Here is a 144,179-nt window from a genome sequence, read left to right on the forward strand (position 1 = left end):
AGGCCCTGTGTCATGCCCAGTATCCTGGAAACACCAGGAATGACCTACATTCCCCTTCCAGGATGGGACTGGAAGGGAAGAAGGGCTTCCTTGGCCAGGTCAATGCTGCATCCAGTCTCTTAGGTAAGAACTCCTGGGCCTTGAGCTCCATGGTAGCTCAGAGAGGCTCCTCACACATGGCTTCAGCTTCCTAAAACTGCCCATGAATCCGGAACAGAGAAGAGAGCCTTGCTCCATGAGAGTCAGATACCACCAGGAGTTGTCCATAAATTCCTCTGACTTCCAACTGGAATCAGGTCTGGTTTCCCGGAGCCAGGTCACAACAGGAATGATAGCTTCACAAGCCCTGGGAGGGAGGGCCAAGCTGAGAGTGCCTGGTGCCTGTGGGGAAGAGGTTCCCACTAATGCAGGCAGGCACGGGGCCAGGTGAGGAGCCGCAGGTGAGCTATGAGGCCACCGGGCAGCCCGTGGCCCTGGGTCAGTGACTGAGCTGCAGCCTCAAAGGGAATAGAGGTTTACAATGTCAGTTTAGCTGAGCTGGAACTGTGTTTCCTAGAATTCACTCCTCTGTGTAGTTCCTGGTCAGCTTTGGTCACAGGAACATTTTCCCTGAGATTTGGAAGGTGGAAAGGAAGTAGCAGCCACATTCTTTCTTCTGCTTAGAAGGGCAGGGCACAAGGCCTCGCCCACCTTGTCGCTGTCCTGCGGGCTCACCGGGGTGGCGTGGGACAGCATCCAGACCCACAGTGCAGCCCTCCACGCCTGTTCGTCCTGCCCATTTTAATTCCTGATTCCCTGGGCCAGCTGAGGGTTGTGCTCCACAGGGAAAAGCAAAACTTTTCCTCTAAGTCACCCCTGTCGTCAAAGTCAGAGTCTTGAAGGAAGTGAGACACCAAGTGGATTCCAGCCCATTCCTGCAGGTTCCAATTTGTCCTTGATTCCCTACTTCCTTCCCATCATTCCCTCCCACCTCTCTGCGCTGCTGACTTGAGGCTCCAGCACCAGACACAGAAGTGACAGCCTCCCTTAGACTGACCAGTTCCCATGATTAGGTAAGGTCAAATCCCTATACTTAATCCCTTATTGCATACATTTTGCTAGTGGCTCTGCTTCTCTGACTGAACCCCAAATGATATGCAGGGGGACAGGTAAGAGGAAAACAAGGCTGGGCCCTGGAGGGACTGAGGGAGGGACGGGCTTGATGCCAGGATCAGAGCAGAAGTCAGGTTCCCAGAAGCAGGGCATGGTTGAGCCCCTGAGCTCCTGAATGGGGGCTAACTGGCTACCTCGTAGAAATAGAGATCTCAGGACTTGAAGAAAACTGAGCCCATCAAGGAACAAGTGGCTTCAGTTGTGGGGAGGGCTGGACAAGCTGGGGTCACAGCAGGGCCTTGTATGGCTTAGATACGGCCCTATAACTGCTATAGATGCACACGCACGTGCTCGTGCATAAATACGCAGCATGTATAGTCTTCCCTAGCCAAGCAGTACTTTCAGAGCTTTCTTTTATTCCTCCCTCCCTTTTCCCTCCAGTCAATGCTGGAAACTTTAATGACATTTTTGAGCCCTAAAATATAATATATATTGAGACTGAGATTCTAGCGAGGCAGCCTCTGGATAAAAGACTCTCACTCCCTTTCCCTCTCGCTCCCTTTCTGGAGAAAGGCAACAGCAGGGCAGTGAGGCGGGAGGAGACCGGACAGGGCACCTGAGGCCACCAGCTCACACGTAGAGGATGGCTTGTGCACCTGGAGGGGCCCAGCGTGTGTGGTCCTGGGAGGGCCGGCCGATCCTCCTGGCCTCAGAGGACCTGCAGGGGAGCAGGAAGCAGGATGACTACTCCCGGTCCCTGAGGCAGAGGGGCTGCTCCATGGTCCTGGGGAGAGGTTTGCTCAGAAGCTCCCTTCTTCTGCTCAGGATAAGCTACAAAGCTTGGCCATTGTGTTCCCCACTGCTTAATGAGACCAGAACCGCCTAGGCCTTGCCAGCAGGAGACAGATTCCAGTGATTTTACCCAACAGTTGATCCAGCGAAATCATGAACGGGCTAAAGAAAAGAGTAACTATTTTAACCAGCATTCAGTAACCAGAACAAAGTAGACAAAGCAGAGCCTGAAGAGCAGGGGCCCCACTGGAGCAGAATCAAGTGTGACAATTAAACAGCTGTAAGAAGAACTCTTAAGGAGATCCAGTTAGAGAATAAAAAAAGACTGTCTGGGTCTAAAAGTATAGCTCTCTCATTGAAACTTTTAATACATAAACTGAAAGAAAAGATAGTTTTTCTGAAAACAAATTTAGTAGCCTGTACAAGAAGTATCTCACAAGAGAGCAACAAATTCAAAAAAATGAAAACCATGAAGGGAAAAGATATAAGACTCTTGGAGGACAGGTACAGGAGACCTAACTGGCAAGTAAGGCAAGTTCCAGAAGGAGAGAAAGGTGTTTTTATCTTAAGAAAGATAAATTTCAAAATTAAAAGAGGTTTTCATGTCTCAGACACAATTTTTTCCAGTTTTATTAAAGTATAATTGACAAATAAAAACTATATATATATATATCTAAGGCGTACAGTGCAATGTTTTGATTTACATATACATTGTGAAATGACTGCCGCAATCAACCTAATGTATCCATCACCTCACATAGTTACAATTTTTTTGTAGTGAGAATACTTAAGATCTATGCTCTTAGCAAATTTCAGGGATTCTATACTGTATTATTATCTATAGTTACCCTGCTGTATAGTAGATCTCTAGAACGTATTCACCCTGCATAACTGAAATTGTGTACCCTTTGACTAACATCTTCCCATTTCCTCCACCCGCAGCCCCCAGACACAATTGACTAAAGAAAGAAATAGACTTTGACATAGCTTGGTTTAAAAAAACCTGAGTTTCAGTTTCTCCACTGTTAACTACTGTCTTTTCCCGTGCAACTGACAGAAAGGAGAAATTAGATAAAAAAGGAAGGAGAACTAAAACCAGACTAGAATCAGATTTTTCAATCACAAATAACGAGCTAGAAGAATAACACCTACATGGTAAATAAAGGTATTTGAAGCTATGCAAGAATTCTGAGGGTGTCACCTGTCTGAGGAACATACTTAAGAAACTGTGCTAACCAAATGGCAGCTCCAGGAGAAAGATAAAAAATAGAGGGAAAATGGTGGTGGGCAACACTGGTAACCATGCTTGTTCATGGCTGCTATTGATTCTGCTAGGTTGTTAAATATTTTTAATACAACCTGTATATATGTATGAATGTATGTATAGGTAAATAAATAGCATGAGTGGAGTTTTTTGGTTTTTTTTTTTTCATACAGCAGCACCATAAAGCCTTTTAAATTTTATTTATTTATTTATGGCTGTGTTGGGTCTTTGTTTCTGTGCGAGGGCTTTCTCCAGCTGTGGTGAGTGGGGGCCACTCTTCATCGCGGTGCGCGGGCCTCTCACTGTCGTGGCCTCTCTTGTTGCGGAGCACAGGCTCCAGACGCGCAGGCTCAGTAATTGTGGCTCACGGGCCCAGTTGCTCCGCGGCATGTGGGATCCTCCCAGACCAGGGCTCGAACCTGTGTCCCCTGCATTGGCCGGCGGATTCTCAACCAGTGCACCACCAGGGAAGTCCCCTGTGAGTGGAGGTTTTTATCGAAAATTTTAAGTGAAGAATTTTAGAACAGGTAACGCTAGACCTAATAATAGCCTTGACCAAATGTTTAAAAATCACTTGAGCAAAACCTAGAAATGAAAAATAAAGAGAAAGTTGCAAGTAAAGAAACAAAACCTTTCTAAATATTTCCTTTCATTTTGCTATGAGGAGAGAGGCATAGGTAAATAAAGCAATTTGGTGGAAGCAAGTTGATAATTACTATCATAGTCAGATATAAGAGGTAATATATGAAATGATGATTCTTGGGATGAAAAAGTAACCACTTGCAGAATTGAAAAGCAGAGAAATGCTTCCAAATTAGCAAAAAGGAAAAAGGGAATGAATAAAAACTTGCTCCAGCAAGTTAATTAATTGGTTAAAGAGAAACAGAAAGCAGTAGCAAAGTAAAACACATAGAAAACATAAGATTACATGGAAGGGTATTTCTTATTACCCTAAATGTAAATAGACTGAATTCCTCCATTAAAGTACAATTAAAAAATAAGAAACACAGTTAAAGAGATAGGGAAGGAGTTAAAATGAAGGGAAACCAGGCAAATTCAAATAAAATGAAAGCAAAAGTAGCAATATTGTATCACAAAAGTACATTTAAAGTCAAAACATTAAACAGGATAAAGTAATGAAACTTTCTGCCCTCCAAAATATTGCAGCTAAATATAAGGCAAAAACTAATAGAAATACAAAGAGAATTTGATTTTTAAAATGTAACTTTTGTGAGAGATTTTAATATGCCATTTTCAGAAACTGATATACTGGGAGTAAATGAAACAAAATACAACAATAAAAGACCTAGCAAACATGACTACAACCAACAATATACATCAGCAATTCAAATTATGCCATAGATAGAAAACTCATACTTCTACAAATAGAAACAACACATTATCTCTTGAACACTGAAGTATTTCTAAAAATCAACCATATAGTTGACCAAAAAGAAAACCTTAATAAAATTCTAAAAGTAGAAATTTTATAAGCCACACTCTCTGACTGCACACAAATATAAAGATAATGAAAATTTCTTAACTACTTGGACATTGTAAAATGTACTTCTAAACAATGACTGCATCAAAGAAAGTATGAATTATCTGGAAAGTAGTAAATAATTACAGTATTTCACACCAAAACCTGTAAGACTCAGTTGAAGCTATATCCTGATGGAAATATATAGCCTTAAATATCTTTAAAAACCTTTTCTGAAATAATTTTAAACTTAAAAAAGAGTTTCACAAAAAGGAAAAAGAACATCCATAAACCCTTTATCCAGGTTCATCTATCATCACCATTTTTGATTTATCATTCTCTCTCTCTCTCACACACACGCCTACACACACACAATTTTTTTCTGACACTCTTCACAGTAAGTTGCATACATCAGGGATATTTACCCTAAATGACCAATAAGAAATGATGCTTAACCTCAAAAATAGTCAAGGAAATGCAAAACAAAGCAATAACACTATGCCATTTTTTTCACTGGTAAAACTGGAAAACATTTTAAATTAAAATGCCAACTTCTGGTGAAAATATGGGGAAATTGACACATTTATACATTGATGGTGAGAATATGAATTACCACATCCCTCTCAGAAAATAATCTGCCAATATTTACTCATATTTAAAACATATCTGTTTATTGACCCAGCAGAAAGTTTTCCTAAAGAAACACATAGTACATACAAAGATGTTTTGTGCAGCGTTATTTGTAGTGGGGGAAAACTAAAAATAGGCAGTCATTAAAAAGAATGAATGACTTCTGTATCCATTGACCTGAAGGGTTGACCAAGAGGTATTATTAAATTAAAAAAAAAAGAATTTATAGAGAGATGTCTTTAATAAGGATCCAGTTTTATAAAAAGGAAACAACAAAAAATCCTATATATGGATATATGTCTTTGCACAGGGTTATATGAGAGTAGAGAAATGTATGAAAGGATATATACCAGGTCATTTCCATTGGCTGCCTTAGGGAGGAGAGGGAATTCAGAAGATGCCATGAGAGAAGAGAGGAGATGGGGAAGAAAAAAAAGTCTGTAGCAAAATAAAGTCTGCCAATGTAATGATGTTGAATATACCTGTATGATTTTGTGTGTATTTGTGTTTATATATTTTGCTCTTTTAGTGGATTAAGCTTATCAGAGACTTGTTTATTTTAGAAAAATCCGTTCGTAGATTTTGTTTCCTAATTCATTAATATCTACTTTTAACTCTATTATTTACCTCCTGCTATTATATTTAGTTTAATATTTATCATTTTAAGAAGGTATAAAATTGCAATTTTCTCCATATCTGAAAATATTTATTTTTACAGCTACACCTATTTAGAATATTTTATTTATTATTATTTCAATTAGAAATAGCACTGGAAGGAACATCTTTGAGTAATTATTTCAGAGGAAGTATGTATGGTATACTTTCTGAGACCTGTTATACAACTTAATATTTCCAGTTTCTTCATGCATGAACATCTTGACGGAGTTTAATTCTTGGGTCACAATATTTTTCTTTCAAGCACTACATGTATTAGTTCATTGTCATCTAGGAAAGTGTTTCCCAAGTATTTTTGAAGGAACACTGGTTTTACATAATGTTTCTGAGAAAAAGAGTCTGACAGTCAAAAATATTTGGGAAGTGCTTCATGTGTGGTACCATGAAACATGTTCTAGTTCAAATTCTAGTATTCGAACATTTGGCATGAATGCAAGAAAATCTGAGAACCGCTGACCTGGGACTTACATCTGGGAAATCCTCACCTTTTGGAGTGCATCACACTTCCCATCACCAGTCTCGTTTCATCTGTAACTGTGTCATTGTCAGACTGTAATTAGATGAAGGGAAGGAGATTCTGGGGCCTGCCCTGGATGCCTTCTTTTTTTTTTTTTTTTTTTTTAAGTTTTTAATTTATTTATTTATTTTTGGCTGCATTGGGTCTTTGTTGCTGCGCGCAGGCTTTCTCTAGCTGCGGCGAGCAGGGCTACCCTTCACTGCGGTGCGTGGGCTTCTCATTGCGGTGGCTTCTCTTGTTGCGGAGCACGGGCTCTAGGCGCACGGGCTTCAGTAGTTGTGGCTCACGGGCTCTAGAGCGCAGGCTCAGTAGTTGAGGCAAACGGGCTTAGTTGCTCCGCGGCACATGGGATCTTCCTGGACCAGGGATCAAACTTGTGTCCTCTGCACTGGCAGGCGGATTCTTAACAACTGCGCCACCGGGGAAGCCCTGGTGGACTTCTTTTGGAAATTTCATTTCTTAGTCTGAGAGGTTCTACCCTGAGGAATAGTGTATACCTCAGAAACCACTGCAGTGTCTTTAGGAGAAATGACACTATAAATGCCTGGAGTATAACACAATGAATGATAATTTGGTTTATATACCTCAATTTTAAATTCCAATGTATTTAAAGTTCCAAATATATCTCAAGTAAATATGCCAAACTCTACTAAAAGTTTGATCACCTTTTAAATTCACACAGTTGGTCTTTTCTCTGGCATTTCAAAAATAGGGCAAATGATAGTCAATGATGAACCTCACGTAAAACAGGAGAACTTTGTTATCCACATTTAATTTTTTATAAAGCAAAGCAAATAACTTGATGCTTCTACCCAATTTTGTTAATAAAAAATTACTACCCAGTTTTGTTAATAAAAAATTACTATCTTGATAGCAAGATTAAAATCCTTTCATAAATTGTTTATCAATAAAGTCAACATATATCCTAAAAGCAGATGAAAATTTTAAAGTTTTTTCCATTAAAAAAAAAGTCTAATTTCAGACCCAGCATTGCTGGTTCACCATCAGGACACACTAAAAAATTTTTTCCCAATTTAGTTCATTAACTTCAAATAATTTTGACACAGCTCGAAACACATCATCAACTTCGATGATGGTCTCCAAGTCTTTAATTTAAAAAGTAGCACATCTTATTCAAATGTATCTCTAACCATGCATTAGGAAATATACTCAATTCCTGTCCTCTGTGGATTCATCACAACTAAAAGCAAAATAATTTAAGATCAGCTCTTTTGCAAAGCTTGAAGTTTGATATCTTCAACAATACATCAGTTTGATTCTTGACTATAGAACACAATAGAAAAAATATCCCAGTATTTTATCTACTAATAATTCTTGGCAGTATCCCAAATGCAAAATTGAGGAGAGTGTCTTCATTAGAGGAATAGTTTTTAAAGTTATTCTTTGTGATTAAATGAGCTATTTCATACAACAATTTCACTTTTGTGCATTCCTAATGCAATATTATATGTTACAGGGAAATCCAATTTGTAGAAAAATCCACTGCCTTTTTAATTATGTCAGTATGATTTTACTTGAGTGTTATTCAGTTTGAGAGATTCTCAAGGCATACCTGCTCTTCATTTTTACACTACTGATGCTAAGGAAGCTGGACTTCTCTTTTTCAATATATAAGAATCCATATGTATTAATTATCTATTGCTGCATAACAAAACAAAAAAACCAATTCTAATTCTCTTGCACTTGTACATCTTTTGGTCTTTTTGTTTATTGGCCTTAAGGACTTTTCTTTATGTTTAAAGTTTAATAGTTACACTAGAATATGTCATAGAATTGATCCTTATGAGTAAACTTTCCCAGGTACCTAGTGGACCCTTTCAATATGTAGATCCTGATCTTCTTTCATTTCCAGAAAGTCTCCTTGAATTATCCTCATCAGTGACTCCAATTATATATATTGTTTCTTTTTTGCCTTTCAGTCTACCATTTCAACTACTTTCTCCCTAACCCTTTTTGCTTCTTTATCTTCTTTTCATTCTCTTATATGTTTTCCTGCCTTTCTTCAATTTCTCTAATTAAAATTTCATTTTAGTCTATTCTTTCTTGGGCACCTTGTAAAAGGGCACTTAATCTTTTCTTTTCCAATTTCTTTTTTTTTAATTGAAGTATAGTTGATGTACAGTATTATATAAGTTACAGGTGTACAATATAGTGATTCACAATTTTTGAAAGTTACATTCCATTTATAGCTATTAAAGAATATTGGCTATATTCCCTGCATTGTACAATGTATCCATGTAGTTATTTTATACATAGTAGTTTGTACCTCTTAATCCCCTACCCCTGTGTTGCGCCTCCCCACTACTCTCTCCACACTGGTAACCACTAGTTTGTTCACTATAACTGTGAGTCTGTTTCTTGTTTTGTTATATTCACTGGTTTGTTGTATTTTTAAGATTCCACATGTAAGTGATATCATACAGTATTTGTCCTTCTCTGTCTGACTTATTTCACTTAACATAATGCCCTCCAAGTCCATCCATGTTGTTACAAATGGCAAAATTTCCTTCTGTTTGTGGCTGAGTAGTATTCCATTATAGTAGTAGAGTAGTATTCCATTACAGTATTATAGTAGTATTCCAATATATATATTCCACAACTTCTTTATCCATTCATCTGTTGATAGACACAGGTTGCTTTCATATCTTGGCTCCAAGTTCTCGAGGGGAATTTATTTTTATCATCCCATATTCTCTATTCAGTGCATCTATAAAGGCATAATTACTCATTCTTGTAAATTCCTGGCAACTGTTGGATGTGACAGTAGATCAAGCTAGATATTTAATTGAAGACCTTTCCAGGCATGCCTTGACCTCTCATTTCTATAACTCATTCAGACATTTTTTTTACTTGCTGACTTGTTTTGTTATCTATCTCATATGTATCTCTTGCTTTCCTAGGAAGATAGTAAATTTCCTTTTTTTTTTTAAACAACTTTATTGGAGTATAATTGCTTTACAATGGTGTGTTAGTTTCTGCTGTATAACACAGTGAATCAGCTATACATATACATATATCCCCACTTTTCCTCCCTCTTGCGTCTCCCTCCCACTCTCCCTATCCCACCCCTTTAGGTGGACACAAAGCACTGAGCTGATCTCCCTGTGCCATGCGGCTGCTTCCCACTAGCTATCTATTTTACATTTGGTAGTGTATATATGTCCATGCAACTCTCTCACTTCGTCCCAGCTTACCCTTCCCCCTCCCCATGTCCTCAAGTCTATTCTCTACATCTGTGTCTTTATTCCTGTCCTGCCCCTAGGTTCTTCAGAACCATTTTTTTTTTAGATTCCATATATATGTGTTAGCAAACGGTATTTGTTTTTCTCTTTCTGACTTACTTCACTCTGTATGACAGTCTCTAGTTCCATCCACCTCACTATAAATAACTCAATTTCATTTATTTTTATGGCTGAGTAATATTCCATTGTATATATGTGCCACGTCTTCTTTATCCATTCATCTGTTGATGGACACTTAGGTTGTTTCCATGTCTTGGCTATTGTAAATAGTGCTGCAATGAACATTGTGGTACATGACGCTTTTTGAATTATGGTTTCCTCAGGGTATATGCCCAGTAGTGGGATTGCTGGGTCATATGGTAGTTCTATTTTTAGTTTTTTGAGGAACCTCCATACTGTTCTCCATAGTGGCTGTATCAATTTACATTCCCACCAACAGTGCAAGAGGGTTCCCGTTTCTCCACACCCTCTCCAGCATTTATTGTTTGTAGATTTTTTGATGATGGCCATTCTGACCAGTGTGAGGTAATACCTCATTGTAGTTTTGATTTGCATTTCTCTAATGATTAGTGATGTTGAGCATCCTTTCATGTGTTTGTTGGCCATCTGTATATCTTCTTTGGAGAAATGTCTATTTAGGTCTTCTGCCCATTTTTGGATTGGGTTGTTTGTTTTTTTGATATTGAGCTGCATGAGCTGCTTGTATATTTTGGAGATTAACCCTTGATCAGTTGCTTCGTTTGCAAATATTTTCTCCCATTCTGAGGGTTGTCTTTTCCTCTTGTGTATGGTTTCCTCTGCTGCGCAAAAGCTTTTAAGTTTCATTAGGTCCCATTTGTTCATTTTTGTTTTTATTTCCATTTCTCTAGGAGATGGGTCAAAAAGGATTTTGCTGTGATTTATGTCATAGAGTGTTCTGCCTATATTTTCCTCTAAGAGTTTGATAGTGTCTGGCCTTACATTTAGGTCTTTAATCCATTTTGAGTTTATTTTTGTGTATGGTGTTAGGGAGTGTTCTAATTTCATTCTTTTTCATGTAGCTGTCCAGTTTTTCCAGCACCACTTATTGAAGAGGCTGTCTTTTCTCCATTGTATATTCTTGCCTCCTTTATCAAAGATAAGGTGACCGTATGTGCATGGGTTTATCTCTGGGCTTTCTATCCTGTTCCATTGATCTATATTTCTGTTTTTCTGCCAGTACCATACTGTCTTGATTACTGAAGCTTTGTAGTATAGTTTGAAGTCTGGGAGCCTGATTCCTCCAGCTCCGTTTTTCTTTCTCAAGATTGCTTTGGCTATTTGGGGTCTTTTGTGTTTCCATACAAATTGTGGAATTTTTTGTTCTAGTTCTGTGAAAAATGCCATTGGTAGTTTGGTAGGGATTACCTTGAATCTGTAGATTGCTTTGGGTAGTATAGTCATTTTCACAATGTTGATTCTTCCAATCCAAGAACATGGTATATCTCTCCATCTGTTTGTATCATCTTTAATTTCTTTCATCAGTGTCTTATAGTTTTCTGCGTACAGGTCTTTTGTCTCCTTAGGTAGGTTTATTCCTAGGTATTTTATTCTTTTTGTTGCAGTGGTAAATGAGAGTGTTTCCTTAATTTCTCTTTCAGATTTTTCATCCTTAGTGTATAGGATGCAAGAGATTTCTGTGCATTAATTTTGTATCCTGCTACTTTACCAAATTCATTGATTAGCTCTAGTAGTTTTCTGGTAGCATCTTTTGGATTCTCTATGTATAGTATCATGTCATCTGCAAACAGTGACAGTTTTATGTCTTCTTTTCCAATTTGGATTCCTTTTATTTCTTTTTTCTTCTCTGCTGTGGCTAAAACTTCCAAAACTATGTTGAATAATATTGGTGAGAGTGGGCAACTTTGTCTTGTTCCTGATCTTAGTGGAAATGGTTTCAGTTTTTCACCATTGAGAATGATGTTTGCTGTGTGTTTGTCATATATGGCCTTTATTATGTTGAGGTAAGTTCCCTCTATGCAGGACACTTAATCTTGATTTCTGATATGATTTTGTCTTTGTTTACATTTCTTTTCTGTTTTCAACCAATTCTCTTTAATTCCTAATACAAGAGTGCCCTTTTTATGTCCATGTGTCAGTGCAGAATATCTTTAAAAGGTGGCTTTTATTTTTTGTGGTTGAGGAAGGAATTGCGTGTCCTTCAGTTTTTTGGTTCTCTCTTATTTGCAAGACTCTAAAATGTTCCCTTTGCTTCTTTTCCCCATCACCACCATATCTGTAAAAACCATCTCTCCTGGCCTTTTCACATTCTATTCCCTCAGAAGCAGTGCCTTTTTAAAACTGCTACCTCAAATAACATATGTTTTTATATTCCTTCCTTATAGCAGGTACTGTGGTATACCAGGACTCTTTTTCAGAATTTTCCCAACTCAGAGTAGACTTTGTCTTTCTAGGAGTGATTTTAGATCAAGCCTGGGCCTGTCACTATCTACCCTCTTCACTCTTCCATGTAGCATTTCCCCTACCACCCTTGGTCTTCGTGGATGCTAGTGGGCAAAGCATGAAAAATAATTTCCTGGCATTTGGAGTTTTTATCTACTTGGGGATAAATCTGAAATTTGTACGTTCTCTTTCTCCTGGTTATGCTGAAGACATGGATTTTGTGGTTGTATTTATCCTTCTTGTTGTTCTCTATTATTTTTGAGAGATTCAGGTTTTTGTGGCCATCATCTCAGCTACCCCTAGGGCTAAGTTAGAAAGGTTTCTTATATCTTTTATATGACCCTATCAACCATAAAGATTTCATTGAGCTTTACTTCTTATAGTTTTCTCTAAGAATATATTAGCTACTTTTTGTTTTCCAGACATAAAATTATATGATAATATTGAATATGTTCTCAAACTACATGCCCCTCAGCCCATAGATTCTAATATTATCCTCCCCCAGGAGACATGCTTCACTCTCCCCACTCCTTATTTTCTGAGAATCACTATTCCAACTATTATACTTAAATCTGTATAGTGCAGAATCTGTAGGTGATATGTTACAGGGACCCTGGAGTAACCAACAGAGAAACTCCTCAGAATGACATGCCCTAGAACAAAAGGATTTCATAAACCTTCCTGATTTTAGGCAGGAAAAATAATAACACTCTATGAATGTGGGGAAAAGGATGCATCAGATCAAATCCACACCCACTCTTCCCAGCCCCTGAGGGTATTAACATCAGGACATGACTGTTTACATATTGCTATGAGAGAAATAAAAGCAGAGGTAATTTTAAAAATTGAAAGTGGTAAGAAAATAATGAGTATTTCACTTTGGATATATGTACGGAATAAGTCAAAAAATGCCATGTGTATCTTTCATTGTTATATACTATAACTTTACATCAGTGTATACACATTAGTAACTGGTAGAAAGTCATTTTAGACTTAGCAACAAATAGATTCATGAGCAGTTGTGCAAAATCCAAATTTTTTTGTTGATGGAGGAGCTTCTGGATCCAGTTTAGTCTGTGAGAATTTTCTCCACTTTTCAACCATCTATCTCTATACCTTTTCTGATGATCTCTTATCATGAAAGGTTTTTTTTCAAACACTATAGAAGAGATCAAAAGGATTTTTGGAACATTGGGCTACAGGTTAAGCCTACAGACTATCAGGCAAAGTCCTATTATATAGCTGTTTCAGACCCACTTCATTTGGCTTGTACTTGTTCTCCTTACCCCAGAACCAAATATTATGAATCATACCTTTGACTCCTCTTCAACCAGACCCAGCAATTAGCTATTGGAATCGACAACTCTGCAAATTAAAATCCCACTGTCAAACACTGAGGTTTTGTTGGTAGTGATGGTGTTGGTGGTGGTTGCTTTGGTTTTGTTTTGGTTTCTCTTTGCTTCTGAAATTAAAAATCATGGTTATGGAACTGGACTTATGATCCTCAGGTATGAGGGTAGAAAAATAAGGCATCCACTGGGACATTGTTACTCTGTCTCCAGTCTCCTTGTTTGTATTTTAAACAAATAGCTCTTGTCTTTTGACACCCTAGCCCAGAGCAGCACTGAAGCATCCTTCCTACATGACAGGTGTAATTTATCATCTGCCAGGGTCTGGTGCAAATTATTACTCACCAGCCCTAAATGAGACAGAGCAGACTGTTGAGGGAGAGGCAGCAGGGAATAATGAGAAAATAAAGCATTGGAAGGCAGGAGGCTGGATCATAACCTCAGCTCTACCTCTGGCTCATTGTTTAACCTGGGGCAAGTCCCTGCCCTGCTCTTGAGCCTCAGATTTCCCATCTGAACTGGATGCTGTCTGGAGAGACTAGCAGCTCAGAAGAGCGCAGCCCTCTTCTAAAAGAGACTTTGGTTAGAAATTGCCCTCATGGCCTCCAAGAGCTTTGTAGGTCTTGTGGAGTAGTGCCTACACAAGCAGGAGAAAGGAGTGGTCCAAGACAATGGAGGCCTGACCCCTCACCCCACAGCTTAGACAGGTGAGAGAGGATGAGAGAACACTCTCTATCACCTAGTTATCTAGCCCCTGCCATATCATTCACGCCAAGGGGCCAACCAGTCTCTCTTTGTATACCACCACCAATGATGAGTTCACTTCCTGGCAAAGTAGCCCCTTTCCTTTTGCATTTTTAACGCAGTAGAGATGGAGAGAAGTGGGTACTTTCAAGAGATATTCACAGGATAAAAGTAACAGGAGGGAAGTGTCAGAGATGAAGCCTAGTTTTCTGACTTGTGAAAGCACATGGACGGGCAGTGCATTCACTTATATAGGAGCAGATTAAGGGTACGTAGAAGAAGATCATGAATTCAGTCTTTGACATGTGACTTTGAGGAGCCATTGAGACATCCAAGCAAAGGCAAGTGACCAGTAGAATATTCAGATCCAGAGCTCAAAGGAGACATCCAGACTGAAGACAAATAAATTAGAGTCGTTTTCCTAAAGACTGATAGAGGTAGTTATTGAGGAAGACAGTATGGAATGAAAAGGAGAAAAAGGACCTTAGATAAGAACTTGAGGAATACCAATGTTGAAAGTGTGGATGCATGGGGAATCGATGGGCAACCAGAGAGGTGAGGGGAGAACCAGGAAGGTGGCACTTTGGAAATCACTAGAGGAGAGTTTCAAGAAAGACCAAGTTGTCAATAGTGTCAAGAACTGCTAAGAAGTCAAGTAAAATAAAGACTAAAAACAGCCATTGAATGCAATGAAATAGTGATGCTTGATGACTCTATTAAGAACGATTTTGGTAGACTTATGGGGCCAGAAGTTAGGGTAGAGGGTTGAGGACTGAGTGGGAGGTGAGGAAATGAGGCAACAAGTGTAGACAATTCTGCGAAGGCATTTAGCTGTGAAAGGAGAGGAGAGAAATGGGCAGTACTGGGGTGGGATGTGGAGCATTAGATGCTTTCTTAAATGGGAAAGGATTTATCATGGTTCCATGTCAATGGGATGATCCAGTTGAAATAGAATGATTGACTGCACAGGAGAGAAAAGGTTACTGATAGTTCCTTAGAAGACAGGAGGGGATGGGATCCAAAGAACAGAGGGAGGGGTTGCTTCATCAGTGTTTCAAAATTCTTACAGCCGGGTTTCTACCAGGGCTGTAAAGTAAATAACTGGTCTTTGGTTTCATTTTATTTGTAGTACTAGGTCAATTTTTTTAAATTACAATTTTACATGTGTATTGTCCTCTTTTTGCTCTCTTCACATCTCAAAAGTATTCAATTCCTATGAAACATGTTTAAAATGAAATAAACATTTGCAAAAGTTATGATAGCTAAAAAAATGTTATATTTATTCAGAGAAATGAAATTCAAATATCTTAGAGAAAATTCACAGAACTGTATTTCAGTATACTTTGTGAGAATATTCTCCAATCTCATCTTCTAATTGACTGAAGGAAATCTAAATGGAAAATAAGACATCAATAATTTGTGTGATTATCACTTAGCCATCTTCTTCTTCAGAGAAGAAGCATTGGGCCAACAGTGATCCAGACTGCTCTGATCCCTGCTCAACACCCATGTGGCTACCCCAACCGTCTGACTCCCTGCAAAACCCCTGACTAGTAGTCTTTTACCCCTCATACACAGGCAGTTTATGGACCCTCATATAGATTCAGAGCCATTCTCATCTCAACTCAAAAGAGAAAAAGTCTCTCCATGGGAATCATCACTCAGAAGAATTACTCACCTTTCAAGGTCAAGCACCACAAAGCCACTGAGGACCTCTTTCTTTCCTACTGGGGACTGCGACACATTTCTTCACAGCCCGTTCATTTAGAAATTCCTTCTCTATTCATATTTCCTGAGACCCTTCATGCAACTCATAGAGAAAAAGACCACAGGGGCAAGTGGATAATGCAGATGAACACAGCCCTTCACCAGTAAGTCTTAGATTCATAGATTCCAAGAAGATTCTAAGAAACCATGGGTTAGTGGGGATCATCTAGTCCAGTCTCTCACCTGTGGGGGTTCCCTTTTCAGCTTCTCTAACAATGGCACTGTGGCCTCCATTTGAACCCCTCAAGTGACAGGGGATTCCACCTCATGAAGCAGATACAAGAGAGAATATAACTAACACAACATTGTAAAGCAGCTATACTCCAATAAAAATTTTAAAAACAAAAAATAAAAAAATAAAAGACCTATATCAAGTGAAAAAGAGAGAGAGAAAGAGAGAGAGATAGGACACTCTCTTTGAGTTTCTAAAGGGTTCTCCTTAGGAAGAGGGGCCTGACCTCCAGGAACCTAGGATAGAACCTCAAAAAAAGCAGATTTCAACTTCATACGAGGCAGAAGACCTTGAGAGAAAGAGTTGTCCAAACTGAGTTCATGGTCTCATCCTCAGTTGTTCTCTCTCCTTCCTTCTGATACAGAGGGTCCTCCTGCCTAACCACCTACAATCCACTATTTTTGTTGGGAAAGACTTCCTGGTATGGAGCCACAAGTCTTCAGGGAGCTTCTTCTGGTTTGTCCTTTTTTATGCTCATGGAGAAATAGTGGCCATCCCGTTCTTTTAATAAGAAGAAACCTTCAGAATTTGCTAATGGGGTCATGTCTTACTTTAAACCAGATTAACAAGAAAAGGGAGTCCCACATCCACCCAGCAGACTAAAGAGAGAAAGAATCCTTAGGCAAGAGCCCTCCCCTGACAGTGATGGGTTAAAAGCAGAGGATGCTGGTAACTGGGGCTGCCTCTCAGCTCTGCCAGCAGTCATGGCTTAGCCTCCATCAACAGGGCCCCCACCCATCCAAGCAGAGGCACACAGCTTGATTGCAGGGGTCATGGTTTTGTTTATATAAATGGTTCAGACATCACCTAAAGTCCTGCAACTTGCTTTTTTTTTTAAATTTTATTGAAGTAAAGTTGATTTGCAATGTTGTGTTAATTTCTGCTGTACAGCAAAGTGATTCAGTTATACATATGTATATATTCTTTTTCATATTCTTTTCCATTATGGTTTATCACAGCATATTAAATATAGTTCCCTGTGCTATATAGTAAGACCTTGTTATTTATCCATCCTATATATAATAGTTTGCATCTGCTAATCCCAAACTCCCAATCCTTCCCTCCCTTACCCTCCTCCCCCTGGGCAACCACAAATCCGTTCTCTATGTCTGTGAGTCTGATTCTGTTTCATAGATATGTTCGTGCAACTTGCTTTTTTAAGTAATGGTTATGGATATTATTCATTTTTTATTATTATGAACATCTTTATCTGTACATATAGGCCTATCTCATTCATTTTACAGGCTGAGTAGTAGTCTATTAAGGGGATACACATAATTTATTTACATAATCTGCTTTTATTGGACATCTGAGATATTTCCAAGTCCTTCCAAAACTACAGTGACAATTCTATGCATACATACATTTGTGTGCACTTCTGTTAGCATTCTCTAAAATATGTGAATATCTTTTCCTTCACTTTTTACTACAATAAACAGTTAGAACCTTTTTACATACATCTCTGGGCACAAGTGTAGTATTTCTAAGAATATATCCTCCAAAGCAGAATTTGGATCGGAGAATTCCGAATATTCAGAGGGGATGAATATTTTTAAAATTTACTGCCAAATCGCCCTCCTAAAGATCTTACCAATTTATATACTTTAACCAGTAAGAGTATGAAAGTGTCTGCATCCCTCATATACACTACAACTCTGGTTATTTTTAACTTTTTTTAAATTTTGCTGATTTGTTAGGTAGAAAGGTGACTTTTTAAAAAAAGAATTGCATTTCCCTGGTCATTGGTGAGGTTGAGCATTTTTTAATATCTTTGTTGATATTTTTACTTCTTCTTCAGTGATTTGCCTGTTCAGAGACTTAGCTGGTTTTTCTTTGTCTTTTGTAATATCGATTTACAGGAGCTCTTTAAACAATTAATGCTTTCTTAATACTTTATCTGTTTTATATGCTATAAAAATTTTCTCCTGGTCTGTCACTTATCTTTTAATTTTGCTTATCTTTGCCCATTTTTCTGTTGACTTATTTAGATTTTCCCATTGATTTGTAAAGACTTTTTCTATCCTAAGAATATCCATCTTTGTCGTAAATCTTGCAAATATGTTTGTTTTCTTTTCTGTTTTAGACTTTCTTGAGTGGAGGAGATGTTTTATGTTTGTTTTGGCACATATAACTTTGTATATCATAAGTCTTTAGAAAGGTTTTCTCCACCCTGAGATGCGATATTCACCAATATCTTCTTTAGGTTTTCCTAGCTGTGATTCTTTAATCCATCTGGAATTGATTTTTTTGTGCGATATGCCATAGGAATCTCATTTTTTTCTTCCAAAATAGTTGGTCAAATTTCCCAATATCTTTCATCAAATTAGTCATCCTTTCCTCTCTGGTTTGTAATCCCAACTTAGTCATATATTTTTTATTTGGACTTGAAAGAGGTAGAAATTTTTATTATCAGCAATCTTGACTTCATTTACAAGGGAGAGATGAATTATTTGTTTTGCATGGGAAAGGAGAGTGTGGTGGCGGATAAAATCAGGAGAAGGCAGTTAAGATAGTCATGGAATTTATTGTGAAAAAGGAAAGTCTGAGGAAAAAATGGGGAAAGAGAAAACTACTGAGTCATAGAAGGAATGTGTTATCAAAACAACAATGGCCACAGGGAAGGAATGTTCATGAGCGTCTCACAAAGAGAAGGATGAAAGCAGAACTGAGTTGGCTGTCCAGGGCTCCCAGCTGAAGGGAAAGGTCGTCAGTCAGCTCCCCTTGCCACATGACCTAAGTGGCTCTCACTAAGCCTGGCATAGAGTGCGTGTTAAGTCAGGGCTCTTAATTAATTAACAACTATGAAGAACTGGCATTGGGGCTATATATTTAACATATATATGAAGGTTGTCCTGTAACATTTACATTATGTGTAAAATACATATAAAGCTTTACTTTAAAGCTGAAAGCTATTTAAACTTTAAAGCAATACATGTCCGTTATTAAAGAGAGAGAGAGAGAAAATAGAGGACAGAATAATGCTAGGGTTAGGATTAGCTTTTTTGAGCACCTACTAGGGTCCAGAACGTTATTAGCTGCTTTACATATATTTTATTTCATAAAGAAGAAAATTAAAACTCCTGTAATCCCACGACTTGAGATTAACCACCATTAACACTCTGCTGTATTTCCGTCCAGTCTGGTTCTTCTGATAAATGTTTTATAACAATATCTAACATTTATTGAGCTGTTACATGCCAGAACTAATAAAAAACGCTTTAGTAAACCTCATGACAATCCTAAGAGATAGACACTATTATTATTTTAATTTTATAGATAAGGAAATGGAGACTAGTGAGGTTAAATAATGGACCCTGGTTATGTATAACCAGTTTTGTAGATTACTTTTTATCACTTATGCTTATATCAGGAATGTTTTCCCACATTAACTATCCCACAGAAGAGATCACTTAATAGCTACGTAATATTTCTGTTCAATCATTAGTGATTTTTTAATAGAATAAATACTGCTGGTGGCGCTCATTTTGAAATGTATAGAAATATTGAATCACTATGCTGTGTGCCAGGAACTAACATAGTGTTGTAGGTCAATTATACTTCAAAAACAAACAAACAAACAAACTCAGAAAAAGAGATCAGATTTGTAGTTATCGGAGGCTGGGGTGGGGAGGGGAGAAATTGGATGAAGATGGTCAAAAGGTACAAACTTCCAGTAATAAGATAAATAAGTTCTATGGATATAATGTACGACATGATTAATATAATTAGCATGTCATATGTTGTATATGCAAAATGATAAGAAAGTAAATCCTAAGAGTTTTCATCACCAGGAAAAATTTTTTTTTTCCTTTTTTAAAATTTTATATCTCTAAGAGATGATGGATGGTCACTAAACTTGTTGTGGTAATTCTTTCAGGACGTATGTAAGTCAAATCTTTATGCTGTACACCTTAAACTTGGGCAGTACTATATGTCAGTTATATCTCAATAACACTGGAAGAAAATAAAAGTAAAATAAAATAAAAGAATAAATACTGCTGTTAGGAACAACCTTGTACTTAAAACTTTGTGCGTATCTGAGCGCTCAGATTAAAAAAAAAATAAGTGGAATTACTGAGTCAACTTTTTTTCAGGCTCTTTCTACATATTGTCAAATTGCCTTCCAGAAAACTTCAACCATTTTACACTCCACCAGCAATAAATGAAAGTACCCATTTAACGCCCTAGCCAACACTAAGTATTATTAATTTTAAATTCTAACCAATTTAAATGGGTAAGCAATTATAAATCATCATTTCAGGTTTTTTATCATAAAGGAAAAACAAAACAGGATTTTGTTTCTTTCAAAATTTTAATCAAACCTCTCTCATATGCCAGGCACTCTTCTGGGGGCTAAGGATGGGACAGTGAACAGGACAAACCCTACCCCTGCCTTCGTGGGACTCAAACCTAACATAGAGGTACATTCAACAGGTAATGAACAAATTCCAGGTGTTAGCTCTATAATAAGTACTTAGAAGCACTTAGTGTTCATCGGCCCCTTCTAAAGTAAAGCACTAAGAACTCATTTGATCCTCACAACAATTCTTTTGGGTAGGTACTATTATTACCCCCATTTTACAGATGAGGAAACTGAATCACCAAGAGGTCAAGTAACTTGCCCAAGGTCATACAACAAGTAGCAAAGGCAAGATTCAGACCCAGGCAACCCAGATTCAGTGGCCTTTACCTCTGCTATCCCTCTATTGAAGGACAGAGTATAGGGCATGCTGAGACACTGAAGAGTAGAAAGAAGATAAACGAAAATAGAAAAATTAAAACAAAGTGGATTCAAATAAACAGTAAAAGGATCAGAAATGGAAGTCCACTTGGGTCAGAAATATTACTGTGAGGTTCTGAACTGTGTCTTTGCCCTCCTTTATTCAGAGGAGTAGGTGAGAATGACACGTGGCAGAAACCTGCAGGTCCTACCCACATGGGACAATAAACCTGGAACAGTCCAAAGACAGAGGAAAGGAATGGTCTAAATTCTCCTGCTATGAAGCAGCAGAGGAGGGAAGAAGGGAGCAGCCCCTGCCTTCCTAGACCTTCAGGAATGGGAAAGATAAAGGGCTCAATCCCAGCAGCATTCAAAACTGAACAGATGAGGAGAAAATAGAAACTTGTACATTTCCTGGGCTTCTGGCTAAGTGATCTCCCAGCTTGGCCTGAGGCTACCACCCCCACTGGCAGGACCTGTGGTTTTGAAGGAGACCTTGGGGTGACGCTGCTGTGGGATGCAGCGCCATCTAGCAGATGTGACAGTGAAATGGCACCAGAACCACTCGGCCATGCTGAAGTCCTTCGAAAGACAAGTACTGTACCCCACTGTGCTAAGTGCTGAGGTTGCCACGATGAATAAACAAGCCTCTGTCCTTGAGAAGGTCACTGTTCATCTGAGGAGACCATCGCAGGTTCTAGAGCAGAGATCTATGCAAGTGTTTAGGGAACAGGGGCTAAGGAGGCTGACCTTCCCTGCGGTTCAGGGAAGGCTACACAGAAGAAGCAATATTCAAACCAGGTCTCAAAAGATGAGAAATTATTTGTCAAGCAGTAGACAATAGAAGGAACTTCCAGGCAGTGGGACCAGAAGTTCAAAGGCCCAGAGATGTGAAAGAGTTCAGTGCATTCAGGAAAGGTTGGAACATTCAAACCACAAGCCACTGTCAACCTTACAGACCAGCTAGTTCCATGAAGTTACGAAGATTCAGGCAAGGAGGGGACCTCATGCAGATTCACACCCACGTTAGGAGTGTCCACACTGGAACCCATGTCTCCTGGCCACAGGAGATCAAGGCCTGCTACCAGCTCTCTGGAGAAGTCATGGTCACCTGGCAGGGCCCAGCAGTAAGGCTGGGCACCTGGAAATTTGACCTTGAACTCAAGAAGAACTGCTTGCATTCAGAACCTACCTCTACCCCTAGCTAGGTGAGGTTTTCAAGTTACTTATTCTTTTCAAGTCTCAGTTTTCTTATCTGTCAGATGGGAACCATCATAGTCCTCACCTCATATGGTTGTTGTGAGACTAGAAAGAGTTAATCCATGTTAAGTGCTTGACATGATGCCTAGTATATGCTGAATGATTGGGGATCAGCTACTAAGTCTGCAATTTTAATATTGTTACTTTTTATTGCAGTATTATGATATTTTTATTATTTGAAAGCATTTATTATTATTAATTGATTGTTTACTATTTATTATTTTTACTGTTTCTTATTATGTACTAAGAACTTACTGAAGGAACTGGAGCTATTCTGTGTGAATAAGGGTAAACACAGAAGCCACAGTCCTGTTTTCAAAACTTGAAGGGTTGTGCTAGAACAAAAGGAGTAGAAATCATCAGAGGGGCCCCGGGGGCCCAAGCCAGGCACAGCGGTTGAGAGCTTCAGGAAGGCAGACTTTAGTGCAGTGTAAAGAACTTTCCTACCCTTCAAGTGGCCCTGGGCGGAAGTTATTTACTTGTTGGAAATGTTCAATCTGAGACCAGATGACTATTGATAGCTACCACGCCCCACCTTGCATGGGGCAGGAAGTCATCTAGCCCATTTCACTATCTGATGCCTTAAACATCTAATTGAGCTCTGCTTTCTAGGGGAATATGATTTGGTAGGTCATCTGGGAAGACAGCTGTCTATGTTTATAAATTTCAAAGTCATGAGCAATGCTCAAAGAAGTCAGGATCCAAAATGTATAACCCTGTTTTTCAGAGTAATTCATTAGATTTAAGCTAAATGTGAGGAAAGGCTGAGATGCCCATGTCAGCCTGGAGACAGGGGGAATGGGCCAGAGAAACTGAAGGCAGCTCAGCCTTGTTCCCCAAGTGCCGCCTGGAGAATGTGTCTTCATTCTGAGGAGATGGGAAGGGCTCTTACGATCCTGACAGCCATAGAGGGTGCAGAGGTATCGCCTCAAATCATTAAATAACAGAACACATCAAATGCTCACTATTCAAACATTTATGCAGGGTCTTCTACGTGCAAGCACTTGGAATATAAAAGTGAATTCAAAAACCAGAGTCTAGATGAGGCCAGGAGGGGTACAGTCTAGGAAGGTAATAAGACCTGGGCACAGAATAATTTCAGTCCACAATGGAAAGGACTAGTGTTAATAGACAGGCCCGTGGGGTCACATGACTCTCACAGGAGGCAGCAGTGGAGGAAGTGATATTTGAGCTAGGCCTTGAATAACACGTAGGATTTGAACCCAAAATGATGAGAGGGAAGAGCTTCTCAGAGGAGACAGCAATGTAGGCAAAAGCGTGGGGGGCCTAAAAGCGTGGCTTAGGGGTGGATAGAGCCCCACTGTGGCTGGAGTTTAGGGACCGTAAGGGGTAGTGCAGGATATAAGATCAGAGAAGGCATCATACAGCAATTCACCTCCCTGGTGTGTACCCAAGAGAACTGAAAACATGCCTCCACGTAAAAAACATGTACACTAATGCTCATAGCAGTATTACTCAATAACAGCTGAAAAATGGAAACAACCCAAATACAGTGTAGTATATCTACACAATGCAATGTTATTCAGCATTCAGCAAAAAGAAAAAAGGAATGAAATAGTGATACATGCTACAGCATGGATGAAACTTGGAAATGTGCTAAATGAAAGAAGCCAGGCACAAAAAAAACACCTGTCATATGATTCCATTTACATGAAAGACCCAGAATAGGGAAATCTATAGAGATAGAAAGATTGGTGATTGCCTAGGGCTGGGGCGGTTAGGAGTTGATGGCTAAAGGGCATGGGGTTTCTTTTGGGGATGATGAAAATGTTCTAAAATTGGTTATGGTGATGGTTGCACAACTCCATATTCATATACTAAAAACCATTGAATTGTACCCTTTAAATGGGTGAATCGTGTGGTATGTGAACTGTATCTTAGTACAGCTATAACAAGCAAGCAAACCAAATGGTCCTTCCCAGAGTCAGCGTGAGAATCAGTGGGATAGACCACAGAAAACACCTAATCGACCTCCCCCCATGGTACAGAAGGGGACATTAAGGCCCAGAGAAGGGAAGGATTCACCCAGGGTCTCACAGTGAGTCAGTGACAGAGCTGGAACTAGACCGCACGGCTCTGCTGCCTGACTCAGGGTCCCTGCTATGCCCAGCGCTATTCTCCTTACTTTTCCACTCCTAGAAATGCAACCCTCAAGCAGAATTCATAGCCACGGCTGCCTGACAGTCTACCTGGAGAAACTGGGAAAGAGCAGCAGAATCATAAGATTTGTTTCCTAACTCAGGGTTGGAAGAAAGGCCATAGATGAGGTTGATATCCCCTTTGTAATATTCTCACCAGCTGGTCATCCTGCAACCTTTGAACATCCTGGGTGACAGGGAAATTGGTACCTCCAAAATATCCTCTTTCCAACTTTGAACAGCTTTGTGGTAAATAGAATTCCATCTCCCTTTACTCCATGTATAGGGAGGTCTAAGGGGTGTACTTTAGCCAGACTTCTGTGGGAGACCTTAAAATGAACTGCGATTGTGTTTGCATCTCTTTCCCTCACTTGGTCAGATGTTTCTAAGGGCAGGGGCTGGGTCTGAGTTTATATCCCAATGTCCCAAAGTAGAGCCAGCACAGAGAAGGCAGTTCTGAATGTTTGGTGAAAGAATGAGTGAACCAGAAAGAGGAACCATAGGGTTTGATGCTCTCTAACCAAGCCCTTCCCCTGCAGAGTTTCTCTTTCCTTGGTTTCAGTGACATGAGCCAATCTTGATGCTCCATGCATTTTGGGGCCCCTCCACTGCCTTCAACCCTGTCTTCTGCTCATGAATGATAGTATTTTTCAAAGGGTACACTTCAGATTTTCTGGCTCTTCCCACTGTTAGAGAATTCCTCTACTCTCTCAGCTCACTCCAGGATGCTCAGCCAGACTCACCACTTGGGTGAACTTGGGTGGCCACCAGACATCCCCATTGAATGACCCTCATCACCGCAGATGTCCAAACTGATTCATCATACCTTTGCCAAGAGACGTACCCTCCCAAGGTTTTCCTGCCTCTTATTAGTACCAAATACAGCAGAAAAATATTTCCTTACATTAGCAAGTACAGTTGCATTCTCATTTTTTTTAATGCACAGCGCTTCTCCCATTAAAACAAAATCAGGAGGCTAAGACATTCAGGACTTACTGCCTCAGAACAAATCCGGCATAGCTGAAATGTAAAGGGAAAGCAAAGAATCAAATTCTTGGCTTTTGACATTCATAGCAAGAAGAGTCTTAAAAGCCAAGATTCTGGTTTGAAAGAGCCAGGCTTTTTCAGATAGACTAGAGCTCTGTCTTGTAGAAGCATGATTTGGGGCATAAAAAGCAGAGTTTAAGGAATTGGGACTTTAAATTCCAGCCATTCATGGCTTTTCCTCCTGCCTTTAAATATCAGCTAAGCTACTCTCACATCTTCACTCCCTCTCAACTGCACTGCTCCAAGCTGAGCCCTCCCAACTCCAGGCCTGGGATACTGTAACTGCTCCTTACCGAGCACAATGGCTCTACCCCATGCTCCCCCATCCACCTTACACAGTCTACTGCAGTGGTCCTTACACATCCTACCTCAGACCCTTCCAATGTCTCCTCTTTGCCCTCTAGAAACAATTTACATCAATTCAATAAATACTTACTGAACAGGATAAGTATTCTTATCAATCGAGCAGAGATTGGGGTTAGCCAATTAAAACCCCTGGACCAAATCAGGCCCACCAACTGGTTTTGTAAATAAAATTTTATTGGAACACAGCCCCACTCACTCATTTACATATTGTCTATGGCAGCTTTTGTGCTAAGAAGACAGAGTCAAGTAGCTGTAACAGAGGGAGTATGGCCCAAAACACCTCAAATATTCACTACCAGGCCCTTTACAGAAAATGTTTACTGACCCATGTGCTAGATGCTGAGGATTCCACAGTGGATGAAATACACATGGTCCCCTGCTGCTTATAGATGAGGGTGTCCCACCCCAGGCCCTTGCCTACCACTTCTGCCCTGTCTCCCACCGCCCTCTATCCAAGTCCTCTGAGAGTACACCGGTTCCTAGATTTTGGAATTCACAGATCAATGAAAACAATTTTTTTAATCACAGAGGATTAACATAGGATTATCAGATAGGTACATTTTTAAAAACCAACTACCATCTAATATCACCGTCATTTTGTAAGGAAAAACATTTTAACATTAAAAAGCAGCAAGGATATCTCTAAAAATAAAGAAGAATTCCACAAGCTACATTAGTTTTACAAAATTCATTCTGTGGACTTAATTTTCCCCATTGCTATGAATGATGACCCTTCTTCACTAATCATCACAGGTCTGTGGGCAGTCACATGGGACCTTTGATCTAGTCTAGGCAAACTGGTTTACTTTGTATTACCCAAATTTGCTATGGCTCTTCCCATGCAATTTTGCATCGGGAAAGCTCTTCCTCCTATTCTGCTCTTTGTTCAAAGCCCAGCTCATTAGCTGCAGAAGCATAAGCTTCCCTCCAGCAGCACTCTAGAGAGCCAGCTGGGCAAAGTTGCACGCAGGCTGTCGGCAGCGCGGATGAGTGATATGGCTGGGGTAGCTGTGTCGGCCACAGAGCAGGGTGACAGGAGGACCAGGAGGGCCACCTGGAGTGTGGCCCGTCCACTGGCACAAGCAGGTGAAGCCATTTGACACAGGCATGCTGACAGCTCCACAGCGAAGGCTCGCAAATGCCCGAGAGGTGAACACCAGCCTCCCGACAAGTCTCTCACGAGGGCCCCAGGCAGCAGCCAGCTCCCGATCAGCAGGTGGTGGCAGCAGACACTGAGAGAGGTCGCCTTACTGGCAGGCAGCCCCAGGATACTGGGTACTCACGCTCACGTGAAGCTTCTGGAATCCCCTTATACAATCCTGAGGTCTGTGGAAAACAAATTATGGCTCTGTGATGAAGATAATCCCAGCAAGGCCTGGTGCCAAGCATACTTTCCTGCCTGACTTTCCTTCAGGGACAAACATTCTCCAGCCTCCCCTGATGTGTCTGTGTGTGATCACTTTTGCAAACCCTCCACCGTGGGTGAGATATGAACGGTAAGCACCCCATTTCCTTTTACCAACCGGAGTGGGGCTGCATTTCTCTAACTGCTCTCCACAATAGGGTGAGAGGTCTCCTTGTCCTTCTGAGACGGTTTATAGCCAAGTTGTTTTGCTTCTCAGTCATTTAATCCATTTGAGACAAACAGGAAAAAAAAAAGGTTAAATTTCCAAGGGGAAATTAGAGACCCTGAGGCAAAACTGGAAAGAAGTCTTGGGATCACCTGGCTCAAACACCTCCCACTACAAAGAAGGAAACTGAGGCCCAGACAGGGAAGAGAGTTGCTCAATACCTCACAGGGAGACCTGGAACTAGAAATAAAACCTCCTTGGTCAGCCCAAACCTCTTCAACTAGACGCTGAAATGTCTAGATTGTCATTCCCTATAATCTAGAATTAAGGTAGTATTCCTTCTAGAAAACAGGAGAATAGGTACCAGCTCAGATTAGGACATGGTAAGGAAAGGGGAGGCTGGGTGCAGAGGGAGAATGTCCCAGGCAGCACATAATGACATGTCAGACACTCACCCTTCGTAGTAGCATTTCCGCTAAAGGCTGGAGGAACAGGGTCCCCAAATTTTAAGTAAAGACACCACAAAATCTGTTCTCTTAAGACCTTCATATTCAGCCCAGATGGGGAAGCCGAGGTCCGAAGAAGGGGGCAGGAATCAAGTGAAGGTCACACACCGTCAGGTGGAGGGTGGAATTAGGAGCTTGGCCTCAGAGGGTCTGGTGCAGCTCTCTCCTTGGCAGTTGGTCAGACTATCAGCCATCCCTGTCCTGGGGCTACCGGCCAGTCTTGAACTTGGGACTTCATCTCAGCTTTCCCTACACAGAGTCAGCTGTTCTTTCGGGCCAGTTGGTGCCAGGCTGATATCGCATTCCTCTCCTTGGCCCCCGAGCCAGGGACACGCTTTCCTGCAGCCCGATGCCATCCCCCATGGCGTGATTTCTGTGCGGTGGCCCAGGGAACAGCTGGTTGGAGGGTGGCAGGCTGAGGCTCTGAGTCAGGCCTGGCTAGCTCTATGAAGATCACCTGCCCACCGGGAGGGCTTGGGTTTTACTGCCTTCTGGCCATGTGTCACAGCAAGACAAGCTAAACTCTCCCTGTGACTTGAGGACATGGCTTGGGCGGTCTGGGGCAGGTGGGGCAAGGACACTGAAAGCAATCCAGGCAGCACCCCTTTCCTGGGGGTGTTGTCGGGCAACGCAGCAAGGAGGTACCGGTCCTGGCGCCTGCCCTCCTGCAAGCGGAACAGTCTTGACCTCAGAACCCCCATTCCAGACCCGTGTCCAGCATTGCCAGGCCTGTCTAGGAAACCAGCAGACCAGCTCGGCAAAGGGTAGAGAGGAGAGAGGTTCCTTTCCCTAAAGAAAGAGTGCAGAGCATCAGAAAGTAGCACCCTGGCCCATGGCCCAGATCCCCCAGCTTCTGTGGGCCAAAGGACCTCAAAGATCTTCTAGCCCAAGTCCTTCATGGAACAGGAAAGAAAACAGAGGCCCAGAGAGGGGAAGGAGTTTTCCCTGGGTCACACAGCAACTTACAGCCAGGACTGAAATCCAGCCCTGCTGTTCAGTCCAGTTCTCAACCCACAAATGCTTTCAGAGCGTGGAGGTGACAGATCTCACTCTGGCCCCCAAAGGGTCATGAGGGAAACATTGCTAAGAGCCACCAGGTGCCCTGACGGGGTGAGTACTAAGTGTAGTTGCCCTGTACAGAGTTGGGATTGCACAAAGCATATATATGCATTGCCTTTTTAAATATGTTCAGCAATCCTATAAGGTAAGTGTAATTATTATCATCATTTACTTGAAAATTAACCAAGAGGCCTTCATTGGACCCTCTCTAGTCATCCCTTGTCCGTGTTATCCCCTCACTGTCACGTCCAGTCAATGGACCAGTAAAGCCAGCCATCCCTAGAGCACCCCGGGAACAGAAGGGAAGGGAGCTGTAAACAGAATTCCAGGTGCCCAAGGTCTCAAGGACCACAATACGGACTCTCTGCTAAACATCGTTCGGAACTCTGCTCCGACCACTGAAGCAGAGCAGCCTGGGAGCATCCAGCGCTCCCCCCGGGGGGGTCACCCTACAACCAGCACAGCACCTGGTGGGCTCACCTGAACCAGAGTCTCCCTGCGAACAAGTGCTGGGAAGAAGCTTGGCCCACAGTAACCCCAGCGCCTCTATTTTTGTTCCATCACACGCGCCAGGGCTCTCTTTGCCTCTCCTCCCCTGCCCCCGGCCCCGCTCTCTGCCTGACGGCCAGCTGCCTGTCCATTTGAGGAAGCTGCAGTTAGAGCCTCTGCAGTCTTCCTCCGCCAGCCCAGCGGTGCCCTGTTATGGGCGTGCTGTCCCTGTGACTCAGACCCAGCCAACAGACAGACCGGAGGGAGGGAGGTGGCCTGGAGAGGGAGGTCTCTAGAAAAGCAGTGGAGGAAGTTGAAGGCACTGGTGCCATACAGCCTGAGGAAAAAAACTCAGGGAAACACATGCACATCCCTGGAAGGGTGTTAGGAGCAGAGAGGACAGATCCACTCTGAAGGGCTCCAGAGGCAAGAGTGGGAGGGTGGACACACAGGACCTATTGTAGCTCAAAACATGAAAAAGCTTCTTGACTATCCTAAGACTGCCCAGGGTACATTAAATCAAATGGCAGGCGCATCATACTTGGAGTCAGGGAAGCCCAGATTGGAGCCTCAGCTCCCCGCTGTGCCTCAGCGAGCAAGATACTCAGCATTCACTATCTCTAAAATAATTTCAAGAGGTGTCTCTCAGAGACGCTCAGAACGCCTCGTAACACATCCAAAGGCAAACTTCAAATTCCGCAAGAGAAAAGAAGCTCAGCCTCCACACACAGAGGCTGTGATCCCACCCAGGGCAGCCACAAAGAGCCAAGCCCACCAGGGCAGTGGGCACAGAGAAAGGAGTCCTGGTCAGAAGCCACACTAACCTGGGCTCAAGTCCTAGCTCTGCCTCTTACCATCATGACCTCTAGCAAGACACTCAGCCTGAGTCTCTGAGTCTCAGTTTTCTTACCTGTAAAGTGGAGCTGTAAACCCCGCCCTACCTCCCTTATAGGGTTGGGGTAAGGATCAAACGAAGGAGAAGAACAAGCACCTTGGAGGCTATACGTTACTAATACAAAAAGCAATGGTGTGTTGAGAATTTCTGACTACAGTTATTTTTATCCCAGGAAGAACATGGATGACACAATAATTGCATTCAATGACAAATGTCCGTTCAACAAACATTCACTGAGCACCTACTGTGCCAGATTCTGAAGATGCAAACATAAAGAAGACAAAACTCTATGTCCTCCAAGACAAACTAAATGGGACAAGAAACATGTAAATTACTCAGGATAGCAGAATGTGGGACACAGAGGTGTATCCAAGTTATGGCGAGAGCACAGAGGAGAGTGACGCTGCCCCTGGGGGGGGAGGCAGGGGTGAGGGTACCCAAGGAGGGAGTGTTTGGATAGAGGCTTAAGAATGAGGAGGAACATTTACACACCCAATAACAGAACATCTAGGTGTATGAGGCAAAAACTGACAAAGAATTGAAGGGAGAAATAGACAATTCTACAATAAAAGTTGGAGACTTCAATACCCCACTCTCGATGGAATGGATAGAATAACCAGACAGAAGACAAGTAAGGAACTAGAGGACTGGAACAACTGAATAAACCAACTAGATCTAACAGACATAACTCAGAACACTCTGCCCAACAACAGCGGCATATGCATTCTTCTTGAGTGCACATGGGATATTCTCCAGGACAGACCATATGTTAGGCCACAGATCATGTCTCAATAGTCAAAAGATGGAATCAACCCAGTGTCCATCAACAGATGAATGGATAAACAAAATGTGATGTATACATACAATGGAATACTATTCAGCCTTAAAAAAGAAGGAAATTCTGACACATGCAATAGCATGGATGAATCTTGAAGACATTATGCTAGGTGCAATGTCAGTCACAAAAGGACAAACACTGTATGATTCCACCCCTATGAGTTACCTAAAGTAGTCAAATTCATAGAGACAGAAAGTAGAACAGTGGTTGCCAGGGGCTGGGGGAAGGAATGGGGAATTATTAAGTGATGCAGAGTTTCAGTTCTGGAGATGGATGGTGGTGATGGTTGCACAACCATGTGAATGTTCTTAATGCCACTGAACCGTCACTAAAAAAAAAAAAAGTAGTTAAAATGTTAAACTTTATGTTATGTATATTTTACCCAATTTTTAAAGATAAATAACTATAAAAAATAAAATAATGAGAAGGGAGTGTTCTAAGCAGTCCAGGTTGGAGAGAAAAGTCTAAACAGAAGAAACATCTTGTACTAAAGCACAGACGTACGAAAGCAACTGGTGTTCTCTGGAAATAGCGAAAGTGCCCCCAACAGGTGAGACACACAGAGGTAGCCTCAGTGGGCTGGAGAGGTTCCTGAATGTCCTGGAACATTTGCATGCCACTCCGTGGGCTCCAGGGAAGGCAGGGTCACAGCATGGCTGAGAGCAATCAGACTGGGAGGAGCCTGGGAAGGGCAGGCAGGACTACCTCTAGAGAGACACTAAAAGAGAAACTGCCTTCCAGACAGCCCCAGCTCCCCAGACCTGTGGTCACCCTCTGTGGTCACCAGCCCAGTGCTGCGGCCAGAGTGACTCAAGACCTTTGCCTCCCAGGGCCACCAGCTGAAGGCAGGAGGGATTCCCCTGAAAAACGAAACAAGGAGGCACTGGTGGGGGCCCTGTGTGGGAAGCTCCTCTCTGCCATGTCATTCTCCCTGCGCTGTGCAGTCTGTTTGGGTGCCAGCATAGTGATGACGGGGACCTTATCTCCCTGAAGGCTCACTCTGTGGTTTTCACCAGCCCACAGAGAGGCAAGTTCCGTAGCTCGAATGTGCATTTGGGCATGAGGAGTGGGAGGGGGCCTCTGTGAAGCCTGAATCAAGTGAATTTGGGAAATCCCAAGTCTGCAACTTATGAACAGTGACCTCGAGCAGGCCTGTGTCTATATGGGTCTCAGCTTGTCCATCTATAAAATAAGGGAGTTAGACCTATAAGTCCATTGTTATGCCTCTAACATTAAGAAGGACAGGACATTACTGGATATGTTTTAGTAATTCAGCAATCAAGTATGCACACACACACACACGGATGGGGCAAAATGTTCTTTCCTTTTCCCCTTGAGTCTTTCCCATCTACGTTAGTCTAGGTTTGACAACATTGAGTGAATTTCCTCTGTGATTTCCATCTCTCTCTCTCCCTCTCTCTAGTTCCCTTGGTTTCTTCCTCTTAAGTTGTCTTCCTTGTAACAGTAGGGGGAGCATGAGAGGGGGCTTGGCATCCTGTGAATGGAAGGAAAAGAATGGAGGCAAGTCCTTCCTCATCTAACCACAGGGTAAAAAAAAAATCTATAAAATATGCAAATCTTTGAGTAAAATCAGCTCTTAGCTAAAACTGGTGTGTTATTCTACTCAAAACACCACTTGGTCTTTCCAAAGGAAGCAAGCCAAAGTTATTCATATATATATATACCCTCAAGGAAGAATTTGCTGGAAATTGGATTGTCAAAGGTCAATTTACCAAATGATCAAGTCACTTTATTACTGAAAATGTTCTTAACATAACGTTGTACTTTCACCACCATGATAGCAAAAATTGTTCATGCCCTAGTTAGGTGGGCTAGTTCCCAGATATTGCAGGCTCTGCCATTGTCACCTACTGACTCCAGGGGTCTCCATTCCAACCAACTGGAAGGGGAGAAGCATGTGCATTAGCCCGTGTGGGAGGTGAACATCACGGGCACTCACATTCTGTGGCCTGCCTCTAAGCCGCATGTCCACCTATAAAGGGGACTGGGAATGTAGTCCCTAAGCAGGCAGCCTCTCCACAGTGACTTTCCTGGGACCCAAATAAGACTTCTAGAGATGAAAACTATGTCTGAGATTTTAAAATACACCGACTGGATTAACAGTGGATTAGACAGTGCAGAAAAAAAGATTACTGAACTTGAGAAAATAGAACTTTTGAAAATAAGAAGAGCATCAGTGAACTGTGGGACAACTTCACGTGAAGATGGACCAGCTTGCCTTGAGCTTTCACTCTTCCAACCCTCCCCTCTCAGAACCTCAAAGCCGGAGGATTACAACCAAGGGTGGTTTTGTCTGCCCACTGGTGCTTCGACTGAAAGGGTTTTTAAGGGGTATGAGTGTGTGTGTGTGTGTGTGTTTTACACTTTTTAAATGTTTCATTTAAAGTGAAATACACCTATAGATAATTACACATATCATGAGTGTCCAGCTCACTTATTATCAAAAATATTTATAAAAACCTTTTATTTTGGAATAATGTTAGATTTGCAGAAAAGTTTCAGCAACAGTACAATAATGTTAGACTTGCAGAAAAGTTTCTTGTACTCCCTTCACCCAGTTTCTACTCATGTTAATGTCTTACATAACTGCAGTACAATTAACATGGGTACATCACTATTAACAAAACTACATTCAGATTTTGCCAGGCTTTTTCCATTATTGTCCTTATTCTTTTCCAAGATCCAATCCAAGATACTATGTTGCATCTTGTCCTGAAAGGTTTAAAGTTGAAACCCTGAACCAAAGGGTTGCCTTATGAGGAGTTAGCAATCAGGTGTGATCAATAGTGGCCCTGTGGTTACACTATCCACAACCCACACTTTATATTCACAGGGACAGATGGAGACTAGAACTCTCTGTTGGAAATCCCCCAATATACATTACCAGAGTAGCATGAGCTCACTGGGAAAAAAAAATAGACATCTGAAAAGAAAGACTACAGAACAAAATTACAATAAAAATGGCAAATGGAACACCGTGGACTATATGAAACAGAAGAATAGACCAAGAATTTAAAATAAACATAATAAATATTTGGATAATGAGACAAGGACAACAAATTATTTTAAAACCAGGTGGAAATATTCACATTAGATCAGATAAATGCAGATAAATGATAGGACAGATTTAGCTGAAGAATATATTAGTGAACTGAAAGATCAAAATGAGGAATTCTTCCAGATGGCAACAGAAAAAAATTTTTTTTAAAGAAACACAAAAGAAAAAAAATCTAAGAAATAAAGAGATTAGATGTAAAATTTTCAACATCCAAATAATAGGAGTTCTAACGAGCGAGGAAAACAAAAATAGAAAGGTGAAAATATTTGAACAAATAAATGGACATTAATTTTCTAGAATCAAGGAAAGATGAAAGACATCACATTGAAAGTAGACAGAGAATGAAAACCCATACTTAGATTGTAGTAATATTTTTTTTAATTGTCCCAAAGACAAAGGTAAAATTTGAAAAGACTTCCAAGGGTAGAGAATACCTACCTAGACAAAGCAGAGAAATACCTAAAGAAAGAGTAGATTATCTACAGAGAAGCATTAGTCTTTGCAAAAGAAGTGTTGGATACAAGAAGATGAAAGTAATTTTTTTTAATTGAAAGAAAATAATCTGGAAGGTAGAACTTTATATCCAAAAATTGGCATTAACATATGAGGGGTAGTAAAAAATATTCTCAGGCATACAAGGTACCAAAAGAGTTACCACACATTGAAAATAATTTTGGAAAAAGTACTCAAAATTTTAGAGACATAAATCTAGGAAGGTAATAAAAAAAATCTAGCATGATTGAAAAAGAAAGAAAAATCATTTTCATATAATGATGGCATAGGAAGGGGGTGGGGAAGAAACTGAAGGACATGAGAGCAGACTAGAGTATTTGTCTTTTTAGGGGAAAGACATAAATACTGACAAGTTTAACAGATTAATAGGGGAAATTTTTTAAATATATATTAGTCTTAAGTTTAAAGCAATCATCAGATGCACAAAATAGAGTATAACTTTTAAACCAGCAGAAGAAAATTCAATACATCCAGTGAAGCAAGAATAAAAAGAAATAAAAGAAGACATATAAAAGGAAAATATGAAAAAAGATGGCAACTAAGTTTAAATATATAAAATAAATATAAATGGGCTAACTGTCCCAATTAGAAGAGAAAAAGAGTCAGACTGCGCTTTAAAAAAATAAAATCCAACAATATGTTATCTACAAAAGACAATGGTACAAAAAGTTGAAAATAGAAGAAAGAAACCCTCCACAGTAATAAATTTGAAAACCTACATGAAACTGATAAATTGTAAAATATGGAAAATGCAATATTGATACAAAAAGAACTTGAATAGACCAAAGAATGTTACAGAAATGGAAATGGTAGCTAAAGACTTTCTCTCTACTTTTCTCCCAAATACACCAGGCATATTGTATATGTACTATCTTATTTGTCTATTGTCTGAGTCTCCATCTTTGAATGTAAGCCTCATGAGGGCATGGACTTGTTTGTTCATTGCTATATCCCCAGTGCTTTAGAATAATGTTGAGAATGTAGACACCCAGTAAATAGACACTGAATGGAAGGATGGATGGATGAGTAAATGGTTGGATGAAGTGAGTTGAAAATTCAATTCTTAAACTCTTCATCTATACTGAGAATAGAAAAGCTCTGAGATTCAAGGAGGTAGAGGATAGGTACTGGGGATTGATTAGGTGAGCACAGCCTAATCAGCCATAGACAATATATAAATGAATTGCATGGCTGTGTTCCAATAAAACTTTATTTACAAAAACAAAAAGCTGCTGCATTTGGCTCACAGGCCATAGTTTGTCTACCCCAATGTAAAGTACCATATTTGCCATTACTAACTTGAGAAGAAATGGAAAACCCAATTGTTTTTATAACAAAATAAGAACTTGAATTAATCGTTTTTCAATTTTCCCACAAAGAAATTATAGGTTACAGATGGCTCTCCAGGTGGATCCTCTAAACTTTCATAGAACAGATAATTCCAATTATATATAAATTCTTCCAGACAGTAAATAAAGATGAAACTCCTCAACTTAGTTTATGAAGCCAATATAGTCTAGATAACAAACCAGACAGGGGGGAAATATGTACAGGCCCCCCGCTTCAAACATGTACCCAAATACAAGAATTTTTTAAATAGATACATAGACAGATAGCAGACAGACAGGATAGCAAACTTAATTGAGCAATGTATAAAAAGAAATACATCATGATCAAATAGAGGACGGTCCTCTATCTTATCTTTTCCTTAAAAATATAGAATACTTTAACATTAGGAAATCTACTGATGTAATTTACTAAATTGGGAAATTAGAAGGAGAAAATTATATAATCATGTCAATAGGTTCAGAAAAAGAAACATAATGAAGTCAGTCATGAATGGACTTTGGGAAAAAACACCTTGGGCAAAATAGTACTAGGAGGTAGGTTCCTTAACCTGGTAAAAAGGTAACTACCAAAAACCTACCACAAGCATCATACCTAAATGCAAACCTTAAAATCTCTTTTAAATCAGAAAAACAACAAGAAAATAATTATTCCCCACTTGAACTCCTAGCCAACATTATACTAAAAATAGAAATAAGAGATTTAGGGATATAAAGTAAGAAACAAAACTGTCATTATTCCAGGTGAGTTTATTATCTTCAAAGAAAATCCAATATACAAAGCATTAGGACTATTAAGAGTAATATCATATATCATTATAGAAATGTCATACAACAAAATACTATCTTAACAGATAAAATGAATGAACTAAATCTACACTATTAATATCAATAAATCTCGCTGTTAGGTGAAAATTAAAAGCCAGTTGAAAACGGATACAAGCAGTATGGTGATGTTACTGAATTAGACGTGAGACCCCCCCGCTCTTGGTGCCCTAGCTGAACCTAAGCTCTCCCTTCCCCCAACCCCCTATCAGACAGGGAGTTCTTTCCCACTCAGTTTCGAGCTCCCAATAATGAAATTGAGTTTGGTGCAAGCAAAACAGGCTTTTACTCAAAGGCCAGAGAATGGAGAAGGGAAGCTCAAGCTCTAAAAGCACCTTCTCCCCAAAGAGAGGGGAGTAAGGGAATTTTAGGGTTACGAGGCAGAGGGTCATCAGGGCTCTAGAAAAGGGGTGGAGATTTCCAGGGGCAGCCAGGTCATGCGCAGTCTTCCACGCTCCTTTGCACGTGGAACAAATTGTGCCTAGCAGAGCACAAATCCCCGCTTTGGGCGGAGATGTTAGCAAGGTAATGAAGCAAAGGTAATGCTGGGACAGCCCCCTGGTTTCATCTGCGCAGGCGTGTCCCCGTGGTGGTCAGAGCTGGTTTGGGATGGTTGACCACTGTGTATCTCTCAAAGTACAGCCCGCGAAGCATCTCTGCCAAACACCAGGTACTTCTGAAACAAACACAGAGATAAATCAGGGTAAGTACCTTTCAGCTCTCAGGGGTTGGTATGGAAACACAGAGATAAATCAAGGCAAGGAAAGCAGTGACCTTTAGCCTACTTTGCCCGCCATCTTGGACCTAGCTGGTTCAGTCTGGTTTTGTCTCTGGCCTTCGTGGCTTCCTGTTGATAAAAAACAACTAACCTGTATGATTGAAAAAAAAAAAACAGTTTCCGCGCCTGGAGCCTTGGCTGCATAGCGTGGGTAACAATACTGCTTATGAAATGTTTTAAGTACACAAGACAATACTATATATTGGTGTTTACCCACGTGAAAACAAAGTAATATTGAGCACCGAGAAGCTGCGTACTAACTTGAGAGTTACCTCTGGAGAGAGAGGGAGGGCAATGGGGTTTCAACTTTATATGTAGTTTTACTTTCTTTCTAAAAGGATCTAAGGCTAATGTTAACATTTCTTCCATCTAGTGATGGGTACATTGGTGCTTATGACATTTTTATCTATAACTTTCTGTAAGCTTAACGTCTTTCCTAATTGAAATTATTTTTAATGGAAAAGAAAAGGAGCCATGATCAAACCTGTCTTATCTTAGAGTCGGCTCTGGCTGCACCTGTGAGTGTAGAGGGGACACCCCGCCCACCCCCGTGTCCCCAGGACAGAGGCTTACCTTTCACCATCTGGGAGTTCAGAGTGACATGGTCCTCTGTACCCTGAGGCTTACTGCTCTGCCGCCGGCTTTGCAGGCTCCTTGGGAGGACAGGCTTGTGTGGGTCAGGGTCACCGTTAGTAAGGGCGGCAGTCCGTTCCGTATTGATCTCCTGTTACCCCATCCCACAGATTTGAACTCCTGTTTCCCACCTAGTGTCGTCTGAGGCTCAGTTTGAAATTCTCTTCCATGAAATGGAAATCATGAGAATCTTAAGACAGTAGATTTGTTTATCCTTGGGATGAATTACAAGCACATGGGGGCAATCATCCTCTTAATCCTTTCATCTGAAGGTCAAGAAGGGTCATAATTTGAGGAGAAATCACTGTTTCCACTGGCTCCTACAGTGGTTCAAGACTTCAACTTTTAACATTGGGTGGTATCCACCAATTCTCAAAATACAGTGAGTTTAAGGCTGGGGCAGTGAAAATACGAGAAAAATGTGGAACACCTTTTTGTGCCAAGTAAGGATAGGCTCATGGACTTATGGGAACATGTCAAGAGGACCCAGGAGCCAGAATGAAGGGGTTCCCACTGAACAAGCACAGTCTGGTCATCGAAACCCGTGGAATAAAACAAAAACTCATTGAATAAAATAAGAATCCATGAGACTATAGTGATATAAATTAGTAAAAGAGTACACAAATAGATGGAGAAGAGAGGAAAGTCTTCTTTGTAGTAGAACAACCACTACTAAATACAGATGGAATGAAAAAAATGCTTGTGGGTAAGCTTTAAAAGCATGAAAGGCAAAGAGTAAGAAGGATCTAGTGAGCATGCTGATTGAAAAACAAAACGTACACCCTGCTATCAGAAGAAAGAAGATGACTACTTCCCCATCTCCGCCTCACCGAGAAAGTCTATTTTCTTATTGACTGCCCTGAGTCATCATAGTGTTTTCAGCTGTTCCCCCTCCCAATGACTAGCACCACTGCACCCCAATTGAAACAAAAAATTGGTGGATGGACCGCCACTTTGGGGAGAGAAGGCAACATGGAACTGTGGAATTCATATTACCTAGACTGAGAAATGGAAACTGGCTTTGTGCCTGTCTTGCTGTGTGACCTTGAAAATCCCACATTCTTTATGCTCCAGTTATCTCATCTGTACAACAGGGATTCAAATGATTTCTCTACTTCACTGGGTGGTGATTAGGACCTAATTATTCACCACGTGAGAAGGTGCTTGTAAACCACCATGCCAGCAGACACTTAGGGTATCACAGAATAAAGGGAACTTCTTAAGAAAGGGCAGGGGACGGGCAGCGTCGTCCATCTGCTGGAGACAGGCTAAGGTCCAAATTATTATTTTTTCAACTTGAATAATGCACTGAACCCTTTTTAGAAAAGTCTCAGACTGCAAGCACCGACTTCAGTGACTCTTACTATTTCTTATACACAAAGGAACGTAAAACTAGGTTTTGATGTCTTATGTTTCCTATGTAATTTATAGTGAGAGCATCATTTAGGAGCAGTGAGCTAGGACGTTCTGGATTGAAGGCCTGAGGAAAAGAGTGAAAGGGGAAGAGCAGGCTGTAGAAGGAGTGTGTCTGACCTCATCCTTGTTTTTCTTTCTCCCACGGAGAATATAACTAGCTGTATTAAGATCAACGCAACTGCTATGGGCTGAATTGTGCCTCCCCCAAAATTCATGTTTTGAAGTCCTAACCCCTAGTACCTCAGACCATGACCATATTTGGAAACAGGGCCTTGAAACAGGTGATTAAGGTAAACTGTGGCCATTGGGATGGGTCCTAATCTAATCTGACTGGGGTCTTTAAAGAGAAGATTAGGAAACAGAGATGGACAGAGGGAATACAATGAGAAGACAGAGGAGAAGGAAACGTGAGGAAACAGGGAGAAGGCAGCCCTTTGTAAGCCAGAGAGAAGCTTCAGTGGAAACCAAACCTACTGACTCCTTGATCCTGGACTTCCAACCTCCAGGTCTATGAGAAAAAATACATTTCTGTTGTTTAAGCCACCCAGTCTGTGGTACTTTTTTATTAGCCTGGGCTGACTAATGAAATTACATAAAGTTCATGATTTTTTTTTTAGAAGCTGTTTTGTGCTTTGCTTCTTCAGAAAGAATACTATGTCAGGACAGAAGATATTGTTGTAAATATTTATGATTTGCATATGTGAATATTAATGGGTTAACTTTCTATGGACACAGGGTGGGGTCAGGGGAGTGGCAGCAGGAGTTGGGGTGTTTCACTTGTTTCTGTCCTGTGACGACTGCCTGATGGGTACAAGGCTTGGGTGCCAACACAGGCCAAACAGTGATGATCACATTTAAAACGTTTCTTTCTAGTGTGGGCCATGCCACGCTGCAGTATATTCATAAAATTGAATACAGCCATTAAAATGAACAAACCACAGCCACGTGACACAACATGGCTAATCTCCTAAACGTAACGGTAAAAAATACAAGTCACAGAAGAAGACAAACAGTATGATTTCATTCATATAAAGTTCACAAACAGGTGGCTCAACTCTACCATACTGGGACGGATACCTAGGTCATAAAACCAGAAAAGCAAGCAAGAAAGTGAGTCTCCCAAAAGTGGGGATAGTGATGACCTGGAATTGGGGGGGAAGACATAGCTGTCAGGGAGGGGACACAGAAGATAACAAGGTGCTTACAGGGTTCATTTGTTGCCCACAGGGGTTTGCTTTATAATTATTCATTGAATTATGCAAATTTTTACAATTTTTTTCTTGTATAAATCACATTAAAAAAACGAGGAGAGGGCTTCCCTGGTGGCGCAGTGGTTGGGAGTCTGCCGGCCAATGCAGGGGACACGGGTTCGAGCCCTGGTCCGGGAAGATCCCACATGCCGCGGATCTGCCTGTGCGTCTGGAGCCTGTGCTCCACAACAAGAGAGGCCGCGATAGTGAGAGGCCCGCGCACCGCGATGAAGGGTGGCCCCTGCTCGCCACAACTGGAGAAGGCCCTTGCACAGGAATGAAGACCCAACACAGCCAAAAATTAATTAATTAATTAATTAATTAAACCCTTAAAAAAAAAAACGAGGAGAGCTGAAGCGAATATGGCTAATTAACTTCTCAATCCTGGTGGATCTGTGTTATGTCATTAATTATACTTCTCTGTAAGTTGTGAGGTTTGTTGGCATTTTTTTGTTTTTTTTTTTGTTTTTATATTATTATACCAAGTGAATGAAGCTAAACAAAAAAGAGTACATACATCGTACATGTTTTTATGGAATTTTATATTCCATTTGTATAAAATTCAAGAAAATGCAAAGGAATCTAGAGTGGCAGAAAGCAGATCGGTTGATTCCTGGCAGGATGGGGGTTGGCCAGGAAGGGGCAGGAGGGAGGGAGTGTGAGGAAACTTTTGGGGGTGATGGATGTATTCATTATGTTGATGGTAGTGATGGATTCATGGGTGTATACTTATGTCAAAATATATAAAATTACACACTTGAAATGTGCACAGTTTATGATATGTCAATTATATATCAATAAAGCAGGTTTTTAAGAAAAACTTCCTTGTGCCTTTTCATATGGTTCACATAGTCTTCAGTATACATATATTGCTTTAAAATGAGGGAGATATTTTTTAAATAATCAGAGAACCCTGAGCAAAGAACTTTGATGCTGTCTCCCAGGTAGCTGTATATGTGTTTGGGTCAGACATAGGATTCAATTATGTCAATATATTTTTGTTCTGCCTTTGATAGAAAAGGGGCCTCCACTCTTCTCTCTCCCCATTTCCCTTCTCCCTTCCCCCCTCCCCCTCACTCTTTCTCTCCTTTCCTCTTTGGCTCCCACTCTTGCTCTCTCTCAGAAAATCCTTTTCTTCAGCCGAGCACACGGCTTTAGAAGACGTGACAACACTCATAATAATGATAAACGATCATTTCTGTTGCTGAATAGTGTTTTATAGTTTATAACATGCTGTCTTATATCTGTCTTTTGATTCTCACAGCAATCCTTGGGTGTAGCAATAGGAAAATAAAAGGCAACTGTAACCGCTTCTGCCTTCTAAGGAGGGTGGTAAATTTCGTATCAGTGGGCAAATAAATCTCTTTGTTGCCGTCCACTTTCAGAGACTGTCAGTGAAGACAGCAGATGAAAGATTCAGCCATTTCTTTTACTCCAGCTCCCTCCCTTCAGCCTTGGTGATGGCCTCTTAGGTTTAATAGAATAATGAGTCACTGGGATGCAAAGATAGGTCCAGACCTGAGTTGGGGGTTGTGGCAGACATTCTGGTTGCCTACCCAAAATTTATTCTTCTCTTCTTACTTACACAGGGCCCTGATTTTGTTGGAGGTAGCAATGTGCCAACTGAAAAATTAGATTTCTCAGGCTCCCCTCCAGAGAAGAGTGCCCATGAGAGTAACTTCTGGCCAGTTGAATGAAAGAATAACTATAGTATGAGACTTCTGGGAATGCTCCCTGAAAAGGGGGCACTGACTCTGTTGGCAGGCCCCTTATTGGCCTTCCCTCTTCCTCTACCTGAAACATGGATGTAATGACTTGTGCTGCAGCAGTCATTTTGCAGTCCTGAGGTGATCTTGCTTGAGGACAGTAGGCTTGTGCTAAGGATGGCAAAATGGAAAGATGAGAGGAGGTTAGGACATTGATGAGATTGTGGCACTACCTTACCAGCCCTAGAATGCCTACCTCCAGACTTCTTTTACATGAGAGAAAAATCATAAACCTTATTTAAGGCATTGTTTTACAGGTCTCTGTTGCAACAAAACACAGTCCTGAGTGAAAGGGAATTGATGAGCTGCGTTATTCAGTGTTTTGAAGTGGGGGAATTTCTGGGATGAATCCTACAGAAGGGTGCTCTAAAAAGAAGGGGAAACGAGCAACATGGTTTTCTCGACACAAACCTCTTTCCTCAAGTCTCATATAAAGCCTGCTGTACATATGTAGATGCCGTGTGTGCATGTGAGGGGAGGTTAAGGAGAGGGGGTTGTGGTTCCTCTTCAGTGTGGCATGCAAAGGGACAGCAGCTGTGAGCAGGCAAGTTGATCCACCAGGCTCATTCCAAATAAACAGGATCTTGGAGCTAGAGGATGAGGAAACATTCACACTTCCCTTTTATGCCAGAGAGACTGCTAAAGAAGCTTACCTCACGGCACGTGGGGTGAGTTTTGAACCAATACCATCTGAATTTTTAAAACCTAGATTTGAATCCCAGCCCTACACTTACTACTACCTGTGTGATTTGGGGAAAAACCTTTAACCTCTCTGGGCCTCAATTTTTTCATCTGTAACAGGAGGAATTGGTCAAATTAAGTTCTAAGGTCCAATCCAAACCTTCTAGGAGTCCATTTAAAATATATCATTGGGGCTTCCCTGGTGGCGTAGTGGTTAAGAATCCGCCTGCCAATGCAGGGGACACGGGTTTGAGCCCTGGTCCGGGAAGATCCCACATGCCACGGAGCAACTAAGCCCGTGCGCCACAACTACTGAGCCTGTGCTCTAGAGCCTGCAAGCCACAACTATTGAGCCTGTGAGCCACAACTACTGAAGCCCGCACGCCTAGAGCCCGTGCTCCGCAACAAGAGAAGCCACCGCAATGAGAAGTCCGGGCACCTCAACGAAGAGTAGCCCCCGCTCACCGCAACTAGAGAAAGCCCGCACAGAGCAACGAAAACCCACCGCAGCCAAAAATAAATAAGTAAAATAAATTTATACCAAAAAAAAGAAATAAAATATATCATTAAGGTAAAATTAAATCTATTAAGCACTAAATAAAAATTAATTCAGCTTTATACAAATATGTACTTCCTAACAATGAGAATCCACCGTCTCTCAAACCACAGTTCACAGGAGAACAGGATCTCCAGTTAGATGAGCTATGAATGCCTAATACAGTTCCTATACTGTAATCCTTCCCTTACTTCTGGCTCCTCACACCTAGGTGCATAGGTACATTTACATTAGAAAATCTGCTTTAAACCTTGAAATTCATTTCCTTTAAATAAAAATGAAATAGACACAACGGGATATTTAAATACGTTCTGGCACCATCCCAATAGCACAAGAATGCGCGACATGAAGCTGGTAACAGCAGGACCGTGGGAGGACTTTATTAGGCAAATCGGGTAGTTTATTAAACACCCCAGGGCCTTCCCATCATAAATGCAGCTAAGCGGCCCTGGAGTAATGGGGATGGAGCCCCTCCTGAGCTCTAAGCTCTTTATTCTGACGTTTAATGAGCATGAATAACCAGGGATGGATGGTATTGTTTATGAGTCCTCGTGAACCCAGGAAAAGAGTGCCTTCAAAGGTTCCTTTGGGATTTTTGAGGCCTTGTCTATAAAACGTGTCTGAATTAACTGGGTTCTACCTCATCCTCAGGACCTTATCTTCAGCTGGACTGGACCCCCCAGGAACTGGGTAAGCGGAGAGTCTAGAGCCTGAATCCTTCACCTGTGAGTATGTCATTGAGTTATTTGCTGAATTATCCTCCAAATGATCATTTGTGTCCTGTTCTCTGGCAGCCTACATTATTGTAGTTGAATAGGGGACAGCTTCCTGTTCCCTGCAACTGGAAAGCAGTTTAAATGCATCACACCTGTAAACAGAGCTAATTGACGTCCATAGAGTAACCCAAAGAAGGCAGGGATTCCCCAAGAGCAGTGCTCCCCATCCCAGGAGGTATCCAAGCAGAGTCAGAGACCAAATAGAAATTTCATAATCAAATGGGTGGGGAGATAAGAGGGCTTAAAGGACTTCAGTTTTCTCTTCAGTCCTAAGAGATGGGGATTCTGTGACATATAGGAGCAAATGCTACTCAGTGTGAGTAATACTACTTGTTGTTTAAGGCTAATTACGCACCAAGCACTGTGCTGAATACTTTACTTCAGTTCTTTCATTTAATCCTGACATATAAGAAAAGGCAGCCCTGTACCCCTTTCACATGGTACTATATCTGAATATCTGCAGACGAGGGAACTGAGGCTTGGGGCATTGGAGAAACAAGATGCCACAGCCTGTATGTGCCAGGCTGGGTCTGAGGGCCCCAGAGCCTGTGCTTTGTACCTCTGCGGGGTACTTCACCCACACAGGGGCATAGGATGCAGCAACTAGCTCATACAGGGAGCTGACTGGGCCCCACCCAGAACCGTGTATCCTCCTCTAGCCACCGTTTTTCAAGGGTCTGTGCACAAAGACAGAGGAGAGTCTGGGGTGAAGGAGCTGGGAAAACAGGAGTTTGAGGCTGAAAGGTCAAAAGGCTGCTGTACTGAGACCGTGAGAAAGGTCATCAGAGGGTAGAGCACTGAAGCTTTGGTTTCCTAAGAGGGGCGTTCCGGGGAAGGGAAGTTCTAGCCGAAAGTATTTCTGTTCCTTTGAGTCGCAGCCTTAGTTCCTCTGAGACACCTTGGCTGGGTGCGATGCTTGAGGCCAGAGCCAGCCCCTATTCCCCTCCACACCATCCCAAACCCCTCCTGGCAGGGAACCATCACCTCTGAAAACTGAGCTGTGCCCCTGGAGCCCCTCCCCACCCCCCCACCCCTCCGCCAGCCTGTTCGAGAACCTGCCTGAGTCACCTGGGGCTCTCTGGCTACTTACAGACCCTGAGATTAGACTCAGTAGAAGGTGGGAGAAAAATTCAAGAGACTTGGCATCCCCCCCACCGCCCCACCCTCTCTCTCTCTCTCTCTCTCAAGGTAGCCCCCAGCGGTGTTTGTTCTCAGAGAGGCCCTGGGAAGAAGGATGGTCACTTTCCTTTTTCCCACAGATAATTGAAGAGAAGTAAGAAAGTACCTGTGTTTGAAGGCAAAATGACGACAATTAATCTCTAAGCATAGGGCCTCACTGTTAAATTCGTTGGAGAAACAACTTCAGGAGTTTAACGACAATCGAGAGAATGAAATTTAATTAAGAGAAATAGTAATTAAATCGGGAAAGAAGTTTTTGCAAAGGGGATGGTGCAGGAAATTAAAACCAGTAATGCTGAAAAATGTGGTGGGCAGAGATGGGGGGTGCACTTGGTGGAGAAGAGGAAAGAGCAGACAGAGCAAGGTGGGTTGGGAGGTGCAGAGTGTTTGGCACTAAGGCAAGGTCTTTGGAAATTGGTCTCCTTGAGAGACCAGGTGTCTGGCTCTTCCAATTTGGGCCTAAATAGGCCACCTCCTAATGGGGACAAGCTCTCCCTCAGGAAAATAGAAGTATCTAGTTGGATAAAGTATTAAAAAAGCCGTGGACTTGAAGTAGGGTGACCAGGTGTCCTGATTTTGCCCAGGACCGTCGCAGTTTTAGTACTCAGAGTGCCATGCTCCAGGAAACCCTCAGTCGAGGGCAAACTGGGACTGCTGGTCACACTAACATAGCGGCAGATAGCCCTGGTTCCCAGCTCTGCTGTGCAGTCAGGAGCTCCATGATGCTGGGTGAGTCACTCCATCTCTGTGGGCCTCAGCTTTCTCACCTATAAAATGAGCTGTCCTGGGCACCTCAAAAGATTAAAGAAGTTGCTATATGTCAACGTCTAGAACAATGTGCATGAAGAAAAGCTTGATAAATGGGAGTTGAACTGAACAATATCAATAAAGAAAACATAAAATATTAGCAAACACAACCCAACAACACATTAAAAAGTAAAACACCGTGACTCTTTCAGGGATTCCCCAAGACCACCCGCATGTTCGTTGATTTTCTAGAATGACTCACAGGACTCGGCACATAGTTGTACTCACAGCACGGCTAAGGTTTATTACAGTGAAAGGATACAAAATAGGATCATGGAAGGAAAAAGACACAGGTGAGTTCTGGAGAAATCCATGCAGGCTTCCTATACTCTTTCCCTCCTGTGAGGGACACATCAAGCATGATCCTTTCTCTAGCAGTGAAGAATGCAACCATGTGTGCGATGTTTCTGCCCAGAAAGCCCGTTAAAGACACAGTGCCCAAAGATTTTATTGGCAGTGGTTGCCTAGGCACAACTACCAAAATTCCAGACTCTCAGAAGGAAAGCTCGGGTACAGGAGAAATCACATCATCAATCAGCCTTAAATGCCAGGTCTGCAGACCACCAGCCAGGGGCCAACCTTGAAACCTGACCTCTCTAAAAATAGCTGTGTTCGGCCTGCTATGTTAACTCTTTTCATCACAGTGACAGAGTGGAGCTCATTCTAGGAATGCAAGGATAATACACATAAGTGAAAACTTGAATCTGGACACCAAGCTGCTGTATATACCCTCAAATCCTGGCTGGGTGTGCCAGGCCTTCACTGGTCCAGGCTTATGCTTACTGTATGAATGCCATCCACTCTGCTAAACAAGCTCTGATCACTACCAAATTCCCTGCCAAGAATTTACCACCAACCAAGGTCTTCTTGGTCTTGAGTCAGAACACTGGGGTTTTCTCAGTTCACCATGACATAAACAAGTCTCTGGACTAAACAATCCAAATAGAAATTGTGCTCACCTTGTGCATGAAATAGGCCATATTTACATTTACATTAAGGCTATCCACTTCCAGTGACCCAGAATGCTTGTGTTTCCAATTTGGGGCACCACCTTTCTCAAGGTTAAGTTACCAGAGCAATGAATCAAAGTTTGCTGATTTCTTGCTCTGCAGGAGAGGTGTTAGAAAAATAGAAGTCATTCAAGCTAGTGGTGGGGAAGGGTTTCTGGAGTTTAGAGATCAAGAGGTTCCACAGCTGCTGCAGATGTGAGAGAACTAGGAAGACAGGAGGGAGGGTGGTGGTTAAAAACATCGCTGAGAATTACAGACTGGCTTCCCCTTTAGTATGTATTGGTTTGCTAGGGCTGCCATAACAAATACCACAAACAGGGTAGCTTAAATGATAGAAACATATTGTCTCACAGTTCTGGAGGCTAGAAGTCCAAAGTCGAGGTGCTGACAGGTTTGGTTCCGTCTGAAGGCTGTGAGGGAAAGAACCTGTTCCAGGCCTCTCTCCTTGGCTTGTAGATGGATGTCCTCAAGTTCACGAGGTGTTCTCCCTGTATGGCTGCCTGTGTCCAAACTTCTCCTTCTTAGAAGGATGCAGTTCATATCAGATTAGGGACCATGCTAATGTCTCAGTTTAACTTAATTACCTCTGTAAAGACCTCATCTCCAAATGAGGTCACATCCTGAGGTATTAGGGGTTAGGACTTCAATACATAAATTTTGGAGCACACAATTCAACCCATAGCAACTTGGGAAAATGTAAGTGAAAACCAGAATTACTTTTAAATAACTTTCATTGGAGGATTGTGTTTCTTTGCACACTTTATTGTATTTGTACAAACAATAGCCCAGGAATATTCGAGCTGTGTGGAACAGAAGAGAGTAATGGGAGGGTAGAAGGGAAGGGGAGGGTCAAGGGAAGAGGAGAAAAGAAAACGAAAAGAAAAGGAGGAGGAGGGGAATGGGAAGGAGGAAAAGAGGAAGAGCAGTGAGCAAGGTCAGACCACCAAGCCTGCACCAGCTTCAGAGATCGGTGAGAGTGACAGCTCACCACTCACCTAAATTTGCTTTAATTTCGGTTTACTAAACGCACCAACAAGAAGTGCAAAGGATACGCACACATCACTACAAATGTTTGCTGGCCCCTCCCACCATCGCTTATGTCTCATGGAAGTGTTCGCAAGTGTGGTGGACCCGACAGCTCTCCCACAGTGGGACATGTGCCGGCTAGAGCCTTTTACACCATCCGGATGGACAGACGTGGGGGAGTGCCAAGCCAGTATCTAATGGCCCACCCAGTAAGGGAATCCCTGCCAGCACAGTCATGAAAGACTTGCAGCACCTTTCATGTTTTTATTGCCTCCTGGAGCTGACTGAAGGTTTCAGTGCAGCAAGGCTACCGCAAAAGGAAGTCTGACAAGAGTTTGTTTTGCTCATTCAGGCAGCACATGCTCTCTGAAAAGAGGTACTGCCTTGAGTCAAAGAGAACTGAAGGGAGAACCAGGACTCTGCAGGCTCTCGGGGCCTTCCACTCCACTGCCAGCTGACCGTGCGTACCACCAGGTCACAAATACACAAAACGCAAAGCCACCCAAGGCAGGTGGATTTCCCCAGATGCAGTGCAGAGACTGCAGGACAAATAGCACCATAGTTAAAGATTCAAAGAGAAAGGGGGACAAAATTAACACACTTGTACCTGCGATGGGCCTGGAATAAACCCCACCGTGTGCCTCGTGTTTTAGAGAGCCGGGACGCCCAGTCCGGGGCTAGCCAGATCTGCCCTGGAGCTGAAGCAGATGCCCCCGAGGGAATTCAGTGCGTGCTGAACTTTGAGAGCCCCTGTTTAAAGTCTACAGCCCAAACCAGTTTAGACAGGGCCCTGGGAGAATGAGCTTCCGTTTTCTTCCCAGCAACTACTGTCTATTAGAACAGCTTGAGACCATAGGGGCAGGCAAGAACAGGATTTACCACCTGCATCGCCTATGACCAGCGTCGATAGGGAGAAAGACAAGTACTTGGCAGGGCTAATTTAACCCTCTTACGTGTAATTCAAGTTCTTCTCGTGTCTTCATTTGCTTTGTGAGATACAAACTTCCAGCCCTTTACCCAAATGGAGTGATCTAGACTGTGTGTGACTACACCTGTGATTTCTATTTAGTTAATTTGCATGTTGTATTTTATCTTTAGCATGGGAAGGAGACCTAGTTGCCAGAGCGGCCAGGAATAGTATTTAAAAGTTTAGCCTTTACTTTAACCCTAGTTGGTCAATCTCGCTGTGTTCTTGGCTCACCTAACATTTGTGGTCACAAGAATGCAAAACAGTGCAGTTCTACTGGCTGCTTCTCCCTATTTTGTCTCTCCGTCAAGTCTTATGAACTTGTTGACTTTCTCCTAAATTTACTAACATTATTCATATTATTTTTACTAGCTAACCTTGCTGCTTTTACTCCTCTCCCTTTGATTAACATTGCCCACTGAGCAAAGCCCACCACTTGGTTTACCTCGTTCCAGAGTCTAGCCTCCAGAGATGTCTGCTGGCTTATGCAGAGGCCCCAAATAGGGCTCAGAGTGCAGTTCGGAGGTGGAGCCATGGCCTGGAAACAGGAAGCCTGGTTCTGGCCTCTGCTCTACTACAGACTTGCTGCACCATCTTGGGCAAGCCCCTCCTCTCTGGGGCCCCAGAACTCTGTTGTACAATGGGGAGAACACAGTCAGTCAAGTCTCAGCCCTTCCAGCTAGAGTATCCCAGGGTTTCCCGGTCTTCCTCTGTTATACAAGTGGCCATGCAGTATAGATTTCCTGGAAGGTAGCTCCAGTTTTGCAATCCCTGGCACCGTTGCCCACACACCATGAGCATACTGGTTCTTACTCTGTGGTCCCAACTACTGATTTCGCCAGTAGCTGAGGGGCCCTTGAGGGTGTCCCTGCCTGGTGTCTCCACAATCACAGTTACGTAGGACTTGTAGCCCTGGCAGCCCCGAGTGGGACTAGGATCCGAACACCCAAATGCCTAGCCTTCTGAGCATGAGTCACCTCACCAGGGCATTTCTAAAACCCCAGTAGAAAGGCGTATCACACAGTAATCAGTGTTTGTTGAATGAATAAACAACTACACTTTCTCTACAAACACAAGAGTTCCATAGACTGAACAAAGCTCAGGACTGAAATAGAGAAACCAATTCCTTCTGCAGAGCCAAAACCTCAAACTGAAACTATGTAATGCCTGGAGTACACCAAATGGTGGCGCTTTCTTGGAATTGTGTTATATTTAAAGCTCTGTGTGCAAGCTCTATTGTTGTGATACCCTTCCCTGGCCCTCAACCCAAATACTTAATAATCCTATCTATGTGACTGCAGTGGGTAAGTCAGAGATCTGGAGTTAAATCCCAGCCCTTCCACTTACAAGCTGAGTGGTTTAAACTTCAGTTTCCTCTTGTGTAAAATGGGGCAAATAGTAAATTCCTCATTAGGTTGTTGATTTAATAAGAAACCTACATCTCCAAAATTACTGAGAATAAGCATGTGTTAACTGTTAGCTAATTAACAAAGCAACTCTTGGATCTTTCTTCTCATTCAGTCTTCCTGTTTGGTGGGAATTATCATATCTATAGTCATTTACAGCTAAGGAAAATGAGACCCAAAAAACAGAGGTGAGACACCCATGATCCCACAACTGGTAAATGGCAGGGCAGCAGCTGAACCCAGGTCAGAAACACTTCCAAGCCTGGAAGATGGGGTCGTAAGCGCAGTAAGTTTAGACCTTCTAGTAGAGTCAAACAAACTTGGTCCTGCCCAGAACCCTCCTCCTGCAGCACTTGAGGGGAGGGGCAGTGCAGCTCTGGAGTTCCTGTGCATAGGAACACCACATACTGTACAGTATTTCCTGTTGAATGAAGCCAGCTTTGTAGACATTTTCATCCATTTTAACTTGATGCCAACATTTGCATTTCAGAAGGTTTTTTTCAATTCTTCCTATGAGGACATAAGCACCTGGAAAAAAAAGTGGAGTCTAGACTAGGACAGGTGTGAAAACAGAAGGTATATAACGTGTTTCGCCTCTCCCAGGGATAGATCTTTTCTCGTCTACTCTTTTACTGGAATGTGTTCAAGGCACTGTTGGGCCCAGAGATCTTAGTCTTTCCATCCCTCACTAGCCTCAGGGACTCTTGGGCGCTTTCCCCAATATGGTTGTTCCCCGGTGACTTAAAAGGCTCAGCTCAAATTGCAGTTATAATGTAATTCACTTTCCCAGTTTTAATCACTTAGAGCTTCTATTCAGCATGTGCTGGCTGTGTCCATTCAGTAATGGCTAGATTTTAGCCCATAGTCAAGGGAGCTTGAGGATTCTTTGGGCCAAGGTAGCCTCAATGCAGGTCAAGGTCTAATTTGTTAAGTTTTTGAAATTACTATAAATGGCTCATGATCCCCTAGGACTCAAGAAACAACAGTCTAGGAATCCCTATTTAAAAAGAAAGGAACATAAAATGTGATATATACATAAGTGGAATATTATTCAGCCTTAAAAAGGAAGGAAATTCTGACATATGCTAAAATGTAGATGAATCTTGAGGACATTATGCTAAGTGGAATGAGTCAGTCACAAAAGGAAAAATATTATATGATTCCACTCATATGAGGTACTTAGAAAGTCAAATTCATAGAGACAGAAAGTAGAATGGTGGTTGCCAGGGGCTGAGGGGAAGGGGGAGGGGGAGTAGAGTTATTATTTACTGGGCTTAGAGTTTCAGTTTTGCAAGATGAAAAAGAGTTCTGGAGATGGACAGTGGTGATGGCTGCACAAAAATCTGAATGTATTCAATACCACTGACTTGCACAGTTTAAAAACTGCCAATGTGGTACTTTTTATGTTATGTGTATTTTACCACAATTTTTAAAAATTGGAAAAAAAGAAAAAGAGAGGAAAAAGGAACAGCTTGAACACTAAGACTCTCAGCTATGGTATTAGCATTGTCTCATCAGAGCCAAAAACAGCTACATAATAAATGTTGTACATTTTTATGCCCAACCCCCAATTTTCCTTCTGCTGAATGAAGCATCTTGCTCTGCCACTGAAAACTAGCATTTTCTCCTAAACCACTAGCTCAGAAAAGTCAGTGACTTTCAGCAGTCAGTCCACTAGAGACCACTGCTAAGCAGAGGAGGCTAACAGCAGCACTGTGCAGTGAAGAGAGTGCACCCCTTACAACCAAATAGCTCCCCCAGGTGGCTTCAGCTTCTCCCCCAAAGAAAAACAGACCCCCCTCCCGGCAGAGGAGCAGATTTCTTTCCCAAATTAAATGTGTAACTTTTAACTGTTATTAGTATTGTCAACATGAAAAAAAATATATATCAGAAAAAAAAAAATTCCGTTATAGATACTATCATCTTTAATTTCTTCCAAATGAAATTGACTTTTTCCTCTGACTTTCAAAATGAAGATACTTATTTCATGCAATAATCAATTCCCAAGATCAAAGGGAACCAGTTTTGCATCATTTTTTTCCCCAATAATTTGCCATCTGTTAGGATTTACAAGAGCACACTCACCCATATATTGCCCTAGGAAATCATTTTTAAAGATACATACTTTCACCACTTAAATTTGGCACTTTGGACCTAAAATTACTTTTCAGCCAGGATTTAAGAAAAACACTTATGAAACTGTTCTAGAATTTTTTTTAATAGGCTTAGAGAAAGATGTTTTCCAAATTATTGATTTTTTAAACTAATACACCTCTTCATCATTTTGTGATTCTGCTGGACAACTAGAGCGTTTTACATGGATCTCAATCTTTAGAAATTGTGGCTTAGAGTCCTAGACTCCTGGAGTGCACACCTTTGAGCTATTCTTGGTATTTCCTATGGTCTACCAGAAAGTGAATGCTCATATCCAGAAGGCAGCATAAGCTAAGTGAAACTTCAAAAATTTTTATTTTTGGTTGGAATTATATCAACTCAGTTTAGAAATGGTATCTCACACTGATTATTAAGGTCTTTAATTTTCAAAATGAAAACAAAATTTTATATAAGAAATCCAATTTATCAAATGAATTCTTTCAAAAGGGGTTTAGCAACAAGTGATAAATAGATTGAAACCCCTCATCTACACCCACAGAATTAAGAACTGATAGAAAGAAGAGGCAAAAATATTATGTATGGTTTTAGAGACAAAGAACAGAATGAGCAAACATTTCATCCAAGATTTCTGGATGATTTCTATGACGATTCTGCTGGGTACCAGCTGCCTTTGAACACAGATCTGCCTGATGGAGTCATAGGCACACTCCTTGAAAACCACAGAACACCCAAAATAACAGTGACCAAGACAGAGATACCTAGAAGAAAACAAGCCAGGGCCACTGACAGTATCGTGCATTTGAATGACTACATGGTCATATAAGAAACTGTCAATCCAACCAAAAAAACAATCTCCACAAAACGCTTTCTACATATTTACTTGTAAATCTAAAGGCAGAGAGACTAAGGGCCCTAGCAGCCAGGCATAAGCAATGAGACTTGGTATATGAATTAAAAAGTTTATTAGCCATAGGAAAAAAATGATTCCTTAAAATCAGTTTTCATTAAGTTCCCTGTAAAACAGTAAGCTTACAGAAAATTTCTTTCTCATGAACAGAAAATCACTATGCTTTTGGTCCAAGATATGTTGGGTTTTTTTCCTTTCTTCTTCACATGACAGACAGATGGATGTAGCCGAATCTATGAACGAGTGTACTTGCCCCAAATGTGCAACATAAATACAGAAGCGATGAACAGAAGACTCATAACCAATACTGGAACAGGGCCACTGGAAATAAGAAAAGGCAGGCTTAGTTTCAGTAATAATACATTATTATATTTGTAATATTAAAGGCTGCCTAGGGGAAAAGGGAGGGGAAAGCACCTAAGATCCACAGAAGAATATTATTTACATCATTTAAAAATATTCCAAAAATTATTACTGTGGATAGTTTGAGGTTGTGGTGACAGCATTGTGGTTATTTAGAAAGAAGGAATCCTTATCTTTTAATGAAACATACTAAAATATATACAAAAAAAGGATCTAATGTCTTAGAGACACTAGTCTCTTTAATTTGGTGCATTTGATATTCTCCATAATAAAAAGTAATTTTAAAAATTCCCCAAACTCTTTAAGTGCAAATGATCCAATTACCAAACTATTATTTCAAATTAATATTTAAAGACAACCTTCATCGTCTAACTACAATAAACTAGGCATAACAAAGATGAATATCACATTATAAGTTATGAAGCATTTTCAAATATATGATCCCATATGATTAACAAACTGAAGACACAGGCGAAACAAATATTAATCTTATGAAATAAGAACACAGAGCCTAAGAACACAGAGCCAGAATGGAAAGGAGGGATCTGAACTCAGGTTTTCTGCTTCCACACATAGTGCTCATTTTACTGCTTTAAGGTTCCCATATTTACGGGAGCAAACATTCTAGGCAACATTAATTAAGTTTGATTTATATTTAGTTTACTGTAGAAAGGAAGTAGATTTTACTCATCAGCCCTTCCCTACATCAAATGCTTTCCAGGTTGAGAATTAGTACACGGGTTTCTTAAAGGTAGAACTCCTTGATTTTACACAACCTGTCAATGCTGATGTCAGTCAAAGGCCTCGTCTTTTTGACTCTTCTTGCCAACAACAGTTTTGAAGAATTCAAGATGTCCCTTCACCTCCCAGATACACCTGGGGGTGGACACAGGAAAAGAGCCCAGGAGTCTATAATTAGGGCAGTAGAGTAACCCAGCGGAGCAGCAGGTAGCAAGAGTCCACTAGTGGACGACAATCAGTGCACGGAGATCCAAGTCCTTGCTGCACTAGTGTGTTCTTCCAAATGTGTACAATTATGGGAGTAAACACACTTAAAAGTACCTAGGAAGAGATCGTCATCACGATGCACTGGATCACACTGCCTTACTTTACAGCGCCGTTAGGTAACATCAGCCATAAAGCTGAGAGTGCCGTGCTTAGAGTCCAAGCGCTGGAGTCTGGAAACCAACTCTGTCCCTCACAAGCTGTGACTGTGGCCCTGTGACTCACCTGCTCCAAACATCATTTTCCTCATCTGTAAAGTGGGGATAATCACAGCACCTCTCTCATAGGGTTGCTGAGGTAGTAAATATATTAACACATACACGGTGCAGGCTTCTAGTAAGCTCTCAGGAAATGCTACTATTATCAACCTGAAAAAGAATTCTAACTCCCAGGAAGAGCCAACAGCAAGCTCCAAGATGGTACCTGACTGCTCCAAGATGTGGATTTGAGGATACAATTTCCCAACTGTGTCCTTTCACCATAAACCTCTCTCTCTGGTATGATGAGACTGTGGTTTATGACACTGCAAAGGAATAGCTTCTGTCGATTCCTAGGACTCACAACAGCACCAAGCAAGCCTGGCTGCACAACAGCCCAAAGCGAACAAGCCAGATTCACCCACAAGAGGACAGTTGTTTCACCACCTCGATAAGGGTTTAAAATGTTGTCCCCTGGATACCCTGAAGAGCAAGGGGCTTCAAAATTTGTCTCTGAAATACTCAGAAGAATTACCTCTAACAAGGACCAAAACGCTGCCAACTCACACATCCCCAACCCCAAGAATTACTTCCTGAAATACATTCTCACCTTGTAAGTCTTCGTCATAACAGGGAAATAAATAAGTAAATAAATAAATAAAACAAAACCTCAAGAATTCTAGGGAAGTCTTTCTAAATTAAATTTGTGATCTAAGTCAAGCTAGTGGTCAAAAGTTAATTAAACTAATCCAAATAAATCTGATTTTGTCTCTGTTACCAAACAGGCAGAATGGAAAGAGCATGGAATTTAACAGTCCCAGAATATCTGGTTCCAGCTCTTGCTGGCTGTTTGTCTTTGACAAGTAGCTTTGCCTCTCTGAATCTGAACTTCTGAACCTGAGGTGCTATACGAATGAGAGCTGCTGTCATTTTTCCAATTCCTCATCCACTGGATTCAGTCAGGAAACAGCTGTAAGCAGTGGTGTCCTGGAGCCTACCTGGTCAGAAACCTGTGGGATTAGGTTTCACAGTACCAGAAAGCGAGGTGAGGCATGGGAACAGGGGTTCCCCCAGATGCCCATATCCCATCACCTAATGAGCATTCCCAGGCCTAGAACTTGGGAAGTGATAGGGGTCCAGTCACCACCCACCAACGGCAAGGAGGCCAAAGAACTTTTGGTAACACAGCCTAATGCAGAAACTCCCATTAGACTGCAATAATATCAGCTTATGCCTCCAGGAGAGCTTTGACAAATCACCTAGCTCCTATTCAAATGGTTACTCCTGTTTCTCAGTGTCGGACAAGAACACCAAATGAAGAGCAATTTCACCTAATTAAACCATTTTCCCTCCAGTTCTCTCTATTCCCATCATTTATTCTGACAGAGCTACATGAAGATGTTCCCTTGCTTTCACTCAAACCATGAACAGATGTCACTCCAGGCCCTAAACTAATTGGCTGCTATATGGACAAACCAAACCCCGCCCACCTGGCACAAAGGAAGCTGCTGTGTATTACAAATCTCATCAAAGCAAACACCACTGGTGGCAAAGAGAGAGTGCTGCCAAAGGGCTCTGTGATTCTGGACAGAAGCACAAGGTCTGCTCCCAGGACTTACACTTTGAGCCCCGGTGAATCTTCTGTGTAGAATCGCCACATCCCCCCAGTGCCTGCTGAGGTCGTGCGGCCTGCGCTCCTCGTTCCGCAGCTGGCATTTTTCCTGTTGAGAGAAAAAATGTTACAAATGGCATTTTCTTGGAAACCCTTATCAGAGCATTATAACATATGCTACCATTACACTGGTAAAGAACCAAAAAATTAACTTTTTCTTTGCTAATACCTCCTTGCTTTTGCTTGCTTTTACTCCACTGATCATAAGCACTGAGAACTGAGTACCCGCCATACACTGATGCATACAGTAACCCAGAGAAGTAGTTACCATCTCCATTTTATAAATGAGGAAAATGAGGCTCATAAAAGGTTAGGCAAAGTGCCACATAGCCAGCAGGCAGCCACGTGCGGCTGTGGACCCAGTTCTGACTTGAGCCCATCCACTTGCTCACACATATGGGCACCGCATTTGGACAATGCACTTCAGTTTCACTTCACATGTATTTTTGTGAAGTCAAGTAAAAAACTCCTGCTTAAAAATACCCTGAATCCATATTATCTGATTTTTAAATGACTACTTTAAAATGTTTTAAAATTACTGTATTTTCTACAAAAAAGACAAAAAACATAAGTTGTAATTGTAATCCAAGTGTCAAAACAGAGTATATATTTTATGAAAAATTATTTTACAATCTGTTTTCACTATTTTGATATACTGACTGTAGATCTTGGACAGAGGTAGGACGTGAAAAAACACAGGAAACACCCAACCAGAACTTGTCCCTCACAAGGGGATCAAGGCTTGTGAAGTGAGCTGTGTGGTGCAGGCAGCCCTGGCACACAGAAGCAGCGAACAGCACTAATGCCGCTGACCAGGAAGGAAGCCAGGGAATCCTTTCCCTCCTCTCCTCAGTCACTGGGAATCCCTCCCCAACAGCTATTCTCCCACACAGCACTCCTCCAATCCCACTTCTCATCGCCCCTCAGTGCGAAACTGGTACCACGTAAAAATAAGTAAGTTTGAGACAGGTCAGAAGAAACATTCTTCAGCCCATTTATCACCAACTCAGAAATTCTAGGGAAGGGGAAAGGAAGAGAGAGAGAAAGCCCTGTCCCATCACCACCCCTCGCCATTAACCAAATCCCAACACACCCTCCCTCAAAATCCCATTCCAGTTATCCGTGGACTGCTGGTTCTGGATTTTTGAAAAAAGACGGGCATACAGGGAGAAACCAAAAGTGAATACCCTATCCCCACCATCTCTTCTTGCCTCCCAACTCTGGTTCCTAATCCCCACCTCACCCTACCAGACTTTATTCCACACTCTGAATGCAAGAAGCACTGGTCTAGAGCTCAGGGAGCTTGCCCTGCTGCATGGAGTGGGAGAGTGGAGTCCTGGTTCCAGTGTGGGCTCCAGCAAAAAGAGCTGTGTTCATGCTAGCAATCTAAAAACAATTAGTGTCAAACGATGATTTCGATGTACTGTACTAAAAAGATTACATTTCAGACACATTAATTATGGGCTACATGGTCACCTGGGAACTTCTAACTCCATCTGTATGTTTCTATAAGAAAACTGATTGTAAACTGTACAGGGATTTACAGAGTAATTCATACACTTACAAGAGCTTTCACACACAGATACACATCATCTAATTGGTGGAGTAGGTACGTGAAATTTTCCTCGTTCATAAAAAGGAACTTGAGCTAGATGATAAACCCAGTGTGGACATAATAAGTCATCGGCTGAGCCAAGACTAGGACCCAGGTACTTTCTACTATTCCCACACCCACCCAACTCCAGTTCCTGTCTTCAAAGTCTTCAGGAGCCCCCAAGGAATCAGTCTGTGCTCTTTGAAGATTTCTTACATCTGCTGGCACACGGGACATAGCAGAGGATTCAGGGCACCTAGAAATACCAAAAATGTACTCAAAATACCTCCCATCCCCCCTACTGGGAAGCTAGGTAGAAGTTAACAGAGCCCATTTTAATCTCCTAAATTTCTTTTTGGGGTCTATTTTACCCTTTCTTTCTGGCCACTGTGTAACTGCCTCCCTCTTCCTATACCCTAACGCAATGGTTTTCATAACCAACCTTTAACACACTTTGTTCTAACATGGTGGTCTTCTGGCTGTTCCTCAAAGAAGCCAAGCTCATTCCCATCTCAGAGTCTTTACACTTAACTATTCCTCTTGTCTAGGAAGCCTATTCCTCCCCAGACCATTGCATAATTTGCTCCCTTGTCTCTTTTAGGTCTCTACTCACCTGTCACCTACTCTGAACACCCTATCCTCACCCACCCTCTAGTCTCCATACAACTTTATTTTTCTTCTTGGCCTTACTGCCTGAAATTATCTATTTATTTGCCTTGTTTATGGTCTCTTACATTGGAATATAAGGTTCATGAGGTCAAACCCTGACTAGCTTGTCCACAGATACAGCCTCATGACTGGAACAGTGCCTGGCATGTACCCTCAATAACTATTTGATGACTTCCTTAATACCCCAGCTAGTCCATCACCTTACTGTGCCTGATTCCCATTAATCCTGAACACTAGAGACTGTCATACAGAGTGAAGTCAGAAAGAGAAAAACAAATACTGTATATTAATGCATATATGTGGAATCTAGAAAAATGGTGCAGATGAGCCAGTCTGCAAGGCAGAAATAGAGACACAGAAGTAGAAAACAAACATACGGACACCAAAGGGGGAAAGCATGGGGGGTGGGGGGGATGAACTGGGACACTGGGATTGACCTATATACACTGATATGTATAAAACAGATAACTAATAAGAACCCGCTGTATTAAAAAAAAAATTCAAAAAAAAAAAATCCTGAACACTGCAGCATTTTAAGGCTTTACAGTTTACAATGTGTTATTGCTCCTTTTCATCCTAGCAACTTCCTTTTATACTGTAGTAACAGAGCAAGGACGCCAACCCTGGCCTTACCTTAAATCCCATAGTTACTTCTCAAGGTTCTACTTCTATTACCTCATTGAACATGGAGACAGAATGCAAATCTGTGGACTACATAATCCACAGCACTATTATTAACTGTTAGCTTCAACTTTTTCTTACAGACTCACAAAGAGGGAATATATTCTTGAACAGTCAATACCTATTACATTATACTCATGAAGTAACACTTAGAAGAGTACCAAGATTCTAGAAGGGAACTCTGTAGGGTCTCTCAGTACATACAGCCATGGTCTGTTGAGTTACACTGGCCCCAGCAGTAGTGAATTCTAAAAGATGACATCAACACCCCCAACTTGATAAGCTGCATCTGTCCTCAAATGTTTGTGTCTCCATTTCACTTGTGCAGCAGTTATTTCAATTTTATTTATTAAGTAAATAGTTATTTCATTTATTTGATAAACACATGATCTCTCTTTTTTTTAAGAGTTTTCAGATGGCTAAACTTCTCTGCCACAGTGTTACCAATTCTCCTTAACTAGACCCACTCCCCAAGAAACTGTACCTACAGGACAGGTTTTCCATTCCAGCACAAAGAATCTTTGAAATCCAGGGTGGGAACAAGACAGCACCCCAAGCCCAAATAACTTACACCACAGCCTGACACACTTTCCAGCTGGTCCATCCCAGCCTTACCTTGAACATCTTGATGACAGGGAACTCAGAATCATTCAGGGTCATCTTAGCATTTCTCATAGTTCTACTGGAATTTTTTTTGCTCTAAGATGAAATCTGTCTCATCTAAGTTCAAATCATCAGTTTTAGATTTACCTACTGTAGCCAACAAGAGAAGTCTCATCCCTCTTCACATCCCTGAGAATAGTTTTCGTGTATCTCTTCAAGGTCTTTTCCTCTCTAGATAAAACCCCCACTGGTTCCTTCAAAAAAATCCCAAGATTACAGGGTAGCTTGATTCCTTCCCTCACTCATCATTTATTGTGTCAGCCTTATGGTAGGATAGAGCTGATGGGCAGTTTTTGTCAAAGTCTAATGAAGGAGATAAACATGGAAACAGAAATGCTATTAGAAGGGTATGAACAAAATGCCTGGGAGTAAAAGAGAAGACTAGTAGCTACTGCTGCCTTTGGAGTCAGGCAAGGCCTCAAGAGGAAATAACCCCTGAGCCTAGTCTTGGAGAATATACACAAATGGCCGGAGAGGTGGGGGTGGGGGTGTCTAATGAGTTCAGAAAACAGTAATAAGCTCACTGTTGCTGGATCACAGGAGAGAGAAGAGAAGCGATTAGGCGGGGGGGGGGGGGGGGGGGGGGGGACCCACCACCAAGAGCCTTGGTAACCCTCTCCCCCTCCCCACCATGTTTAAGTTCAGCAACAAGAAACTAACCAGCAGTGTGCCAGAATCAGAGCAGAAGATGCATTAGAGTGGAAATGATCTGGAGAGGAGGCGAGTTAACGTAGAAAATTCTCTAGATGTGAGAAACTGAGGGCTAAACTGAGGCAGTAGAAATGGAGAAGGAAAGAATGGATGAGAAGTTCTTCATGTACAATATAAACGTACTGGATAAAGACAGCATTAAAAAAATCCAAGATGACGCTGAAGTTCTGGCTTTGGGTGAACGAGTTTACAGCAGTGCTTTATGGACATAGGGAGATATAATTGGGGGCGGGAGCTGAGGTGAAAGGAAAGACTGAGCTGCGCATTAGACGAGTCATGTTAGACCGAGTGTGTACGGGACTTCCAGATAGAAATGTGAGTGGAGAGCTCAGGTCTAAAGACACCAGTTTAATGACGTCGGTTTTCTTAATGCTGTCTATGACCTTACTCCACTTTAACTTTCCTTTTTCAAGAGTGGTACTCAAAGCTGAGCAATGCGAAGAAAATATTGCCTCCCTCTCAAGACCCAGAAGACCAAGAAGTCTTTAATTACCCCTACGGCCACATCACAGGCAGCTCGTTTTGCCCTTATAAATCTTAACATCCCAGGATCTCCTTCTCAGGACCAACGAATTCTTGGGCCCTATCCCTCGGAGCCCACAGCCGAGAGGGTCGTAGGATCCTTACCTCTGCCGGACTGTGGATCCCGCCGCCCGGGCGGCCACTGCTTTGCTGGGAGAGCGCCCTGAGGAGCCCACGTTAGTGCCACTGGGGGTCGGACCAGGCTGTAGAGGGAGACAAGGACAGAGACTGGTGAGCGCCGCCGGCCGGCCCCTAGACCCCAGGCTCTGACGGCCGAGACCGGGACATGCACGGGGGGCTGGGGAAAACAAGGGAGCCGCGGAAGCAGGACAAAGCGTAAGGCAGGAATCTCGGTGCCTGGGAGAAGCCGGGACAAGGAGGGACGGCTGGGGCCACAAACCATGCTGAAGACAGGAAGGTGGCAGGAAGCTGAAGTGGACGGCGGGGAAGCGGTGGAGCCCGGCGGCCGGAGGGAGTGACTCAGGTCCCGCCCCCAGACCTGCTGGCAGGGTCCTCGCTGACTCCAGGGACGCCTGGGCTGTCCTATGATATGCCTGTAGGAATTTTGCAAGAGGAGACCTGGTGAGCTGCTGTATGGGAATTACAGACCTCATGTATTTTTCCTTTGGATCACAGCGTCCTTCCTAGAGTCCAGTCTCAACCAATGGGAGGATCTAGCCATGGTGAGACGAGAAATTTCCTCCGGCAGTTACTAGGCACCCACAGATTCGCGCTGACGTGACCTAACCGACGCACGCGCCGCGGGGCGTGGTCGGTCCCCGTCTAGGGCCAGCTGGGAAGCTGGAGGAAGGAGCATGCGCGGAAGCCCTTAAGCGTGCGAGGTGAAGGTACGGCTCCCGGGCTATGGCGGAGGAGCAGGGCCAAGATGAGGACCTGGGTCCTAAACCGTCCGTGCTGTTTCTGCACCCGGACCTGGGTGTGGGCGGCGCCGAGCGGCTGGTTGTGGACGCAGCGCTGGCGCTGCGGGCGCGCAGATGTAGCGTGAAGATCTGGACGGCGCACTACGACCCCGGCCACTGTTTCGCGGAGAGCCGCGAGCTGCCAGTGCGCTGCGCCGGGGACTGGCTGCCTCGCAGCCTGGGCTGGGGCGGCCGCGGCGCCGCGATCTGCGCCTACGTGCGCATGATCTTCCTGGCTCTGTACGTGCTGTTCCTTGGCGACGAGGAGTTCGACGTGGTAGTGTGCGACCAGGTGAGGTGGCCACGACCGGCCCTCGCCGCTCCTCTTTTTCTCACTACGGAGGGCGCGCCGCATGACCTCTGCTGATCTCTCCCTGTCTGTGGTTCGGAAAGATCGGAACTGATCTGGAGAGATCAAAGTGGGAGTGAGACTGTGGTTCTCAAACTTTAGTGTGGACCCGTTAAAGTGGCAGATTGCTTGGCCCCACCCTCAGGTGTTTTCATCCTGGGCCCCTGAGGTGGGGCCCCGAAATCTGCATTTTCACTGGATCATCGGGAGATTCTGAAGCATATGGGCCTTGGTGCTCGCTCTAAGAAACGCAAGCATTAGAAGTCAGCCTTCAGTCATGTTTTGTATGTCTTCCCTGTTTTGCACTATTCTTCTTGACACTAGTTCCAAGCCACATGCATCCCACTGTAGCATTTGCTGTCAGGCCACTCCGTTCCTCAGCAGTGTCATGTGTTTAATAAAGCCCTAAGCTAAACATGTCATGTCCCTATTAAAACTTTAACATGGCTCCCCATTAGTCTCTGGAGAAAAATCCAGGCTCTTTACCTTGGTAGGTAATGTCCACCTGGATCTGGGCTCTAGCTATTCTAGACTCTCTGTGGTTTTTTTTTTCCCCAAAAAATATTTATTTTAAAAAGTAACACCTACTCAGGACTAAAAATTCAAATAATAAGAAAGGCTAGAATGTAAAAAGCCCCATTCCAATTCCACTCCATAAAGACAGCCACTTGTTAACAGTTTCTTCTGTATGCTTTCAGAAATTGTCTGTGGCTATACCAGCATATGATGTCTGTTCATAGACACATCTTATTTGTAATAATTAGGATTATGACACACCTACTATTGGACAGCTTGCTGTTTTTCACCAAAAATTTTTACTTGGGACATCCTTACATATCAATATTAGAGATTCACTTCATTCTTCATAGTGGCTGGAAAATTTGCTTTTGTTTGACTGTACCGTAATTTATACATTCTCTGCTAAAGGACAGTATCAGTGTGACCAGTTTTTTGTGAATAGATCAGTGTTGTAATGAACATCTTTATGCCTTTTTTTTTTGTACTTCTGCAAGCATGGCCTTTGAAATTCATAGAAATAAAATTGGTAGGTCAAAATTGGTAGGTCAAAGAGTTGTACATCTTAAATGTCAATAGCTTTCGCCAAATTTGCCTTCCAAAGAGGTTCTGTCATTCTACTCTCCCACAGTGATAGAGCCTGTTACTCCATGCTTTTGTGCACATTGGATGATATCAGCATTTTAATCTTTGCTAAACTAATAGGTGGAAATGGCATCACGTTTGTATTTGTATTCTTTAATTATTACTTCTGAGTTACTTTTGATCATCCTTGCTTGTGTACAAGCTATTTCTTTTTGAGAAACGTGGGCACTTACCAAATATCCTGCATGTGTAAAACTAGTCAGTAAGTATGAGGCAACTGAGACTGTAGTGGCTAGAGAAAAAACCGAGCTTGGAAGTGGGAGACCTGGATTCAAGTTCTATATCAGCTACTTTCTAAGTAGCTTTGGATAAATCACTCAATATCCCTAAAGCTCACCTTTTTCAGGTATTAAGTGAGCCAGAGATTGACTTGTAAAGATTACCCAACAGGAAAGTTTCTAGTAATGATTATGGTTAACATTTCAATAAATACTGAGCACATAGTGTGTGCTAAATTCTTACACGTTTTATATGCACCAGTGCATTTAATAATGACAAAAACTATATGGGTTTTTTTTTTAAACTGGAATTGCCACCAATTTACAGAAGAAACTGAGGCCCAGAGAGAGAGGTATATAACTTGGTCATGGTCACACAGCTAGCTAGTAGAGCTGAAATTCAAACCCTGCCAATCTTGATTCCAGAGCCTACACTCTAAACTACTGTAGTTCATTCATTCACTTCCTTAGGATGAGGAAGATCCTGGAGTGGCTCTGTCCAGTGTGGTAGCCACTAGCCATAGGTGGCTCTTGAGCACTTGAAATGTGGCTAGTCTGAACTGAGATGTGCTGTAAGTGTAAAATACACATCTGATTTTAAAGATTTAATGTGAAAAAGAAAAAAAGAATAGAAGATCTCATTAACTTTTTAAGTATTAATTACATTTTGAAGTGATAGTATTTTAGATAAAATACATTAAAATTAATTTAACCTTTAAAAAGTTGGTAGTGTAGTTAGTAGATTTTTATTTCCATTGGACAGTGCTGTTCTAGAGGAAACCACTGGACTTGCAGCTTTAAATATTTAGCACATATCCAGAAACTGTCTACCAGCCTTCTGTACACCAGGCATTGTACCAGGTGAGAGTCTGGGGGCACACAAAGAAGAACCAGACATTGCCCATGAAGGGCCCACAGACTAGCAGGCAGGGTAGGTATCTGTTTCTTTGATTTGGTTGAAGTTTAGTCGACCAGTCACTTCATCTGATGTTGATTTTTGCTTTGGCTAGGTGTCTGCCTGTATCCCAGTGTTCAAGCTGGCCAGACGGCGTAAGAAAATCCTGTTTTACTGTCACTTCCCAGATCTGCTTCTCACCAAGAGAGATTCTTTTATTAAACGCCTATACAGGGCCCCAATTGACTGGGTAGAGGAGTACACCACAGGCATGGCAGACTGCATCTTGGTCAACAGCCGGTTCACAGCTGCCATTTTTAAGGAAACGTTCAAGTCCCTGTCTCACATAGACCCCGATGTCCTCTACCCATCTCTGAATATCACCAGCTTTGATTCAGCTGTTCTTGAAAAGCTTGATGACATAGTCCCCAAGGAGAAAAAATTCATACTCCTCTCCATCAACAGATATGAAAGGAAGAAAAATCTGACTTTGGCACTAGAAGCCCTAGTAAAGCTGCGTGGAAGATTGTCATCCCAAGATTGGGACAAAGTTCATCTGATCATTGCAGGTGGTTATGATGAGAGAGTCCTGGAGAATGTACAACACTACCAGGAATTGAAGAAAATGGTCCAGCAGTCTGACCTAGGCCAGTATGTGACTTTCCTTCGGTCTTGCTCGGACAAACAGAAAATCTCACTCCTCCACGGCTGCACATGTGTGCTTTACACACCAAGCAATGAGCACTTTGGCATCGTTCCCTTGGAGGCCATGTACATGCAGTGCCCAGTCATTGCTGTTAATTCAGGCGGGCCCTTGGAGTCCATTGTCCACAGCATCACAGGGTTTCTGTGTGAGCCTGACCCAGTTGACTTCTCAGAAGCAATAGAAAGGTTCATCCATGAACCTTCCTTAAAGGCCACAATGGGACTGGCCGGAAGAGCCAGGGTGAAAGAGAAGTTTTCCCCTGAAGCATTTACAGAACAGCTTTACCAATATGTCACCAAACTGCTGGTATAATCAGATTTTTTTCAGGTCTTTATGCTGTATTCATTAACATCACATTTGTAGATTGTTGACCCAGTTTTGAAACCAAAGAAAAAAAGCCTAGTATCTAGGGCAGAAGAGATTTTTTTTTTAACATACTTGAATCTTGAATCTGAATCACCTTCCTGTACCCCATATCTCCCAGTCTGCTTTTTTAGAAAAAAATAGTATCTTTTAGACTGTAATAATTCTGAGTCTTACCAGTGTTGATTAAGATATAAATATGGTACAATTTCACATTCAGCAGAATATTTTAATTATATGTTCTCTAGATTGTTGCTCTACTTATAAATTTTGAGTTATATTGTGCCTTATTTGGTTTTAACACTTTAAGTGTGTCATCATCAAAGTTGATTAATTTGGCTTCATAGTGTAATGAAAAGACACTTACTGTAGTTTCCAGAATCAGTCCACCTCAGTGTTCATTGACCTCTGTTAGGAAATTTTTGTTAGTCATACCTTTGCCTGAATCCATAGCAATAATGCTTTGTTTTTTTTTTTTTTTTAACAAAGATGATTTGTTGTGTTTTTGCACACAGACATGACAATAAATGATGTTTATCATAGGAAGAGACAAAATACTAGATTTTGGCCTCTGTGATCTATTGTGGTGGTGTTAGGACTATAGACAGCCAAGCCTGAATCAGAAACTAGAGTTAACTGGATATTGGAATGAATGGCTATTGTCACGTGTGCAGTGTGCATCTTGGTTAGGGTTTGTCTCCTAGTGTTATCTGAGTCATCGGCTTCATTAATATTTGTGTTTTATTAAGTAAGCGCCTGCTAAGTGTAAGACACAAGTGCTTTTTATCCTTCAAGGCCTGCCTCATGCCACTGCTATGAAGCTTTCCTTGACCCTCTACCCAGCTCCTGAACTGGAAGTGACCTTCCCCTTCCACGTTCTCTGACCTTCTGGTGGCACTGACCAGTCTTAGAGTTCATTATTTACCTATTGGTCTAAGTACAAATAAACATAAAGCACTTTCCCACATATCCTTAAAGCTAAATTCATTTTCAGAAATAGCAAAAATCACTAGCCAAAGGTTCCACATTAATCAACTCTAAGAGCACAGACTTGAGAGCCTAACAGCCTGTGTGACTTTGGGCAAATTGCTTAATCTCTGGGCCTCAGCTTCTTCATCTGTAAAGTGGAGTAACTACTCTTGTACTTTCCTCATAGGGTGGTTGTGATGGATTACCATAATATATGTAAAGTACTTAAAATAGTAGTTGGCACATAGTATGGGGTATATAAATACTAGCTATTTTGCAATTTAGGGATATCAAAAATTACTGTCGAAGTTCCGTGTGGTTTGGTGCTGCATTACTATATTGTTCTTTGGGGTTCTTTAGAGCATGAAGTTTCAGGTTGTGATTTATCACGTCGGTCTATACCCCAGGAGTATTTTATTTTATTTTATTTTATTTTATTTTATTTTATTTTATTTTATTTTATTAATGTTTAAATCACTACCAAATTTAATGTTGTCAGACTTAGTATTCATTAACATTTCATTACATTTGAAAAGACTGGATTCTCACAGGAGCATTTTAATGAAATGAAATGACTGTACCAGTAAGGAGTTCTCTAAAATGAGAGTGTCAGGTTTATTGAGTCTTTTATGGAATGAAAAGTTCAGTTGAGTTCTCTTTCCTTTGGCGTTGTGAAAGCTTGCCATCCAGTAAAGTACGTCATCCCATCTGTGGTGGCCCCCAAGCTGTAAGCTTATTCAGCTTTCTGCTTTCCGGAGAACTGCTTGTCTCTTTCTTGGTATGCACTCCTGACGCTGCGGTATTGAGCGTAAAAAAGGAAAATGGCTTGCAGCCAGTTTCGTTCCAGGTGCCTGCTCTGAATCTAAGAGCCCCTGGTTGTTCCCCAGAAGAAGGACGTGCTGCCCTGAGGGGGAAGTCTGCATCTCCAAAGAATGGCCCATAAGGCATGCTGACGCATAGATAGTGGTGCATAGATAGTGGTGCATAGATAGTGGTGCATAGATAGTGGCGACAGAACTATGTGGAAATACAAGGTTTACTGATTTGTTGTTTAGTATTCGTTCCGTACTAAACCTATATATACATTCATGCTCTTTGAATAAACTTGCCTTGCAACCATCAGTTGTCTTGGCCCTTCTGACCCCATACTGGTGCTTTTCAGTTCCTTACCCCTCACCGCCAGGAACTTCTAGCTTTCTGCAGCCGGTCTGCGGCACCCATCTTTTGTGGCTTGGTGCATGTATTTCCCAGGGAACTGCAGCCTTTCCAGAAAGGCCTGATGGCTCTGACCACTGGGTTTAGGACAGACAGACTCAGTCATGCACTGAGCCATAACTGATGCTTACCCATTCCAAGCACTAAAACTTTTGCCTATTTGACCATTTTTATGCAGATCTTTCCAAAATGGGCTACCTGGGTTCATGGGCCTTAAGTTTAACTTCCCTTCATTGTCTGAAGTCCCAGCAGGTGACAGTAAGACCACAGATCTGGAAAGGATGCAAAGCCCTGCCTGAGCTTCCAGCCTCTGGTGCATCTTGGACCTAGGATGGAGCTTTGCCCATAGGAGGTATTCACAGCTTCCAGAACTAAGGAGAAGTTAGGGGAAATAGAAGCATGGAAGACTGAAGTGAACTGTCCAGGACCTTAACAGTAGTAACTCTTCTGGCACTTAACTGTGGGCCGTGAGACACATATCAGACAACTCATTTAATCCTAACAGTTCTATGAGGTGTCGGTACTCTTCCCTTTCGAGATGAGTGTGGTTAAGCAGTTGCCTGTGTCACACAGCCTGGAGGGATGGGCAGCGTCTCAAGGCTTTCTGATTCCAAAGTCCAACCACTTTACCGTTCTTCAGTCTGCCTTCACCCTGACCAAGCTCCTTGTGTGTGTATTCAGTCAGAAGTCCTCTACCCGACTGCAGGCACACCTGTTCAGGTCCTCAGGTTTAGAAAGACTTTGTTATTCATTTTCCCTTTTCATCTTCAGAGCAGTCTTGTGAGGTGGGTATGATTGTACCTCATTTTATACACAAAGAAGCTCAGAGAGATGGAAGACTTGCTCAAGGGCACAATTGAAAAGTGAGTGAACCAGGATTCAACCCACAGTTACCTGATCCATCCAGGATGGCACATTCCAGAATTTCTCAGCCAGCTCCCCTTTGACAATCATAAATATCATATGTCCTTCAATATTTATGAAATTCAACATAAATATAGCATTCTTTGAGTCAAATCAAAGCTGGGGGACAGGACACTTTTCTATCTTCAAATTAGTGCTCTGACCCTAAAAGAGGTGCTGATGTCCCACATCCACCCCATTGCCCTATCCCAACCCCGTGAGAATCGCTGCTTGGAGGCCATGCCACCTGCCCTCACTGTAGCAGACATTGGGTCATTCAAAGTACTAGTGGAGTTATCAGGGTCATTTCCTTGCACAAAGCAGAAATGCAAGCTGATGTAACTCAAAAGGTTTTAAGAGTTGGGTGTTTGAAAAAATCCACACCAGAAAATACTGTCACGTCCCCACCCCCATCCAAGGATGGGTGAGCTGGAGATGGAAGCTTCTTTCTCATGCACTCTCTTTCAAAGGGGTCACTGTTTACCTGTGACGGCTCACTCACCTGTGCACATGGATGCAACCTCTGACCCTTAACACACACACACACACACACACACACACACACACACACACACGAGATGGAGGTGGGGCTGGAGGCATGTACTTAGAAAAGACATCCACTCACTCGGCTGATGGGGAGCAGTATTGTGGTGCTTCCTGTTTGGAAAGGATCTAATGACTAATGATACTGAAGCCCTATTTGGACAGCCTTTAGAGTTGGCAAAGCCCTTTCCAGGTTGTATCATTTGCCCTTTACAGCATCATTCCAGGCAATTATTGTAGCCATGCTTACTGTTGAAAAACTGAGGCTTACAGCCAGGAAGCCCTGGACCAAGTCAACAGTTCTTTCAGTTGTACTACAGATGCCTCATCAGTAAATGCCTCACCACCTTCTAACAGGCCAGTATGCCAGTTTCACTTTTACTGTCTTCTCCTTCCATAAAGAAAATGAGGCACCTGGACACTCCCCCATCCCTGTTCATGACCATCAGCCCTTCTCTGTCCACCTCTGCCAACATCACTAACTGTCCTGTGACCTCTTTTCTTTGCATTTCCAACTCCCAGAATCAAGTAGACTCAGAGCTGACTAGGACCCCAGAGATCACGCAACCTAATTTGCTCTTACACAGATGGGAAAACAGGCCCAAAAAGAGAAAGGGACCTGCCTGAGGTCACACAGAGGGACAATTGCTGCCCTCCTCTAACTTCATTCTGAAGCCCCTCACTCCACCTCCACTTTGTCCAAAACCCCTTATATCCTGCGAATTCCTTTGAACTTCTTACTCCTTCATTCCTAACCTCAGTCCCCTGCAGCTCTGTCCCCAGCAGCCTGTGAGGGTGCCACCACCCAGACACCAGTGCTCTCCTGCCTGCTAGCTGAGGGGTGGGGAGCTTTCTCAGTGACAACTGTCCTCTGATTAAACAGCAACCCTTGGCAGGGGAAATAGGGAGAGATTTTACCACGCTGCCTCCGAGCCAAGGGGCTGCTAGAGCCAGCACTGTGTCCTTGTCCAGCGGACTGGGGATTGCGTGGGGCTCACAGTAAGGGTTAACTGGTCTTGTGACCCAGAAACAGGACCACAAGCAAATGCTGAACTGTCTTGTAGGAAGCACTATCACTAGGCTAGCCACTGATGTCATTTGAGACAAATATAGCCTGAAGTCTCTCAGGGGTTGTGTGTATGTATGTGTGTGTATATGTATGTGTGTGTGTCTGTGTGTGTTGGGGTTTTGGGGGGGGCACAGGTGTAGCACAGGTGTGACTTACCTTTGTGGCCTGCCACTCACCCAAGAAATTTACAGGCAGAATTAGAGCAGACTGCTAAGTTGATGAAGTCAGATCGGCCTTTGCTTTTCTGTGTTACTTAAACTAGAATTTCAGGGTTCCACAACTATTGAGAAGGTGTCCTGATGGTGATAATTCTAAAGTCTAGGTTTCCTTATCTATAAAATGGGTATAATCAGGTCTAAGTAGCCCACCCCATAGGGTGGTTGTGAAGAGAGTGAGTGAGGGGACTGAATCAGTATATGAGTGAGACAGAGGATGTGAAGCTGATGTGTAAACTGTAGAGTGCCATGAGCTTCTTAGGGATGAAGGCCGTCTTTCACAGGTCAGGGTGAATTGCCCCTGTCTGTTGGGATCCCAGTAAGAGTAGTATTGGAAGTCTACCTTCGCCAGGGAAACTCACACCATGGGGAGATGGGCAGAATGTTTAAGCAACCCCAACAAGTAGTATTCCCTTCTCAATTTGTGGATTGCATAACTCAATATCAGGTTTCCCAGCAGTCAGGACAGTGTGGTACTGAAGTAAGGATGCACAAATAGATCAATCCAACAGAATAGAGTTCTAAAATAAATCTGCACCTATGTGGGCAGTTGATTTTTGCCAAAGGTGCCGAGGTAATTGAATGGGGAAAAGATAGTCTTTTCAAGAAATGGTGCTAGAACAATTGGATATCTGTATGAAAAAAAAAAAAAAGAACCTTAACCTTTGCGTCACACTGTATACAAAAATGAACTTGAAGTGTATCATAGGCCTAAACGTAAAAGCTAGACTGCAGAAGTTAGAAAAGAAAATGGAAGAAAATCTCCACAACCTTAGGGGTAGGCAAAGATTTCTTTGATAGGACACAAAAAGCACAAAGCATAAAGGGGAAAATTGGTAGGTTGATTTCATCAAAATTAAACACTGCTCTTCAAAGAACAGTGATTTTTTTTAAAAAATTAAAGAAAAAGTCACAGCCTGGGAGAAAATATTTAATATATCTGGTAAAGACCTGCATCCAGGATATGTAAAGAAGTCTTACAACTCAATAGTTAAAGAACAAACAACCCGCATTTTTTAATGGGCAGAGATTTGAATGGCCATTTCACAGAAGCTATACAAATGGCCAATAAGCACATGATAAGATGTTCAACATCACTGGTCATTAAGGAAATGCAAATTAAAACCACAGTGAGATATCTGTGCACACCCATAAAATGAAAGACTCAGTAAAAATGTTGGTGAGACTGTAGAGCACCTGGAATTCTCACACGTTGCTGATAGGAATCGAAAATGGAATAAACTCTTTGAAAAACAGTTTGACAGTTTCTTACAAAATTAAATGTGACACTTACCACACGACCCAGCAATTCCACTTCTAGATATTTTGCCTAAAATAAGTGGAAACATATACCTAAACAAAGACTTATTCAAATATTCATAGCAGCTCTTTCCATTAATAGTCAAAAACTGAAAATCTAAGTGTCCATCAACAGGTGAATGGATAAACAAATTGTGGTACATTCATACGATGGGATACTTCTCAGCAATAAAAAGGAATGAAATGCTGATAAGCACAATGATGTAGATGAATCTCAAAAACATGCTGAGTGAAAGAAGTCAGACACAAAATAGTTCATATTGTATGATTCCATGGATGTGAAACCTTAAGGAAAGAAAAAGCAAAGCTAATCTATAGTGACAGAAAGCTGATCACTGTTTGCCTGTGGCCCAGGGTGAGAGAGAGATTGCCTAGGAAAGGGCACAAAGGAACTTTTTGACATGATAGAAATGTCCTATATCTTTATCATGGTGGTGGTTATAAGGGTGTATAAATTTGTCAGAACTAATCAAATGTATGCTTAAAATGAGTGCATGTTATTGCATGTAAATTATACCTCATTAAGTTTTTTTTAAGAAAAGCACAAGTGATGTAGTCCCATTTTTATAGAAAAGGTTTTCTAAATGAATAAATGTGAGAATATATATATAATTATAAAAGTTTCTAATAGAATATACGCCAAGGTGATAACATTGGTTGTCCCCAGGTAACATTGGTTGTCCCCAGGTGGGTGTGATTAATCCATAGGCATTAAAATTTTCTTTTGTTTGCTTGTATTTTCTGATATGCCATAAGCTGATTTTTCTCATAAGGTAAAAAAATTCAAACATAAAAGAAAGCATAAGATAATCTTATTGGTCACTTATGTTCTTACAGTGTATTTTTAGACATTTGTGTTACCAACTATTGCCCTATTTGGGAAGTATCGTCTGTTCTAATTAATCCCTTATTATTATATATTATGATTGCTCCAACTGTTTGCTACTACAAGCAACCTAGCAGATAAATAATTGACTTTAAATTCTAAAAGTAAATATTTAAAATTTTAAAAAGCAAATTTAAAAAGTAAAGACAAGGAAAAAATCAGAAAAAAGTAGACATATGAAAAGGTTGCAAAACTGCCTAGCAATACACCAAAAAAAATAGTAATTTTCAAAAAAAAGTCACTAACTGATTATGTTTATTTTCAAACCAAATTACCATGTTGTCCAGCTTGCTTTCAGCCAAATTATATGCTCCCTTTCATTGTGGGACCTGGAAACCTAACTTGAACACTTCAATTCAGTAGACTAACACAATATCATATGTCAGGACATACCACTATTTTAAAACTTGAAGAAGGTAACTGTATTAGCCAGAACTCTTTTGGTTGCAAGTGACAGAAACCCAATTGTAGCTAATGCAGAAAAGGGAAATTTTTTGGAAGCTACAGGGATAGATGATTCAAGGAAAAGTTACATAACTGAAACAGGGGAAGTGCAGGTATATAGCTAGGCCTGAGGTTCAAATGGAACCAGGAATTCACATGCCACTAGGAAGCTATTTTTTAAAATATATGACGTCACTGTCTTTCATTATAGACTAGTTTCTTTCTCGTGGTAGGAAACATGACCACCAATAGCAGCCGAGAACCTCCATCTTACTTTTCCATCATCAAAGAGGAACCAGCCTTTTTCAGCGTTAAAAAAGACATCATTGAAGACATCACCTTCTTGGTTCAGGTGCCTTCCCTGAAAGTAAGGAAGCAAGTCAGGAGGCAAGGTACTGTGGTTTGCCGGGCTCAGGTTGGCTCCCATCAACTGTGGGTAGGATCCAGGATCACACAGCAGCAGGAATTGTATAGCTGGGAGAAAGGAGTCCAGGGTGTACAGAGGAAGGAGCAGGAAGCAGATCCCAGAAGGTGAGTTGGGAAGATAAAATAGGTGTCCTCTCTAGTTAAAAAATGATCTTACACTCAAGGGGCCCTGGCAGGCAAGCCATCCCTTCCCATGTACATTTTGCCCATTACTTCCACTTCCGCAACACATCTTGCTAATATCTATTTACAAGCTTCCTTGTGCAAGGGCCTGGAGATAAAGGAATGAAGTTAACAGTTTCATACTCTTTGACTTGTATAGCTCTGCATTGCTTGATGTTAATGTTGCCAGACCTGACTTTCTTTATGTTCACATTTGAATAATTACATTTTACTCCTATTTTAATTTTTGAATATTTCATTTTATTTTTGTTTGTCTAATAAGCAGAGAAACCTTGGATTTAAGGGGTTTTTTCCTCATATCTAAGAGTATTGGCCTTTAATGATTTATTAGATTTTTTTAAAGTCTTTGTTAAAGATGACTGTGGTTGTTCTTATTATACCTTTATTAAACAGAAGTGTATCCTTTCTACCTTCCTTTTCTTTTTCTTAAAAAGACACTTGCTTTTCCTTTCCCCTTCTTCATTCTTTTGATCTGCATTGATGTATGCCAATAGCCCATGATTTCAGTATAATAATTTATTTCAAATATTTTAATCTTTTGATGTCAGTTTTGACAAGATACTTGCTGCAGTTGTTTAGACTTATTTCAATACAATCAACTGGTCTCACTGCTTCCTACAAGTTGTTGCCTGCTGTTCTTGAGTTCGTCCTTCAGAGCCATCATCCTCTTCCTATGGACACACGTTGAGTACCATTTTCTCAGAAAGAATACATGTATTTGCATAATTAATTCCCATTGCCTTCACATATGTATAGCTTGGTCGTATATAAAATTCCTGAATCACCTTTTTCTTTCAAACCTTTGCAACTGTTGTGTTATCATCTTCTAGGTAGATTTTCCTGTAGTATGTTCTAGGCAAAATAAGGTGTGAAAGATGCTCCAGAGAAAAGGCTTTCATGGTCAAATAAGTGTGGGAAATGTTCCATACAATTGTAAATGTACTAGGCAGAGTAGCATGGTAAAGGCCAGGAGACATCCTGAGATAACAAAGGTGGTTTAATTTTATTTCCAGTGTATCCAACCTATTGGACCGCAGTAATCTCAAGAGAAAGCAAGTGACCAATAATATGTTTATAGTTAATATTTGTTGAACACTTACTATGAGCCAGGCAATGTTCTAGGACTTATTCTATGGTTATCAATTCACTGGGTCCTCATGGCAGCTCTATATGGCTGATAGAATTTTTCAACCCATTTTAACAGATGAGAAAACTGAGGCAAAACGAGCTTAAGAAAATACGCTCAAAAATGGCCAATTCAAACCCAGGCAGTCAGTTCCACATTACTCACAGCCCTAACAGTTGGCAAGTGAGGACACAATAAAGGCAACTTCTATAACTGTCCCAAGTCTGAAAAGCATAACAAAATATCTAATTGCACCAAAAAGGAAAAAAGAACTTTCCACCAAACAGCCTCTGTAACAGAATTTGCCGCTGAATTACTGCAAAGGCACTTTGGGGGGTAATCTGATTATCTTCGGCGCAAGTGCTCAAACTCTGCTGTTGGCCAACGTCCAGGACCCATCATTGAATACTCATCACCTCATCAATTCAGCCTGCTAGACTGACGGGCAAAACAACATCCAAATATTCATTGCACATCTGTGCCGGGCAGATTATACATTAGCAATTCAAATCTGGCCAGTGTACCGGCCATTCCTGCAAATGCGTCTGTTTGGGTGAGATGCCTTGTTGTCTGGGACAGATAATAAGGCAACTCGGTCTAATCTTGAAGAACAATCAACCCATCTTGTGAAGGTGACTGGCTGTGTGTGTTCTTGCCCTGGCAGCATTGGAACAATGGCCCCATGATGCACTCGACTCAGCTGGCAGTGAAGTCCCATCCTGATTAGTAGCCGTGGCTGGTGTCAATCACCACGGGATGCACCATTGTCCTCTGGTCCCCTACACAGTTTATTTACAGGAAAACAAAAGCTTTGGGGGGGCTATGGCTGCTTCCCAGAGATTGCAAAATAGATTGAGCTGTCAAGCACACAAAGTAGATGAAGATTAATGAGTTGTGCAGACAATAAATATGAAGAGATGACCATGAATATGCTAATGGGCATTATCCATATACACCGTAATTGCTACCAAAATTAAAAGGTGGCATGAAGAAGATGGGTCACAAGGTGACAGGGAGATAATCTTAGTTGCTTGAGACGCTCACCCCAGATAAGACCCTCTACAGGTTTCCTTTCCCCCGATTAAACCATCCTGAAGCAGCATTGTTCACAAGCTGTCTGAATAGGCTTCTTTTATACAGGGATGTAAGGAGTGGGGTGAGGGGGGAAGCTGGAAAAGTTACTTTAGGGAAAGGTGTAATTAGAATAAGAAAGGTGTTTATCAAAGGCAAGAAGTGATCAGTTGTCAGGCTCTCTTCTCATCCCCAGGGACAGAACTGATAAGGATGTCACTTCACACTTTAGCCTCCCACACCTCCCCACCACCACTACCGCAGAGCCACAAGGACTATTATAACTATGAGAATGTTAGTTAGATCACCTTTTAAGGAGGAGTGAGTGATTTTTCAGAGTATTCCAATACTCTGATGACTTTTAAAAAATAAACCTAATAGAGACATTTGAAGTACAAAACGTTTAAAGGCGGATGTTTCCATGAATGATCTGATTTTGGAAATCTATATCGTGTAGAACGGTGGCATGGCTCTGGCGTGGCTGACTCCCACCCAGCCTCGCAGCCTGTCCTCACAGTCTTCCATGTGGCAGGATGGTGTCCTCTGACCCTGTTCGCCCCCTGTCTTCCTTTCCATCCGCCTGTCTGTGGATGGCAGTTACGTTAGCATAAGAGCATACTGAAGTAATGCGATCGGAGTGTGTATGAACATCAGAGAAAGTTTTTCTTGTTTTCTAGTTTCTCTCCTCTGGAGGACCTGGGACCAGGATCTCATCCCCCAGAGGTCTGTGGAGCATCAACACCAATTGTAAGAACACACCTTTGTTCCTTCAAGACAGAAACCAAATGTTTATTTCTTGGCCCACACCAGGTAAAGGGGAGCAGGATGAAACCAGGGTCCAAGAAGAGGGCAGAAGGGTGGAAGAGAGGAAGGGAAGTCAGTAGAAAGGGTCCCAGAGACTGTCTGAGGCTGACTCGACATGGACTGAAATCTGCCTACCAGGGAGAAAAGGGAATTTTGTACAGATGTATGAAACAACCTCACTGAAAGGGGTGGGAGAGAAAGGTGCCACCCTAGGTAACTCTGGAAATCAGTGGAGTCTACAAAACTAAAGGCACACAAGCACTTCACTCTAGTTGACAAAGTTGTTACCATGGGTGGGCGGGTTAACAATTCTGAAACCACTGGAACTGAACAAGTGAGTATGGATGGCAGATGGTGGAGCCAGGTGTCTCCTTGTTGGAGTGGGAGTTTTCACATAAGCAAAGGGAGATGGCTTAGAATGATCAATGTGGTGATGTGGTTGGGTTGGAGATATCAGTATGAATTCATGTTTAACTTAATATAGACACAGATGGTTAACACAAAGAAATATTTATAGGTTTGTGTCTATACATAGGTTAGTGTACACACATGTATTTCCTTGCCTTCTCACCTGAAAGGGGCTACAAAATGGCAACAATGACGCAGTAGCAAAAAGCAAACCTAGCACCAACTCTTGGTTTCTAATACCATACTCCAGTAAAAGAAAGCGTTCACAGGGAAATGACTGAGCCTAGAATGGTGCAGGAAATATACAAGATGAGCCTAGAGCTTCTTGTAATGCCCAAAAGTAAGAAATTGATAAAAAAAATTTAAAAACCCACATCGATGGGGGGGGTATGTCAATGGGACATAGGAGCAACAAAATAAATAAAGTAGTATTGGATCATAACCCAAAATATAAAACAAATACCCATGAAGTCCATACTGATATAAATAAATGATTGAATAAATAAATAAATGGGGGAAAATAGAATAGACAAATTACCCATGTAGAAGAATTCCAAATAATTTATGTAGACATCCCACCCTCAAGAGGTGGAGTGTTAACTCTCTCCTTGCTAATTTTGGGGCCTCGCATAGTTACTTCCTTCCAAAGGGTACAGTATGAAAAAGGAGAAGAAGAGTAACCTGACAGTGGACAAATCTGAGAAACACTACCTCAACCGACTGATCAAGGTCAACATCAACAGTGATAAGTCATGTTGCTAGGGTGTACCCTTGATATGATGTGATGAGATTGGCAATTCGCTTCTACGGCCTTCCTCCCCAAAACCCATAACCTCAGTCTAATCAAGAAAAAATATATCAGACAAATTTCAATAGAAAGACATTCTACAAAACACCTGACCAGTACTCCTCAAAACTGATCATCAAAAACAAGGACACTCTAATGTAATATGTCAGTTACATCTCAATTTTTTTAAACTACAAATTAAAAAAAAACAAGGAAAGTCTGAGAAACTGTCACAGCCAAGAGGAGCCTAAGGAGACATGGTGACCAAATATAATGTATCCTGGATGGGATCCTGGAACAGAAAATGGACCCTGGTTTAAATGGGTAAAAACTAAGGAAATCAAAACAATTAAGATTATTAATGGACTTAACTTAATGGACTTAAGTTAATAATAATGTATCAATAATGGTTTATTAACTGTGACAACTGTACCATGCTAATATAAGATGTTAATAATAGAGGCAATTGGGTATGAAATATACAAGAACTCTCTTTGCTATCTTTGCAGTTTTTCTGTATGTCTAAAATCATTCTAAAATAAGAAGTTTATTTTTTTAAAAAGGAAGTTAGCAGCATCTTTTGTGCTTAGTAGGAAGCTAGTAGTAAGACTACTCCTTCTGATGTCAGGCAGGCATCAGCCAGACTTCTCAGTTGCAAGTGACAGAAATTTACTCTAATTTACACAGACAAGGAATTTGTTATAGGACATTGGGTAGCACACAGAGTTTATGAAAGGGCCCAAACCCACCAGGGAGGCCATGCAACTGCAGAACTGGCCTGGTGGAGACTCCACTGCTGGTGTCATGGACCCACACTCCACAGTTTACATGGTCAGCCTTCTGATGTTAGATTCAGATGTAGCCACCAGATCGGCCAGCCCCTTGCCAGAATGGCTTCTGTGGGGTCCCTCCTTCTCTGCTTCACTAGCTTGCAGTTCAAAGTGATGAGTCAGCCTGGCTGAGCCGGGGTCATGGTCCAGCTTGGTGCAAAGGATATGGGGCAGTGAGTATCTGGTGTTTTCAGCTTCTACAGTAGGAGGATTCAAGGAGGGGACTTCAGGAAGAAACTGAGGACTGATCTGGATTTTTTTCTCCAAGTTGTGATAAGTTGGCACTTCCTTTCACTGGGTCTGCAGACATAGCCAAGTGGAAACTCAGTTAAGGGGAGAAGAAGTGCTCAGCATTGAAGAAAATAAGTAGGATGTGGATGATCCGAATGGCTGTCTACTCTGTGCTGAGCCAGTTTAGATGGGACCAAAACTTTTGTTTTTTAGTAAAAACACTGAACAGGTCTTATGGACTGAATTGTGTTCTCCCAAAATCCACATGCTGAAGCCTAAGCCCCACTGTGACTGTACTTGGAAGTAGGGCCTTTAAGGAGGTAATTAAGGTTATATTAGGCCATAACAGTGGGGACCTAATCCAATAGGATTGGTGTCCTTATAAAAAGAAGACGAGACACTAGAGAGCTCTCCCTCTCTCTCTCTCTTTCCTCCCTTCCTTCCTTCCCCCCACCCACCACCTTGAGTGTGCACACAGGAAAGGCCATGTGAGGACACAGTGATAGGGCGGCTGTCTGCAAGCCAGGAAGAGAGGCCTCACCATAAACCAGCCCTGCTGGCACCTTGATCATGGATTTCCAGCCTCCAGAACTGTGAGAAAAAAATGTCTGTTGTTTAAGCCACGCAGTCCGTGGTATTTTGTTATGGCAGCCAGAGCTGACCAATACAATAGGTTTTTCAGGGGCAATTATTCTGGAGATGCTTTTACTTTCTTTCAGTGCTTTTGTTTTCTTTAAGCTCTTGTCATGGTTTTTGTGGAATGCTACAAGAAGAATCACCACCATTGAGAAACCACCTGCCCTGCCCTGGGGACCATTTCTTGCTTAAGTGTCAGAGTTACTCACTGCACGGCTGAAGTCGCAGGGGGAGGGGAGCAGAGTTCTGGCTTGGTGATTGATTAGTCGGCTTAGGTTTTGAGTCTCTGCTCTGCCACCTTCTAACTGGTGATATCGGTCAAGGTGCATTTCTAAGCCTTAGCTGTTCGTGCTTCTGTTCATCTGCTCTCTGGAGCACTTACCACTCTGTACTGGAATCATCTGTTAATGAACTCACTGGCCTGTGTCCTCCTCATTCATCTCTGGCCCCCTGGTGTTCAGCCCAGGGTTGGCACACAGTAAGAAGTCAGAGATTTTGAATAGATGCATGCAGGAGGACGGTGACAGAGTTATGTGCCTTTCAGAGTACCCTCTGTCAATAAGAATTGCTTTCTGAAAAACTTTTGTGAACTTGAATCAAAGAAATGTGGGTTCAAAAAAAAAGAAATGTGGGTTCAAATCCTTGGTCACTTATTAGCAGTGGGACCTTTAGTCAAGTACTGTGCCCAGTTTTTCTTTTGTAAAAGTGAGGCCAGTAATGAGGCAGACGCTGTTAAATGGCCGCCCAAAGGCCATTCCTAACTCCTTTCTCTCTTCTCACCACCACAGAGGCTAAAAGTGCTAACCACTCAGTTTACTTGTGGTAGAAGTGGCCATATAACTCGCTTTAGGGCAGTGAGTTGAGAGGGGCAAGTTTTCAGGTGAGCTCCTGGGAAAGCCATTGTCTCGCGAAACATAAGCGCAAGAAAATAAAGGCTCTCACAGCCATGGCCTCTGCCCTGCTTCCTGCCTTTGAACATAGAAGTGGGACCCAATAGCCATCTTGAGATCATGAAGGAATAAGCCCAAGGAAGTATGGCAGAGCAGGCTGGACTCCTGATGCTGCCATCTGAACTAAGACGACATCCTCCTACAGACATTCTGTTAAGGAGAGGATAAATGTCCTCATGGTCCATGCCACTGTTGGTTGAATTTCTTTTTACTTACAGCCTAAGGCATCATAACCAATAATCTTGCTTCACAGGATTAGGTGAGGGCTAATTAGAAGTATCTGTGTGCCTGGTATGCAGTGAGCACTCAATAAATGGGAATTTACTGTTATGACTATGGACCATGGCCCCATCCCCAGGAGTTCAGTGTGGTTGAGAAGACAGACGGGAAGGAGAAGGAGGAGGAAGGGATGAGGGAGGGAAGAGCAGGGGAGAGGAGGGCAGAAGGGGTGAGGTGGGGGGTGGAGAAAGGCAGAGCCAGGGGGAAAAAGAGGGGGAGGAAGAGAGAAAGGTTGGGGAGAGGGAAGGAGGAAAGAGGGCAGTGAAGGAAGACCCCAGTGATAACTGAAGCAGAAAGGTAAAATAATCATGGTAAAAGAACTCAGAGAGTCTAAAGTTGATTTAAAGGAAATAAAGAAGAATAATATTTCTTGTACACTTGGGTTTCTGAGCTGAGACTCGTAACCACTATACTGCTCTGCAGAGTTTCTGTGAACGTTTAACAGTGTAATACATGTGAAAGGGCCAGTGCATGACAGACACTTAATAAATGTTTGCCAAATTGAATGGTATCAGTTTGAAACTGGCAACTGCAGAAGGGGTCAAAGAACCTACTTTGTTGCAGCCCATTCATCCTCCCTGAGTGGATATTCCATGCTCCAGGAGATAGAAGCCTAAGGTCTTCCTAGATACAGTTGGAAAGAGGAATTGGAAAGGGGCCAGCTCTCCTTATAAGCCTCAGTAATTGACGTTACTTAACAAGAGCGTGCAGGGCAAGCCCTGCAAAGTCTGGTGACTTCCTTTCACAAAGGACCCTGCAGTGCAAGCAAATGCTGTGTGATGAACAGAAATGCCAATTACTACACTAATCAAATGTTGGTTTTACTCCAGGTAATTCAAAAAACCACCACCACCACAACAGAGTAGATTAAAACAAAACAGCTATAAAATCCATTTTAGAGACATTTGAATATAGACTTGATGTTAGATGATATTAGAGGATTATTATTAATTTTCTTAGTAATAATGGTATATGGTGATATAGGAGTGTGTTATTCTTAGGAGAGTTGTGCTACAATACATAGGGATGAAGAGTTATGATGCCTGGAATTACTTTCTAATAGTTTTGAAAAAAAAATTTAAGAACTAGATAAAGCAAATATGGGAAAACATTAAAGTAGATAATAAGCTCATTGAAATTGGTGACCTCGATTTATTTATTTTTGTGTTTCTCTTCATCCATTCACTACTCCGTGCCCAAATCCATTCTCTAGTCTGCCTGGCACGTGGTGGACACTCAGTATATTTGGTGAATTCATATTAAAGATAAAATTCTCTTTACCTGCAAACATCTGCATAACTAAGTAAAGACACGGTTTCAAGCCATTTGCAAGGAAATATCCCCAGCTAATTACTTTCTTAAGTAAACACAATCTGTTTAAAATCACAATTGAACACTGATTTTTCCTCCCAGTCTAGCATCAAGCAAAACCTACCTGCCCTCTGTCCCAAGAGGCCCCTGCCTGCCCCGCCGTTCCCCAGAAGGCAGCTCCCCACCCCCAGCACACCCTCACCAAGTGCTGCGCGCCTGCTGCCCTTACTCGGAGCTGGGTTCAGATTTGCTCCACATGATTCCATAGTCTCCTTGGAACAGCAGCTGCCAAAGACACATTCTTCATGTGGAAAGTCAAAGACGCACTAGAGAATATAAAAAAGACATTGCCTCTTAAGACCTTGGCTCTTCCTTTCACATGTCACTGGTCTAAACAAGTCCCTTGGCCAAGTCCAAAACCAGTGAGGCAGGGAAATATATTCTATCATTCTGTGTACCAGGAGGTCACCAGACAGAGGGAGAGGGCTGTGTTCAGGGTTTACTAGAAAGTTGGAGGAGAAACTATCCTTGAGAAGGCTTCAGGGACAAGATGACCTTCATGGTGTTTTTAAAAATCAGCAGTTGTTTACCAAACGGCTCAAAAGGATAGACATCTGGGCAGACATTGCAGGTTGAGGGACCAAGAAGTGGAGAGTATGCACTGAGTTCACAAAGCCTGGTGTGATGGGAAATGAGCCTGGAGAGAGGGGCAGTCAAATCACAGAGGTTTTATAAGCCAGGCTAAGGATTCTGAGGGTTGGACTTTGTTCTAGAAGCCATGGAGAGTCTGTGATAGGTTTTTTTTAATCAATTTTTTTAAATTGAAGAATAGTTGATTTACAATGTTGTGTTAATTTCTGCTGTACAGCAAAGTGATTCAGTTATACATATATACATTCTTTTTTTATATTCTTTTCTATTATTATTTATCATAGGATACTGAATATAGTTCTCTGTGCTATACAGTAGGACCTTGTTGTTTATCCATTCTGTATATAATAGCTTACGTCTGCTAACCCCAAGCTCCCACTCCATCCCTCCCCCAACCCCCTCCCCCTTGGCAACCACCAGTCTGTTCTCTATGTCCATAAGTCTGTTTCTGTTTCATAAATATGTTCATTTGTGTCATATTTTAGATTCCACATATAAGTGATATCATATGGTATTTGTCTTTCTCTTTCTGACTTAATTCACTAAGTATGATCATCTCTAGTTGCATCCATGTTGCTGCAAATGGCATTATTTCATTCTTTTTTATGACTGAGTAGTATTCCATTGTGTAGTATATATATATATATATATATATATATATATATATATATATATATATATATATATATACCACATTTTCTTTATCCATTCATCTGTCAATGGACATTTAGGTTGTTTCCATGTCATGGCTATTGTGAATAGTGCTGCTATGAACATAGGGGTGCATGTGTTTTTTTGAATTATAGTTTTGTCTGGATATATGCCCAGTAGTGGGATTGCTGGATCATATGGTAATTCTATTTTTAGTTTTCTGAGGAGCCTCCATACTGTTTTCCACAGTGGCTGCACCAACTGACATTCCCACCAACAGTGTATGAGAGTTCCCTTTTCTCCACACCTTCTCCAGCATTTGTTATTTGTAGACCTCTTAGTGATGGCCATTCTGACCAGTGTGAGGTGGTACTTCATTTTAGTTTTGATTTGCGTCTCTCTAATAATTAGTGATGTTGAGCATCTTTTCATGTGCCTATTGGCCGTCTGTATTTCTTCTTTGGAGAAATCTCTATTTAGGTCTTCTATGCATTTTTTGATTGGTTTGTTTTTTTGTTGTTGAGTTGAATGAGCTGTTTGTATATTTTGGAAATTAACCCCCTGTCAGTCGCATCATTTACAGATATTTTCTCCCAGCCCATAGGTTGTCTTTTCATTTTGTTTATGGTTTCCTTTGCTAAGCAAAAGCTTGTAAGTTTGATTAGGTCCCATTTGTTTATTTTTCTTATTTCTATTGCCTTGGGAGACTGACCTGAGAAAATATTGATATGATTTATGTTAGAGAATGTTTTGCCTATGATCTCTTCTAGTTTTATGATGTTATGTCTTATATTTTAGTCTTTAGGCCATTTTGAGTTTATTTTTGTGCATGGTGTGAGGGTGTGTTCTAACTTCACTGATTTACATGAGGCTGTCCAACTTTCCCAATACCACTTGCTGAAGAGGACTGTCTTGCTTCCTTTGTCAAAGATTAATTGACCATGGTGTGTGTTTATTTCTGGGCTCTCTATTCTGTTCCATTGATCCATATGTCTGTTTTTGTGCCAATACCATTGCTGTTTTGATTACTGTAGCTTTGTAGTGTCTGAAGTCTGGGAGGTTTATGCCTCCTGCTTTGTTCTTTTTCTTCAGGATTGCTTTGGCAATTCTGGGTCTTTTATGGTTCCATATGAATTATAGGATTATTTATTCTAGTTCTGTGAAAAATGTCATGAGTAATTTGATAGGGATCGCATTAAATCTGTAGATTGCTTTGGGTAGTGTGGCCATTTTAACAATATTGATTCTTCCAATCCAAGAGCATGGGATATCTTTCCATTTCTTTGAATCATCTTCAATTTCCTTTATTAATGTTTTATAGTTTTCAGTGTATAAGTCTTTCACTTCCTTGGTCAGGCTTATTCCTAAGTATTTTATTTTTGGGCGTTTGATTTTAAAAGGTATTTTTTTTTAGCATTCCCTTTCTGATATTTCATTGTTGGTGTAAAGAAATGCAACCAATTTCTGTATGTTAATCTTGTATCCTGCTGCCTTGCTGAATTCGTTTATCAGTTCTAGTAGTTTTTGTGTGGAGTCTTTAGGGTTTTCTATGTATAGTATCATATGTGATGGGTTTTAAACAAGGAAGAGGCCTGACCAAGGCTAACAAGTGGGAAGCAAACATGGGTCTTCTCATTCCCAAGCAGTGCCCCCCATGAGGACCCCCCACCCTACTTCCAGTCACGCAGACCCCCAAATGCCAATATGTCTTCCTCTGCCCCTCTCGTGTCGAGTATCACCGATAGCTCCTCACCTGAACAGTGAAAGAAGGGTGAGGGGGCCTCTTTTGATGATCCTAGAAAAAAGAACTGCATCATTTCATATGACCTACTTACAAACCTGGGTGCCTGTAGACCATCGATATAAATTCCTAGTTTCTATCATATTTATTTTAGTTGGTGACTATGAATGTTTGAACAGCTTACAAATTTATGGTCAGAAAATATTAGCTCCTAAACACTGCAACCCTGCACCCCAGTCACCTCTTTAAATTCAAATTGTTTCCCCATTCCATCATTTGCGATCAGAGTTTTCATCTCAGGCAGATTTGTACAGGTCGGCCCTAGACCTGGGATTTATTTGTGCCCATAAACAAAACCCCAATATTAGTCACAAGCTATTTCTGATTCTCAGTTAACATTCTTAAACATCTTGTATCCCAGGGGACTCTTTGCCCTGTCATATGAAGATCATGTTTCAAGATTTATATTTCCCCAAAGAAGCAAGTAGATCATAAAACCTAATGTATTCCGTGGTTTGGAATGATAATTTCGCAAAGAGGTGAAGGAATATTTCACTGTGGATCATTACAGCATCAATGTAAGTTGTTAATATACTACTTACTACTTCCCTTTAAATATTCATCCAGCTCCTGTTTATGGAACGGCTTCTATGTCCCCCAGTATGGGCTGTGGGTGGGTCATGTAATGGGGATGGGGGCAAAGCTGGGGACAGCTCCCTGACTGGAGTGGGAGGGCTGTGGATGGAGACAGAAGAGAAGCTGGCAGAGGCAAAATGACCAGTCGTGGGCAGCATGCTGGAGACCACGAGGGGGGAGAGCTTTGGCAAGGAGAAGGGGCAACAGCAGAGTCCAGGCATGATGCTGTACATGGCCACAAGGATGTCTGTCCCTGGAGACTTGGCCGTGATGGGCAGAGGTATACACAGAGTCCAAATGCAGAGAGGATGAGGAAGAGGGTAAGAAAAAGAGGTATGCGATACTGGGAAACTACTGGAACAGAGGAGGATTCAATTTAACCAATGTTTTCTGAGTACCTTTGCCTTGATCTCATGCTTGAGTTGTTTCCAATCTAGTAACGGAGCAGAGAGGCACACGGCAAAGTGTCTTTCAAGGAGGACCATAATAAGAAAACCTGGAGGCAAAGATGAAGGAACTTTGAATTCTGTCCCTTAGGAGTAATCTCAGAAAGCTTCTCAAAATGATGAGGTGGATTGTACTGTGATAAGGGGCAGTCTTTGAAAACAGGATTCAAATCTCAGCACCATCCCTTCCTAACTAAGTGACCTTGGGCCTGGGTCACTTCTCAGTGCCTCAATTCTCCCATCTGCAAAATGTGGATAATAATATGACCCACCTCTTAAGATGGTTATGAGGATGAAGTAGAATAGCATACATACAGCACTTAGTGAAGAGCCTTATGCAGGGTGAGAGTGCAATGAATATTAGTCTTTGCTATTATTCTAAGTGGTAACAGCCTAAGGACAGTGACGCTGGCTGAAGGCAAATAGGAGCCACCCTTATCTTTAGGCAAGAGAGTGATGGGATCCAGTCTTCATTTTAGAAAGGAGCCTAGAGGAGGTTAATGCTGGTGTCACAGCTAGGGAAGAGGGAAGCCAGATTGTGTCCTGATATAAGCACAGCAGCAAAGGAAGGCTTGTTTGAAACTGGGAAGAACTGTACCTGTATGCAGCAAAGAGGAGGGAGAGGGTAGAAATGCAGATCTTGGGAGGAGGGGGGGAGGTAATCCCAGTTCCAAGTGGGGAGTTTTTAGATGGATTCTCCTTTCCTACACGCTGTAAACTTCAGTTTGCTTTAAATTTGCACTGGAATTTAAAAATCAATGGAGGGACTTCCTCAGTGGTAAAGAATCCACCTGCCAATGCAGGGGACACAGGTTCGGGCCCTGGTCCAGGAAGATCCCACATGCCACGGAGCAACTAAGCCCGTGTGAAACAACTACTGAGCCTGCGCTCTAGAGCCCACGAGCCGCAACTACTGAAGCCCACGCGCCTAGAGCCCGTGCTCTGCAACAAGAGAAGCCACCGCAATGAGAGGCCCGTCCACCTCAACAAAGAGTAGTCCCTGCTCACCACAACTAGAGAAAGCCCGCGTGCAGCAACAAAGGCCCTACGCAGCCACAAATAAATTAATTAATTAAATAAATTTAGAAAAATAAACTGTGTGCATTTAAACTACAAGATGCACAATTAAAATAAAAAGTATGAAAGAGAAAAAGATGAAGTAACACATTTTTTAAAAATCAGTGGAAAGCATTAGAAGGTAAAACTGAAGAAATATGGGCCACACAACGTAACAATGTTCCACGGGCCACCGGAGCCACAAAAGGACCAGATGCCAACATGGAGCTGACAGAGCCTCAGTGTGCTGGAGATGAGGACACCAGAGACTGGACAAAGGGCAGCTACGGCCACAGCTTGAAGGTGGAGCTTAGCATCCAGGCCCTGGAGCATCAGGAGGGCAACCAGACCGTGGTTCTCACCACCATCCTGTTAGCCCATCGTCTGGTTGGACTAAGTGTTCTATCATTTTACCTCTGATGATAGTGGGGGGAAGGGCCACATGTGCACATGGTAATGTTCTCCAACCGTCGTTTAGCTGGGACACGTTAGGGGTGCTGTAGAGGTCAGGAACAGTCCAAGGGCAAAGTGTTTGTTTGCTTGTTTGTTTGTTTTTCTAATGGAATCAGAATCAGGGAATTTTAGTATCCACATGGATTCTATGTGTATTTATTGAGACAGGTTAGGGGGAGACAATGGTTAGAGATCAACTAGTCCAATCTGCCGATTCCATAGATGAGAAGATCAAGGCCCAGAGAAAAAGAGTCCCAAGGTTCCCTGTGCATCGGGGCTACGCTTCAGCCCCTCCCCTCCAGCTCCCCGGATCAGCGATCTCTCTCTCCCTGCCACTGCCTCCCATGTCATAACAGCTCAGGGGACACTGAAGGGTGGGAGCTACTGGAAAGGCAGAGCTGGAAGAGCACAGAGAGATCCCATCTCCTGCCCACTGTACAGATCGAGAGACTTGCCTTAGGTAACGCAGCGAGTCAGGGTCGGACAGAACCCGTGAACCATGACCAAGCCTCTCCCAGCTGCCCCACCTCCCTCGCCCTTGAGGTCTCCTGCGCTATGGGCTCCTCGGGCTCCGCCTCCCTCCCCGTGACAGGAAGGATGCTGGCAACGAACAAAGCAGCTTTGATCAAAATCTCTTGCCTTCACAAATCCATCCTTCAGAGCTCCTTAACTTCTTTGTCTCATTTAAACCTCATGACCGCTTGGTAAGACAGGCACGACAAGCAGTGTTATCCCCATTTTACAGATGAGGCAACTAAGGCTGGGGGTGAACACAGTCTGTGAGCATCAGAGCTGGGGTCTGAACCCAGTTCTCTTGTGTTCTGCCAGATCAAGTGTTTTTGTACCTCAGGAGCCATTGTTAAACTAGACTGCTCTCTAAGATTGGAATACATCCCACCCTTAAAGGTTTTTAAAAGCTCTGAGGGTGCGGAAGTCCCTATCATCTTCCCCAGATCGCCCAGGCAGTTGCGACACCCTGCCCCCCACCCCCACTTCGCCACAGGAATATCCGATGTGTGAACTACCGTCGCCCTCTGGTGGCCGATGGACAAAGAGCTCCATAGTCGTAACTCCGAGAACAAAGACCTGCCTCCTCTCACTGGCCAAGCGAGAAGTGGTGGTGGCAGTTCTTTTATTCTGGGGGCCCTGGCCTTGGCTGCCTCAGCTTGACTGACTAATGAGATGCATATCAGCTCAGGAAAGAGCTGTTGAGTGCCAGGCTGAAGGGCCGAGGAACTGAGGTGAAAACGTGACTTCTGTCGGTTGCTTTGGCAGGCATTTGGCTGAGAAGTCACCAGCCACCAGAGTTGCTCCAGTGCTCATGAGGGCAACGCATGCATGTCGGTTCCCTCTTAGGACCCCCCTCAGCCCACCCCTCGGCTGTCACTGAGATCCAGCTTCAAGGCCCAGATCCTCCAGGAAACCTCGCTCACTCCCTCCTGCTCCCCCAAAGCAGGGACAGCTTGCACGCTGGCTACCAGCCCACACCTCCACATGTCAGGGCCAGCAGGACCGTGGTGGATATCTGCTCAACTCTTACATTTCTGAAGGCGGGGGCTGGTCTTGTTCAGCTCCTGGAATAAGGCCAGGCCCGGCCTGGAGCCACTGAGTGAGTTTGTTGAAAGAGAGAAAATTCAGCCCAGCCATCATCTCCCAGGCCTACTCAGGGAATGAGGCCACTCTGGAGAAAGGCAGGCTTTGCAGCTGTCATACCTGTCAGTGCTTTGCTACAGGTTTGAAGATGAGGCCACAGAAAGAGTTTCTAGGGAGAATGGGGTGGACCGAACATCTGATCTGCAACGCTTATTTCTTCACCCGTTTTTGCAGCCTCCGCTTCTCCAAGGCACATCTTTTGGGCAAGCCGCCAGGGAGGATCGAGTCCGCGGGACCTGGGGTTGATTCTGGGGGAGTTATCCTGGTGCTTCTTTTTCTCATTTAGACAATAAGAACAAATAATATTGATTGACAGAGGTTTCAGACATTAAATGAGAACTGATGAAGAGCTGTTAGTATCACGGTCAGTCTTCTGGAAATTTCTGGGCTCTGAGCGCTGGGTAGGCATTTCCTCCCAAATGATTCATTCAGTCACTGCTGCAACAGTACAGCATAGTGACCCAGAGTCTGGGCACTGGAGCCGGACTGCCTGAGTTTGAGATCTTGCTCTGACGCTTCCCAGCTTGGTCACCGTATGTGTGTTACGTGACTCACACGGCCCATCTAGAAAAGGGTGATGGCAGCAGCACTCACACCGTAGGGGTGTTGTGAGCATTAAATACATGAATACACGTAAAGAGATGAGAACAGTGCCTGGCACTTAGGAAATGCCCAGAAAAGTGAGCTCTTACTGCATTATTATGTAGAAGCCGCTTGTCATGAGGTTGGCTCAGCCTGGAATGGTGTACCTCAAAGTTGGAGCTGAGCTGCCTTTTACATAAAAATTGATCTTTCTAATGCACATATTTGGTATAAGCTTCTTCACCCTGTGGTCAACATGCCACTGATGTGAGAGGAAAAGTAAAGGAGGCCTTAAAGGCATTTGCTGGTCTAATATTTATTGAATTAATTAATGCGGGGGGTTTCTATGTAGATTTGCACTACATGTGTGGATTTGTAAATGAGAAATAGGTAACCTACAACTGAAATATTGAGTGTGATCTCGAACCTGTAACTGCACCAAGCAGAGGCCAGTGGCAGATATGGAAGCCATACATCTACTGAGAACCCTGAAGACCTTCGTACCAACCCAGGACCATTTAATATTTTCATTAATGACTTGAAGGATGGAATCGAGACCCAGCTAATCAGATCTCTGCATGATACGAAGCTGGAAGGGATCTTAGCTACTTTGGAGGACAAGATTAAAATACAATCCAAGCTTGACGAATTGCAGAGAAGGACCTAAATCAATAAAGAGACTGGCAATAAAGATAAATGCAAGCCACTCTGAACAGAGCTGAGAAAATTAGCCAAATACCGAACGGTGATGAGAGAAATGAGTTTTGAGGGGGCCGGGAGGAGCCACCTGGATGTAAATTCATCAAGTTGTACTCTTCGTAAAGTGAAGGCTCAGCTCTGTCATCTAGTGGATCTCAAACTTCAGTGAGTATGAGAATTACCCAGAAACCTTGGGAGAATGCAGATTTCCAGGCCACAGCCCTGAGATTGTGATTCAGTGGGTCTGAAATGAGGCTAAGCTGGTTCTGACGCAGGTGTTCCATGGGCAGCGCTTTGAGAAAGCTAGAGCCCAGCAGATAAGGAGGCAGCCTCTGCCCACACCACTATTGCCCAAATATTTACTCTGGACGCATCCCGTGGGACACTCTGCAAGAAGTGACTTCCATCTCTACAAGCTTGGGGATGCTGTCTTTTAGAAAGAAAAGTAAAAAATCACAAGATGAGCATATTAATGACTCCAACATTTTCTGCAGCAAAATAAACAGCTTCACTTGGTTTAATCAAGAGTTTCCCAAACTTTGTGACCTGGGAGCCATTTCTTTATGTAACATCCAACAGCATCTTGTGGAGCACACTTCAGAAAATGTGATGCCCTTCAAGCCCCTCCCCCACCAGATTCTCCAGGATTTCTCAGTCCTTTCATTGCCCTGTGTTAAAACTTATCCAGGGGGCTGGAACTTGAAATCCTTTTAGATTCTGCTGTATCTCCTCAACTTCCCTGGGTCTGAACTTTCCTCTTACATTTTAGGAGAAGACATGTTACCGAGTCCAAGCTCCCTCTGCTCGCCGCACGACAGGCCAATAAATGAGAGACGAGGTGTTGAGGGAAGGAATACGACTTTATTCAGAAAGCCGGCAGACCGAGAAGATGGCAGACTAAAGTCTCAAAATAACCATCTTATCGGGGTTTGGATGCCAGTTTCTTTTATAGTTACAGAGAGGGGGTGGAGATGAGGAAGTAAAGTAAAAAGGCCATAAGTTTTGCAAATATCACCTGGAATGGCCAGCCTTGGTAGGGGGGGGATGTGTTAATTTCTTCTTTCTTGTAGCCATCCGCAGGTGGACAGGGTCCGGATGTTTGCCTGAACAAAGGCACTTTGGTTAACATTCAGGCAGAGGGGCAGGGTTCTCCGAGGCAGGCCATTATGTATAGACAATATCCTTTTAATGAACAAAAGCAGCGGAAAGCAAAGGTTAAAGTAAAAGAAACAGATCCAACATGTAGTCAGATCTGGCTCTTCCCTGTTACAGATGGAAGCAAATTAGTTAGAGCTTCCAGTCTTGGGCTTTCTCTTGCCTAGTAACAGTGCACCACGCATCGCAGGTTGAGGAGGAGAGGGGGAGCGCTTTGCCTTCTTTGTTCATTGTCTTCCTTGAGCTTGTGTCACAAACTGCTACTTGCCTGGTCATGGTCTATTCTCTCCTCTCCCTTGGTAACAGAATCTCCCTCATGGCTGAATGCGGCCACATGCCACACTACAAAACCCCATGTCTCAGCCTCCTTTGCAGATGAGGTGGTCCATCAAAAGTACACAGAAGTCACTGGGGGGGGGGGGTTTCTGGGGAATTACTTTAAAGGGGGCCGACACATTTGGAAGGCACCCTTTGTGCTCTTCCCCACATCCTTCTTCTTCCCAGCAGGAGCACTGGCAGCTACCTTGGGCCATGAGGTGAACTTGCAGAGGGAATCCACTTACGAAGGATGGCAGAGCAGAAAGATAGAAGGTTGTGATAACATGGTGAGGCCACCAGAGCAACCCTGCACTGCCCAAGAGGAAAAAGCACACTCCTGTTTCGTTTAAGCTGCTGTATCTCAGGTCACTGCTATCAGCAGTTAAATGCAATTTTGAACTCACATGGAGCAGAACCAGCAAAATTTTGGTTCTTTTCCACAAATCTCAGCCACAGTGGGCTACCATCCTGACCATGTCCCTACGTGCCCTTGCTGCACCTCCTGCATGTCTGTGTGCACGTGTGTTCTTACTGCATCTTTGGCATAGAGCGGTTATGTTTGTCGAGGCTGGCACCATTTCCTGCACAGCCATGCCTGTGCCTTTAGCTGCCTCTCTCTTTTCTCCTTTATTGGAATTAACTACAGAATGGAATTAACTCAGAATGACAGTTTTGAGAGCTTCACATCCCTCTATAATGAACTTCTCTTTTGAAATATGTCTTTAGAACAGTCTTTTTCCTAAAATTTTATAACCTACGTTCCTGTCTGAAACCAGTAAGCAACTCCTAAGAAGAAGTGGGTTGAGTGGAAACTTCCCCTCAAGAATTCCCTTTATATCACCCATGAGACTTGCTAAAAAGGAAAGAAAAATCATGTAATTATAAAGAAAAACAAGAAATGAATGTAATCAAGAGTCAGAAGGATACACATGATTCACTGCAGTGATGCGTCAGAGGGCAGAAGGGTCCTCTCTGCAGCCACTGCCCTCACTCCCACCTGGCTGCCTCCCAGCTCCAGGGCTCCTTGGAGCTCTGGTCTGGGATGCTCCCCTCTGTTAGAGGTCCCACCCAGCCTGGGGCCTGAATTTGGCCATTTAGGTACCTGCCACAGGACAACAGGAGATGTTGCAGTTCCCTTCTGCTTCTGACCACAAGGCCTCAAAGCAACGCAAAGGTCTGAACTTCTCTCCTGTTCTTTGACTGGGAAGCCTGCTTGCAAGGAGCTTTCTTCCAAGTTCAGAGCTAGTGAGGCTGTTGCATTTCTGAGAGCTTCAAATGGGAGCTCTCCTGGGAGAAGGAACTAGCGTCCACTGAATGCCTGTGGGCTGACCGGCAGCTACTCATCACTGTTCGCCTTCAGTTAAGCCCACTCTCATCCTCTTCCTGATCCCTGAACCGGCTTCACTGACTTTGCCACCTGGTCTCCGCAGGTATTCACGTTGTAAATCCGGATGTACGTAACACAAACCCTCGCAAAGCACCTATTTTCGCCCAGTAATACAGGCGGCATGTATGCTAAAACGGCATGCTGCTTAAAACGGGCAGGAGCCTCATATCATGCATTGTACATCCCCATCGCCTCCTGGTGATCGAATGGATGAATGAACAAACAAATGAATGCTGAATAAATATTGAACAAATTAAATACTTATAAACATGTACAAACCGTGTTACTCCCATAGGGAAGAAGTTTAAGGTGAAACTCGAAAGGTTTCACTGGAGGATAATCAGACTCTCTCTCCCTGATACTCAAAACAAAAACTACCCTGTTCTTTCCTGAGTAGCTCCCAGATGATATCCTCTCCTTGTAAATTAATCTGTTCCCTCTAAAAACGTCATGAAATAGAAGAGGTGGGTGTCTCTGAAATGTCAAGTCATTTTTTCAATATACTCACTGGGTTGCTTATCAGATGCCTTGTGCTTCATCTTCAGCATCCTTTGGCCAAATAAACCAGTCAGTGCTCAATTCTCCAATAGACTGGATAGCCCAGGGAACAAACCCTCAAATCTGATTACAGGAAAATTCATTACTTTAAGTCCTCCCTCAGGGTTCGGAGCTCATAAAAGAAACCTCCAGAGGCCCTGGCTTAGGGGAAGAGAGGCCCCTGGGCTGCAAATCTACAGATTGGCAATAATTAACCTGAACTAATTATGGTCAAGCCCCAGGTCAGTCTTCCCAGATCAAGGCTTCCTCCTGACAAGTGGGCTTTCAGAGCAAGAACTTTTCACTCAAACACAAAAGGATCATTCAGCAGATTTTAATATAAAAGAGCATGACCCAAAGGCATCCTCTACCAGGCAGAGACCAGCCGGGTAGGAGGCTCAGGGGCAGGGACACAGAGCCCCCAAAGGCAGATGTGCAAGAATGCTTTCCCTGGCCCTGGTTATGAGATTCCTAAGGATTTTTAAACAAATACTACCACAAATATCAACACAGAAAGACAAACAGCAGGCTACGAAAGGAATGTACTTTATATTTAATATATTAAAGGATCACATGGAAAAATAAGAAAAAAAATTTTTCCTAAAGAAAAAATGTTAAATTATTCGGAGAGATAGTTCGCTACGGAAACAATAGCCAATCAACACAATCAACGTGGTATTTTTAATGTTCAACTTTAGTAATAAAATCAAACAATGAAAGAACTTTTTGTCTTAATAAATTATTAAATTATGGATATAATGCTCATATCCATAGAGTAGTAAATTGGGCACGCTCATACAGTGTTAGTGGGAGTATAAAGTGATAAATCCTGCAACTTTTAGAAGGTGATTTGGCAATAGATAACAAAAGTCTTAAAATACGCATATCATTTAAACTTTTGATTTAAGAAATTTATCCTTAGGGCAGTGGTTCTCAAGCAAGGGCAATTTTGCCACCCAGGGGACTTTTGGCCATCTGGAGATATTGATTGTCAGGACACTGGGGGAGGGATGCGCTACTGATACTGACATCTAGTGGGTAGAGGCCAGGTAAGCTGCTCAACATTCTACAATGCATTCTGCAATGAACAGCCCCACAGGGATAAGAATTATTGGTCCAAAACATCAACAGTGTCATTGTTGAGAAACCCTGACTTAGGGGGGAAAACTCAAGTAAGTACACAGGATATATATACAAGGATATTTAATGTAGCATTTTACAAAAAGTTAAAAATTAGAAACAGTGATCAATAGAGGACTAATTAAATAAATCATACTCCCTGCATACACTAGAATACCATAGAGCCACTAAAAGTTAAATAAATCTGTGTTGATTGATATAGAAATACATTCATATAGTGCTAAGTAAAAATATCTGGTTTCAGAATCACATGCCTAATATAATATTTTTGTATGCATGTATATGTATAGAAAAAGTCTGAGTGCTTTCAACCACCATATCACACATTTGACAGTGGTTTTCTCTAGGTGGAAACATGATGGGTGATTTTAACTGTTTATTTTAGCTTATCAGTGTTTTCTATTTTTCTTCCAATAGCATGGCTAATGGGGACCTTATAATGTTTAGGAGCAAGGACTTTATGATCAGACACCAAGAATTCTGGCTCAGTCCTTTCCCAGCAATATGAATACCCGAAAGATCTGGTACCAAGGAGCCCACAGCCCACATGCCAACAAGCAGCTAGGGCTGCCCCCCAGAGAGCTTCATCCCAATCCCCATAAAGTCACGTCATGACACGATGTCAACTAACCCCTTTTCTCTTCCTGGAAATCATCCAATGGCAACAATTTTTATTGAAACTGGAGACAAATAAAACTTAAAATTATGGAAGGGCTGCCCAAAGCAGTGGAAATAGAGCAGGAGAATGAACAGGGGAAACGTATGAGGAGGTGGAGAGGCGGCAGACCTCCAGGAAAGCCAGCGAACATAATTCTGAAAATGCACACCCCATGACATGCAAAACTGGAGTAGCTTGTTTATTGCTGTGGGAAGGTAGGGGTTATCAGCTAGCATGAGGACGCTTTCTGGACATGGTTTGGTTTTAAGAAGCGGGTGGGGGGCGGGGGAAGGAATCTAAGCGAGAGATCACCCAAACTTGCTGTATTTGCAGGAAGCAGTCTTCCTCAAGCAACCAAGGAGAAGAGGGAATTTGCATGGCAAAAACAAAACAAAAAAGCAAAACAAAACAAAAAACCCACTGCTCCCCCACAAAAACAAATGAAAACCAGCTTCTTATCTCCATTGGCTTGGGAGCAATAAAGGGTAAACAAACTTATGTGCAATACCTTGTATCGTTTTAAAAAAAAAATCACTGTGCTGGGGACATGGTGGCGAAGCAATCAAGCATGCTCCCCATCTTTGCAGAGCTCACAGTCTGGTGGCGGAGCCAGAAGTTAGTCAAATAGTTCCACAAATTGCAAATGTGACATGGTGGGCAAGAGCTTGGACTTTGGAGGTGGACACAGTCGCCCGCGTAGCCTCTCACAGAGTCGTTGCTCATGTGCCAAATGGACACGTGTAACAGCCCTGCCTCGCAGGGCTGCTGTAAGGCATGCAAGACGCTTAGCGCCATGCCCAGCATAGAGTGGGCGCTCACTAGATGTTTGCTGTTGTTATTAGTAGTACGACTGACAGTAGGAGCAGCAGCAGCAGTAGTAAGAGCACAATGAAGGGCAGACGAAATTTGTGGGGTGGGGCTGAGGGAGGTCTCATTTAGATGGTGGGTCGTGAATGCTTCTTTGGGGAAGAGCTAGAGGGGACAAAAAGAACACTAGTCTCCAGGAATTTACAAAAACCTTGGGAATGATTCAGATTCCGCTCGTGCGTGGCACCAATGTCCTAGCCGAGCTTAGCTGGATCCCAGGGGCCGGGAGACCCCCCGCCAACATGACATCTGAGCCATATGATAAAGCAGAGACCCCCTCACCCACCCTGTTCTGCCTCTCTGTCAGCAGGTGCAAGCAGCCTGGCAGGAACTAATGAAATGTTTACTGAAAAGATTAGCTTGTCAGTGGAGCTGGACAGATGGCTGTTGATGCTCTGCTCGTCCATCATCCCTACCCCATCTGAGACTAGGTGTGGGAGCAGTTCTCTCTGACCCAGAACTCAGGGTAGGGGCTCAGGCCCCAGGTACAGTGCACACAGGAAATGATGTCTGCAACGTGAGAAGGTCTCTTAGATCTGTGACATGGTCAGAGTGGTCTCTGAGTCACTGGAAGACCCCTTCTCTGCTCCCTTGGATTGTTGAGCTCTGGGATCATGGGAAGAGTGTGAGAAGTCTCAGGCAGGAGTTCACATCCTGCCTTAATTATTTTGTGACCTCAGACTCTGTGAGTTTCAATTATTCTCATCTGTTAAATGGGGGCAATAGTGCCTACCTCATGGAAGTGTTTCATGCCTTAAATCAAGAAATGGATATCAAAGTTCTAAGAACCAACATTGCTGAAGGGATGTTCGTTTGATTTTTAAAAATGAGAAAATTGAGGCCGAGATGCGAACTCTTGTCCTAATCCATGGGTTTTTCCAATGTGTAGTCTGGCTTGTAGGGTGTTCTAAAGAGCTTGACCCTTGACCTGGGGGCAGTGCTGAGCTACTGAAGTGTGCCATTTGATAAAATATGGGTTTAGCAAGATCACTCTAGCGGTAGGGAGGTAAGACTGGAATTTGTCACAGCTCAAGTCATGGCAGTGGGAATAGAGAGGTCCTTTGGAGACTGAATGTATAGGGCTTGAGGATTAATTGATTGACTGATTGGAAAGGAGAGATGGGGGGAGGGATGACTCCCATGTGCATGGGAAGCCCTAGGGGGGAAGCAGACAAAGGGAAGATAATGAGCTCATTTTGAACATGGTGAGTGTGAGATGCTTATAAAACTCCCGAGTGAGATGTCTGCCAGGTGGCTGGAGATGAGCCTGAGCTCAGGAGCCGATCTGGACTCTGTATAATTCAAGAGGCATCGTTGTTATCACCCGTCACCACCAGCAGCAGCAGGAGCATCTAGTTGGTAACGGACGCCATCACCTAGAGTGGGTGGTGCTGCCCGTGGAGAATGCTTGAGGAGGAGACAGACAGAAAGGGATGGCTGGAAAATGAAGAGTGGTTCCATGGAAGCCAAGGGACAGTGAGTTTCAGGAAGGAGGGAGGGAGTCATCAACCATAGAAAATTCTAAAAAAAAAGGGTCATATTTTTTTAAAAAACCCAAACCGAAAACATGTCTCCTGGATTTAGTAACAAGGAGCTTATTTTGAATTTAGGAAAGACCGTCTCTATGGGGCAACTGAGAGTGGGTGGGAGGTTGAGAATATACAATGAGTGTAGATGGCTCAACACAAAAGAGGAAGAGGGAGGGAGGGAGGGAGGCTACAGCTGGAGGAGGGGGGCTGGGGAAGCAGTGCCCTTTTAAGATGGGAGTCACTTGAAAGTCTTCCACTGTGTGGGAAGAATGCAGGAGAGAGTGAGATGGTCAAGTCAGAGAGGAGCAAGGTCCCTGAGGAGGCACAGACTCAGAGCCCAGGTCGGGGACCCAGGACACCTCTGCAACTAAAGGGCAGCCCTGTAGGCAGGGCAGGCCCTGTCCCAGCAGGAAGGAAGGGAACAAAGCAGAGCCCCTCCCCCATGGTGTCTACTTTCTTGGGGAGGGAGGTGAGGTTATCTGATAAGGATGTGGAGGGATGTGTGAAGGGCTTGAGGCATGTCAGGAAATTGTGAAACAGTCGCTGGGGGGAATGGAAGAGAGAGAGAGGTGACCTCGGGCACTGCCAGGCCAGGAGGAGGCCCAGCTGGGATGGAGACCAGGAACGTGTGCAGGAAGAGAAGAGCTGGGTTTGAGTGATGCCCAGGATTCAAACGGGCAGGACGTGGGAACTGATGGCAGGCGGGGGTGAGGGAGAAGTGTCTGCCATGACCCTCGGATTGCTGGGCTGTAGGGTGTAGGTGCCATTCAACCCACGGCACACCTGGGGAGGGGCCGGGAGCGAGCCTGGAAGGGCGTTTTAGAGCAGGCTGCCCGGAGACACTGCGCCTGCTGCCCACCCTCCTCATGCCCTCCGAGAAGCCTCTCGCTTCTCACCCTTCATCAGTCAGCATGAAAGCTGACAAACCTGATCGTCTGGCACCTGGGGACCAGAGAGGATGCTGCCTCTACATTCAGACCACCGCCAGTGCACAGCGCGGCGAAGAGCAGCCCAGCCAGGGAGGCAGCCAGCTGCTGTCGGAACCTGCGACTCCGGGCAGTTCTCTCCTCTCTTCTCCACCTCAGTTTCCCCATCTAGACAATAAGAAGATTGTTCCCAGAAATCTGTAAGGACGCCGGTCAGTGTGGACATTCTTCAAAGTGAAGTTTCACTTACGAGTGTGTTTTTTATAACCTGAGGTGCTGGAGGGGATGGAGGGGGGAGCGCAGAGCCGAGCTCAGAAACACAAACCCACGGTTAGCGGCGAACCGTCTAAACAAGATCTGAATGTGCAACGTTTCCCATTAATTAATGGCTTCTTTTGAGGTTATTAAGTTAGACTGGGTAGGTGTGTGGCCTTTCTTTCTACTGCCCTTCCAATTAACAGGCAGTTTTCTTGGTAAATGTTAACGTAGAGTAATTGGGCGTTCAGATGAGGGACATGCGGGGGGGGGGGGGGTGGTGGGCAATGCTCCCTTTAGTGTAGGTTAATTGCTAGTAAGTGTTGTTCCTGCAGCTCTGGTCCCCAATGATTAATGGCCTGGGAGTCCAGGCTGAAACCCCTGAGGGTCTGCAGAGGCTTAACCCCTCAATGACCGAGATGAAGGCAGAGAAAAATCCCAGCAGGTCTTCCTGGGTTTAGGAACAAGCCGGTGGTGTGCGCCTCACCTGTGAGACCAGCCAGTCAGCTCTCTTCCCACTGGTCTGTTCTGAGAGTCAGCTATCCATGGAGATGTGCTGGCCATCTGTAGCAACAGGGATGGACCTAGAGATTATCATACTAAGTGAAGTCAGTCAGAGGAAGACAACTATATGATATCCCATGTGGAATCTAAAAAAAGGATACGAATGAACCTATTTACAAAACAGAAGTAGACTCACAGACGTAGAAAACAAACTTTCGGTCACCAAAGGTGAAAGGAGGGGGAGGGATAAATTAGGACTCTGGGTTAACAGATACACACTACTATAAATGAAATAAACAAGCAGCCCCCTATTGATCACCTCTCTGCTCTGAGAGTGATCTCATCCACCCCTACCCCTTCCCAACACACACACCTTTTCCCTTTCCCCACCAACCCAGGTGGATTCCTGGCTTCTCTCTTCTTTTTAGAAAGTGTAGAAAATTCAGAGGAGATGCTGTCCAGTCTCCAGTGCTTTCCCTCACAAGATCAATTCAGGGCACTGGAATCCAGCATGGGGACATGACAGTGGGGGAGGGGAAAATGGGCAGAGAGTGGACAGACCATTCAAGGAGCATTCAACAATCTGCTTCATTCTTCAGCTGTGACATCTGCATTCAGAGTTTCCACAGACAGCACCAGGTTTGGGCTAATGGATGAGACCACTGGGCAGCCACTGGAGCACCAAACCCTATCATACAAAGGCCCCAGAAAGATACAAGATGGGAGAAAAAGTGAATTTACTGGAACTCCACACAGATTATTCTGTGTGGTTGCAACATTTCAATAAATCTTTCTTTTTAGGGAGAAAGGAATAACGAGTCCGCTGAGGAACATGCTTGTAAGAAACCATCACAAAGCAGAGTGAGCTGAGCTTTGGTTTTGTGGGGGATGGTATGCACGTTTGGAGACAGAGCTCAAATTGTCAGCACCGAAGAGGAAAAGGTGAGCTGAGGGCTGTCACCAGCAATACTCCTTCTCAAACAGAGCTTGGCCTCTTCTCTAAAGAACAGCTTTTTGGTACAGCACCATTTACGTAAAAATAGAGAGGGGCTACATGTGTGTATGTACGTTTATGTATGTATGCGTGCACTCATGCATGTATGTATTAGTCTATGCACGAAATATCCCTGGAAGGATCCAGCAATATGTTCACACTGGTTGCTTCCAGGGAGGAGAACTGAATAGCCCAGGGACTGTCTCAGTTAGGAAATAGGATAGGCTGCTACAAAAAGTGACCCCAGAATACAAGACTTAAACAAGACAGCATTTCATTTCTCTCTCACAAACCAGGGCTGGTATAACAGTGATGAAGTGTCAGGGACTCCCTAGGCTCCTTGCATCTGTTACTCTAACCGTCCCTACAGCGTCGCCCTCCCCTGCATAGATGAGGGTGGCTCCCCACTTTGTCTGCATTCCAGCCAAGAGCAAAGAGGAAATCAAAGAAGCAGGGGCACATCCATGCCCTTTAGAGGAGCCAGAGCGAGACTGAGCAGCTGCTCTTCTCACCTGCCATTGGCCAGAACTCAATCACTTGGCCACACCCAGGAAGTGTCCTCCTTAGCTGAGCAGTCACGAGCCCAGCTAAGATTTGGAGCTTTGTTTCTAAAGGAAGAAGGGGAGAGAAGATATAAGGGGACAGTTAGTAGTCCTTATCTGGAACAGGATGAAAGGGATATTTCCACTTTATATATCTGTCTTATACCTTTTGAATCTCATAAATTAAGAAAGACTCTTAAGTTTGAAAAACTTATTATATCAGAAGTTACAAATTGAGTACATGCCTTAACCACTCCACCATACCATGGTCCCATATAAGGTATTTTTTAAAGAATTATATCAGTGCTAGAAAATAAGAGAGGGTGCCAGCAGATCAGGAAGTCTGAGAAAATGCAGGAAGCTGGAAAGCAGATGGGATCGGGCTGACAGACAAAGAGCAAAGGTAAACCACAGCCCTGAACACCAGGACCAAGAACTTCCCTTCTCAAGGGAGTTCCAAAGAAACTCCCAACTCAGAGCCAAGAACTAGAAAACAGAAACACAGGGCCTCGTCAGAATAACTGAGCAAAGAACTGCATACACAGTACCTGGGCCAGTTTGGGCTCCCACATTTCTCCTTCCCCCTACCCCCCAACATACTCTCAATCCATAAAAAGCAACTAGTAGTAGAAATTTTGTCTCTTGGGTCCCTAGGATCCAAGAATTATTATCCCCCAAAAATGTGGGTGATCTATCCAGAAAGGGATCTTAATATGGGTGTCAAAACTCAAGAGAGGAACAGAAGAGAGCTTAGCATGGCTCTAGACGTCCGCAATAGACATGTACATCAAGGGGGGGAGGGTGTTTCTCTGCCCAAGAAGAAACCATAGTGAAGTGCTCCAGCGCATTCTTTAAACCTGTCTGTACACTGGCAAGTGTGGGGAGCCCCAGGTAAAGCCTGCTGATGATGTGGCCCAACCACTGATGAGCCTGCAGCCAGCCCTTCCTTCAAGGGAGAGGCCCCCTGGGGAAACGGGCCTTACCAGCTATCTAGACAGATTAATCCAGTCCTTCATTTATGAAAGTGGATGAACAGCCGTGGGCTGCCACACATTTCAGGGAAACCAAGAGCATGAAAGAGCTAAACAAAGATGAACAAACAGAAGTTATCTTGGAAAAAAACAAGACATAGTAGGGAATGTTCAAGAAGAAAATTCTATCTTTGGAGAGATTTGACAGAATGTTAAATCTCTAAAACAAGAACTAGCTGCCATTAAAAAGGGAGGCATCAGAGAAGGAGAAATCATTTGTGGAAATTTAAAATTATTGTCAAAATTTTAGAAAATCCAGCAAACAGAGGAATAATAGAATGGTCAAGACTGAAAACCTGACCAGTTATCTGAAAGTCAATGGAATCTCCTAGAACACAGGAAAAACACAAAGCAGTGAAAAATGAAAGAAAAGTCCAGAGACAAAGGAAAGATCTAGGAAGTCAGCAGTCATTCATTCAATACGAGTTTGAGAAAGAACCAAAAAAAAAGGGGGGGCTGGGAAGCAGAACCATAGACATAATAGAAAATTTTTCTGAGCTAGGGGAAAACACAAATCTTCAGATTGAAAGAGCCCACCAGGTACCAAGCAGGATAAATAAAAACAAGACCCATACCTAGACACTCGTAGAAATTTCGGAACCCCAAGGACAGTGATAAAGTCTTAAAAGCTTCCAGACGGGGGAAAAAAAAGGGTCAGCTACAAAGGAATAAGAATCTGACTAACATCAGACTTTCCATCACAAACACTTTTAAACCATGTCTTTAAAATTCCAAGGGAATATGAATTTAAGCCTAAAAACTCCAGGCCAAGCCAACAATCAGTGGGGGGAAGATATTTTCAGCTCTGCAGAGAAAGCTTATAACAGATGTACTAAAATTTACGAATTACTCAGGGAGGTACTTGAGCAAAGCAAAAGGGAAAAAAGAATGAGATTTCAAGAAACATGAGATTCAACAAACTAATAACAAACAGTGACAGCTGAGTAAAAGTGAGGAAAATAAAAGTGAAATTAAAAAACAGCTTTGAATCTTGACAATTTTATGGTATGGGTTAAGTACATGTGATTTTCTTTTCTTCTCTGTAGATCTGATCACATTTTGTTCTGCAGTGATTAATATTTACATAACCACAATATGGTAAATGCTATTTTTATTGGGTTTAAGTATTCAGAAGTTCAAGCCTAGAAGACTTGACTATAGTTCCAGAACAGAATGTAAATGTCATAAACCATGAAAGTGGGAAGAGTGAAGATCGTACGTATTGATGTGGAGGAACACACACTATGTAAATAAGCAAATGTGAGTTGTAGAATAATATGAATAGTATGACCCCATGAATATATGTAATGTTATATATATATTTTATATGCATAGTAAAACACCTGAAAAACTTTCATTCACTTTTACTTTCTACATTTCTGTGTCTTTTGAATTTTTACAACCATGTCTAACTTTTGTAATTAAAACATTTTAAATAGAATACTAGTTTGAAGATTTACTTAATTATTAGTCTGCCCAAGGGACTTAGGGTTTTTGGTAGGGCCCTGAACAAAAAAGACTGATTGAGTAAAAAGAACTACATTTTGTGGAACCCACAATCTAAGCTAGACAGAAACCTCAGCTGTTCTAAATCTTATAGAAACAAAGCAAAACAAAAACAACAAAAAACACCCCTAAGACCAAAAACCGGTGAAAGAGCAACACTGCCATCTACTGAGTATGTTTGGAGAATAGGTTGCATTGGAAGGCTTTTTGTTTTGTTTTATAAATATCATTACCTTTTGAGACCCGCACAGACCTGAAATCTGGTTTATCTTCTCCAGGAGCGTGGATTAGTAGCAATATAGTAAGAAATCAGGATCATACAGAGAGACGCTTGGGAAAGCATGAACAGCAGTTTCAGAAGTGCAGTTTGTTCACCGGAGCAAAGAGCTGACACGAGGGACATGGTCTTGATTTCTGACACGGCTGTCCCGGGGCAAAGGCTTGATGCGTGGGACCAATGAAAAGGAGTGGTAGTGTACCAGAAAGACCTTTTAATAAGTATTACTTCCCAAAAATCACATATTGTCCTATGAAATAGGGGATGCACCCCTGGTCACTGAAAATGGGTACCCCAGAAAGGCAGGCGAAGCCTCTATCCTGGAAAGTAGCAAAAGAGTGTCTGCATGTCTGAGAGAAGTTAGGGCACGTGGCCTTGGCAGGCAGGCATCCAACAAATACTTTTCGAGTGTCTATTATATGTCACATACTGTGCAAGTCCCCTTACTCCCTGAGTCACAGATCCACGGCCTGACTTATGGAATGACTCAGACATAGCCAAGGAACCAACGGGTCCAAGAGGAATCAAACTATATCTGGTGAGCCATCCTGCCAAATCCAACCTGTATTTAGCAAGCGCTGGATTTCCATATCACGCTTACCCACACCTAGGACACATTCCTTAGAAACCCAGGTTCTGCAGTCTAATAAACCGAACTCCTGTTCCTTTTTAAAGTAAAGATTGATTGAAAATATTAACATCCCAATAAGGTCAAAGCAGACGTCATTCACTTATTGGTTTAAGAAAGAAAAAAAGTAAAACCTATATTAGAATCACAAAATATTAGAGCTGGAAAGGCTTCCAAAATCATCTGGTTCACTAAACTCATAAGCTGGACTGAGGTTGGGAATGTTATAAATAAGAATTCCGGGTGCTTTTTAATTTGGTAGGGCAGTACAAGAAAAGAAATAGAAGGTGAATAATAGGTACAGGACTTGTTTTATATAGTCTATGCTCAATAAGTATTTATTGAGCATGTAAAAATATTCTTTCACTTTAAATAATTTAAGTCAAAAAACTCCAAGGTGCTGTGTTCTAAGGAGGGCCCACTGTTTTTTTTTTTTAATATCAAGTATGAGAAAAATAGTATCGACAAGAAAAGGATGATGGAAGTCGTTGATGGAATAAGTAAACAGAATAGCAAGAGGGAGGCCATCCAGAGGCTGATGGGGTGGTGAGTAAGGACAGTAAGAAAGGTCTTCTCTAGGACTTCCCTGGTGGCGCAGTGGTTAAGAATCCTCCTGCCAATGCAGGGGACACGGGTTCGATCCCTGGTCCGGGAAGATCCCACATGCTGCAGAGCAACTAAGCCCATGCACCACAGCTACTGAGCCTGTGCTCTAGAGCCTGTGAGCCACAGCTACTGAACCTGTGTGCCACAACTACCGAAGCCCATGCGCCTAGAGCCCGTGCTCTGCAACAAGAGAAGCCACCGCAATGAGAAGCCCGCGCACTGCATCAAAGAGTGGGCCCTGCTCTCCCCCACTCAGTAACGAAGACCCAATGCAGCCAAAAATAAACAAATAGATAAATAATTTTAAAAGCCCTGGGGGCTGGAATGTCTATAAAAAGCTGGCAGGCCCTCCATTTGGGGATCACCAGAGTGAAGGACTTTGCTTTTGTAAAGTAAATATCCAGCTCCATAGCTGGATTCTGTCAGATCAGTTATATTCTTTTAGGATTCCTTTAACTGGATGTTCATTCATTCACCAAAGTCTTCTTGGGACCTGCTCGGCTCTGGGCTAGGCAAGAGGTTCAAACGGATGAGACACATCCTCGTCCTTGAGGTATTCCCATCTAGCTGACAGAGATATACCTCGGAACCACTTAAGGACACAAAATTTATACAAGAGCTTAAAGGGCAGAGTGTGTACATATGACATGGCTTCATAAACAGAGTGTGGTGGGGACACAGAGATGACACCCCCAGAAGCGGTACCGTGATTGACAGGGCACGTCAAACTCAGGACAGGCTCCCTGAAAAGCCAAAGGTCCAGCAGAGTTAGCATCCAAGTAATCCTGGAACCTATTTTGTTAGTCCTGATGTTAGGTGCTTGGAAAGGGAAAAGTGTGAAAACCATCTGCTTCCTTCAAGGTGAAGAGGAAAAGAGTTCTAAAAATCCCCAAGGGGGTTAAATCAGGACTGAAGCACAATTAGAATTTGAGGCAAGTGACTTGGAAATACTGCCGGAAATCAGTGATCTACCAACAGGCAGCATGAGTGAAGGTGGAGAAAATGACATTTGAGCTGGGCCTTGGGGAATGATTCAGTTAACAAGGCAGAGGAAAGGGCACATGTGGTCCCAGCAGCCAGCAGAGCGTGAGCACAGAGGCAAGAAGCAGGGTATGCTAGGGGACATAAGGATGATTTCATAGGACTGGCACATAAAGTATGCTGGGGCCAGGAAGAGTGGCAGAAGAGAGGTTTTGTGTGTTTTTTTTTAACAGATTTATTGAGGTATAATTTACACAGTATATAATCACCCATTATATGTGTATAATTAATGATTTTTTATTGAAGTTATAGAGTAGTGAATTGATTCCCCAAATTCAGTTTTAGAACATTCCCCTCATTGCAAAAAAGTCCCCTGGTTTCCACCTGCAGTCTTTTGGTCATGCTTATTTCACTAGCCATGATGGTGTTGAGGTCCATCCAAGTTGCATCGTGTACGAGCAGTTCATCCCTTTTGATCACTGAATAGTAAGCCATTGAATAAATATAGCACTTAAAAAAAAATCAATTTATCAGCTGGTAGACATTTTGATTGCTTCCATTTTTGGCTATGATGAACAATGCTGCTGTGAACATTCACCGGCAACTCTTCGTGTGGATGTCTTCCATTTTCTTGAATTAGGGTCGCCATGCTTAGCAAGTAAAGGCAGATACCTGAAACCACGGGTTAAATCCATTTCACCTGCCTTCTCTAATCAAGGTCATTTAAAGACTTGAATGTTCTCCAAGTGGCAGGCAGTCCAAACAATAGGATGCTTGCCTCAGTTATTTTCTAGGAACTTGCGGCCAGCTGCGTCTAGTTCAAGCTAAGCCAGTTAAGACTAGATAGGACCCCCAACCCTTCAACTGGGCATGCGCGAGTGTGACGTTTTGACTGCGCAGAGGCCTGTAGCCTGGTTACGCCTGCGCGGAATGACAACTGCTCCCTAGCCTCAGACCACCCTGCTGCTTTCTTAGTTATCCCACGAACACCCGAGGCCCTTGCCTTGAGAAAGGCAGATTTGAGATTTGTCCTCTGATCTCCTCGCTTGGCTGCCTTGTGAATAGGCCCTCTCTTTGCTGCAAGCCTGGGTATCTCAGCGTTTTGGCTTCCTGTGTGTCCGGCAAGACGAGCCAGCTAGGAGGTAAGTCCAAATGGAGCTTTTGCCCGTGGTTCGTGGGCCCCTCGCCGGTACTGAGAGCCTGTGCATGAGTCCAAGCAGCTGCCTGGTCCATTAGTTCCAGGGACCATCCCTTGGATTTCCCAGGTGAGATGCCACTGACCTTCGGCACTTACGTTTTGTTTTGCAATGAAAAAACGGTTTGGGGGGTTTGGGTTTGGAAGACGCCTTCTGGGTAACCTCGTTAAGGAAACGCACCTGTGCACAGGTTGTTTGTGCGATCCTGACCGAGTCGTGGGTTGGAGACCCAGCTGGTGGGATGTGGGCTGACAATATAAAAGGTTACAGCTGCTGAGGTACCTGGGTTAAAGGCCCAGGACTTTTTTTTTTTTGGTCTTTTTTGTTCTGCTTTTGTTTGCCCTTGTCTGTCTAGGTCTGATTGTCTTAATTGTTAGGAATTGGCTATTGGGGATTGAGCTTCTTGGTGCCCAAGAAGCACCAAGCAGAGAGAACCTGTAGAGAGGTTTCGTTGATGCAACTGGAAGCAAAGCCCCTTCAAAATGGGCAATGTTGATTCGGTTCCCTCTTGCAGCCCTCTAGCCTGCATTCTCCAAAAGTAGATGACTTTGAGTTACGAATCCATAGAAGAGAAAGAAAAAGATGGTATTTTTTGTAACACTGTATAGCCACACTATCCTTTAGACTCCAGAGCAAAATGGCCTGAAAATGGATCCTTAAATTACAATAAAATCTTGCAACTAGATTTATTTTGTAAATGGGAAGGAAAATGCTATGAAATACCTTTTGTACAGTCTTTTATGTTATTGTGTCATAAAATGCAAGATAAAATGTAAGATTATGGCCCAACAGGAAGGGAAGGCAAAGAAACTTGTTTCACTTGATTGTAAAGCAAAGGAGGAGGACTTGCTGTTAATTCAAACACTTCGACTGCTCCTCTCCCATCCCCACACGCTCGTGCTGCTGCTGCTTCAGGCTCGTCCCACCCCCGTCCTGCCCCCCCTGGTCTCTGAGGGTAGAGAAACAGGAAATAGGACCCGTCTTCCCCTCTCATACCTGCCAGGGTACTCGATTTGGCCAGGGAGCTACCCAAACTCAGGTGGGGCAAAATCCCTTAAGGCAGGTCCCCACTGGAGGTGTGATTGCTGAAATGGGGCAGCCGATGGGATTGACCTGGGTCCATTCTCCTTTTTCAACTTCAGATTTATTTAATTGCAAGAACAATATGCCAACTTATAGAGATGACCCAAAAAGAATGGAAAACTTTCTTTCATCGATTTCTTGCAACCCACAACCCAACCTGGGCCGGTGTTCAAAATTTATTCACCCCCCTCCTCATTTCAGAAGCATGTAGAATGGTGCTGGATAGAGCTGGGGAGGAGGCAGGTGAGCTTCATTCAGAAACCCCTGGCGGCCCGATACAGGATGCTGCCAGCACAGCTGAACCAACAGTGCATCCTAACTGGGATGTGATGCTGGGGATAGGCCCAAACTTGGACATTATCGAGACTGCATTCTTGCAGGATTGTGAAGAGGGGAAAAAAAGAAGCCTTAATGAAGCACAGGAGGGAATACAGAAATGGAATGAGGAGCCTTCAGAATTTCTAGAGAGGATCTTTAAAGCCTATAGGCATATACAGATACAGTCCCTAAGGCCCCAGAGAATTTAAAGATGGTTACTATGACTTTTATTGGTCAGAGCATCCCTGACCGAGGAAAGTGCAAAAGGTGGAAGGGGCTTTAGGAATGCTTATGTCTCAACTTTTGAAATTGCCTCCAAAATTTTTAACAGCAGGGACCAGGATCTTTTCTACACATCCTCTCCAACATTTGTTATTTGTAGACTTTTTGATGATGGCCATGCTGACAAATGCGAGGTGATACCTCATTGTGGTTTTAATTTGCATTTCTCTAATTAGTAATGTTGGGAATCTTTTCATGTGCTTGTTAGCTATCTGCATGTCTTTGGAAAAATGTCTGTTCAAGTCTTCTGCCCATTTTTTGATTGGATTGTTTTGTTTTTGTTTTTTTTAATTTTTTTATTCAAACAGAAGGTCACAAAAATTATAATCATCCTCATCAGTTCACTCAGTCCCATGTAATTCTTTTTTCATCTTGATCTTTTGTTAGCACTTTTATGAATTCATCAGTTTCCATTAGAGTTCTGAAAATGCTTATTCATTCAGTTCAGCAGTATAGTCAGTTACCAGAAACCTGTACTTGTCAGAGTCTTTCCCATGAATTCCTTGAAGATGAAACCCTTTTATAGGAACATATTTGCAAAAGCATCAGAGTACACCCAGAACTGTCTGTAAATGACAAAAGACTTAAAAGTGACCACGGTTAAAGATTTGATGAAAGTTCATAATAATGCAATTGACAAGGAAATTTAGTTATTTCTGAGATATACATTTTAAAGTAATAAGTAGAATTATGACTTATAACATTATACCAGAACATATAAGATTTTTAGAAATTTCGTGTAATGTCTGAAACATTTATATCAACATATTTCCATACAAATAACCCAAAGAAAGTTTAGTATTAGTTGTTTTTTTTTGTTTGTTTTTTTATACTGCAGGTTCTTATTAGTCATCAATTTTATACACATCAGTGTATACATGTCAATCCCAATCACCCAATTCAGCACACCACCATCCCCCCCCCACCACGGTTTTCCCCCCTTGGTGTCCATACGTTTGTCCTCTACATCTGTGTCTCAACTTATGCCCTGCAAACTGATTCATCTATACCATTTTTCTAGGTTCCACATACATGCATTAATATGCGATATTTGTTTTTCTCTTTCTGACTTACTTCACTCTGTATGAGAGTCTCTAGATCCATCCACGTCTCAACAAATGACTCAGTTTCATTCCTTTTTATGGCTGAGTAATATTCCATTGTATATATGTACCACAACTTCTTTATCCATTCGTCTGTTGATGGGCATTTTTTTTAAAAACTTATACATTAATTCAAATATTTATTTATTTTTGGCTGTGTTGGGTCTTCGTTTCTGTGGGAGGGCTTTCTCTAGTTGTGGCAAGCGGGGGCCACTCTTCATCGCAGTGCACGGACCTCTCACTATCGCGGCCTCTCTTGTTGCGGAGCACAGGCTCCAGATGCGCAGGCTCAGTAGTTGTGGCTCATGGGTCTAGTTGATCCACGTCGATGGGCATTTTTGATTGGATTGTTTTTTGATAGTGAGCTGTATGAGCTACTTGTATATTTTGGAAATTAACCCCTTGTCAGTTGCATCATTTGCAAATATTTACTCCCATTCCGTAGGTTGTCTTTTCACTTTGATGGTTTCCTTTGCTGTGCAGAAGCTTTAATCTAGTCCTATTTGTTTGGTTTTGCCTTTATTTCTTTTGCCTCAGACTGATCCAAGAAAATATTGCTATGATTTATGTCAAAGTGTGTTCCGCCTGTGTTCTCTTCTAGGAGTTTTATGCTTTCAGGTCTTACATTTAGGCCTTTAAACCGTTTTGAGTTTATTTTTGTATGTTGTGTGAGGGAGTGTTCTAATTTCATTGTTTTACATGTAGCTGTCCAGTTTTCCCAGCACCACTGCTTGAAGAGTATCTTTTCTCCATTTTATATTCTTACTTCCTTTGTCTTAGATTGATTGACCATAGGTGTGTGGTATTTCTGGGCTCTCTTTTCTGTCCATCGATCTGTATGCCTGTTTTGTACCAACACCATGCCATTTTGATTACTGTAGCTTTGTAGTATAGTCTGAAGTCTGGGAGATTATGCTTCCAGCTTTATTCTTTGTTTCTGAGGATTGCTTTGGAAATTTGGGGTCTTTCGTGGTTCCATACGAATTTTTGGATTATTTGTTCTAGTTCTGTGAAAAATGTCCTGGGTATTTTGATAGGGATTACATTAAATCTGTATATTGCTTTGTGTAGTGTGGCCATTTTAATATTCTTCCAACCCAAGAGCACAGGATATCTTTCCATTTCTTTGAATCATCTTCAATTTCCTTTATCAGTGTTTTATAGTTTTCAGAGTATGGGTCTTTCACCTCCTTGGTTAAGTTTATTCCTGGGTTTTTTTTTAAGCAATTTTTAAATGGCATTGTTTCATTTTCTCTTATTTTATTATTAGTGTATAGAAATGCAACAGATTTCTGTATATTAACTGTGTATCCTGCAACCTTGCTGAATTCATTTATTCTAATAGTTTTTGGGTTGGAAACTTTAAGGTTCTCTATATAAAGTATTACTGCATCTGCAAATAGTGACAGTTTTACCTCTTCCTTCCTGTTTGGGTGTGTTTTATTTTTTTCTCATCTGATTGCTATGGCTAGGACTTCCCATACTGCATTAAATAGAAGTCATGAGAGTGGGCATCCTTGTCTTGTTCCTGAATTTAGTGGGAAGGCATTTAGCTTTTCACCATTGAGTATTATGTTGATGTGGGTTTGTTGTAAACGGCCTTTATTACGTTGATCCCTTTATACCAACTTTGAGAGTTTTTATCATGAATGGATATTGAATTTTGTCAAATGCTTTCTCTGCATCTATTGAGATGATCATATGATTTTTATCCTTTTGTTTATGTGGTGTGTCACATAGTTTTTGTTTGTTTTTCTTGTGTGTGTGTGATTGTTTTTTTTGTTTTTTAACATCTTTATTGGAGTATAATTGCTTTATAATGGTGTGTTAGTTTCTGCTTTATAACAAAGTAAATCAGTTATAAATATACATATATCCCTATATCTCTTCCCTCTTGCATCTCGCTCCCTCCCACCATGAATTCCTTGAAGATGAAACCTATCCCACCCCTATCCCACCCCTCTAGGTGGTCACAAAGCACCGAACTGATCTCCCTATGCTATGCGGCTGCTTCCCACTAGCTATCTATTTTACATTTGGTAGTGTATATATGTCCATGCCACTCTCTCACTTTGTCCCATCTTACCCTTCCCCCTCCCCATATCCTCAAGTCCATTCTCTAGTAGGTCTGTGTCTTTATTCCCATCTTGCCCCTAGGTTCTTCATGACCATTTTTTTTTTCAGATTCCATATATATGTGTTACTATACGGTATTTGTTTTTCTCTTTCTTACTTACTTCACTCTGTATGACAGACTCTAGGTCCATCCACCTCACTACAAATAATTCAATTTCGTTTCTTTTTATGGCTGAATAATATTCCATTCTATATATGTGCCACATCTTCTTTATCCATTCATCTGTTGATGGACACTTAGGTTGCGTCCATGTCCTGGCTACTGTAAATAGAGCTGCCATGAACATTGTGGTACATGACTCTTTTTGAATTATGGTTTTCTCAGGGTATAAGCCCAGTAGTGGGATTGCTGGGTTTTATGGTAGTTCTATTTTTAGTTTTTTAAGGAACCTCCATACTGTTCTCCATAGTGGCTGTAACAATTTACATTCCCACTAACAGTGCAAGAGGGTTCCCTTTTCTCTACACCCTCTCCAGCATTTATTGTCTGTAGATTTTTTGATGATGGTTATTCTGACTGGTGTGAGATGATATCTCATTGTAGTTTTGATTTGCATTTCTCTGATGATTAGTGATGTTGAGCATCCTTTCACGCGTTTGTTGCCAATCTGTATATCTTCTTTGGAGAAATGTCTGTTTAGGTCTTCTGCCCATTTTTGGATTGGGTTGTTTGTTTTTTTGATATTGAGCTGCATGAGCTGCTTGTAATTTTGGAGATTAATCCTTTGTCAGTTGCTTCATTTGCAAATATTTTCTCCCATTCTGAGGGTTGTCTTTTCGTCTTGTTTATGGTTTCCTTTGCTGTGCAAAAGATTTTAAGTTTCATTAGGTCCCATTTGTTTATTTTTGTTTTTATTTCCATTTCTCTAGGAGGTGGGTCAAAAAGGATCTTGCTGTGATTTATGTCATGGAGTGTTCTGCCTATGTTTTCCTCTAAGAGTTTAATACTGTCTGGCCTTACATTTAGGTCTTTAATCCATTTTAAGTTTATTTTTGTGTATGGTGTTAGGGAGTGTTCTAATTTCATTCTTTTACATGTAACTGTCCAGTTTTCCCAACACCACTTATTGAAGAGGCTATATTTTCTCCACTGTATATTCTTGCCTCCTTTATCAAAGATAAGGTGGCCATATGTGCATGGGTTTATCTCTGGGCTTTCTATCCTGTTCCATTGATCTATATTTCTGTTTTTGTGCCAGTACCATACTGTCTTGATTACTGTAGCTTTGTAGTATAGTCTGAAGTCAGGGAACCTGATTCCTCCAGCTCCGTTTTTCTTTCTCAAGATTGCTTTGGCTATTCGGAGTCTTTTGTGTTTCCATACAAATTGTGGAATTTTTTGTTCTAGTTCTGTGAAAAATGCCAGTGGTAGTTTGATAGTGATTGCATTGAATCTGTAGATTGCTTTGGGTAGTACAGTCATCTTCAAGATGTTGATTCTTCCAATCCAAGAACATGGTATATCTTTCCATCTATTTGTATCATCTTTAGTTTCTTTCATCAGTGTCTTATAATTTTCTGCATACAGGTCTTTTGTCTCCTTAGATAAGTTTATTCCTAGATATTTCATTCTTTTTGTTGCAATGGTAAATGGGAGTGTTTCCTTAATTTCTCTTTTACATTTTTCATCATTAGTGTATAGGAATGCAAGAGATTTCTGTGCATTAATTTTGTATCCTGCTACTTTACCAAATTCATTGATTAGCTCTAGTAGTTTTCTGGGAGCATCTTTAGGATTCTCTATGTATAGTATCATGTCATCTGCAAATAGTGACAGCTTTACTTCTTCTTTTCCAATTTTGATTCCTTTTATTTCTTCTTCTTCTCTGATTGCTGTGGCTAAAACTTCCAAAACTGTGCTGAATTATAGTGGTGAGAGTGGACAACCTTGTCTTGTTCCTGATCTTAGTGGAAATGTTTTCAGGTTCTCACCATTGAGGATGATGTTGGCTGTGGGTTTGTCATGTATGGCCTTTATTATGTTGAGGTAAGTTCGCTCTATGCCTACTTTCTGGAGGGGTTTTTCATAAATGGGTGTTGAATTTTGTCGAAAGCTTTCTCTGTATCTATTGAGATGATCATATGGTTTTTCTCCTTCAATTTGTTAATATGGTGTATCACATTGATTGATTTGGATATATTGAAGAATCCTTGCATTCCTGTGATAAACCCCACTTGATCATGGTGTGTAATCCTTTTAGTGTGCTGTTGGATTCTGTTTGCCAGTAGTTTGTTGAGGAATTTTGCATCTATGTTCATCAGTGATACTGGCCTGTAGTTTTCTTTCTTTGTGACATCTTTGTCTGGTTTTGGTATCAGGGTGATGGTGGCCTCGTAGAATGAGTTTGGGAGTGTTCCTCCCTCTGATATATTTTGGAAGAGTTTGAGAAGGATAGGTGTTAGCTTTTCTCTAAATGTTTTATAGAATTCGCCTGTGAAGCCATCTGGTCCTGGGCTTTTGTTTGTTGGAAGATTTTTAATCACAGTTTCAATTTCAGTGCTTGTGATTGGTCTGTTCATATTTTCTATTTCTTCCTGGTTCAGTCTCGGAAGGTTGTGCATTTCTAAGAATTTGTCCATTTCTTCCAGGTTGTCCATTTTATTGGCATTTAGTTGCTTGTAGTAATCTCTCATGATCCTTTGTATTTCTGCAGTGTCAGTTGTTCTCCTTTTTCATTTCTAATTCTATTGATTTGAGTCTTCTCCCTTTTTTTCTTGATGAGTCTGGCTAATGGTTTATCAATTTTGTTTATCTTCTCAAAGAACCAGCTTTTAGTTTTATTGATCTTTGCTATCGTTTCCTTCATTTCTTTTTCATTTATTTCTGATCTGATCTTTATGATTTCTTTCCTTCTGCTAACTTTGGGGGTTTTTTGTTCTTCTTTCTCTAATTGCTTTAGGTGTAAGGTTAGGTTGTTTATTTGAGATGTTTCTTGTTTCTTAAGGTAGGATTGTATTGCTATAAACTTCCCTCTTAGAACTGCTTTTCTGCATCCCATAGGTTTTGGGTCATCATGTTTTCATTGTCATTTGTTTCTAGGTAATTTTTGATATCCTCTTTGATTTCTTCAGTGATCTCTTGGTTATTAAGTAGTGTATTGTTTAGCCTCCATGTGTTTGTATTTTTTACAGATTTTTTTCCTGTAATTGATATCTAGTCTCATATTGTTGTGGTCAGAACAGATACTTGATACGATTTAAATTTTCTTAAATTTACCAAGGCTTGATTTGTGAACCAAGATATGATCTATCCTGCAGAATGTTCCATGAGCACTTGAGAAGAAAGTGTATTCTGTTGTTTTTGGCTGGAATGTCCTATAAATATCAATTAAGTCCATCATGTTTAATGTATCATTTAAAGCTTGTGTTTCCTTATTTATTTTCATTTTGGATGATCTGTCCATTGGTGAAAGTGAGGTGTTAAAGTCCCTTACTATGATTGTGTTACTGTCGATTTCCCCTTTTATGGCTGTTAGTATTTGCCTTATGTACTGAGGTGCTCCTATGTTGGGTGCATAAATATTTACAATTGTTATATCTTCTTGGATTGATCCCTTGATCATTATGTAGTGTCCTTCTTTGCCTCTTGTAATAGTTTTTGTTTTAAAGTCTATTTTGTGTGATATGAGAATTGTTACTGCAGCTTTCTTTTAATTTCCATTTGCATGGAATATCTTTTTCCATCCCCTCACTTTCAGTCTGTATGTGTCCCTAGGTCTGAAGTGGGTCTCTTGTAGACAGCATACATACAGGTCTTGTTTTTGTATCCATTCAACCAGTCTATCTCTTTTGGCTGGAGAATTTAATCCATTTACATTTAAGGTAATTATTGATATGTACGTCCCTATTACCATTTTCTTAATTGTTTTGGGTTTGTTACTGTAGGTCTTTTCCTTCTCTTGTGTTTCCTGCCTAGAGAAGTTCGTTTAGTATTTGCTGTAAAGCTGGTTTGGTGTTGCTGAATTTTCTCAGCTTTTGCTTGTCTGTAAGGGTTTTAATTTCTCCGTCAAAACTGAATGAGATCCTTGCTGGGTAGAGTAATCTTGGTTGTAGGTTTTTCCCTTTCATCAGTTTAAATATGTCCTGTGACTCCCTTCTGGCTTGCAGAGTTTCTGCTGAAAGATCAGCTGTTAACCTTATGGGGATTCCCTTGTATGTTATTTGTTGTTTTTCCCTTGCTGCTTTTAATATTTTTTCTTTGTATTTAATTTTTGATAGTTTGATTAATATGTGTCTTGATGTGTTTCTCCTTGGATTTATCCTGTATGGCACTCTCTGTGCTTCCTGGACTTGATTAACTACTTCCTTTCCCATATTAGGGAAGTTTTCAACTATAATCTCGTCAAATATTTTCTCAGTCCCTTTCTTTTTCTCTTCTTCTTCTGGGACCCCTATAATTTGAATGTTGGTGCGTTTAATGTTGTCCCAGAGGTCTCTGAGACTGTCCTCAATTCTTTTCATTCTTTTTTCTTTATTCTGCTCTGCAGTAGTTATTTCCACTATTTTATCTTCCAGGTCACTTATCCGTTTTTCTGCCTCAGTTATTCTGCTATTGATACCTTGTAGAGAATTTTTAATTTCATTTATTGTGTTGTTCATCACTGTTTGTTTGCTCTTTAGTTCTTCTAGGTCCTTGTTAAACGTTTCTTGTATTTTCTCCATTCTATTTCCAAGATTTTGGATCATATTTACTATCATTACTCTGAATTCTTTTTCAGGTAGACTGCTTATTTCCTCTTCATTTGTTACGTCTGGTGGGTTTTTACCTTGCTCCTTCATCTGCTGTGTGTTTCTCTGTCTTCTCATTTTGCTTAACTTTCTGTGTTTGGGGTCTCCTTTTCACCAGCTGCAGGTTCGTACTTCCCGTTGTTTTTGGTGTCTGCCCCCAGTGGGTAAGCTTGGTTCAGTGGGTTGTGTAGGCTTCCTGGTGGAGGGGACTAGTTCCTGTGTTCTGGTGGCTGAGGCTGGATCTTGTCTTTCTGGTGGGCAGGTCCACGTCTGGTGGTGTGTTTGGGGTGTCTGTGGCCTTATTATGATTTTAGGCAGTCTCTCTGCTAATGGGTGGGGTTGTGTTCCTGTCTTGCTAGTTGTTTGGCATAGGGTGTCCAGCACTGGAGCTTGCTGGTCTTTGAGTGGAGCTGGGTCTTGGCGTTGAGGTGGAGATCTCTGGGAGATTTTCACCATTTGATATTACATGGAGCTGGGAGGTCTCTTGTGGACCAGTGACGTGAACTTGGCTCTCCCACCTCAGAGGCACAGCCCTGACGCCTGGCTGGAGCACCAAGAGCCTGTCATCCATACGGCTCAGAATAAAAGGGAGGAAAAAAAAAAGAAATAAAGAAAGAAGAAGATAAAATAAAATAAAGGTTATTAAAATAAAAAATAATTATTAAAAAAATTTTTCTAACTAATAAAAAAAAGAAAAAGAAAGAAGAGAGCAACCAAACGGAAAAACAAACCCACCAATGATAACAAGCGCTAAAAAGTATACTAAAAAAAAAAAAAAAAAAAACCCGGACAGACAGAACCCTAGGACAAATGGTAAAAGCAAAGCTATACAGACAAAATCACACACAGAAGCATACACATACACACTCACAAAAAAAGAAGAAGGGAAAAAAATATATATATCGTTGCTCCCAAAGTTTATCTCCTCAATTTGGGATGATTCATTGTCTATTCAGTTATTCCACAGCTGCAGGGTACATCAAGTTGACTGTGGAGATTTAATCCACTGCTCCTGAGGCTGCTGGGAGAGATTTCCCTTTCTCTTCTTTGTTAGCTCAGCTTCTGGGGTTCAGCTTTGGATTTGGCCCCACCTCTGTGTGTAGGTCACCTGAGGGCATCTGTTCTTCACTCAGACAGGACGGGGTTAAAGTAGCAGCTGATTCGGGGTCTCTGGCTCACTCAGGCTGGGGGTAGGGAGGGGTACGGATGTGGGGCGAGCCTGTGGCAGCAGAGGCCGGCATGACGTTGCACTAGCCTGATGCGTGCCGTGCATTCTCCTGGGGATGTTGTCCCTGGATCACGGGACCCTGGCAGAGGCGGGCTGCACAGGCTCCCGGGAGGGGCGGTGTGGAGAGTGACCTGTGCTTGCACACAGGCTTCTTGGTGGCTACAGCAGCAGCCTTAGCGTCTCATGCCCATCTCTGGGGTCCTTGCTGATAGCTGCGGCTCACGTCTGTCTCTGGAGTTCCTTTAAGTGGCACTCTTAATCCCCTCTCCTCGCGCACCAGGAAACAAAAGAGGCAAGAAAAAGTCTCTTGCCTCTTCAGCAGCTCCAGACTTTTTCCCAGACTCCCTCCCGGGTAGCTGTGGCGCACTAGCCCCCTTCAGGCTGTTTTCCCCGCAGCTAACCCCAGTCCTCTCCCTGCAATCCAACCGAAGCCCGAGCCTCAGCTCCCAGCCCCTGCCCGCCCCGGCGGGTGAGCAGACAAGCCTCTCAGGCTGGTGAGTGCTGGTCGGCACTGCTCCTCTGCGCGGGAATCTCTCCGCTTTGCCCTCTGCACCCCTGTGGCTGCACTCTCCTCCATGGCTCCGAAGCTTACCCCCTCCGCCACCCGCAGTCTCCGCCCACGAAGGGGCTTCCTAGTGTGTGGAAACCTTTCCTCCTCCACAGCTCCCTCCCACTGGTGCAGGTCCTGTCCCTGTTCTTTTGTCTCTGTTTTTTCTTTTTTCTTTTGCCCTACCCAGGTACATGGGGAGTTTCTTACCTTTTCAGAGGTCTGAGGTCTTCTGCCAGCATTCAGTAGGTGTTCTGTAGGAGTTGTTCCACATGTAGATGTATTTCTTATTTATTTGTGGGGAGGAAGGTGATCACCACGTCTTACTCTTTCGCCATCTTGAAGCTCCCCTGTGTGTGTGAGTGTTGATTGATCCTCGTGACCCTGAACTAAATCCAACTCAATGATGGTATGTGAACCTTTTTATGTATTGTTGGAGTCAATATGTTAACATTAATATTTTGAGAACTTTTGCATCTATATTCATCAAGGATATTGGCCTGTAATATTTTTTGTAGTGTCTTTGGTTTTGGTATCAGGGTAATGGTGACCTTATATAATGAATTTGGGAATATTCTCTCCTCCTCAATTTTTTTTGAAATAGTTTGAGAAGGATAGGTATAAGTTCGCCATATGTTTGGTAGAATTCCCCAGTGAAGCAGTCCAGTCTTGGACTTTTGTTTGCAGAGAGCTTTGTTGTTTTTGTTGTTGTTTTGGGTTTTTTTTTGGTTTTGTTTTTATTACAGATTCTATTCCACTTCCAGTGATTGGTCTGTTCATATTTTTTTTTCTTCTTGACTCAGTCTTGGCAGGCTGTGTGTTTCTAGAACTTTGTCCATTTCTTCTAGGTTGTCCATTTTGTTGGCATATAACTGTTCATAATATTTACTTATGATTGTTTTTGAATTACTGTGGTATTCGTTATTCCTCCTCATTAATTTCTTATTTTATTTGGGTCTTCTCTCTTCTTGGTGAGCCTGGCTAAAGGTTTATCAATTTTGTTTATCTTTAAAAAAAAACTTTAGCCCTTGAAACTAGTTCTTGGTTTCATCTTTTCTTGGTTTTCATCTTATCTCTATTTTATTTCCTCTGTGATCTTTCCTTCTGCTGACTTTGGGCTTTGTTCCCTTTCTAGTTCTTTTAGGTTTAGATTGTTTGAGAATTTTCTTGTTTCTTGAGAAAGAACTGTACCACTATGAACTCCCTCTTAGAACTGCTTTTGCTGCATCCCATAGATTTTCGGAAAGTTGTGTTTTCATTTTCATTTGTCTCGAGGTATGTTCTGATTTCCTCTTTGATTTCATTGTTGACCCATTGGTTTTTTTTTAGCAGTATGTTGTTTAGTCTGTACATGTTTGTTCTTTCCTTGTCTTTCTTTCTGTAGTTGATTTCTAGTTTCATGCCATTGTGGTCGGAAAAGATGCTTGATATAATTACTATCCTCTTAAATTTATTGAGGCTTCTTTTGTGACCTAGTATGTGATCTATCCTAGAGAATGTTTCATGCACTCTTGAAAAGAATGTGTATTCTTTTTTTGCTTATAGTTTTCTGTAGATATCAATTAAGTCTGATTGGTCTGTTGTGTCACTTAGGATCTCTGTTGCCTTATTGCTTTTTGTCTGGATGGTCTGTCCATTAATGTCAGTGGGGTGTTAAAGTTGCCTATTACTGTATTCATTTCTTCCTTTAGCCTGTTAGTATTTGCTTTACGTATTTAGGTGCTCCTGTATTGGGTGCATATATGTTAATGAGTGTAATAGCCTCTTCTTGTATTGATCCCTTTATCATTATATAATGCCCTTCTTTGTCTTTTCTATAGCCTTTGTTTTAAAGTCTATTTGGTCTGATACGAGTATTGCTATCCCAGCTTTCTTGTTGTTTCCATTCGCGTGAAATACCTTTTTCCATCCCCTCACTTTTAGCCTGTGTCTGTCTTCCACCCTGAATCAAATCTCTTATAGGCAGCATATTGAAGGGTCTTTTTTAATCCAGTCAGCCACCCTGTGACTTTTGACTGAGCATTTAGTCCATTGACACTTAAATTATAGGTATGTACTTACTGCCATTTTACTCCTTATTTTCCAGTTGTTTTTGTTCATTTCTTTTTTGTTTTTCCTATTGTGGTTTGATTTTTTCTGTAATATGCTTGAGTTCCTTTCTTTTTGGTTTTTCTGTATCTATTGTAGGTTTTTGATTTTGTGGTTACCATGGGGTTCATATATTTTGATCCATAATTATATCTACTTGCTTTAAACTGTTAGTCACTTAAGTTCAAACACGTTCTAAAAGGTCTACATTTTCTATTCCCTTCCCCAACATTGTTTTTGATGCCATATCTTACATCTTCATGCCTTTCCCTTTAATGTTTATTGCAGTTATAGTTGCTTTTACAGTTTTTTGTTTGTTTTTTAATCAATGTACTAACTTATTTAAGTGATCTTCAATCCTTACTATATACTGGCCTTTCTTATTGGGATTTTCCCTTTCCTATAGATTTTTGCTTTTCCATTTGGAGAAGACCCTTCAACATTTCTTTTAGGGTATGTTTAGTATTGCTGAATTCTTTTTAGTTTTTGCTTATCTGAGAAATTCTTTATCTCCTCCTCTATTCTAAATGATGATCTTCCAGATAGAACATCCTAGGTTGCAGGTTTTTCCTTTTCAGGACTCTGGTCTGCAAATTTCTTCAGAGAAATCAGCTGTTAGACTTATGCGGGTTCCCTTGTAATTAACTTTGTTTTTCTCTTGCTGTCTTTAGAATCCTCTCTTTATCTTTAACTTCTGTCATTTTAATTATGATGTCTTGGTGTGGGCCTGTTTGGGTTCATCTTGTTTGAGACCTTCTGTGCTTCCAGTACCAGATATCTGTTTCCTTCTTGAGGTTTGGGAAATTTTCAGCTGTAATTTCTTCAGATACATTTTCTATCTCCTTCTCTCTCTCTTCACCTTCTGGAACTCCTGTTATGCATATGTTGGCACATTTTTTATTATCCCATAGATCTCATATGTTACTTTCATGTTTTTTTTCATTTGTTTGTCTACTGTTATTATTGGGCGATTTTCCTTTATTCTGTCTTCCAGCTTACTTGTTCATTCTTCTGTGTCACTGAGTCAGCTATTCATTGCTTCTAGAGTGCTTTTATCTCAAAATTTGAATAATCTATTTTTGATTAGGTGTTTATAGTTTCTAGTTCCTTGTTAAAATGACCAGTGTTTATATCAATACTCTTAATTCAGTTAGCATTTTTATTACTAATTTTTAAACTCAGTGTCTGGTAGACTGATTACCTCTGTTTCATTGTTTGTCACGGGTTTTCTCTTGCTTTTTCAACTGGGAGTACTTCCTCTGCCTTTTCATTTTACTTTTTCTATGAATTTAGATGAAACAGTTCTCTATTGCCGTCTTGAAGGGGTGTTTTTATGTGGGAATATCCCTGTATAGATGGTATGTGTCTAATGTCTTTGGTGTGAGGGCTGTATTTAATGTGGACACCAGCCACATCTTTCTTCAGGGTCTGCTGGCCACTATCACTTTGATAGAGAGTATGGCTAGTATTGGAGGAGCTAAATCCTGTGCAGGGTGTGAGGTGGGATTTCTTCTCTGCTCAGTATCTGCCACAGCCCTGCCAGGGCTTGGGGTCAGCTCCCAAGTCGCTGGAGCAGAAGCCCTCAGGGTCAGACTCAAGCAGGCTCTGTTCCTTTTAAGTGTTTTTCCTTCTCCCCACACTGGGGTTTTTGGCCCAAAGGAGGGGAGCAATGAATTAAGTGACTTGCGTGCTTACAGAGGTCTGATGTGCTGCCTGTGTAGGCATCTTAGGCTCTGCTCAGTCACAGCCCAAGGTTGTGTCTTTTCCTGTTGTGGTTGTCCCAGATCTAGTGCAAGGTTGTGGCATGGAGTGAGCAGGGCCAGAGCGTTTACTAGGCTGGGACTGAGGCTTGGGGCATGTGGTTGCAAGAATTAAAGTGGCTGCACTGCTGTGGAGGTCAGCGCTGCTTTCCTGGTGCTGTTTGAGTAAGTGCCAACAATGGCCAACAATGGCCCCACCTGGACTACAGCCCAGCCCACCTCTGTGTCACTAGATAAAGTCTTTTCCCAGGACCTGGCTGCCCTAGATCCTGTGCCAAGCCATATATGGAGTGGGTAGGGCCAGGGTGTTTGCCCAGCTTGGACTGGGGAATGAAGTGAAAGAGCAGCCACTAGGGCGGGCCTCTCTCCGCCCTGTCTGTTGGCAAGCCAGCATCCATGCACTCCTAGCCAAGTGGAGTCTAGGCTTCTCCAACCTTTATCTCTGTCCCAGTGGTTCTCTCAGCAGCCAAGGATGCTTGTCTCCTCCGTGTAGGACCCCAGGACTGGGACACCCAGTCTGTGGCTCAGCCCACTCACTCCCCAGAGCAAGAGTCTACCTGCACAGTCTTTCTTTTCCTCTTAGACCCCTTTTGGAAGCACAAGTCCCAACCCAGTGCTTTTTTTCCTGTCCTACCTGGTTACTTGGGAATCTTTCTTTAAGCCTTGTTTGTATAGTTCTTCTTCCAGTTTCCAGGTAGTTTTCCATGAAAATTTTTCCACATGTAGATGTAATTTTGATGTGTTCATGGGGGAGGGTGAGCTCTACATCCTCTTACTCCATCTTGATCCCTGCCCCTTCGGTCTATATTTAACTTTGGAAGAAACTGTCCTTCAGAAAAGAAACTGTTTTCCAAAGGGACTGTACCATTTTACATTCCATCAGTGTATGAAGAGTTTAGTTTCTCATCCTCACCAACACTTAGTATTGTTTTTTTAAAAAAATTATTACTATAGTCATTCTAGTATGGAGTAGTTGCTTATTATGGTTTTAATTTTATCAATAGTCTTAAGAAATTGTTTATTAGCTATTCGTATATCTTGGCAAAATGTCTATAAAGCTTTCTGACCATTTTTAATTAGATCATTTGTCTTGAATTATAAGAATTCTCTGTGTATTCTAAATACAAGTCTTTTATCAGATACATGATTTGTAAACTTTTTCTGTCAATCTTTGATTCATCTTTTCTCTTGAAAGTAATTTTTAAATTTTTTATTTCAGTTTAGTTGATTTACAATTTTGTGTTAGTTTCAGGTATACAGCAAAGCAATTCAGTTATACATATATTCATTCTTTTTCAGATTCTTTTCCCATATAGGGTATTACATAATACTGAGTAGAGTTCCCTGTGCTATACAGTAGGTCCTGTTGGTTATCTATTTTATATATAGTAATGTGTATGTGTTAATCCCAACCTCCTAATTTATCCCTCCTCCTCCCACCCCCCCCGCCAATTTTCCCTTTGGTAACCATAAGTTTGTTTTCAAAATCTGTGAATCTGCATCTGTTTTGTAAATAAGTTCATTTGTATCATATTTTTAAATTAGATTACACATATGAGTGATATCATATGACATTTGTCTTTGTCTGACTTACTTCACTTAGTATGATAATCTCTAGGTCCATCCATGTTGCTGCAGATGGTATTATTTTGCTTTTTTTATGCCTGAGTAATATTCCATTGTACATATGTACCACGTCTTCTTTATCCATTCATCTGTCGATGGACATTTGGGTTGCTTCCATGTCTTGGCTATTGTAAATGTGCTATAATGAACATTGGGGTGCATGTGTCTTTTCGAATTATGGTTTTCTCCAGATATATGCCCAGGAGTGGGATTGCTGGATCATATGGTAGTTCTACCTTTAGTTTTTTAAGGAACCTCCGTACTGTTCTCCATAGTGGTTGTATCAATTTACATTCCCACCAAAAGTGTAGGAGGGTTCCCTTTTCTCCACACCCTTTCCAGCATTTATTGTTTGTTGACTTTTTGATGGCCATTCTGACTGATGTGAGGTGATACCTCATTGTAGTTTAGATTTGCTTTTCTCATAATTAGTGATGTTGAGCACCTTTTCGTGTGCATTTTGGCCATCTGTATGTCTTCTTTGGGGAAATGTCTATTTGGATCTTCTGCCCATTTTCAAATGGGTTGTTTGGGGTTTTTTTGCTTTTTTTGCTTTTTGGTATAGAGCTGCATGAGCTGTTTGTATATTTTGGAAATTAAGACCTTGTCGGTCACTTCATTTGCAAATATTTTCTCCCATTCTGTGGGTTGTCTTTTCGTTTTATGGTTTCCTTTGCTGTGCAAAAGCTTTTAAGTTTAATTAGGTCCCATTTGTTTATTTTTGTTTTTATTTTCATTACTCTAGGAGGTGGATCAAAAAAGATATTGCTGTGATTTATATCAAAGAGTGTTATGCCTATGTTTTCTTCTAAGAGTTTTATAGCATCCAGCCTTACATTTAGGCCTTTAATCCATTTTGAGTATATTTTTGTGTATGGTGTTAGAGAATGTTCTAATTTCATTCTCTTACATGTAGCTGTCCAGTTTTCGCATCACCACTTATTGAGGAGGCTTCTTTTCTCCATTGTATATTCTTGCCTCCTTTGTCATAGATTAATTGACCATAGGAGCGTGGGTTCATTTCTGGGCATTCTGTCCTGTTCCATTGATCTATATTTCTGTTTTTGCGCCAGCACCATACTGTTTTGATTACTGTAGCTTTGATTATTGAAGTCAGTAAGCCTGATTCCTCCAGCTCCGTTTCTCTTTCTCAGGACTGCTTTGGCTATTCGGGGTCTTTTGTGTCTCCATACAAATTTTAAAAGTTTTTGTTCTAGTTCTGTGAAAAATGCCATTGGTACTTTGATAGGGGTTGCATTGAATCTGTAGATTGTCTTAGGTAGTATGGTCATTTTGATAATGTTGATTCTTCCAGTCCAAGAAAATGGTATATCTTTCCATCTGTTTGTGTCATCTTTGATTTCTTTCATCAGCATCTTATAGTTTTCAGAGTACAGGTCTTTTGCCTCCTTAGGTAGGTTTACTCCTAGGTATTTTATTCTTTTTGATGTGATGGTAAATAGGATTGTTTCCTTAATTTCTCTTCCTGATCTTTCATTGTTAGTGTGTAAGAATGCTAGAGATTTCTGTGTATTAATTTTGTATCCTCCAACTTTACCAAATTCATTGAGCTCTAGTAGTTTTCTGGTAGCATCTTTAGGATTTTCTATGTATATTATCATGTCATCTACGAACAGTGACAGTTTTACTTCTTTTTTTCCAATTTGGATTCCTTTTATTTCTTTTTCATGTCTGATTGCCATGGCTAGGACTTCCAAAACTATGTTGAATAAAAGCGGCGAGAGTGGACATGCTTGTCTTGTTCCTGATCTTAGAGGGACTGCTTTCAGCTTTTCACTGTTGAGAATGGTGTTAGCTGTGGGTTTGTCATATGTGGCCTTTATTATGTTGAGGTAAGTTCCCTCTATGCCCACTTTCTGGAGAGTTTTTATGATAAATGGGTGCTGAATTTTGTAAAATGCTTTTTCTGCGTCTATTGAGATGATCATATGGTTTTTATTCTTCAGTTTATTAATGTGGAATATCACACCGATTGATTTGTGTATATTGAAAAATCCTTGCATCCCTGGGATAAATCCCATTTGATCATGCTGTATGATACTTTTAATGTATTGTTGGATTTGGTTTGCTATTGTTTTGTTGAGGATTTTTGTGTCTATGTTCATCAGCGATATTGGCCTGTAATTTTCTTTTTTTGTGGTGTCTTTGTCCGGTTTTGGTAGCCAGGTGATGGTGGCCTCATAGAATGAGCTTGGGAGTATTCCTTCCTCTGCAGTTTTTGGAGGAGTTTCAGAAGGATAGGTGTAACCCTTCTCTAAATGTTAGATAGAATTCACCTGTGAAGCCATCTGGTCCTGGAGTTTTGTTTGTTGGAAGTTTTTAAATCACTGTTTCAATTTCAGTACTTGTGATTGGTCTGTTCATATTTTCTATTTCTTCCTGGTTCAGTCTTGGACGTTTGTACCTTTCTGAGAATTTGTCCATTTCTTCTAGGTTGTCCATTTTATTGGCCCATAGCTGTTTGCAGTAGTCTCTTATGATCCTTTTTATTTCTGTGGTGTAAGTTGTAACTTCTCCTTTTTCATTTCTAATTTTATTGATTTGAGCCCTCTCCCTTTTTTTCTTGATGAGTCTGGCTAAAGGTTTATGAACTTTATCTTTTCAAAGACCCAGCTTTTAGTATCATTGATCTTTTCTGTTGTTTTCTTCGTTTCTATTTCATTTATTTCTGCTCTGATCTTTATGATTTATTTCCTTCTAATTTTGGGTTTGGTTTCTTCTTCTTTCTGTAGTTGATTTAGGTGTAAAGTTAGGTTATTTGAGATTTTTCTTGTTTCCTGAGGTAAGATTGTATTGCTACAAACTTCCCTCTTAGAACTCTTATGCTGCGTCCCATGGGTTTTGGATTGTCATGTTTTTGTTGTCATTTGTCTCTAGGTATTTTTTTTATTTCTTTTTGATTTCTTCAGTGATCCATTGGTTGTTTAGCAACATATTGTTTAGACTCCACGTGTTTGTGTGTTTTACATTTTTTTTCTTGTGGTTGATTTCTAATCTCATAGCGCTGTGGTCAGAACGGTGCTTGATATGACTTCAGTTTTCTTAAATTTACCGAGGCTTGATTTCTGGCCCAAGATGGAATCTATCCTGGAGAATGTTCCATGTGCACTTGAGAAGAAAGTGTATTCTGCTGCTTTCAGATGGAACGTTCTATAAATATAAATTAAGCCCATCTGGTCTAATGTGTCATTTTTTTAAAATATTTATTTATTTATTTATTTTTAATTTTTGGCCGTGTTGGGTCTTCGTTTCTGTGCGAGGGCTTTCTCTAGTTGCGGCAAGCGGGGGCCACTCTTCATCGCGGTGCGCGGGCCTCTCACTATCGCGGCCTCTCTTGTTGCAGAGCACAGGCTCCAGATGCACAGGCTCAGTAATTGTGGCTCACGGGCCTAGTTGCTCCACGGCATATGGAATCTTCCCAGACCAGGGCTCGAACCCATGTCCCCTGCATTGGCAGGCAGATTCTCAACCACTGCGCCACCAGGGAAGCCCTAATGTGTCATTTAAGTCCTTGTTTCCTTATTGATTTTCTGTCTGGATGATCTGTCTGTTGGTGAAAGTGGGGTGTTAAAGTCCCCACTATTATTATGTTACTGTCGATTTCTCCTTTTATGGATGTTAGAATTTGCCTTAGATATTGAGGTGCTCCTATGTTGGGTGCATATATATTTACAATTGTTATATCTTTTTCTTGGATTGATCCTTTGATCATTATGTAGTGTCCTTCTTTGTCTCTAGTAACAGTCTTTATTTTAAAGTCTATTTTGTCAGCTGAGTATTGGTACTCCAGCTTTCTTTTGGTTTCTATTTGCATGGAATAGCTTTTTCCATCCCCTCACTTTCAGTCTGTATATGTCCTTAGATCTGAAGTGGGTCTCTTGTAGACAGCATATATATAGGTTTTGTTTTTGTATCCATTTAGCCAGTCTCTGTCTTTTCGTTAGAGCATTTAATCTATTTACATTTAAGGTAATTATTGATATGTATATTCTTATTACCATTTTGTTAATTGCTTTGAATTTGCTTTTGTAGGTCTTTTTTCTTCCCTTGTTTTGTTCTTTTCTCTTGTGATTTGTTGACTATCTTTAGTGTTGTGTTTGGATTGCTTTTTCTTTTTTGTGTATCTATTGTAGGTTTTCAGTTTGTGGTTCCTATGAGATCTTGATATAGCAGTCTTTGTATATACACGACTGTTTTAAGTTGCTGGTCTCTTAATTTCCAATGCATTTCCAATATCCTGCATTTGTACTCTCTTCACAGTTGCTGGTTTTGATATCATATTTGTGTGTGGATGATTTCCTACCTTTACTTTATGTTTGTCTTTACTGGTGAGCTTTCCCATTTGTAATTTTCTTGTTTCTACTTATGGCCTTTTCTTTTCTGCCTAGAGAAGTTCCTTTAGGATTTGTTGTAAAGCTGGTCTGGTGGTGCTGAATTCTTTAGCTTTTGCTCGTCTGTAAAGCTTTTGATTTTTCTGTTGAATCTGAATGAGAGCCTTGCTGGGTAGAGTACTCTTGGTTGTAGGTTTTTACCTTTCATCACTTCACATATATTGTGCCACTCCCTTCTGGCCAGCAGAGTTTCTGCTGAAAAATCAGCTGACAACCTTATGGGGATTCCCTTGTATGTTATTTGTCGATTTTTCCCTTGTTGCTTTTAATATTTTTTCTGTGTCTTTAGTTTTTGTGAGTTTGATATGTGTCTGGGTGTGTTCCTCCTTGGGTTTATCTTGTACGGTACTCTCTGCGCTTCCTGTACTTGAGTGTTTCCTCTCTCATGTTAGGGAAGTTTTTGGCTATAATCTCTTCAAATATTTTCTCAGGCCTTTCTCTTGCTCTTCTCCTTCTGGACACCTATAATGTGAATGTTGGTGTGTTTTATGTTGTCCCAGAGGTCTCTCAGACTGTTCTCATTTCTTTTCATTCTTTTTTCTTTATTCTGTTCCACAGCAGTGATTTCCACCAGCCTGTCTTCCAGTTCACTTATTCATTGTTTTGCCTCATTTATTCTGGTATTGATTCCTTGTAGTGTATTTTTCATTTCAGTATTGTCCATTTCTGTTTGTTTGTTCTTTAAATCTTCTGGCTCTTTGTTAAACTCTTTAAATCTTCTAGCTCTTTGTTAAACATTTCTTGTATCTTCTTGGTCTGTGTCTCCATTCTTTTTCCAAAATCCTGGATCATCTTTACTATTATCACTCTAAATTCTTTTTCCGGTAGATTGCCTATCTCCACTTCACCTAGTTGTTCTTTTGGGTTTGTATCTTGTTCCTTCATCTGGAGTATATTTCTCTGCCGTCTAATTTTGTCCAATTTTCTGTGTTTGTGGTCTCCTTTCCACAGGCTGCAGGATCGTAGCTCCTCTTGCTTTTGGTGTCTGCCCCCTGGTGGGTGAGGTTGGTCCTAGGTCTTGTGCAGGCTTCCTGTTGGGAGGGACTGGTGCCTGCCCACTTGTGGGTGGAGCTGGGTCTTGTCCCACTTGTGGGTGGAGCTGGGTCTTGTCCCTCTGGTGGACAGAGCTGTGTAAAGGGGTGTGTCTAGAGGTGGCTTGGAGATCAGTACAGCTTTAGGCAGCCTGTCTGCTGATGGGTGGGGCTGTGTTCCTATCCTGCTGGTTGTTTGGCCTGAGGTGTTCCAGCACTGGAGCCTGCAGGCTGTTGGGTAGGGCCAGGTCTTGGTGCCAAAATGGCGACCTCCTGGAGAGCACACACTGATCAGTATTTCCTGGGGCCTCTACCACCAGCGTCCTTGCCCCCACCAGTGATCCACAGCCAGCCCCTGCCTCCCCAGGAGACCCTCCAAGACTCGCAGGTAGGTCTAGCCCAGGCTTCTATGGAGTTACCTGCTTTGTGCTGGTCCCAGTGCATGTGAAACCTTGTGTGTGCCCTCCAGGATTGGAGCCCCTGTTTCCCCCAGTCCTGTGGAGCTCCTGCACTCAAGCCCCGCTGGCCTTCAAAGCCAAATGCTCTGGGGGTTCCTCCTCCCAATGCCAGACCCTCAGGCTAGGGCACCTGACATGATGCTCAGAACTCTCTTGTGGGAGAACCTCTGTGATATAATTATTTTCCAATTTGTGGGTCACCCACCTGGTGGGTATGGAATTTGATTATGTCACAGAAGCGCCCCCCTTACCATCTCATTGTGGCTTCTTCTTTGTCTTTGAATGTAAAATACCTTTTTTCGGTAGGTTCCAGTCTTTTTTGGTTGTTCAGCAGTGAGTTGTGATTTTGGTGTTTTTGTGAGAGAAGGTGAGCTCAAGTCCTTCCGCCGTCTTGTCCAGAGTTGAGGGGCTGCTTTTAGTTTGGATGCTTGCTGCCTCTTTCCTCAGCATGTGCTGGCCATTGTCCCCTTGATGTGGCGTGTGCAGGTGGAGTGGCACTTGTGTGCTCCTGGGATGGCGGGGGCAGGGCTTGGCCCCTGCTTGTCATCACATAGGGGTGGCTGCGGCCCACACACTCCTGGGACGGAGTGGGGCAGGGCTTGGCACCTGCTTTCGAGTCTCATAATGGCAGCGGTGGCCCATGCCTGCCTCTGGAGCCCACGATGGTGGTGGCGACCTGCCCCCACCCCCAGAGCTCCCGTAGGTGGTGTCCTATTGCCTGAGAGCACTCACAGGGAAAGAAGCCCTTATGGTGGTCCCACCTCGCTCCTTGTATGCCCCCCAACAATGGCACCTTGCCTCACTGGTGGGCCCAGGCTCCTTCTGAGTACACCCTCAGTTGCCACAGTCCAGCCTCTTCAGGCTGTCTCCTCGCAATCAACCCTGCTCCTCTCCCTGGGTCTGACCTCTGAAGCCTGAGCTTCAGACCCCAGCCCCCACCCACACCGACAGATGAGCATCTCATGCTGGGGAGTGTAGGGTGGTGGTGCCGACCTTCTGTGCAGATTACTCCCCATTTTGCCATTCTCAGACTGGTTGCTGCACTCTCCTTCTAGGCTCTGAAGCTCCCCCTCCATCCAGACTGGTCTCCCCGCTGGTGAGGGGCTTCCCAGGGTGCGGGAACCTTTCCCCCTTCACAGCTCCTTCCCTGGGGTGCAGGCCCCGTCCCAATTCCTTTCTTTTTCATTTTGTTCTACCCAGCTACGTGGAGGTTTTCTTGCCCTTCTGGAAGTGAGAGGTCTTCTGGTAGCATTCAGCAGATGTTCTGTGTGAATCATTCTACTTGTAGGTGTGTTTTTAATGTTTTCGTGGGAGGAGGTGAGCTTCACGTCCTACCCCTCCACCACCTTGATCCCATCCAACAGTAATTATTTTTAAGCCCAAAAGATTTTAATTTTGAAGTCATTTATCAACATGGTTTTAATTTTGCTTTTGGTGTCACATTGAAGTCTTTACCTAACCCAAGGTCATGAAGATTTTCTCCCATTTTCTTCTAGAAGTTGTACAGCCTTTGCTTTTATCTTTAGGTCTATAATAAGCTAAGGGTCTAAATAACTCTCTCTTCCTGTCCTTTTTATTTCTTTTTCCATATTGGTATCCAGTAGTCCCAGCACCACTTATTGAGGACTGATCTTTCTCACATTGAAATGTCTTGGCACATATGTCAAATCAATTTTTCATATATGTAAGGGTTTATTTCTGGACTGTTAATCCTGTTCCATTGCTTTATCTGCCTATCCTGATGCCAGCAAACACTGTCTTGATTATTGCAGCTTTTTAAGTTTGAAATTGGGTAGGGTAATTCCTCAGTTTTTTTTTTTCTTAAAAATAATTCTGGCCGTTTTAGATACTTTGTAATTCCATTCAAGTCTTAGGATCAGCTTGTCAATTTCTAAACAAACAAAAAAGCCTGCTGGAATATTGATAGGGATTGAGTTGAAGCTAGAGAACAGTTTGGGGAGAATTACCATTATAAGAGTATTGAATCTTTTAGTCCACAAATATGCGACGTTTTTCCATTTATTTAGATCTTTCTCTCAGCAACTTTTTTTTTTAAATAAATACATTTATTTATTTATTTTTGGCTCCACTGGGTCTTCATTGCTGCACGTGGGCTTTCTTTAGTTGTGGCGAGTGGGGGCTACTCTTTGTTGCCTTGCACAGGCTTCTCATTGCAGTGGTTTCTCTTGTTGCAGAGCACAGGCTTTAGGCACGCAGGCTTCAGTAGTTGTGGCCCATGGGCTCAGTAGTTGTGGCCCGCAGGCTCAGTAGTTGTGGTGCATGGGCTTAGTTGCTCTGCGGCATGTGGGATCTTCCCGGACCAGGGTTTGAACCCGTGTCCCCTGCATTGGCAGGCGGATTCTTAACCACTGTGCCACCACGGAAAACCCTCTCAAAAACTTTTATAATTTTTCAATGAAATTTATTCTTGTATACTTAATGCTATTGTGCATGGAAGTTTTTTAATTTTAAGAGGATTGCTCATTGCTAATAGAGAATTTCAACTGATTTTTATATATTGATCTTGTATCATACAACCTTGCAATTTATCCTAGTAGCTTTTTGTGGATTCTTTAGGATCATACAAGATCATGTCATTTGTGCATAGTTTTACTTTTTCAAATTTGAAGGCCTTTAATCTTTGGCAGGGGTTGGGGGAAGGGAGATCAGGAACTGGAGAGAACCTCCACTACAGTGTTGCATAAAAATGAGTGGATATTTTTGCTTGCTCCTGATTTCAGAAGAAAAGCTCTCTTTTATCACTAAGTTTATTAGCTGGGGGATTTTCATAGATTGAAAAAATTCTTCACTTAGGTTGAGGAAGGTGCCTTACATTCCTAGTTTGGGTTTTTATCATGAATGGGTTTTATGGCATAGTATGTGCTCTTTCCTGGAGACTGTTCCATGTGGACTTGAAAAGAATGTGTGTTCTGCTGTGGTGGTTGGTCTACACATGTCAGGACAAGTTGGGTGATGATATTCTCTTTTTTTGCTTTTTGTCGAGTTGTTCTATCAATTATTGAGAATATGATATTAATCTCCAAATATCATTGCTGAATTGTCCACTTCTCCTTCAATTGTGTCACTTTTTTCTCCATGTATTTGTTTTTAGGTGCATATACATTAATAGCTGTTATATCTGAAATCAGGCAGGACCCTGCAGTCCCCTCCCAGGGACAGACCCCCATGTTCCCCACCCCTTCTTTGTAGAAAAGCTTTAGCCTCCAAGGCCTTCCCCAAGTACCAAAGGGCAAATTTAATCAGAAGTGAGAAAATGCAGAAACAAAAGAAAACAGTCAAGCAAGGCAAAATAATATATCTATAAAACAGAGTCAAGGACCTTTATTTCCTCCTCAGGGGCTATAGATAATATCCTGAGGCATATCCATGAATTGTTTTGCAGATACTAAAACCCCTACCAGCTGGAAGAAGTTAACTGCATTCTGACCACAACCATGTAGACCCCAGACCATTGGGAACCAGAAAGTTGATGATTGAGAGTCCCAAAACATCACCCTGTTGCCTCACCACCAACCAGTCAGAATTATGCATGAACTGATCACTGACCCTATGGCCCTCCCCCTCACTTTGTCTTTAAAAACCCTTCCTTAAAATCCACTGGGGAGTTCGAGTCTTTTGGGCACGAGCTGCCCGTTCTTGCTTGGCCCCACACTGGGTGCCTTGCAATAAACACTGTACTTTCCTTCACCACAACCTGGTGTCACTAGATTGGCTTTACTGCATGCAGGCGAGCGAACCCAAGCTTGGTTGGGTAACATATCTCCCTCATATACTGACCCTTTATCATTTGAAATGTCCTCTATTTCTAGTAATTTGTTTCAAATCCCACTTTGTCTGACATTATCCATTCTGGCTCCCCTATGGTTTCTGTTTCCATGGTATATATTTTTTTCCATACTTTTATACTATTTGTCTTTGAATCCAAAGTGTCTCTTGTAGATACCATATAGTTAAGTCTTGCTTTTTTATCCGTTATGACAGTTTCTACCTTATGATTGGACTAAATACTTGAATCAAATTTAATGAAATCATTGGTATGGTTAGATTTATGGCTACCATTTTACTATGTTTTCTAAATGTCTCGTTTTTGCATCTCCATCTTTCTATTGCTGCCTTCTTTTGTGTTATTATTTAGTGTGCCATTTTTTAAAAAAATATTTATTTGGCTGCGCCGGGTTTTTAGTTGCAGTACACGGGATCTTCGTTGTGGCGTGTGGGATCTTTTGGTTGCAGCATGCAGGATCTTTCGGTTGCAGAATGCGGGATCTAGTTCTCTAACCAGGGATCGAACCTGGGCCCCCTGCATTGGGAGCATGGAGTCTTAACTGCTGGACCACCAGGGAAGTCCCTAGTGTGCCATTTAGATTTGTTTTCTTAAACTGTATTTTGAGTATTTTAGTGGTTGCTGTAGGGACTACAGTATGTATTTTAATTAACCAAAATCTTCAGATTAATACTAATGTAATTCCAATAAAATACAGAATCGCCCTTTGTTCCAGTATAGTTCCATTTCCTACCCACTCCTTTGTGCTATTATTGTAACGTACATTGCATCTGTGTAATAAAACCAACAATACAGTATTATTATTTGTGTCATACAATAACATGCCATTTAAAGAGAAAATTCGTATTGTGGTAGGCAGATGTCTCCTCAAGATTCCCATCCTTTGTTTATTCAATCAAGGTTCTGCTGTGAAAGGATTTTACAAATGAAATTGAGGTTACTAAATAGGGAGATTGGGCCTTTCTGGATAATCTAGGCTAATGTAACCACATGATCCCTGAAAAGCTGAAGAAGAAAGTAGAAGATTCCATTGGAGAGAGATGCGGTGGAAAGGAGAAGCAGAGGAAAGATGGAGAGAAGGGGAGATTAGAGAGATGAAGTGTGAGAAGGACTGGAACTGCTTTTGCTGTCTTTGAAGATGGCAGTGGGGACCAAGGAATGTAAGTGCTTTCTAGAAGCGAAGAACAACCTCTGCCTGACAGTCCCCAAGGAAATGGGGATGTCAGTCCTACAACCACATGGAACTGAATTCTGCCAACGACCTGAATAAGCTTGGAAGTCAATTCATCCTGAGCCTCCAGAAAGCAATGTAGCACACCCAATGCATTGATTTTTTTTTTTTTTGGACTTCTGAAATATGCAGCAGAGAACCAACTGAGCCACTTTATACCTGGACTTCAGAAATGTGACATCATCATAAGTAGGTGTTATTTTAAGTCAGTACATTTGTAGTAATTTGTTACAGCAGCAATACATTTATACAGTCTTTTATCTTTCCCATTTCCAGTACTCTTTATTTCATTCTGTGGATTCAAGTTACCACCTGGTATCATTTTCATTCTGAAGAATTTCTTTTAGTATTTCCTGTAAGGTAGATCTACAGGGAACAAATCATTTTAGTCTTATTTTGCCACTTTTTTTTTTGGTCTTCATTTTTGAAAGCTGGTTTAGTTGTATCCAAATCCTGTAATTCTCAACAGTCTAGGGTCCCTTTCCCTTCTTTGAAATACTTAAGTTGCCAATATCCCTTTCTTATAATTCTATTCTTTCATAATAGGAAAGAAAATAGTCATCTTAAGTTTCTTCTTTTTTCCATTTCTCTTTAACTCACACTAAGAATCCTTTATTTCCACAATGATTTAATATTATTTAACTGAATATTTTCTAACTCGTAAAAGTCATACATGGCTGAGCCCTAGCTTTTGTAACATCAGATTTTCTACTCACTTTTTCGGAACAGCCCCACTGTTTTCTAAATCCTTAATTATGAAACAAAAAAAGCAGAGTTGCAGGCCATATATGTAAAATCACTTTCTCCAAATTATGAAACCCCAGGGGCAGAAGAGGTGATAAAGAGATAAAGCTAGTTCTGCTTTCTCTGAATCTATGATGTTTTAAAAATAATCTCACTTTCTTCTAACTTCCAACAAAAGCTCTACATCCTAGTGATATGTCTTTATTATGAAGGAAAAAAAAAATCCCTAAATCCAGTCTCTGAATTGAAGTGACTAGTCTTTAATGCAAGAACAATCTGATCTGCAAAACCTCTCCCAGAGTCCATCGAGGGCTTGGGGATAACATCTCCCCTCTCTACCACTACCTTCCTTAGTTCTCTTATCAGCCAAGTTCTCACTCCCAGGAGACTGACTGTTCAAATCTACTTAAAAAAACAAAAAACAAACAAACAAAACTTACTTCTACAAATTATTTCTCACAAATCCTTAAATTAGGAAAAGAAGGAAAAATAAGGTAAAACTTAGAAGGTGAAAATACTCTAAATTTCCTTTGAAAATCATCGAAAAACTTTCACACCGCTTTAACACGAACTTAGCAAATTTGCTGAGCCAGAGGCAAAGCAGTTCACGTGTAGACATGTCCCATCCTGTCCACTGACAGATCAATAACCTCCAAGCATGTGGAAAGAAGCCTCCACACACACAGATGCACCTGTGTGCACCTGTGGGGACTTCTCAAACATGTTCTGATACTGTAACCTGTACCAGGTAGTCATCCAAAGCTTCTAGTCTCTATTTACAGCAACTACATTTCATAACAGCATGGCTCACTGCAATATACACACTTTATTTTAAATTATGCCACTAGCACTTGGGAAAAAAAGTAATTTATTTGCATTGCTTCCATTTTTCTACTGTAGTGTTAGGACTTGACATAAGCATTATTTTTCTACTTCCTATTTACAGTTCATTCAGAATATTACTACAAATACAATATACAGTTTAAAAAAACTTATGGGGAAGTGCAGTTTTCGTTTTTCTCTCCTCTTTAGAGGATTCTCAAAATCATCCAACTTAAATGAAAATTTATATGGACATTTTCTGTACACATCTTATAGGCCAGAGATTACAGTGATAAAGCCAGAAGGATTTTGCACAAATACAATAAAATATAGAAATCAAAGTATAGATGTTATTTGGGGTACAAATATAAACAATACAGTACCATTTGAGTAATTTAGCAACATAATACTCATACTTTATAGAAATAAAACTGCAAACCTGGAGAATGCTCTGACAAATATTAAACATCATATATACAATGAGGTAAATGTACCTTGGTCTCTCAAGAGGTAATTTAAGTTTAAAGCAACTGACATTTTGAAGCATCTCCTTGACATATAAAGAAATACCAAACACCCCATTCCATTGGCACAATGTGAAAAAGGGATATCAAAACATGGTTCATGATATTCAATTCACAAAATTCATTTAAAAATAAAAACATTCACTGAAGTTCTTTTTAAGCTTTAAGAAACTGGTTGAATGTTATTAACCACATTTTTTAAAGTTTACAATTACAAATAAGACTGCATAATAGGGTTGAAAAGTTTAAATGTACTGACAATCCTCAGAATGTCCTAGAAGTCCAGCATTTCTAGAGAGAGGGCCCATGGGTATCCCAGCATTGCAAAACACTCAAGAAGCTGTAGTACATGTCGTGAGCTATTCTTTAGACTCTCAAAAACATCTGAATTGGCATTTTCTGCCAAGCTGTGACAGAACCAGTATTTGGACTCTCTACCATCTGGAGCCAGAACACTGCCATGGTCAAGAAACAGTTTACTTAAAACCACTCTTTCAGTGCAGGGGTAAAAATAAACTCTTGATATGACATGTCTAATGGGATACTAATTTTGTTGTGCATTTTAATTAGCACTTTGCCATTTTGTTTTACAAAATATTCTGTATGTGACAGTTCTTTAATGTAGAGGGGGGGAAAAAAAGGTAACTCATGCATGAGCTGCAAAATGGCCAAGTGACCAGTGAAATTTTTTAAGAACTGAAATTTGGAATTCTTGATGACCATGGCACTGTATCCTGACTCAAGGCACTTCCTGAGCACTATCATTACAGCATAACTAGAGGCTCAGCTCTTTGGACCTTACCCTGTCCTATGGAAGATACAACTGGCTACTGCTTCATTGCCACAGCTACCACCTTGCTGCCATCCCACTCTGAGTCAGGGACCAGCAGGAAGGCAGTTTGGGAGAGAGAGAGCTGAGATATGAAGAAAGGACCAGGAATGTCTACACCCCACTAGGTCATACCTGACCCCCATCCCCGTTCCTCTGGGGATACTAACAAAGTGGACGTGGACAGATAATTTGCCTGAAGGTATATTTTAGCCAAGTTGAAACTTGGAAAGTGAGCATCTGAAGATAGGCAGTATAAACAAAGGTTTGTGTTTTTAAATAATAAAATTAATTCTCAAATTTTTCTGCAGTTATAGCCACAGTAATCATGATCTATAAATCTTTTAAGTTACTTTCATTTTCAATACTAGCCAATTGGCGTTATCAAACCATCATTAGCCAAAAAAATGGAATTAGCTAGAGTAACATGTAAACCCAATTTAGAACTAAATTCCAACTTTTAAAAAATTCCCTGATTCATCAAAAGTACATTTTATACATTTAGGCAAGAACAGTAAAATTGTAACTTATTTTTTGACTTAATAAAGAATATCTTCAGCAAAAGTTGATTACCTTATATGAAAGTGAGAAATCATGTATCACAACTTTAAATCAGAGAAGAACTTTTGGTATGTTCTTAAAATTATATAAAAATAGCTTTAGTGATTAACATGCATTGGTCCCCTGGATTTCATAAAGCAGATCTGGTAGGCTTGTAAATGGCCAAAAAAAATTTTAAAGTACCTGATTATAGAGCTAGAGATTATTAAACAGGAAATATAACACAATTATAAAAAACAAACCTCTCAAACTCACTCATTTGCTTTGATGAAATCATGGTAACTACAAAAAAACCTCAAATTTGGACTCAAAATATTAACCTCTAAACATATTTTCCTCATGATGTTTTTAAACACATGAAATTGACACTAAATTCCTATGTAATATGTCATTCATTCTGAAATTACTTTGGCTTTAAGACCAAATAGTCTTTCAGATTTGTTCTATGTATAAGAGATAAGACATTAACAGAATGCAGCTCAGTCAGCATAAATGGCCACTATCTCTTACCAAAATACTGTACAGGTTATTCTGACCCTTTCATCAGGAAATTGATAGCACTATAAGGTGAATGTCTTGCCTCACAGCTATGATAGGTTCCCCACCCCCACCCCCAGATTAAGATCACAGTGATAAAGAGGACTTCGAAAACTGTAAAAATCTTGCAGACTTTTTAGCACTGGAAGTAAAACCAGTTATTATAAGCTAGTTTCAACTTAATGTGAGAAGACCGTGACAAATTTGCTTTAAACATTTAATTTGACCGAAAACATCTGTAAATGGAGAACCTCTCCTCAGAATATTCCTTAGCTACCACTTTCCCAAATATCAAGGGTGCACCGAATTCATTCCATAACCATGTGAATTAGGCATTTGCAGTATCTGCACAGAGAAGGAAAGACTGAATTAAAAGCTGCCTTCCTCAAAGTGTAGTGAGACCTCAAAACCACACTAACTCTAACCTTAGGTACAAAGACAGAAAATCCACAGAACGTTGACTCCTACACAACAAATGTGACTCTCTAACACACTGTTATCTATTCAAATTATTAACTACCTTTACTTTCCAAGAAAAAGGCCTGTTATTTAACATTAACCATATTCTAATTTTAAACGTAGTTCATTTCTTAAAAAAATAACACTGTCTTTGATCAGATAAAGAAAAAAAATGGCTTACAGAATGCCACACAACTTTTCACAAGCAGCTAGACAAACTTTCCCTTTTAGAAAAATTAGTCTGTATGCTACAGATTTTAAATTATTAAAGTACTATAAGCATCTAGAGTGCCACTTGATTTTTTTAAAGTATACTTAGATAACACAATTAAAATGCAAAAGCTTGACGTGAGAATATTCAAACATGACCATGATAACAATTTACCAATTAATGCCACTTCATTTCTTTAGTGGTTTAAGCACATTTTGGTAGGAAAAAGGCATTTTCAAAATGGAATACCAAATGACATACCAGAAAAACTCTTCCAAAAAACAAAACAGAAAAAGTCTGGGTTATCCAGGTAAATAAACTTTTGAATTAAAACACTACACGTTTTAACACACAGAGACAGACTTTAAGCAGTTCTACTCATTTCCATTAGAAAGACACAGAGGTGGCACTTACTGGTATAGTACAATCCCATTTTGAAGGCATGTAATGTTCTGAATATGTGAAAGAACAATAATAATACACAAAATACAATTGCATAAATTATGTTCCTCACTACTATATGAGGTCATTTTTTAGACTCAAGATAAGAGTTTTATAAGTGTTAGTTTTAAGATCCTGAAAATTATAGAACAGTACATTCAAAGTCTGCATCAAGGAAACTCTTTAGTGGTTCAGAATCCTCTGAGAATGTACTAACCAGGAGTAAATCACTTTCTTTAAAAATAAGAAATGTTTCATATAACTCAGCAATTCAGCTCCTTTACCCTTAAAGATGATCTTCAGCACAGCAGAGTTACCTAAAGTTAAGACCAGCAATCATTTAAAAAAACAAGTTTTGTGTTAATATAAAATAAAGGTAGACCACACAACATCTTGTAACTGTCCTGGGAAAGAATCGTTCATAGTGCACAGAAAGGACCCCACATGGCTGTTTCCTGGGTCCACAGAAATCCTGGCATGTTTTTAATTGACCTTATTACATTGTTGCAAAAGGAAGCAATATCCTTCTGTTCCCTCTCAGTGAGGTAGAACAACTGACCTCCCAAATTAAAACCCAGGAGCAGATCTGAAGAAAAAGTAGAGTTCAGGCAAAGCCGCAGAATTTACATTTTGATGCCTTCCTGCTGACTGAGCTGTGACAATGTTTTCTTAATCCGCAGAGCTGTAAGCCTAGCTGCTCCATTGGCATACCAACATTCTCTCATAATTTTAGCCATCACTCTCAAGGCCTACAAGAAAAGACAAGAAAGATCATTAACGCATGCACCACTTTTAACTGATCTGGATAATAATCTTTACCTGTACATTTTCTTTTTAAATAACATACATACAAGTATTTCTGTTTCAGCATTACTTGTAATAGCAAATGAGTAGAAATGACCTAAATACCCATCAACAGAGTACTGGTGCCAGCAGCTGGAAACCAGATGGACGAGGGGTGATTTACTTTGCAGACTGAAAAGGCTGAATACTAAAGCAGAGTTGTTCAAGGCAAAGAAGGAACCTGACTCACCATGAAATGCCCCCCAGAACTGAGGAATTAACTGCATCAAGTACCCCTGGGGTGAAGTTCAGGCTAAAAATAGGATCAGCCAAAGGAGCCAGAACCCCAGATAGCTGCCCCCCCCAACTTCACACAGCTGGGTGACTTGCCCCACTCTCACCCCAGCAGAAGACGAGAGGTTCGCACCTGAGAGAGTAGAACAGAGATTTCTGTCTTGGGGAACATGGCGAAGTTCCACACTGACAACACACTGAACGCTAAGACCATAAACTTTCTTCTGAAAACACAGCCACTAACTTTACATACTCCTCCAGGTAAGAGACTGGAAGAGTCTTTCGCCCAAGAGGAAAAGCCTGAAGAGGCTGACGTTAGTGGTTCCCCCAGGAAGCAACCCAGTTACATCACGCTCACATCACAGTTGATGATGATAAGCTCCATTCGTGTGCACAAAGCTTCCCATCAGCTTTCAGTGCCCCTTTTATACGTGAAGAGTATGAGCTTGATCAAACATTTGAGGAAAGTAATATGAAATGCAGAAGTTGACACAAACAGAAAAAAGCACCTTGGAGAAAACAGAAGGTGTATAGAAAGAAGACAGTATCAACAATCTATCATTAATATCCTCAAAGAGATAAAAGAAAACATTGATATTGGACTTATCGATAATTTTTTGGTTTTTGTTTGGGTTTAGAAAAGCTTTACAGAACTAGAAGATACACCTGAATAATAATAATAATAATAAACTCAAAAGCTGATACATCTCCCAGAAAGTTGAGAAAAAACCCCCAAAGAGATGGATAATAGGAGGGAAAAGATAAGAAAATTAGAATGCCTGTTCAGGACATCTACATTCATAACCAGAGTTGAACAAAAAGAACAGAGGAAAATGGAAAGGAACACATCAAGGAAATACTTGAGGAAAATTCCCTAGAAATGAACATTTGTTTCCAGATAAAAATGACCAAGGGCCCAGCCCATACATAAATTCATCCAACAAACTGAGTGCCTATAATCTACTAGATAACCATCCTAGGTGTTAGGGAACTAACAGCAGTGAGCTAACAGACAAAATTTCTGCTCTCATAAAGCTGATATTCTAGAAGGCTAAAGCATATAATT

At 41.7% G+C, this 144,179-nt stretch overlaps 4 protein-coding genes and 1 long non-coding RNA gene across 7 annotated transcripts in view; 2 read left to right on the top strand and 3 right to left on the bottom strand.

Annotated features, from left to right (window-relative positions):
- The first annotated feature begins 11,633 nt into the window (after positions 1-11,633).
- LOC309663964 (uncharacterized protein) lies at positions 11,634-99,791 on the top strand. 3 transcript variants are annotated; one of them, XM_082468802.1, is made up of 5 exons: positions 11,634-20,660; positions 44,631-44,669; positions 74,659-74,956; positions 77,909-77,978; positions 93,695-99,791. In XM_082468802.1, the coding sequence occupies exons 1-5, from the start codon at positions 20,558-20,560 to the stop codon at positions 93,728-93,730; spliced, it is 546 nt and encodes a 181-aa protein (XP_082324928.1). In that variant the 5' UTR covers positions 11,634-20,557; the 3' UTR covers positions 93,731-99,791. The 3 variants fall into 3 exon arrangements, 2 of the variants coding, with proteins under 2 accessions (XP_082324928.1, XP_082324929.1); XM_082468803.1 differs by having other exon boundaries at positions 93,698-99,791; XR_014265523.1 differs by lacking the exons at positions 11,634-20,660; positions 44,631-44,669; positions 77,909-77,978; positions 93,695-99,791 and adding an exon at positions 75,583-77,899 and having other exon boundaries at positions 74,829-74,956.
- Positions 33,198-45,681, bottom strand: LOC309663982. The gene is made up of 3 exons (XR_014265539.1): positions 38,251-45,681; positions 37,674-37,746; positions 33,198-37,575 (listed from the first exon to the last, which is right to left on the bottom strand). It is a non-coding gene; the product is annotated as an uncharacterized lncRNA (long non-coding RNA).
- Positions 54,211-62,793, bottom strand: SEC61B (SEC61 translocon subunit beta). The gene is made up of 4 exons (XM_082468807.1): positions 62,650-62,793; positions 62,355-62,452; positions 57,357-57,458; positions 54,211-54,493 (listed from the first exon to the last, which is right to left on the bottom strand). The coding sequence occupies exons 1-4, from the start codon at positions 62,650-62,652 to the stop codon at positions 54,406-54,408; spliced, it is 291 nt and encodes a 96-aa protein (XP_082324933.1). The 5' UTR covers positions 62,653-62,793; the 3' UTR covers positions 54,211-54,405.
- Positions 63,049-67,421, top strand: ALG2 (ALG2 alpha-1,3/1,6-mannosyltransferase). Its single transcript, XM_082468707.1, has 2 exons — positions 63,049-63,461; positions 65,908-67,421. The coding sequence occupies exons 1-2, from the start codon at positions 63,114-63,116 to the stop codon at positions 66,808-66,810; spliced, it is 1,251 nt and encodes a 416-aa protein (XP_082324833.1). The 5' UTR covers positions 63,049-63,113; the 3' UTR covers positions 66,811-67,421.
- Positions 99,792-142,671: 42,880 nt separating the features above from the next.
- TGFBR1 (transforming growth factor beta receptor 1) overlaps positions 142,672-144,179 on the bottom strand; it is a 56,002-nt gene continuing 54,494 nt past the window's right edge. Inside the window, exon 7 of the mRNA XM_082468730.1 lies at positions 142,672-142,785. Within this exon, the coding sequence (XP_082324856.1) occupies positions 142,779-142,785 (7 nt within the window). The 3' untranslated portion in view covers positions 142,672-142,778. The remainder of the gene's footprint in view (positions 142,786-144,179) is intronic.

This window comes from Balaenoptera physalus, assembly GCF_965194825.1.
Source record: "Balaenoptera physalus genome assembly, chromosome: 7".
NCBI lineage: Eukaryota > Metazoa > Chordata > Mammalia > Artiodactyla > Balaenopteridae > Balaenoptera > Balaenoptera physalus.

Coding starts and splice junctions, on each gene's coding strand:
- LOC309663964 (XM_082468802.1), top strand. CDS start 20,558: ATGCCAGGCACTCTTCTGGGGGCTAAGGATGGGACAGTGAACAGGACA. Junction 44,670..74,658: donor CTGGACCCCCCAGGAACTGG/GTAAGCGGAGAG, acceptor TTCTCGTGGTAG/GAAACATGACCACCAATAGC. Junction 74,957..77,908: donor CAGGAAGCAGATCCCAGAAG/GTGAGTTGGGAA, acceptor CTTGTTTTCTAG/TTTCTCTCCTCTGGAGGACC.
- SEC61B (XM_082468807.1), bottom strand. Junction 57,459..62,354: donor GGATCCACAGTCCGGCAGAG/GTAAGGATCCTA, acceptor TTCTCTCAACAG/GAAAAATGCCAGCTGCGGAA. Junction 54,494..57,356: donor GATTCACCGGGGCTCAAAGT/GTAAGTCCTGGG, acceptor TCTTATTTCCAG/TGGCCCTGTTCCAGTATTGG.
- ALG2 (XM_082468707.1), top strand. CDS start 63,114: ATGGCGGAGGAGCAGGGCCAAGATGAGGACCTGGGTCCTAAACCGTCC. Junction 63,462..65,907: donor ACGTGGTAGTGTGCGACCAG/GTGAGGTGGCCA, acceptor TGCTTTGGCTAG/GTGTCTGCCTGTATCCCAGT.